General features: G+C 42.3%; 7 protein-coding genes across 7 annotated transcripts in view; 4 read left to right on the top strand and 3 right to left on the bottom strand.

The window, feature by feature from the left end:
* tspan4a (tetraspanin 4a) overlaps positions 1–32,408 on the bottom strand; it is a gene marked incomplete at its 5' end in the record, with an annotated part of 243,364 nt that extends 210,956 nt beyond the window's left edge. Inside the window, one exon of the mRNA XM_080502307.1 lies at positions 32,334–32,408. The remainder of the gene's footprint in view (positions 1–32,333) is intronic.
* Positions 32,409–37,935: 5,527 nt separating this feature from the next.
* Positions 37,936–50,145, top strand: taldo1 (transaldolase 1). Its single transcript, XM_080496277.1, has 8 exons — positions 37,936–38,072; positions 42,279–42,402; positions 42,883–42,990; positions 43,449–43,580; positions 44,437–44,612; positions 45,386–45,583; positions 47,423–47,568; positions 49,737–50,145. The coding sequence occupies exons 1-8, from the start codon at positions 37,973–37,975 to the stop codon at positions 49,767–49,769; spliced, it is 1,017 nt and encodes a 338-aa protein (XP_080352403.1). The 5' UTR covers positions 37,936–37,972; the 3' UTR covers positions 49,770–50,145.
* Positions 50,146–50,977: 832 nt separating this feature from the next.
* Positions 50,978–65,459, top strand: LOC308131025 (uncharacterized protein). The gene is made up of 15 exons (XM_080497579.1): positions 50,978–51,012; positions 52,391–52,555; positions 54,545–54,735; positions 55,035–55,139; positions 55,375–55,513; positions 56,661–56,811; positions 56,900–57,032; positions 58,254–58,409; positions 59,061–59,098; positions 59,192–59,221; positions 59,321–59,487; positions 62,198–62,673; positions 62,793–62,892; positions 64,013–64,241; positions 64,964–65,459. The coding sequence occupies exons 2-15, from the start codon at positions 52,424–52,426 to the stop codon at positions 65,038–65,040; spliced, it is 2,124 nt and encodes a 707-aa protein (XP_080353705.1). The 5' UTR covers positions 50,978–51,012; positions 52,391–52,423; the 3' UTR covers positions 65,041–65,459.
* Positions 65,460–66,355: 896 nt separating this feature from the next.
* On the top strand, positions 66,356–84,674 carry LOC308149227 (paired amphipathic helix protein Sin3a-like). The gene is made up of 22 exons (XM_080520904.1): positions 66,356–66,489; positions 69,763–69,979; positions 70,065–70,244; positions 71,054–71,160; positions 71,282–71,624; positions 71,712–71,963; positions 72,173–72,325; positions 73,072–73,104; positions 73,683–73,835; positions 74,191–74,277; positions 74,405–74,523; positions 75,714–75,939; positions 77,140–77,256; positions 77,453–77,691; positions 77,795–77,978; positions 78,692–79,283; positions 79,382–79,551; positions 79,934–80,107; positions 80,196–80,288; positions 81,177–81,271; positions 83,576–83,804; positions 84,440–84,674. The coding sequence occupies exons 2-22, from the start codon at positions 69,785–69,787 to the stop codon at positions 84,656–84,658; spliced, it is 3,960 nt and encodes a 1,319-aa protein (XP_080377030.1). The 5' UTR covers positions 66,356–66,489; positions 69,763–69,784; the 3' UTR covers positions 84,659–84,674.
* A 2,649-nt stretch (positions 84,675–87,323) lies between these two features.
* On the bottom strand, positions 87,324–98,858 carry LOC308133208 (cellular retinoic acid-binding protein 1). Its single transcript, XM_080500509.1, has 4 exons — positions 98,666–98,858; positions 95,947–96,125; positions 94,633–94,746; positions 87,324–88,321 (listed from the first exon to the last, which is right to left on the bottom strand). Exons 1-4 carry the CDS (start codon positions 98,733–98,735, stop codon positions 88,271–88,273), a joined length of 414 nt encoding a protein of 137 aa, XP_080356635.1. The 5' UTR covers positions 98,736–98,858; the 3' UTR covers positions 87,324–88,270.
* An 8,978-nt stretch (positions 98,859–107,836) lies between these two features.
* Positions 107,837–111,894, bottom strand: slc25a44b (solute carrier family 25 member 44b). The gene is made up of 4 exons (XM_080497457.1): positions 111,755–111,894; positions 110,273–110,941; positions 109,111–109,238; positions 107,837–108,522 (listed from the first exon to the last, which is right to left on the bottom strand). Exons 2-4 carry the CDS (start codon positions 110,898–110,900, stop codon positions 108,331–108,333), a joined length of 948 nt encoding a protein of 315 aa, XP_080353583.1. The 5' UTR covers positions 110,901–110,941; positions 111,755–111,894; the 3' UTR covers positions 107,837–108,330.
* Positions 111,895–112,400: 506 nt separating this feature from the next.
* On the top strand, positions 112,401–116,517 carry LOC308131986 (proteasome subunit alpha type-4). The gene is made up of 9 exons (XM_080498917.1): positions 112,401–112,506; positions 112,885–112,910; positions 112,999–113,041; positions 113,760–113,922; positions 114,011–114,088; positions 114,778–114,866; positions 114,970–115,100; positions 115,190–115,313; positions 116,273–116,517. The coding sequence occupies exons 2-9, from the start codon at positions 112,908–112,910 to the stop codon at positions 116,425–116,427; spliced, it is 786 nt and encodes a 261-aa protein (XP_080355043.1). The 5' UTR covers positions 112,401–112,506; positions 112,885–112,907; the 3' UTR covers positions 116,428–116,517.
* Positions 116,518–143,196: the final 26,679 nt, after the last annotated feature.

The following is a 143,196-nucleotide window of genomic DNA, read 5'->3' as shown; positions in this document are numbered from 1 at the left end:
ATCTAAGAAAGCTTTATAAAAATTGGAAGAAAAAAAAGAAAAAAGCTTGATAAGGCTGCAGTGAGTTTCCTCACGTTGAGGCAAAACACAGTAATTGACTCAAAACAGTCATTTTTGTCACTTTCCACCAAATAAAAATCATGTGGAGCCGCAAAAACATGTTTACCTTTCCCCTGGAGATAACACAGTGCAGAGTTTCGGCAGTTTCACTCTTTTTAAATAAAAATAACTTTTAAGGATTTTGTTATATCTGTTTCAATTTTTTGTGTGTGTGTGGTTTAACCTGTTTTTCAAATTTAAACTGTTGAATTTTTTAGCTGTTTTTCCTTTTCAGCCCTTTCTAGTAATTGTAGCCAATTTTGACATTTATTTTCTTTACACATCTTTTCACGATTTTTAGTTGAGGATTGGTTTTTTTTCTTTGTAATTTTTCAGCAACTTTTTTCATGCCCTCGTCGTGACTCATTGTGAACATGACTCTTACAATATTATCCACACCTTCAGGGAGCCACGACAGGTGGGCTGTAGAGCCACATGTGGCTCCAGAGGCTGGAGAGTCACATGTAGTAACAATCCCAACGTGGCCGTCTGTCTAATATGAAGTCCGTGTACTCCCGTTGTTTTTGTTTAAAGCGTCGTTTCCTCTGTTTGCGCGCGTGTGTGTGGCTTCATTAAACAACCAACAGCTCCTACTAGTGGCCTGGCAGGTGAACTACACTGTTTAGGATTTTTTTTTTCTTTTTCTTTTCTTTTCAAAAACGATGCGTTATCGTACAAACGGGGCCCGGTTATGCAAGAATGAACAAACGTAACAGTCTCAGTTCATTCACAATTTTCTTTTTCCCCTCCTAAGACTCACATCCAGATAGAGACGTCTGCCCTCCCTCGTTCGCAGCATTAAGAGTGTATCACTTCAAAACACTCACACACTCACACGTCGCTGAAATCCCAACGTGAGTAATCTCATCAGAGACAGGTGGCTGTGTGTCGGCGGCCCCGCGTGATCCAGAAGACGGCGAGCGTCGCAGAGATAACGTCTCAGGAGCAGACATGAAACCACTCGGGTGGCGCGGCGCTCATTGATGCGCCAGCGAGTGCTTTGTGTGTGAGGCCGGATGTGTGTGTGTGTGTGTGTGGGGGGGGGGGGGGGGGGGGGGGTGGGTTTGTGTGTGTGTGGCCGTCAATAGTGTTTAAAAGCTCCACACAATGCGACTCGCTGCAATCGAAGTAACAAGGGCATCCAGACGTGGCCTCATTTAACCCGACTAGTCTGCGAGGAGCCGAGCCGGTAATGTCTGCTAATGCTAAAATCATTTATCATCATGCATTTTTTTTTTTTTTTTTTTTTTTTTGTGGTGCATTTGTTTGAAAGCACGGGAAGCAAATCGCTCCAGAAGGACAATCAAGCAGCATGCCTGGTTCTGCTCTGCTCTGTTACCTTCTGCACTTCGCTGTTATAAAACTGACAAGGCTGAAATGCATTTAGTACCACCAGGAGAGGTGCAATTCAGTGGCTCCAAAGTGATGACACAAAGCCTTTTCTTCTTCTTCTTTTTTTTTTTAATGAATCCTCTTAGAGGTAATGTTTTGCAAGGGTGCTGGAAGGAAGGCTTGAAAACTGCCAACTTCATTTTAACACAATAACTGGGAGCTGAGGTTTTTTATATATCTCTTCATACATATAATCCTTTGTAATTTTGTGTGTGTGTGTGTGTGTGTGTGTGTGTGTGTGTGTGTGTGTGTGTGTGTGTGTGTGTGTGTGTGTGTGTGTGTGTGTGTGTGTGTGTGTGTGTGTGTGTGTGTGTTCTATGGTGACCTCACACAAGCAGCCCCACAATGGCATTGAATCCTTGCAGTGAATGGAACAAAAAAACAAACAAATACAAACTGTCGGTGTCCCTGCAGCCGACCTCCACCGTCGCTTTGGGTGAAATGTAAATCTGACCTTCACGATATACGGCAATGGGCAGAATGTAGAAAAATAAGCGTTTCTATTCATAACAAGGACTTGTTTCAATGTGTGATAGTGATAGTAAATACTTCAGTTAGGATGCATGTTTTTCACTGCTTCTGGAGATCTCTTATGTGTGTGTGTGTGTCATCATATGACATACACACACACACACACACCAATGGCAATGAAATTGCTGCTACGGTTCAATGTATTGTCCAAGGACACTTAGCCGGCTGGACTAGCAGAGCGCAGAATCGAACATTGTGATTAAAAGGAAAATCTGCTCGAACACCTGAGGCACAGCTTCCATCCATTAACCCCTCGGTCACAAGGAGCCGATCCCAGCTGACTGAACCGGAGAAAACCTGGACGCGTCTTCAGTCCATCACTCGGCTAATACAAAGAGAAAAGCAATCCCACTCACGTTCACAACTACCGGCAATACAGAGTCACTGACGGATCTGAGAGATGCGTTCAGGCAATACAGAGTCAGTGACGGACCTGAGAGATGCGTTCAGGCAATACAGAGTCACTGACTGACCTGAGAGGTGTGTTCAGGCAATACAGAGTCACTGACTGACCTGAGAGGTGTGTTCAGGCAATACAGAGTCACTGACTGACCTGAGAGATGCGTTCAGGCAATACAGAGTCACTGACTGACCTGAGAGATGCGTTCAGGCAATACAGAGTCACTGACTGACCTGAGAGGTGTGTTCAGGCAATACAGAGTCACTGACTGACCTGAGAGGTGTGTTCAGGCAATACAGAGTCACTGACTGACCTGAGAGATGCGTTCAGGCAATACAGAGTCACTGACTGACCTGAGAGATGCGTTCAGGCAATACAGAGTCACTGACTGACCTGAGAGGTGTGTTCAGGCAATACAGAGTCACTGACTGACCTGAGAGATGCGTTCAGGCAATACAGAGTCACTGACTGACCTGAGAGGTGTGTTCAGGCAATACAGAGTCACTGACTGACCTGAGAGGTGTGTTCAGGCAATACAGAGTCACTGACTGACCTGAGAGGTGTGTTCAGGCAATACAGAGTCACTGACTGACCTGAGAGGTGTGTTCAGGCAATACAGAGTCACTGACTGACCTGAGAGGTGTGTTCAGGCTCACACAAGCAGCAACATTTTCGGCCGTCTGAGACGAAAAATCAGCTCGTGGCAGAATCGTGCGCAAAATCGTCAGGCCTTGTTCGCGGTTCTCAGACGACTGAGGTATCGGTCACAAGCCCGCTGCTCCTATCGGACTGTGTCCGATATTTGTGGGGTCACAGCGGCAGCTCTGATCACGGCAGCTGAAACAAACCAATAGACGTGCGAATGCTGACATGCTTGCATCGAATGCTGGCCTCTCCAGCTCACCTCTCCTTCCGCGCCACGGCCGCATCCATGTTCTCCTCTTCGTTTTTTTGGTAGATATTTCTCCAAACCTAAGAATAACGCAAGAGCGAGAGTTCTGTCCATGTGCCTTCATACTTCCTGAATGGAAGACACACCCTTATGACCATTGATTCTTGCATAATCACGTCGAGTTGGCGCAGATTCGGCTCGTACAGTCTGCAGAAACGATTATTTAAATTCGTCCCGTGAACGGAGTTTCTAAGAGAGTGTGAGGAATCAGGAAACACGTGCAAACTCTGCACAGAAAGGAGACGAGCCCAAATTCAGGTAGGGACACTTTCACTGTGCTCACATTTTAAATTGCATGCGAACATAGTGTGATGAAAGTCGACATGCTTTATCAAAAAAAAATGTCTGAAACCAGAGTTACAAATTTCTTAAGAGCAGCGGACACAACACTCTTAGCTTTCATTACTAACAAACTAGCGTTAGCATCAAAGCTATGCTGTCAGGGTGAGTTTGTGAAAACATCCATAATGCAACAGCTATGGGAGAGGTTTTTTTACTCGCTGTATATTTCCTCAGTAGGTTTCATTAAAATTGGCTTTATGTTGAGATTGTACCTGTTTGGTTTTGCGGAAGTTCAAGACATTTTCACCTCGTCCACTCCGCGCCTCTCCGGCAATATTTGACCGGTCAAGATGGAATTGGGCTGTTTGAGGAGCCTGAACTAAAATTTGTTCAACAGTCCTGCCATCAAGCGATTGGCTGGAGCTCTGAGCTCCAAGCAGCACCGATTAAACTGTGCGACGCCACGGAGTTTGAGATGTTTGTGGCGGAAGAGATCAACAGCAAATAAATGTGAACTTGGCAAACAAAAAGATCGTATGGGAGCTTTTCTGATACAAAGTCAACACTGTGGGTAAAACGAACCTCAAAAGAGAATCAGAAGAGACAGAAAATATCTTATCAGAACACGTCTAATACTTCAATACTTCTAACCTTTGGCTTACGATTCTCCTTCCTTCCATATTTAAAACAGAAACCACCGAAAGCAATGCACTCTCAGTTTAAAAAGACCTGGTGCATTGTACATTAATTAGAAGTGTATGCGTTTCTTCACCAAACATAAGAAGAAGTCCTCTGAATTTCACACAAGATAAAACATTTTGACATCGATCCTCAAAGAAGCACCTTCGGTATAGGAAGCATGGATATTTTAATATCGAGCTGCACATTATAACTGTAGAGGTCACCAGTCCATCACAGGACAAACAAAGCTGCTCGTCCTCCAATCCCAAGGTTGACGGTTTGATCCCCGTCTCCTCCCGGCGGAGTGCCGCGGTGTCCTTGGGCGAGAGTCTGAACCTGGTGGTTTATTTCCCCGTGGAGACGGCGCAACTCTGTCACTGCCGTAAATGTGACTGACTGTGTAAAGTGTTTTGGGACAAAAAAAAAAAGCCCAAAATGAGCCAAATCATTGTAAAAGAATGTGAAATTTTTAAAATGCATAAATCTCACTTTGATTTTTTTTACAAGTGTTCAGGGTGATTACATTAATTAGGATATTAAATTTGTGGACCAGAGCGATGGCGATGCTCCACTAATCTCAATTAAAACTACCCTTGGATGATATTGCTTCGATTCAGCTTCTTTCAGTTCAAATAATGAGGATTTGACCATCCAGACATGTCACAGGATGACTTTCTGATATTGCACTGCCCCGTTTAAAAGAGCCTGTTGTTCTGTGTCCTGTTTGCTGACACGAAACCTGCAGCGTCACAAATAACTTGTCTGTGTTTGCACTCGATTTCCCTTCAAGCCTTACATTACATCCTGTCACCGCTTTATGCGTATCTCTTTAAATCCAGAGCTCTTAAACCATCAATGATTTGAAGACGATTCAAAAAGTACCAGAAAACTGAGAATTTGGACTTTCCATTGAAATATCTCTCATTAAGTACTTTAATTATGTTGCCACATATTTTCAGAGAATGAAACTACAATTTCCATTGAAAATGCAAAACTGGCTTAGTTTAGCTGACATTGGTAGTTAAAGCTCAACTTTTTTTTTTTTTTTTTTTTTTTTTTTAAGTAGTCCATCTTCACGCAGACAGTGAAAATGCTGCTACTGTGCACACGCACTCCGTCCCTAGTAAATAGTTCTTCTGCACATGCACAAGTAGATGGACAACAACAACAACGTTTGCAGCATGTGGTTCTCTGTGTGCATGTGTGTGAGTGGTTTCATTACAAAAACAATCAACAGCACCCACCAGTGGTCCAACATGGAAACATTGTCAGTAGATCGTACCTCAAGTTCAGCTGAATTCCTTCCTCTGTCTCTGACAGTTTGACGTACAGCCTGCGGCGTCAAACCCTTGTTGATGCATGCGAGGCTTTTGTTGTCTGTCACCTTTACAAGAAAGTTAAAATACGAGGTCCTGAGGTTGATTTTGGCCCAATTTATTCTCGTCATCGCCTTCCACACACATTTGCAGTCTCCCTGCCCTGCTGCGACTCTCACGCAAACAAAAACTGCCTCCATGTGTTTTACACACAACGGCTCTGTGCGTCCAGTTAATAGACTTCGGCGTTCCGTATTCTACGCCTGTTTGCCGGATGATGCATGTTGTTTCTGTATCCGGCGCGATAACAGGCGGCTTGATGAGCCCTGTGTTGCGCTAACCGGTGTCATCCATCAACAATGTTGTACGCATCCGCCGACAAGTGAGTCCCGGCAAAAAGAGGAACGCGACAAAAGAAACACAATGAATGCAGCGATATTGTTTGGGAAACAAACACGCGGATCTAACTCACTCAAGGGCACGGCGACCAACAATGGAATATGATGTTGTTGTTCAGTGGAGTAGAATCGGCCCACAGTTGGTTGGAGAGGGTTGAAGAGAGACTGGAAGGCAGATGAGTCACTGCAGCTGTAATGAAGAAGTCCAGTATTGTGCAGGTCAGGATGTCAAACTCATTTGACTTCAGAGGCCACAGAGAGCATAATGTGATATTAACCTTGTCGTGATCTCGGCCCCCTGAACTGACTCGCCACGTAACGCCGTAAAAATCATAATCCCGATTATTTGGGGGCAATATTGAAATCACGATTATTTACACGATTATGTCTTTGAATTTGGAACAGTATTTATTGAACATGTTTAATAAAATAGACTCTCCTGTTAAATATATAAAAATATCTTGTAATGTAGTAGTACAAAATACACTGTTGTACTTCACTCAATCTTTTGAAAACAAGAAATAAAGAAAATACAATAAGAGATAGATATACTTCAATAAATAAGTCCAGCATAAATACTTTAATAAATTGGTCCAAAGTAAAATGTTGGAGGTGGAGAGCCGATGAACGGGAGGTTCAGCAAGGAACAAACTTTATCCTCCATTCCGTCACACTTCTCAGAAACGCTTTTCTTTTCCCTCGTCTCTCCATCGGAGCTTCACACACGGTGGAACAGCAAAACAACTTCCTCTCTTCAAAATAAAGTTCCCCACCGCCCCACAGTAACTGGGTGAATTATGACCTTAACTGATCACCACAGTGGTGGAACTTTATTTTGTAGAGAGGCGGGGTTTCCGGAGAGAGAGAGAGAAAAGAAGAGTTACTGAGAAGTGGTGGGTTAATGGAGGATAAAGTTTGGAGTTCCTTGCTGAACCTCCGACTCCTGGTCATCGGTTCTAAAACATCATCCTTTTTCCTCCATTAGATGAATTTTGAGATCATCTGGAGCCAAAATCGTCATCACGGTAAAAATTCCAGTAATCGAGCCGCCCTTCTGTACGGACTAATGTATGCCTCTGGTGGTCACATAGAGAAATTGCAGTTAATGGAAAGTTTTGTCTTGCAGGCTGGATTGGACAGTCTCATCTTGGCCATACCTTCCACTTCTCTCCACGCAATGCATTGTGGGTTGGTTAATCCACCATTTTACCAAGAACTGCTTTAGATCTGTGTGCAAACTGGAGTATTTAAACGTGGGGTTTGAGTGTGTTAGTACTTGTGTTCAATAAGGAGAGATTCCAGCTGAGTGGCTGTCGGCTCTTGATGAAGTTGGACATGCTGATGATGGGAGAAATAAATAAGTCGCAGAGTCGCAGCAAAAAGCCGTATCAATTTGGCTTTAAAAAAAAAAAAATGCAATTCGCAAGATGATCTTGTGGCAAAGTCAGGGAAAAACAGCAAGAATAACAAAAGATATTTAGAAACGATGGAAAGAACAAAAGAATTCATCGGCCAGCATGAGGAAGTGCACGAACGGTGATTTCTGCAAAAGGGTGAGATGATTTGTGCCTTCATCTCAAACATGTTAAATAATGATGCAATCATAATTAACACCGCTGCCTGCAGGCTTCGTAAATCACTTTGCGTGTGGTAAAATGATATATTAGCATAAACTCCTCCCAGTATCGAACAACTTCTGCTCAGAGAGCCTGATTTTGCATAATTCAGGCAGGCCTGCTAAATGGATTGTACGTATTACCTTACCCATCTATCAAACACAGTCTGCATTGCATTCACTGATTCTATCTGATTGTCGTGCAGAAAGTAAGTGGCTTTATAGATATGCTGATCTGGAGATGAAACGCTGCAGTCTGCGGTTCTAATTTGACCTGTAACAGCCTGCTTATATGGCCAACAAGCAGCAGGTTCAGGTTAGCATCAATGGGGAAACTCCACCACATGGTCATGGTAGAAGAAATGTTTAGTATGGAGTGTGTGTGTGAAAACAAAAACTATATTGCACTAAAGCAATTATAAGGTTATAATCAGTGTTAAAAGCTTTAGCTGTCAGTGGTTATATTGTTATGGCTGATTAACTTTTACTGTTAGTGGTGCTGGAGAGTTACACGATGTTCCTCTTTGTTCTCCCCGGGATGATTAGAAGCTGCAATACACAAAATTATTAGAAATTCTGTGTTTATTTGTGGGGATTTATATGTAATTGAGTGAAAAATGTGTGTCACAAGACGGAGACGATGTGTATTCACACACTTCACAGACGCCTTTTTTTTATATTATTCAGTCCTCTGAAAGAACAAAGCCATATACCAATCATTAGATGTGTGAAAATGTTTCCCAATACAATTATATCTATCACACAATGGGAACATTTTCCTTTTAAAGGGTATTTGTTTAGTGTGTGTGTGTGTGTGTGTGTGTGTGTGTGTGTGTGTGTGTGTGTGTGTGTGTGTGTGTGTGTGTGTGTGTGTGTGTGTGTGTGTGTGTGTGTGTGTGTGTGTGTGTGTGTGTGTGTGTGTGTGTGTATCCACGGGAATAAGATGAATAAAAACATCAAACTAGCTTATATGTGTTTTTCCTTGTGTAAAACATTCACCTGAGCCGTGTTGCTCTGATAACCAGTAATCAGACGGTATTGTCATCGTCGTGGCAATCTGACACACCTTAGGAAAAAAAAAACGGACGCGGCAGATATTCTGAGGCCTTTCTTTCAAGTGGCTCGAGACGCCTCCGTCGCCAATTATCACCACAGCCGTGAGCCGAGTATTGGTTTTGTGTGCGACGGCGTCGTTTTCCCGCGAACGGAGGTGGGAGTCGTACTTTAAATGATGAGAAAACATTCACCTCACAGGTTTGTTAGTGTCTCTGCTGCCTGTTGATCGTGCGGCTGACTAACACCAACAAACCGAAGAAGAAGCGACACGTGAGGGAAACCGAATCGGTATGGAAAGACGTGACTGAGTCGTGAGGGGGAGGCCGACGGTGGCGCCGTCTATTGAGAGCGCCTCCGGGGAAGACGTGCGGAATCTGGGCGGAGCTTCAGTCACCTCGAGTTTGATGAATCCCAACAAGCCTCAGGTTGGAGCAGAGCTACACAAGTATTGCAATAATTAATACCACTGTAGCCACGTGGAGAATAATTGTTGTATTTATGTCGTATTTGGCCCCGTTTGCACGACAACTTTTCAAGTAAAAACATTGATTTTGCCTTTTTGGTTTCAGAAAAGTTTCCCGTTAACAAGGCAGTATTAAAAAAAAAAAATTCTTTGTTTCCACGGAAACGGCAGAAATTCTGAGAATGATCGGGCTTTCCTGTTCGGCCGTAAGCAGGTGTATGTTTGGGTTTTTTTGTATTGATATCACATGTGCAGACAACAATACGCTGTAAACATTAGCAAGTACATGGGCGTTCGTATGGACCGCATACGAAGTTGGATTGTTACTCCGGGAGACTCTCAACTGTAAAATTACCAAGTCCCAGGAGAAAGTGGAGTCATGTTGCTTTATAGCCCCATTTACATGAAGATGGAGTCGTAGCATAACTATAAAATTTCGTTTGAGCGTATCCGTAATATCGATCCAACAAGTCTTCTGTCCATATGATCATCCGTGTATTCGCCACTGTTGATGGATTTAGCACATTGTTGTATGCTCCTGTGTGGATTCAAAATATATATATTTTTTAAAACAAACAGCACCCTCTAGTGGCCTAACATGAAAACTACACGATTCTGCCATTTCCGTGAAAACGTTGTGGTATGAAATATATATTTCAGATGTAAAAATAACACTGACGGACACTATTACCATGTATCATCCTCCAATGTGACGACACACGATCCCAGACGCTTGATGTCAACGGACGTCAACCTCTCGTAGCGCCGCTGTGAGAAATGGATGCGACTCATGCTACGAAGTTCGTTCGTTACAAAATGAGGTGTTTCATATGCACCCGGTGCAGCCGCAGTGATGACGGCCAGCATACTGAATGGATTCTTCATGCACAGACATTATTTCAACTCTCGTCCTGTTGCTCAGCAGATCAAACTCCTGTGTGTGTGTGTGTATGCAGCCTCCTGTTCCAAAATCCAGCCCCACCTCCGGTGTGGAGACTTAACGCCGCTTTGTGAAAACAGCTCAAGCCGCTGCTGTTGCTGGATGGTGCAGTAAAGGCGAGAGTATCAAAGTCTCTTTGGAACACGAGTAACAAGGTCATCGCTTGCTTGGTAACTATATCACGAGAACTGAATGCAAAGCAGTAACCAGGGGACTTCAGAAGAGGGAAGGAAATACAGTGTAAGAATAACATGATTATAGAGCGGTTAACAAAAGAATGTAGCAATGGAAAGCAAACATAACGAATAAAAGAAAGTAATTATATCGTCAGCTGAGATATTGGTGATGCTGCCATGAAAGCTAGCGACTCAGTTGCTATGAATTTAACCTCAAAGCCAAGCTGTCAGCGTGAGTTTTCACAATGCAACAGCTACATACATGTTTCATGGGCCATATCCAGGAAACAAAGGTACATGTAAGCAAGATGCTACTGCCTTTAATGCAGTAGCAGTGTTTGTGTAGCGCTCTGTTGTCATGCTGTGACATTAAGTGGTCATAGATGGTATGTATTGCATTTACATTTTCGATTCAGTCTTACGTGTATGGTGCCAAATAGAGCGCAGTCATTTCAAGGAACTTTCCTGAGAGGTGGAGACTTTCTGGGATTCCAGTCCTCGGTTGGGGTTATAAATTGCACGGCCAGCCAAACGACAGAAAAAGTGTGACTTGTCGTCCGGCGTATGTATTTAATGTGTTTGGTCCGGTCTGCTGGTGAAGTAGCGTTCATCGCTAGGAGACGGAAATACAATTTGCTGTGGTAAAAACAATGCGGAATGCATAGATGAGAGGGACGTCCGTCCCCTCCGTCCCTCCAACAGTAACTCAGTTTGTTCAGACGTGCACTAAATGTCATCTGATTACAGTAATGCACTACTTTGTAATGCATTAAACTGAGTAATTGCAGATATCTCCTCCATGCTGCACCAACAAGGTGTCAGTGCATCTCTGAATACTTTACTACCTCCGTTCTGCAGCGCTTAGCCCTGAGTCTATTTGTTATGAAGACATAAATCTTTAAAGCAGGTCACAAATATGTATTAAAAAAGAGGCACTGTAATTTCCTTTGCCAGTAGGATGCCGCATTTTTTCTCTCTCTCTTTTTTCCCCCCTGTAAATGTTGCTTAAAAGGAGCTGAATGGTATCTTTGTTGGGGGTTCTTATCAGTGGCCGTTATATACTGAATGTGTGGCGCCAGCAGCTGGATGATGCATGTGAGGCGAAGTGAAAACGACTAAACTCGTCGGGTTCATGATGATAAAGGGAAGTGTAACCCGCTGCAACACAGTGGAGATGTGTGCCTTTGTTTCCAAACAATAGAAGACGCCTTTTCGACATTTCACTGTATTTTGCATTAGAAGGTTGCATTAAAATTGGATTTATGTCGAGAATTGTTCAGTTTTGTGAAACCATGGACATTTTCATCACCTGTGCTCTGCGCTACAACAAATAAAAAGCTTAAAAGTTTAGACTTAAAGGTTATTGTGGCACTATTTCATCAATCCAGCCCACTCCTAGATAGAATTAGTCTGCATGTTGCCCCTGAACTAAAAGGAGTTTGACACCCCTGCAGTGGAAGGTCTCACCGAACACTTACAGTTAAATAATCCCCTGGATTAAACCTGGACTGGATTTTTCAATGGGAAGAGAATATGCATGAGTTTCCTGTCACATTTCATTGAGTGTGACTGTCTTTTGATGGGTGACCTGTCCAGAGCAAACCCAGGGGAACAACCCATGATGTAATAATAGCAAATAGTGGAAGATATTTAATTAATTGTCATGACATTATAACGGTAATGTAATCAATTATTTGAATCAGAATCATGGTATTGTTATTATGCATATGCTTCCAATCACACAACATAATTGCACTTGGAAGTCGAGACGTTCAGCAAAATCCAAAAGGCAGAAAATATAATAAAACATAATAAAGTCAGATAAAATACATACATTGAAAATAACCATAATTAATATTGTAATAATATATAAATAGGGCTGCTTTCTTGTGATAGGGATAGTCATCCAATTCATTCAGTTAGAAAAAAAAAATCTTTCTCTATTTAATTACATTATTGTCCATTATCATGTTAATGGTTGTTGCATAGCCTGTCACCTGGAATCAGCTTGATGAAGCAGCTCCGAAGAGAAACGATGGCTAAATGGATCTTTTGCTGTTACTCTGAAACTAACATGAGAAAGAAGGTTTTTAAAATTGAACATAGCCGACATGCTTTTCATCTCTTAACCTCCCCATGTTTTTTTTAGCGCTGGTCCGACACCCAAGGTCGGTCCACACTAATCTGTGGAAATATGCAACAACCGGCTTAGTAGCAATAATTGCATTTGGAATCATTCGTTCTTGGCTCTAGTTTTTATGTAAAAATGTTTATTTATCAAGAGTAAAAAAGAAATACAGCTTCATCCTGTTAGGACAGAATTTCTAACAGATGGTTTAATTTCTCCAATCAACACGGCCCGACATTTTTGCAAAAATGAGAATCGCATGAGCATTTTTTTGGACGTTTTTATTCAGACTATCAATCTGGATTCTCCAGAGCATGAAGACGAGTAATTTTCACCACAGCCTCAGTAAATGTCTCATTTAGCCCCAAGTGGACGGATTTAAAAATGCTCAGTGGGGAAGAAAATGGCTCTGTGGCGTCTCCTCTGAACAACGCCGTTACTCTAACAACACGACACAACAGGAGCCGGCCTGCGACGACTCTGCTTAGTCATGAGCTGCAACAATATTAGATCTTCACAACCTGCAGATTACAGTCATACCAGTCGGGTATATACATGCTATAAACATTAACACACGGACATTCTCGTGGACAGACGAGAAGTTGGACTGTTATTACAGTACCTGAACTATGAAACTATGGCGTCCCAGGAGAATCTGGACTGGGAGTCATTGTCGTTATCGTCCATGAAGTATTTACTACGGAAGCCGATTAGCATGCGCAGTCGCAGCGTTTCATAAAAGAAAAACGGGGTCGGAGCGGTTGTGAAAAGTTCCACACAGGGAGCTTTCCTACTCGCGTTCGACAGTGGAAATGTTACGTCAACGGACGACGACGACACAAGGAGAGTTTTTAAAAACGTTGTCATGGAAACGGGGCTTTACAGAGCTAATGGATCCCACCAGGAGGAGCGCTGTCAAAGTCAAAGTCAGCTTTAGTGTCATGTGTGCTAATATGCATGACATACAGCACAGATGAAATCTCAGTCCTCTCGGACCCACAGTGCAAAAAGGCATGTAGTAATATATTAAAAATAACTGGATTAAAAATAGCTGTCACTTCTCCTTGCTGATGATCACGGTTCATGTCACTTCACTTCCTTTCCTCTCATATGCCAGCGTTCATCAAAGGGACACACGACCAGTGGGCTCTCTGTCCCCGAGAGTTGTCTCTCCTAAATATCACAACTCCGCTTGTACTGATTCACCATGTGCATGAACCAGCAACGGGTGCTGGGGGAGGCGGGATTAAAGTCACGCGAGTGGAAAAACCCTCTAAATATGTCTTGAACTAATGAGTACGGAGAGTCGTGGCTCTGCGGGCGCGATGTGGATGTTTTGTGGGGTGACTCTTCTGCTCGGAGGGACTCCCCCGGGAGGCCTGGACCACCTGGTGGTGCTTTAGAACCGGAGCGAGATCCACAGCTGCTGCTGCTCCATAAAGAGTCCAAACAATGACAAGAGCTTCCATGCCAGACTCTTCAAAGTTCTCCAACAACTCAAAAAAATTTTTAAAAGTTTTTGCGAGGACTAAACAAAGCGTATCAGCAAATTCAATACTTGGCTTGATTTAGACCCCCGTTTCCGTGACGACAATTCAAGTTAAACCGCATCTATTTTGCAATTTTGTTGTCAGAAAAGCTTTGCGTTTACACGGCAACGTTTTGAAAACGATGTCGTTTTCATGTGGAGCATGAATAAACATGATTAATCACTTTTGATGAGAACTTGTCAGGTGGAGAGGATTTTTTATTTTGTCTTTTTGTGAATGTTCAGGGTGATATCTGAAAATAGAAAGGCAGCATTCCCCAAACTCTTATTTTGCTAGTTTCCCCTATGTGTCAGAATACTCCATGCAAAATGTCATGTTTATATGATAATCTATGCAGTTATACTACCTTAGTATTTACATTTACATCATTTCAGCAGAAACATTTCTCATTAAAAGGGTTTTCTGGCTCCTGAGACCAAACGGCCCCGAGTTGGGAGGTCAGAGGTCAGTGTCAAATTAAGACGACCCAACGTGCAGTTTAACTGGAAATAATAGTGGGGAAAAAAACATCCTGAGGGGAATACCGTCTTTTTTAAATCCACCATTAAATAACTGTTGCAGCACTATGGTGCAGACAAAGTTGATGCTGTAAACACATTCCAGAGTGAAGAACACAGATCAACAGCAGCAGAACCTTGAAGTGAAGTACCATACAGTCTAATAGCCATGTATACAAACCTCAACAGCAAACGTGTGCAGTGAATTAAAACAAAATGAAACCGATGTCACTTTGATTTTGCGCTGCGGCTGAGGTATTCAGATTAATATCATCTTTTTTTTTTTTTTGCACGCAATGTCCCTATTTTTAAAATGGTGCTAGATTGAGTTCTCAAGTTGAGACCTTAGAAACTGCAGTAGCTTCTTAAAGCGCTCGGCCTTTTGCATGGAGTATTTGTGTGTAATGTGGGTTTTCGGCTCCGTCCAAAAACATGCGGTTGATCGGGGAGTTTAGAACTGAGCTGAATATAATGAACTTGAAGTTGCTCATTTGGAAACACCAGTTGTGTCCATCTTTTACTGGTGATAAGTAAGTGATTTCAGGTTTCCACTCAGTCGTTGTGATGCTTTACGTTTCTTTTGTTGACTAGTATATGCAGATATTGTTATATATGCACCCTGAACTGTTTCTCCTCTGCCGTCATCCATATTCTAACACATCTTTGTGACTTTCGCAAAAAGGAAAAAAAAAAAGTAATGATGTTTCCCTGACTTATAATTCTGAGGAAATGTGAAACTGAAGTGTCTTTAAAGAAGCACCATTATAATAAATTATTCAGCGGAATCTGGGATACCTCGACTGGAAGGAGGGATATCACATCCCAGTTCGGGTTGCTACAGATAAAATAAGCTCCACTCGGTGAATAAGTCATGAGGGTTTTATCGGATTATTTCTGCAGAGTCAGTCGATTTCTTTGTTGCTTTTAAGCATTTGGCTTTTTGGTGAGTCAATCAACAATAGTCAAATCTCTACAGTAACTGGGAAACAAAAGGGAAAAAAGAAAAGTTGACGGGAGCTGGACGGGCAGAGAGAGAGAGAGAGAGAGAGAGAGAGAGCGAGAGAGAGAGAGAGAGAGAGAGAGAATGAAGTTTGTGTTTCACAGTCCTGTCAGGGAATCAGCCATTCCCCGAGAGCAGCCGAGCCACTGTCAACAGCACTCTTCAAACTTTCCTGTAACCTGTTCCCCACCAGGAGGAAGCAAACAACGTATTCCTCCTGAATCCGACGGCTTTGTCTCCATGGCAACTAATCCGCAGGCTGTGGCGGTGGAGGAGTACCTCGATGAACTTCTCAATGAGAACAAGCCGCCGTGGGCCGAGGAGCAGCAGACTCTGAATCCTGACGGCGTCACAGGCCCCGGCTGCAGCGCGATGAGGAGACGCTCGATTCGGGGTTTTTGTCCCGACGACAGTTTGAAACACGTGAAGACGGCGTGAAATCCCCCCCGGAGAAGGAAGACATTGTCACGGCGTGTTCGGGGGTTTGTTTTGGTGGTGATCTTGTGTCACCTTCTAATGGGTTTGCAACACTTTGCAGCTTCGTCATGTTTGTGGTTCGACGTACAGCCTTAGGGAGACGCGACGTAAAGGCATGTGGTCGTATTGTTAAGTTCTGCTGGTGGTGGTGGATGACGTGTCTCTATATATTTCTGGAAATCCAGGCTTGCTAGAAATATGTTTGGTCTTTTTAGAGCATTTTTGTGTATTTTTCTAGCTTGATTTGTTGTGTTGTGGCCACATTATTATTATTATTTGTATCTTTTTGTGGTTGTTTCCTGGCAGTTTATTGTCATTCTGGCCTCGGGTGTCTGTTTACGCCACGACGGGACTTGGAACCACTGAAAACTCAAGTTTTTGAAAACTTTATGGTGGAACTTTACGAAAATATTCAGAAATATTGCCACTGTGCATGCTTAGATTAGATTAGATTAGAAGCTTTATTGTCATTGTACATGGTACAACGAAATTGCGGTGTAGCTACAATAGACACACAGTAGACATACAATGGAACACAGGCAGCCATTCTCACATTCAGCATTGCATTCATCTCAGCAGACACACCATATATACAGAATAACCTAAACATTCACACGCACCCAGATGAGTGAGTAAGTGAGGACATTAGTGCAGTAGGTAAAAAAGAAACAACCGATAATAAGTTACATAAAATACAAAACTAGCTACTTGAGGTACCTTGGCTGAATGAGTATGTGCGGTTTGAGCACAAGGTACATGTTATTGCACAGAATATAGAATATTGCACACAGTCTGAGGTAGGTAGTTCTTCAGTGTTCAGTGCAGTGATGGCTTGAGGAAAGAAGTTGTCCCTTAGTCTATTGGTCCTGGTCCTGATGGACCGGTACCGCCAGCCTGAGGGCAGCAGTTCAAACAGGTGGTGCTCACCATAGTCTTAGTAAATAATTCTACTGCACATGCTCAGTGGATGGACAATAAAAACTGTTGGCCTCCAGAGCGTCATGACTCCGTATTCTCCTGGGACTTGGTGGTTTTACTGTTGAAAGTCAGTGTAATAGTTATTCATACGAATGTGCATGTTGGTGTCAATGTTCAAGGGGTCAGATTATGTCAAATTAGCACTCCCAATTTCACTTTCCAACGGCGCTAATCATCCCCATGCCTGGAACGACGCCTCAGAAGTGAGAAAGTCTGTCCCCTGTAGCGTATTTTGACCAACTCGGGACCAAACACAGTGTTTGTGCCATTTTCATGTCAACTGATCATTTTCAAAACGCTGCCGTATCTACAAAGCTTTCTGAAAGGAAAACACAAAACTGATGCATTTTCATTTGAAACATTGTCGTCTCTGGCTTTTTCACTCGTTATGTTGCTTTTTTTTTTTATGTCTGCTGTCTTGGACATGATTTGAATGAACACAATGAAATATTAAGAGTCTCTGGGAGCAGATGCTTTAACTCAGAAGCCTGAAGGATTCGCAGGACCGGTCTTCTCTAGGACCATTTGTGACTTTTAATGTGTATAATATATGGTGTGTGTGTGTGTATGTGTGTGTGTGTGTGTGTGTGTGTGTGTATGTGTGTGTGTGTGAGTGTGTATTTGTTTTGGAGCAGACCTCACAAAGGGCATAGTAATCAAAGCAACAAAGGCATCCACATGGAGGTTAATTACGGCGCGGGGAAAATTACTGCTGAAAGGAGCTAATGACGTGTGACATTAGCCACTGTGGGCTAAGTGAAGATATAATTAGATGAATCAGCCAAAAGCGGCGTGAAAACAAGATGCTCTGTTTGCTAGTTTTCTCGATATGACACTTTCTGAACAAAATTCAAAAGGAGGAAGCCAGGGGGGGTAAAAAAAAAAAAAAAAAAGTCGCACTGTGCACAGCAGTTGTACAAATTTAAACGAAAAGACTAAGCCTGTTTTAATTCAGCCCAATTTTCCATAAAAGAGCTCTACAATTTATAAATATCTACAATGTTTCTCTGTTTTAAAGCAGAAATGTCTCCAAAAGGTGACATTCAATGAATTATGTTCATTAAAGATTACATTTTTTTTACAAACAAAATAAATGCAATTTCAACATTTGAACACATTTCTGTTGTAAAATCAATATCCAACACTTGTCTTTGAGTTCCGTCCAAAGATGTAACAAATAGTTTGTTGTTTTCTGTTTATTTTTTAGCAGATTTGAAATCTTATCTCTGCATTGGAACCTCTGACTTTTCACTTCTGGTCCTCAGGCCACATGTTTCACACCTCTGGGCTTCATAAGATGTTTAGTGGTAATAGAGCTCTGTGCTTTGTCTTATAGGGAAAACATGGGCGCCTAAGCAAAAAAGTTAATGGGAGGATGATGTTGGTGATTTGAACCAGGTACCTATTGAAACTACTCCAAATCATTGTATTAGTCATTTTTATTCAATTCAAGCTGCCACATTTTTCATAAATCCTTCAGGTAGATATGCTCAGTCAACGCTCACACTGTTCACTGCACTTCTATGTCGTCACGTCAACAAAAGTTCATTTTAGTTCAGGGTCCCCATTCAGCCCCAATTTCATCAGGTGCATTACCGGACTGGTAAGACAGTGAATTTAAACCAAACAGTACAGAAAAAAGTTGAATTTATCGAAACCCTCTTGTGCAAAATACGGTGAAATCCCGCCCAAAAAAACCTAATGTTGCATTATTCATGTTTTTACAACCTCACCCTGACGGTATGGCTTTGAGGCGAGTTTGATAACAAGGAGCAGCATCACCAATATCGTTCATAGAGAAGCTTCAACTCAACTTCTCCTGCCACAGCTCCACTCAGCTCAATTCTTTGTTTACATCCCGCAAACTGTTCGGACTAATTCTGTCTTTGTCGCTGCAAAGGAAGGGTTCAGCGTCGGCGTGGAGCTGATTAGTGCGTCAGCTCATACTGTATTTCTATTAGTTAGTTAGTTGACGTAGGTCGTCAGAGTGTCTCTTGGCCTCACGGTTTGACGGAGGATCACAGCTTTGGCGCCAAGATCAAAGGTATCGCCACAATTCTCTCATGGCTGTTAGAATTTGTTTGGGACGGCCCAAAATTGCACCGTGTGCCTTTAAACCAAGTTCAACATCAATACAATGTAAAAAAAAAAAAAAAAAACATTAAAAACATAAATCCAAAACATTCAACAGCCATGTTCAGCTGAAACTTTATTTATTTTTTCCCACTCACAGCTTGTTAGAAATAGATTTAACTACTTTTTTTTGTTCTTTGCTTTCAAAACAATGTTTCCTCAAATGTCTCTCAGCCACTTTGCAACTCGTCGAACTGCGTGCACAGCAAACTGATTTGGCCCGACGTGAACGGGCGACACAACATTCGGAGTCTCGGAGATGACAGTGGAACTCAAGCCGAAGTTTAAAAGTGCACAGCGGGCGGCTTCATTAAAGAAAAACATCGCCACGGCGACGGTTTTCTTCTTGGCGCCGGTCGTCCAAACAAGCCGAGCAGGGGACGGATCAGGAGCAGAGCAGAGCCACGGGGTCACTTTGATGTACAGGGGGAAGAAAACTGCTAATTTCTAGAAGTTTTTTTTTTTTCTCTCTCTCTCTTTTCTTGCTGGAAAAAGAGACGGCGTGACCGCAAACTATAAGATACCAGAGAAATCCAAGAGCTTGAAGCAGAAATATCCTAATTAACGCGATAAACAAGCTGAACTTGTCAGCTGTAAACACCTACACAATGCCACAGCGTCACATGGGAAGCTGTTACAAAACATATGAACTATAAAATCAAAGTGTGAACTATCAAACCTTAACTAAACATAGCTTTGAAGGGCTGGCTCTGGAAGAGAGGGAGTCGTTCCTCCAAAAGACGTCATTCACGTGTCTTAAGGAGCAGGTCATTAACAAGATTACAGAATAGCACGCATTAAGTCTAAGGCGTCGGTCACACGATAATGTTTTGTTTTTGTTTCATATTTATTTGATCTCAAGCATAAAAAGAATAAAAACAGAATAATGAGTACAATATCTACACAGAAAACGAAAGCTTATGTAGAAAGAAGCAAAAGCTCATTAAATCCCTCACCAGGAAGAATGTTTGCATTCAGTGTATTTTTTTTTTTTTTAAACAATCACATAGTCAAACTTTTATGAACCTAAATAACCACAAAACAAAACAACCAGCAAGTAAATCACTATATTAAAAAAAAAAATTTGTTTTAAAAAAACACCTTGTGCATAATGTATCCTTGTCCTGTTGCCGTGGAAACACAAATCTCTTCTGATATATATAATCTCTTCTGAAACGCAAACACACTGCGTTTTCACCTCAAATGTTGTCACGTAAATGAGGCGACAGTTGCAGAAATAAACAACACCCAGTGTAAAATCTTCATCTTGTTCTTGATCTGCTTCATCAAAGTTGCAGAACTCTTTCTCCTGCAGATCCGTACGGTTTTCCTCATAAGTCGCTGAAAAGTACGGACAAATCACCAGGAGGATCAGGAAGGTAACAGGTGACTGGATCCGCCAGATCGTCTGCAGAGCAGCGTGAACACAGAAGTGTCTGCGTCGTGGAGGCGATACTCTGGATACTCTGCTCGCTGATGAGGAAGAAGACGAAGGCCTCCGCAACAAGTGCTGTGCAGTTCTTGAGGAAACAGAAGCCATCAAACAAAAGAACTTGAATCTCCAGCTGGGAGGAGCTGAACAACATGCTCACCGGCAGCCAAGACCTCCAGCGCGAGTATGAAGAGCTGAAAGCTGAGAGAAAGAAGCACAGCGGCTTGAATAAACGGTTGTCGACCCACGAGCTGGAGCGTCGGAGGAGAAAGGCAGGGCCTGCAGACGACCAACACGGGGCTCGATTCCTCCGGGACAACCAAGCTCTCCACGGAAATCTCGAGGTGATGAGCGCCAGGCGGAGGGACTGCAAATCACCGGAAGAACGCCGCGGTGCAATAAATGCAAACACTAAAGTCGCGATCCGAGACGACGACGATCTGCGGGAGGAGGCGAGACACCTCCGGCTGGAACGCCACCAGCAGAACGTCTTGGAAGTGAAATACAAGCGTGAGCAGGGAAGGAGCCGAGAGTCAACGCTAATCAGAACCAAACTCCAGCAACAGAATCGGGAGTTGAAAGAAAAACTGGAAAAAAAAATCCCACTCGGACGAAAAGTGACATTTCATCAATGAAGGTGCAAAATGACTTGCAGTTGCAGCGAATCAAGAATCTCAGGCTCCAAATGATGGAGCTGAGAAAGCGATTTGAACGTGCATGGCCTGATCGCAAGAAAGACACGACGCCCAGAACAAAACAGAGACGACTGTTGAGTTACCAGGAAGCTGAAGTTGAACAAGAAGATTACTAACGAGCTCAGACAACTGTTGGCTTTGAGAGGCGACCAACTCTCCCTCTCTGCCACCAAACAGAAGAAAAGAGCTCCAGTCTGCGTGTTCAGGACATTTAAATGGTCGCACAGAGCAGGCAGTGCAAATGAATAAAGAAATAGTGCAACAACAGACTACAACTAGATCTCTGGGTAGATAAACACCAGTAATAGTAAAAATCTGATTTAAAAAAAAACCAAGCGTGAGTCAGATATAAATACAACAAAGAATGAAGGTCAATGGTTGAATAGGCATAAACATGATGCAGGAGGCAGGGATCAGCAGAGTTGTTTCATTTTCATGTTGAGACGGGGGGGGGGGGGTGTTGGCAGCTGCTGAAAGTAACTAAAAAGTAACTTGTAATCTAACGTTTCAGAATAATCCGTAAAGTGACTAAGTTACTTTTTAAACAAGTGTGTGTGTGTCCATGTGTGTGTGTCATTAAAATAATGACCAACCACAGCAAACGAAAATCAATCCTGTGTATCGATTCTGTCGTTAAATGAAAATGAGACGATGAACGTTTCTCTTCCATTGGGAAGCTGATTGTTGTTTTACAGTTTGAAAAGTGCTCCGCAACCTGGCATGAAACTAAATACATCAGCCTCAGTGCTCCAGAGGCTGATCCCCCCCCCCCCACACACACACACACACACAAAGAAAACCATAACACACACACACACACACACTCTCTTGCTTGAAGTGAGCAGTTGACTCCGGCGCCCCGTTGAGCAGGAGGGAAACTACAGATTTTGAACTTGGAGATGTGGCGAGTAAACAAAGACACATCTGAGGGGGACTGAAGCTCCGAGTCGAGCTGAAGACGTCTTTAAGCGGAGGAAGTTTTCCTGGACTTGCAAGAACAGACAATTAAAGCCGTGTTCAATTTTGTCATGGCAGGAAACTGTCATCTGCCCGGCGCCGATTCCACCATTTACTTTGACTTCACCGTGGCACATCATGAAAACCTTCTCGAGCCATTGTGTTCCCACTTGCAGGAGACTGATGTTCCCCATTTTAAAGTCATGAAAATTGATTTTTTTTTTTTTTTTTTTTTTTTTTTTAATCTGTGAGGCCACAGCATGATCTGTGTCTGGGGAGCCAGCCTCCACAAACTTACACTAAATCCATTAAGACCAGGCTGCCAGTCGCTGCCAGAAACTCATGTAAATGAGAGTCAAGCTCTCACCGACGTCTTGCTTTCGTTCCTGCAGGATGTCGAACATAAAGTCGCCTGTGGGCGACAATCGCCTTTTCCACCGGAAACAACCAGGTTCTAGTTCGGAGCCAGGACGACACTTTTACACGACGATTACACAAAACTTTCTTCACTTTTGGGGGGGTTCGTTTAAAAGGCACCAGTGTGCAGATGCACGATATCCGCAAAGTTTTTAATCCGGCTCCCAAGGTGGAAAGATTCTTTCACGGCCTCTAACCCCTTCCCCTTCCGTCCCTTGAAAACAAACATGGCGACCCGCGGTGGTACGACTCGCGGTCAGTATTCTAGTTTTATCCTCCATATCAGTAGTTTAATAGTCGAGACTCACCCCTGATAGCATCGGATGCTTCTTCAGTCCATACGGATGTCGAGTTCTCTCCATTTTCTTCAAGCAACAGCGCCCTCCTGTGGCCCGGCATACTAACTACATCACTCCTTTTTTTTTTTTACGGATTAGGTGTTGTCACGTGAAACGTTGTTGTGTAAACGCGGCTCTGGACATGCTGCAGAGCTCCTGCTCTGTCAGCTGCGTGAGATATATAATTTAGAAGCAGTTTTTTTTTTAAGGCTTTTCATCGTAACATCATTGTAACTAGCTTCCCTTTAGGATCCGTTTTTGAAAAGTAGTGTATTCAGGAGCACTATTGTCGAATAAACGGACTTCCAAAACGCCCCGAAGGTTTTCCATTATCACTTGAAATCGTTGGCATGTGATGGTTTTAGGCTGTTTAACGCCTCGCAGGCCTTGTATGTGGCCACTGAATTTCAATAAAAGTAGAAGGTCTTAACTTATTCATATATATTATATATAATATATTGAAAGAAAAATAATCAGGATTAAAAAGGTTGGGTGAGAAAATGCCGAGGATGTACAGAAACTGCTCCCTGCAATGCGAAATTACATGTTATGTAAAGATTAGTGTGGACTTTCACCACCAAGGAAGCTAAAAAAGAAATGCATAAACTGCAGCCAGACACAAAATGTAAATGCCTTCTGCTATTTCTATCTTGTTCAAAGAAGAGCCTAAACAGAAGGAAGAGAGTATAGGTCTGGGCATGTCTGAGTGGAGGAAATTATGGTGGACGGGGTGAGATAAAGGGGAGGCGACGTCAAGAAATGTAGTCAGAGAGAGGAGGGAGGAGAAAAAAAAAGAAAAAAAAGGGCCCTGGCTTGTATTTCTTCTGTGTTAAACTGGGCGTGAGACCGGGAGTCGGCAGCGCTGAGAGAGTGTGGTTATGGCTTGTGGTTTTTCACTAACGTCGCAGCAGAATTCTCAACAAGCAGGAACAGACAAAATAGACCCTTCAAAATGTTGAGAGGCCACGCTGGTGCTTCACAGAGCAGAGACACCCCCCCCCCCCAAAAAAAATAAATAATAGTACGACCAGTGCTGAGTGTGACATGGAGTGCATGCTGTTAAGTGCAAATTATTGTCACTGTGACTCCGCTTGTCAAGCATGCTCAACTTCAATTTCCTCTCCTCGTTGTTCAGCACAACCTAAACAAGCCATATGTTGGAGAAACCGCCGCACTCGTCCCCTCGGGAAGAACATTAACCGTATTATTATCACACTCCTGGTTTTCTGCAGACTAAAACAATCCATTGTGTTTCATAGGAGTGCTTTAGAAGTGATGATATTGTTACCTTCGGAGCGGGGGAAATAAGTATACCTCTTGATGCACCCTCTTCTGACTTTTATCCCCACCTCAGGGAAGGGTGTAATTTCCCCTCCCTTGCATAGCGATAAAGCTCTTCCAAAAAACATGCTAGACAAAGAACAACCTAGTAAAATTCCTTAAAATCTAAATAAACTCTGCACCGCTTGGCTGAGAAGTAACGGTAAATTCAGTTTGAATGACATATTTATGATGTGAGAGGCGGCGAGCCGGCAGACGTCAGGGATAGAAGTGTAAAATTACACATTAAGCACATTTAGCTTCATGAATATGGAACATCAAAACACTCTGAGGAGTTTATCCTTACTGATTAATACACAATGTGATATAATGAGTCTGAAAATGTCTGTGTTGTTTATGACTGCAACCAAAGATTTGCTGGAAACCTGCTCAGCCTTTCCTCCGCCGACTCCACATCACTCTTATTGCTCAACTTTGTTATTAGATTTAAGTGAGGTTTACATGATGTTTTAAGTGAAAACCCATTGTTTTGTTGGGGGTTTTTTCAGGAACGTTGTCAAAATGTTATGTAAAGCACAAAACTGTGTTGGAAAACGAAGTGTTGTTACATAAACAAGGCCAAACTGTCTGGGCTGAAGCCTTCTTGTAATACTTTATGTTTCATTTTGAGCTCATCACAGCAACATATTAATCTATTTCATTGGTATTTTTACCAAAATATGAAGCTGTGTTTTCATAATATTCTCATCATTATTGCTTCTTTCTCGAAAGTCCTTGCGTTCTAAATGAGAATTTTGAGGGATTATTTGATGTCCTTCTGCACGGTTCGTTTTACGACATTGCCAAACTGTAACGTGAAAACTAAACTCCCTCCCCCACACCAGAAACGCACGTTTTACATGCTTTGAGAGTCATGCTTTCTAGAAATCTCTGCTTTGAATGAAAAATGTGTCTTAAGTGGGAGAAAAAATTAAGTTACCTTGTAAAACGCATGAGTCGTGTGGTCCCCTGTGTCTTTTACTTATTGTTTTATTTATTGTTCTCATTTATTTTATTGCTTTTTAAGCGTCTTTATTTTTCTATTTATTCTTTTGAATTGTTTTATTCTTATTTGTAGTTTCTTAATGGGTTTGTAGTTTTTCATCTGTTTTGATTTTTATTCTATGGTTTTATACTTATTTAGTGTTGGACTGTTTAGTTTTATGTGCAGTATGTGAAGCACTTTGTAAACGCTTCGTTTTTAAAAATGTGCTATATAAATAAAGTGGATTGGATTGGATTGGATAAAAATCCTTAAAATGACATTTACTCCATCTCCCTCATTAGAAGCCACACAGTCGGTCGATATGCAAATTACATTTCCCCCACGAGGTTGAACTTAGTTTAACGTCTTCTATTCCTCGTCCATACGTTTCAATATAAAGAATTTTATATACATGAACGATACAGCAACACAAACTAATGAGACTGAAACTGAAACCGAAGTCACTGCATGAACATAAAGTGAAACAGGAATTTTAAATTAGTTGAAGCGTGAAGTATGAAACCGATTTGGAATTACACCCCAGACTGGTTTGGCCAACGGTTTCCTGACGGTGTTCCCGGAGTCGGGAGGAAACGAGAAGAAGCAGTTTTTAGTTCCGACACTTCCTCCACCTCAGCTGACGAACCAACTTCCTGGTTGAAATCTTTGGATTTGGACCGATTTATGTGAGTCACAGCTGCGTGTGGAGGAACAGAGTTTCTGGTGTGGACGCTGCTCCACTTACCACTGTGGAGGACAGGGGCGTCAAACTCATTTTAGTTGAGGGGCCACATCAACCTGACCTGACCTCTGGAGGGCCGAACAAGTCAAACAGAACATTAAACTGCAGATATGGACAAATGCAAAGTCTTTCCTTCTTTTGATCCTTTTGTAACTGCAAGAATTTGCCAGTCTATTCTGACATATACATATTAAAGGAAATCAAATATTATATTTGCAAAAAAAAAACCCTCAGTCACCTGTATCTGGATATATTTTTATTCCGGATTAAAACAATTTGTCATCATCTGGAAATTGTTTTGAGTTTTTGTGTCTAAAGTATCATTTCACATAAATTGGACTCATTGTTTTATTGTGAAAGGCGTTGCGTCATGTGACCTCCACAGATGCATTAATGTCGGGGGTCAAATTCTGACCAAGGGAGGTTTTAAATGTCATTTTTGCCAATCGAGTGTTTTTAGATCAGCCTCTGACATGGCGGGCCGGATTAGATCGTCTGGTGGGCCGGTTCTGGCCCCCGGGCCGCATGTTGGACACCCCTGGTGTCGGAAACCAGTTTCAAAACGTGTGGGCGGGACACCGCTTACTCTCGTCTTCCGCGCCACAAAACAAGGCGGTCGAGATGCAGAGGAGGTCGTTTTGTACAATAGGTTGGACTCATTTTATTACCTTTATCCTAATGAAGCTTGTACTCTATTTATTCTCATTTTCATGCAATTTTTAATCCCTTTGTTTTTAATGTAATTCATAATCTTAATTATTGAGGTTATGAATGAAGATTAAGGTTCTTAATCGCATTGTTTGAACGCGTTTCCACAGTAAATTGCCTTGTGCTGCTATAGAAATCCTTGCCTTGCCTTTCTGCAACACCTATATGTTATGTAAATATTAATAGAAATGTAAAATTAATGAACATCTGTTACAGAAAAAAAAAAAGTAATACAACAGCCTCTGGTACTTTTCAATACATTCTGCTGCTTGTTTAACCCATCACAACCATTAAACATTCATCTCCCTATGCGGTGCCTGTTTGGCCTAATAACTATTTCATACTGGCCTCAACATATTTTGTGTCAGCGCTGCCTCCTGTTAAGGTTTATTGTTTCAGAGAGTAACCTGAGGATGTCTTCTCTCCTTTGTTTTTTTAAAGTGGTGTTTTTCATCTCTCCTCTCACATCTTCTACCTCCAGCTTAATTTAACTCGGTCCCTGATATATATTTCATTCCTGTTATCGAGACACATTTTTATTCCTTTGCAGGGGTATAAGATCTGAAAAATGAACTATTTAAAAAACAAAAAACAAAAAAAAAAACAGTATATGTTGGGAGATACTTGCACATTTTCAATCCGACGGCTCGCAGCCTTTCTGAGGAGACGGGGGCTGCAGGAAGACGAGGTTTAAAACTGCAGGTTTAAAATACGCAGGGGGAAGAAAAGGGAAGGGGATCAACTGGAAAATAGAGACGAAGAAAAACGTTTGGGAGTGAATCCGAAGCTGCGCTGTGCACACACACACACACACACACATAGACACACACACACACACCTGCAGGCGGCAGCACAATGCCGCCTTGTTCGATCCGCTCAGTGGGGCCAGTGTTTCAGAGGGCAATTTTTCCTGGGAGTTGCCCACCACCTTCCAGCACGGCGACTTAACCGCAGAGCTTTTTTCACCGCTTCCATCAGAGACGGACAGAAACATCAGATATCAGCAGACGCCGGTTGGGTGTAGAGGCTGTTTTAATGCTTGACGCACGGGCGTGACTGTGAGAGAACGTGTGTGCCATTTATTAATAGGACACGCGACTCCCGCTCCCAAACTGCAGGGGGCAGTGCGTCGCAAACACACTTCCACCGCAGTGTTAAATCAGGGGCAGGAGTTCTCTGTGACACCAGCAGGTGATCCCGCAAGTAGAGAGCGTTCAAGTCGTGTTTCTGTTGCGACCTGGATATATTTTAGAAAGGATTATCGGGTACTTTGTATTAAGATACGTTGGTTTGAGTTGTAAATGTTCCATTCATCTTTAAGAAACAGAGCTGGAAGTGTTGCGACACCAGTTTGCTTTACGGCAGTCGAGGCATGATGAACGGATGTAGCCTGTGTTGGCTGCGGTGGAGAGAGAGAATCTAAAAAAACATCCGGAATCGGGAGGAATAAGGTTGCCTAAAAGAAGACAGAGGAGTCGTGTTTTTCGGGGGTGCAACATTTCAAATGATATCTTCCCCCTGTTGACGTCTGACACTGAAGCAAATCGACACCTACGAGTCAAATCTTGTGTTTCCAGGCAGATTTATGCTTTTTGTGCCTTTAAAACCAAGTCCGCCGGAGGGGCGTGGCGGCTGAAGCGACGTAATTCGGCGTGCAGCAGTGGCGTCCAGTATGAAACGCGAGGCGGCGGCGTCGGCTCATCAGCGCCGCCCTGCTGGAGGTGACGAGATGTGGGAGGACACAGAAAAGGAAGGAAGGAAGCGTCCTCCTCCTCTTGGCCGACTGTCGCGGCGAGCTCGGAGGCCGCAGGAGATTTCACGCGCAGGTTAAATATAGTGCACGCGTTTCACTCTAAAGGGATTATGTGTCATTAAATGCCGTCAGTGTCTGATGCGTCGGTCTGCGACGCTCAGACGCCGCGGTTCAAGGGTAGTCTACGTCTTTCACGCACTCATCCTGGAGTTACCCCGCTGTTTACCGTCGCCGCTACGCTGCAGCCGACAGCCACTTCCACGACTGATTCATCCGCTGATTGATACCGATTATCTCGGAGTGTGAGGACCATCAAAAATAATTAGGGAAGCCTGTTAAGAGCAGATATGCTGCAGTGCAGTTCTCTGAATCAGAATGAGCCACGATGATTATCATATGCGCGCCGGCTGCCAGCCAGAGGCAACCACCCAAATTATACACCGTATTTTAATAAATGTCAAAATAGAATATCCACTGATTTGGCTTTAAGTTTCAGTCGGTCAGTAAGTGCTGTATAATCTCCTACTTATCTCAGTCGATTACATCAGGGAGCTGTTTTAACTTGAAAATAAATAAATACAAAGGTATCAGATCTCCGAGTGGAAATAATGAGGACGGAGTTATCGTGTTTGAAGCCAAATCAAAGCCTACAGCACCTCGAACTGCACGTTTACAGTCTGTCCGTTCACACATCTAAACGTTCGTCCATCCATCTATTTATCTATCATCTCATCCATCCATCCAATGTCATCCGTATATCCCTTCGTGCATTGATCCATGCATCGGTCCAGTCTTCCATTCATTTATGCATCATCCATCAATCTGTCATCTATCATCCATCAATCTATCCATCCATCCAGCCATCAATGTATCCATCCATCCATGCATCCATCAATCCATCCATCATTCATCAAGCTATACATCCATCATCCATCAATCTATACATCCATCCATCCATCCATGCATCCATTAATCCATCCATCAATCTGTTATCTATCATTGATCAATCTATCCATCCATCAATCCATCCATCATTCATCAATCTATCCATCCATCATCCATCAATCTGTCATCTATCATCCATCAATCTATCCATCCATCAATCTATCCATCCATCAATCCATCCATCCATCAATCTATCCATCCATCCATCAATCCATCCGTCCATCAATCTATCCATCCATCATCCATCAATCTGTCATCTACCATCCATCAATCTATCCATCCATCAATCCATCCATTCATCCATCCATCAATCTATCCATCCATCATCCATCCATCCATCCGTCCGTCCGTCTTCTCGTCCATTACAGGGAGTTACTTTGAACAATAAGTAAAACCGTCGCCTGACGGAGCCCCGAGACGTTCTCTGGAAAGATGTAGTCTCTCCATCTTGGATCGAACTCAATTCCAAGTATTGTTCACCGTCAACACAATGAAACCGCCGTCGTGACCGAGAGAGAGGATTCCATCACGGTCACTGCACTGACTTCATGATCGGAGTCATGTTTCAAAACCTTGTTACTTGTTGGTAAAGCATTTAATGCTGTCTGGAATATATTCAGTGAAGAAAAAAGGCCCGTTGGATCATCTTAAACAGGCTTATTTGATGTTTGTACAGTCAAAATCAGGTCAGTTGAAGCAGCTTTCAGCTCCTGATTTTGGCCGCGGCTCACATGACAACTGTGCTCTGAGCCACATTGCCATGGAAACCGGGGAAATTTCAACTTTTTGAAAACGCTGCGACTGCGCGTGTGCATGGCGGTCATAGTAAATAGTTGGTGGACATATTTCTAGTTGACAGTCGCCGTGATAACAATCCAACGTCGTCGTCCGTCCAATCAAATGTCTGTGGACTCGATGTGGTGATGTTTGTCGCAAAATGTTCTCCGCAAACAACAGCACCCACTAGTGGCAATACAAGAAAACGACATCATTTTCATTATTTACTTTTTTTTTCTCTTTCAATCCAGTTGCATGCTTTTTAATTTCAGTATTGCTTTAACAATCCATTTGCTTTCTATCAGTTTATTTTTACATTTATCTCACACAACTCTAATATTCCTTTAATATTTTTCGAGGTTCTTGTAAATCACCTTAAAGTGCATTGCATCTTAATATTGCTCTGTAAATACGCTTGTTTAGTCAGACGCCTGAGCCGTCGCACAAACTAATTGCAAATTATCCAAAGTAATGTTTTCAATCTGTGATCCTATGTTTGACTAAATCCTTGTCAAAGATCTTGTTTGTTTTAATAACAGGAAAAACAATTCGGAAAAGCTTTTTGAAATGAATGCCTGCAACAAATACTTTATGCTCTGCTTATTGAATCAGGCAAAACATTCAGTCATTACATCTATTAATGAATAATTGAAATTTTAACAACCTACTCTAGAATTTTGATTAGGTCATATATTGGATGCGTTTCTGCTTATTTTCCCTAATTGATGTCATTTAACGACACACTATATTTGCCTGTTTAGTATACACTTTGGTGCAGTCATCCATTAAACTGTATTTTCAAGACGCAGAGTTAAACTTTCAGCTGGTGACTGCGTGGAGAAGCATTGTCTTGTGATTACTGTTTTTCCTGTTCATTCATATTTGCTGGAGAAACAACATAAACGTCGGCCAATTTAACAGCGCCACACACACAGCGGCTTTCCACCAACGCTTCTTCTAAGCAGTTTCAGTATTATAACCTTCATAAAAGTTGCAGGACTCTTATCTTTGCGTACTTACTGTAATAAACCTGCCACTGGGTGTTTATTATAACGACTGGCTAACGAAAAAGGGGGGGAGATGTGGGCAGCAGTTAAAAGGTCTGAATCAGGGCTGACATTAACCAGCAACTCCTGGAAGTAGAGTGCGAGCTTTTAAGTATTGATATGTGTTTAGCATAGTGGCTCCTTGCACTGTAGGAGTGATTTTTTTTTTTTTTCAAGCTGGGGGAAAAAAAATGTCAAAATAGTGTTACTTATTCAGGTGTGTTGGAGCTGCAGTGCATTCTGGTCCATTGCGGTTCCTGTCAGTGCATATGAAATACCCTTTCTCAACCTGCAATGGTGCATTTCTCCGTGTTTGACAGCTGGGAACCAGTATGAAATGAAACCAGGCATGTTCAGGGTTGCTTTGGTAACAAGAGCACACTATGAAATGATAAATCTGACCCAATATTTCAGGTTTTCAGGATTTGCAAACACATTTCTCATTAATTCAGCATTCACTGTTGACATGTGTTAAAAGAGAGCCGCTTCATCTGGAATATTTTAAGACTTCTGCTAACCTAACATAAGGGCACATTGTGTGGCAGTGAATTCCTCAGCACTTTGCCAGCCGTGCTTTGAGAAATCAGTGAGGCCTTAAGTTCCTGTAACCCCTGGAGAGAAGAAGGGGGAAAAAAAAGAAAAAAGAGCGAGAAACTGATGGGAGGGAATAAGTTGAGGAATGGTTGGTATTCTGAAATGTTGTTCTTCTCCACCGGTTTATTTCTGTCAGCCTCCGTCGAGCTCCAGGGAACCGTCCCTCGGCCAATCAGAGCGCTCCCTTTCTTACACATCACCACATTGCCACAATCACAACAAGTGAGTGTTTGGACTCAGGAAAACGCACTGCCCGGTATTGGAGAGGGAGAAGAGCTCAGGCATGATTAAAGTAATTCCGCTCTTAAGTAAACCCACTGTAGCATTCATGAACCAATTTGCACAAGATAAATGGTGTTAGGATGTTGTTTATCCTTTCTAATTAAACAAAGTCAGCCCTCGAAAGCTCCTTATTTAGCAAACCTGAATCTCTGGAACAAGGTCACTCAGATCAGTTTTGGGGCTACAATTCGAAAGAGGAAGGAGAAATCCCAAGACGAGAGGCTGGAACTTAAAACACAAGCTGAATAGCGGGGAAATGTTGAAAAAGAAGGACTTACCACTGACTTGGGATTACACTCCGCACTCTCCCCGGCTGCCCCTTCTTCTTCACTTAGCGTATGACAAAACTTCACAAGTTGGTCCTATTCCTCAGACTCCCTCCCTTTTTCCTCCCTCTCCCACTTTCTCTCACTTTACAAGGATGCACATGTGACCCTCAGCAACCTGCCCAGCAGCAAAATGGCGACATCTAGTGGTCTTCAGAGGCATTGCCCCCGTGACTCTATCTGCAAGTAATTTATAGGCTAATTTGCTTTGATTCAGAAGGTGATTTAAAAAGCGCAATCTCTGAATACAAATAGCTTCATGTAATAAATGCAAATAGTTCAGACCTTCCATGAATACTTTGGGTGTTTACCGGAGTGAGCATTTGCTGGTAAAGTTATACTTTCATTATAAACCAACTGGAGCTTATTTTCGCTGTGGTAAAGGATTAGAACTGAGACTCTGTCAATAAAAATCTAATCAAAGTGCAAATCGGAGAAAATCTAATGAGACTGTGGAGAAATGCTTTTTTTTTTTTTTTTTCCCCCCCATCACAGTTTTTCCATAAGTGGGCTAAAAAATTGGTGTGGTGAAGTGGTTCCTCCTCCTTCCTCTCGGTGAGAAAATCCTCAGTTTGAGTCTGGGCTTGGAACGTCTGTGGTGTGAATCAGGGGCGTCAAACATAAGGCCCGACACCGGCTGGAGAGACGCTCTAATAATCCAACCCCACAAACCACCGAACAAACCGCAAAATCCTATTCTATTTTTCTACTTTCTGCAGAACCAGGCTCAGAGGTGGAGACTTTGTGGTGTTGATGAAGTGGTTGACAGGATGGATGGGTGGATTAGTGAATGGATGTATGATTTAACATTTTCTTATGAAAGCCTCCATCTTTCCCGGGTCCAGATTAACACCATGTGAAGATCTCACTCTCACAAATTGACGTCTGATAACAGTCTGCCACTGATTTTCACATCTCCTTTAAAATTCTTCTGTAAAAGTGATCGTCATTGGTGTTAAACCTCTTAAAAGATGCTGAAGTGAAGACTCTATAATCAAAAGCCTGATCTCTACATCCCCACTGGGTGATTTTGCTCTTTATTATTCAATTTGGCTTTAATTTAATGAATTTGAAAGTTGATTATATTTATTGATTGCGGTTGCAGCTTGTCATTAGCCAGACCAGCAGAGAAACAAAACAGAGGAGCATTATTGTACATCAGTGTAGATTAGTGTCAGTCACTGGCCGCCGGGGATGAGAACGGTGACGCAGCTGCTTTGGGTGAGATGGTTTGGTAACTTCATGGTTGCTGAGGATGTGAGCGTTCACCACAGACACACAGTTAACACAGTGCGTGGCTCATGTAGATACATGCTGTCTGCTTCTCCAAAACCTTCCTTCAAAAGTGACATTTGTGCTCTTGGTGAGCTCGTCTCGTGCTCCGTCCAGCTGGCTGCCGTCAATGATGCGTTCAGGTGCATCACGTGAACTAGTGCGCTGGACTCCGGGGCTGAGGAATCTTCCTTCTCAGAATCACAATCAGCAAATAACCGATAAAATACTTTATCAACAGAGATGAAACGCTTGCTGATTACGTATCTGTCTCTCTGTCTGTCTGCAGGCAGTGGGTGTTGCGTTCAGGTGCATCGTAAAGCCGACTTGTTGCATCCAGCCAACCTGTGGACTAATGAAAAATCACCCAGACACCCAACCAGCCACAAACTTCACACACTTGTTGAAATAAAGAGCGTCAACAAGCACCAAGTGGTTGATGAAACCAGAGCCGATGGGAAGGAGACAAGAAGGAAGATACTCACCTTGGTAATCTGTTGTCATCTCTTTTGTAATAAAAACACCTGAGAAACAACATTCCTGCCGCGCTGTGTGCTTCCTCCACCGGTCGGCCTTCCGTCACATAAACCACCTGACCTGAGGGCTTGACTGTGGAGGACGGCAGGTTCCGCCCGGTACAGAACGCTTGTCCATCTCAGAGCAAACACACAGAGAAACACATGCACACCTTTAAACAGGAAGCCCAGAAGTTGGATGAAGGAGTGATGATGAGGACGTATGCGATGTGTCCTTTCTGCTTTTTCACTGCAGAAAGGTTTCGTGTTTCCACTTGCCTCGGGAGAAACACGGAAAACGCTACAGTTTTCATTTAGAGCCACTAGTGGGTGCAGTTGTTTGCTTTTGCGGTGAGACCGCATACAGAGAGAACAATGTGATAGAAGCAATTTACAATGTCGAGATTCATATTGATTTGTTGTTACGGTGCCTGTCAGCTATAAACCCACCGAGTCCCAGGAGAATATGACCTGGGAATCATGACAATCTGGAGGAAAACACACAAACTAATCATTGTTATTGTTTGTCTACTGAGCATGTGCAGAAGAACCATTGGTGCACGTGCACTGGTGCAGCATTTCCGTCCACACGGAGCTCAAGCATTTTGAATAGCTTTGTTTCCATGATGACGGAGTCGTGGCATTTTCGAAAAGTTCCACCGTGGGAACCGTTTTCAGAAAGGTGCATTTTCAGATAGATAGATAGAACTGCGCCGGATTGCATATAACCTTCATAATAAGTCTCCGTGTATTTATTTGTTGGTTTTTATGTCGCAATGGGATTTATTTATTTCGTTTGGCGATCACGTGATTTTATTTCATCATTTGAAAGAACGCAAGATAAGAATATATTGCAAAATGAAGGTGTTCTATTGTAGCAATTGCTCTTGAATCGATCACCACCAAAGGTTAATGGGTTCCTCCGCTGATCAAAATGCACCTGTTTACCCAATTTTCAAGAAATCCGCTGATTAGCTTTTGAGATATCTTGTTAACAGAAGGCAAACAGGCAAATAAACGCGGATGATTTTATTAAAGAAAACAAGAAAACAGGCAGATTGACATTAACGCTCAGGGCCAGTACAGGAAACACTTCTAATATGAAAATGTATTGAAATACTAAACCTATTAAAAGTTGATGTTTACAGTATTTACACATTTCAAGGCAGGAGGTGTCTTTAAAAAAAAAAAAACACACAAAGTCCACAGACATTCCACAGTCAGGAGGATAATTGTGACTCTCAATTGTGTGAATGTGAGTTTGTGTGATTGCGCAGAAACAGACTGATGGATGGACGTGAGTAAAGCAGACCCACAAAGCTGTAAATGTGCATAACTACCATTATGCTGCCAAAGCCGGGAAGTTGACGTACGGCGTTTGAATACAGGTGCTTTTGCTGAAAGGCAAGAAAAGACAATCACGGCTCATAGAATGGTTCCTTAAATTAAATTGTTCTCCACTTTATTGCAAATGAATCCGATGCTGAAGTAGCTTTTACTGCCGGGCTGAATGATTTGACAGGAGCAGGTGCCTCGGTTCAGTAATGGACTTAATCATGCCGTGAAAATCAAATAGGGCAGTGGCACATTGTTAAAATGCAGAGCACACTCTGTACTCTTTGCATAATTAAATATTCAACATATTACCCTTTTCATGTAATATTCTGTTGGTAATTTTGCTGTTATTGCAGGTAAAAAGAAAAAAAAAAGTTCAGGTCCACAGGTTAAATCTTTCTTTAATGTAACAATACTTTTCCAAGGGGAGGCCTTGATCGTCACAACTACTGAAACTGAATATATATATATATATATATATATATAGGTGCAGTCTCGACTTAATTTGTTAACGGTACAGTGTGCAACGTAAGAGGCTGGTTGGCGACCAAACGGACCTTCTACCATTTTAAATGCTCATTAATGTACAGTGTTTCCTAAACTAAAACCACGGGGGAACTCAAATGACACCATAACCATTTACTGAATGTTTAAATACTGCTTGAAATGCCAAATGGGGGCAATTAAAGTAAAGTGTTGCCAAGTAGCGTAAATGTGACCAGGCGGCAGTCTCACCTCTCCTTCTGTGGACATAATAAACATCCAGGTTTAACAAAGATAACAAGCTTTGCTGTGGACATACGGGATGTTTTTCAGCTGTCATCTTCCGTCGTACTGTGGGAGATCGTGTGAGTGTGTGTCTGTGACAAACGGTGTATAACCTTTTTAGAAGCAGATGAAGCAGTAAAAATGCATCTTATAGTTGAGACTCATTTACCAGATCGAAGAGGTCTGCAGTCTTTATGACCAAAAGAGCTCCTTTGACCATTTTCCACTGCTGATTAAAAAAACAAAAACAACTTAGTGACAAACTTGAAAAATAAAAAAAAGGCAAGCTCAATAATAAAAATGAGGATGGACATGCATAAGCAGGTGTCTGTATCACTGAACTCAATTACTAAGAACCCTTCTCGTCCTCTTCATGCACTGAGAGCAATTCATCACAGCATTATGAGCAAAAGACTCCAAGGTCCAAGTCCTTCCTGGCTGCTGACTGAATTTTGCCAATATTTGATCAGCGTCTTTAAAAAAAAAATTCTACTTTTATTTTCACAAAAAAAAAAAGAAAAAAGAATATAATACAGAATTACAAGAAATGAAACCTGACTGTGCAGGAGAAGAAAGACGCCCGAGGGGCTTATATTGATGAACATTACCATAATGAAAATAAGAATAACATCAAGGAACAACAAGCAGAAACAACCAACAAAGGAGTCATTGAGAAGCATCACTGCAACCACTCAGCTGATCAGCTCAGAATCTACTATTTGGACTGGAGATAATTATATAATTTAGACTAAAAAGGGGCCAAAGATTTCAGGATATTGGATTTTTGTTGTTGGGTTTTTTGGTTGGGTTTTTTTGCATGCTGATTTTTTATATATTTTAACACGTTTTTGGTATTTATCATATGTTAGATATGTACACTGTTTTTCTTCCTGTGTGTCACTTGCTTGTTTTTGTGTGCTGCTGCTGTAACCACATTATTTCCCCATGAGGGATCAATAATGTAATTTTCTATCTTTCTCTACCACATCTGTGGTGTTTTCATTTTAAAATTATATGGATGTTACATCTTTGTGAGGCATGAATGAGCAGAACTGATCAAATATAATAACCTTTTTTTTCTACTAAACAAAATATTTAATACATAAAATGAATATGATCTCAACACGAAGCCCCTTCTGGTTTAAAATACAGTACAATGTCCAATTGCAATCTCCTATCATTACATATAAACAATATTCAATTGTTTTTTTAACTGATAAACAGTCAATGTTTTCTGTTTTTAAGCTTTCATGTCATGTTCCAGATTGCAGGGGCTTGGAGGCCTTATGTTTACCAGCCCTGATTATTCCTGTGTGTCACTTGCCTGTTTGTTCTACCATGTTCCTGCTGTAACCCCATTATATCCCACGAGGGATCAATAATTTAATCATCTATCTTCCTCCACTGTGTTTTAAATCCACCACGTCTGCGGCTATTTGCCAATATTTTAAAATCCCACGGATGTTATGTCTGCGTGAAGCACTTTACTAACTCATCCGGCCGTGAAAAGCAGCGCATACATTAGGAGTAGTAAAATGTATTCTACTTTATTCCACCGGCGCTGTCCCTTCCTTGACCTGCCCTCTGCGCGCTCCCGATGACGCTCCCTCTCCCGTGCCCGCTGCGCGCGCCCGCCCCCGGCTCATTCCGTCCGTCCTCACGTGCTTTCTGTGTATAAAAGGGTCCCACTCTCCGCTCATCATGTCTGCAGAGTCACCGGACAAGCGACGAAAGATGGAGTCAGCGCTGGCCCAGCTGAAGAAGCACACCGTGGTGGTGGCCGACACCGGGGACTTTAACGGTGAGCACTTTGTTTTGGGTTTTTTTTTCCCCCGCTTCTTATCCCATGCTAATGTTAGCATGCTAACGAAAGACCAGGAAGGATCCAGTTTAATGTGAATGACCGCGAGAGCGATATCGTATGTTAGCATATAGGCTACGCTATATAGGTAAAACATAAGTTTAACTTCCAAAATTTCCAACCTGGAGGTTATACGGTAGTTTTAAGGTGAAACTTGACACCCTGATAATCCCATTAGTAGTCATTAACGCCACTTCTGCTACTTTGCGTTAGCTACAGTGAGCTAACTGTGCTAACATCCACAACGTTTTCCACGTCTCTGTCCTAAAAACTGTAACATTTGTTGACGTTAGCGTCACGAACGCAACACAAACATCATTTATAATCCGCTTGTGAGTCATACAAAGCACATATCGGCCATTAAAACGCAGACGTTCACGTTGTGGTATAACAAAGTTACGCCCCGTGTGTATTCAACTTTTAACAGGTGGAAGAAATACTTTCTCTTTTCCTCTTCCTCCTTCAGCCGTCAGACCAAGAGGAAACGTTCACGGTGTGTCAATAGGACAGAATGAGGAAGAAATGTGCAGTAGTGTTTTTCCAGTATGATGCAAAGCGTGTAGTTCCTGCAGCTCAGGCTGCAGACTCAGGATGACATGACAGAACTGGTCCTGCCTCCTGCTGGGAGAGCTTAAGTTACTGTCAACAGAATGACTTTACACTTCTATTTCCATGTCCTTTATCGGTGTTTTGTATCAAGATAAAGCCAAACTTGTCAGAGACTATCAGCTAATTGCTTCTCGGCTGCTACAAATTGGGCTTTATTGGTATATCTACTCTGTTTACATGGAAATGTCAGGAAAAACCTGTTGGCTCGGGCCATTAGTGGGTGTCGTTTGTGTTTTTTTTTGTAATGAAGCCACGCACGCAGAGAACAATACACTATGAAGAATAAGTATGGGAGAACAAGGACATTGGTATGGACAGATGACCAGATTGGATTGTTATCCCGGTGACTTTCGATTATAAGTCCACCATATATATATATATATATATATGTATATTCTGGACCGGGAGTCATGGCACTGTGGACCATTGTTGTTTTTGCCCATCGACATGTACGTGTGCAATAGAACTACTTACTAAAGATATTGTGGCATTTTCCCTCAACATTTTTTTTTTCTTTTGAAGTCCAATTTTTCTGTGGCTCCGAGCACAGTTGTCGTGTAAACCGACGCCAAAAACACAATGACAGTTTTGTGTTGCCACTTCAACATTGTCCTGGGGACCCGTCGGCAGACGCCCTGTCCTTCTTATTTTCCAGTAACGTTGGCTTTCATTGCCGTTTCATAAAGAGGATGTAAACACTAATAGAAAATGGTGCAATTACAACGCTTCAGGACAGAATGACTTTCTACATTCTTCTTCTTCTTGTTTTTTAAATCAGCATTTTGTTGGTTAGTTGTTTTTCCAGCTGCTACAACTTTGTTGTCTGACATTCTAACATCTAAATAAAAATTACAAATTAGTCTCGATGGCTTTTGCAATATCTTTCAGTTGATGTAACTTATTTCTGATTTGTCCACTATGGCTAATGTTACTGGGATGAGATTACCAGACATAACGCAGCAAATGAAGCTTGAGCAATGAGCCAATTGCAGCAGTGAGAACCTGGGTACATTGTCCTCATTGCACCCAAGAAGCTGCAGATACCTCTCCGCCTGATGAGCAACAGACTATTGCAAACCTATAGAGAATTACTGTCGGTGATTTATTTCAGATTCCAGTTTAAATAAAAGGCATATCATGCCAGTAACAATCTTGAGTGATCTTGCAATGGTACACGAACCACTACTTGAGAATACCATTAATCCAGATCAGATTTGACATTTGTTATCTTGGACTTATGAAGCAAACGTGCAAGATTCCTAGAAACATTGCAAATGTTAAGGGAACTGCGTTTATTATTTCACATCAGCATGATTATACAGGTTTTTTTTATGAATACCTCCACCCTCACTTCCACAAACAAACCTTCATTTTATTGTTTAATGGTGATAAGAGAAGTGGTTGATCAAGGTTGACTCGGCCGTTGGTCACTCCTCATTTAGAAATGCAGATGCTCAACTGGTTTATGAAATGCATGAGTTGCATCAGCGGTGTAGGATTTCTTGGGTTTCTCACTTTTTTTCTTTTTTTTTCTTGCCAGTTTGGGCTTGTTGAAGTCTCGGTGGTTTGCGTTTCACAGGAGGACCTGATGAAAGACGTGGCAACGCCACATTCTTGCTTCAAATAAGCAAAGTGATGAAAGAGGAGTTCTCAGAAATGGCCTGAAAGTAATTGGAGGGGCCGAGTGGGCACTTGCGAAAATGTTTCTTCTTGGGAGCTAATTACCCTGCAGAGGACAGAACGGCTTCTTAACTGAGGGCTGAATGTGTTGATTTGTCACAGGTATTCACTGCAGATTTATGGCTCAAACCAGGCGTGTCAAACTGATTTTCATTTCAGAGGCCAAGTGCAGCCAAGTTTCGTCTCCAGTGGGCCGGACCGGTGAAATACTGCCATAATAATCTTTTAGATTTAAAGAGTTGTAGAGCAGAATGTGCACAATCACTGCTGAGAATGACTATAATCTCAATATAAAGCCATTTTAACGGAACCTTTATGGTGCAAAATAAGCATGTTTTGGTCTGTTTTTTTTTTTTAAAATGCCGGCGTGAAGCGAACCGGACCAGAGAGCCACACCACAGCTATGAACATCTGCTTCGAGCTTGCAAAACTTTAGTTTGGTTTTCTAGTGCAGGTGGACAGTAGAAGCTGCTGGGAATATTATCGTGCTTGGCACATTGTGTCTTCTAGATCACAAGTGTGGCGTCCAAACCCGCTGACCCGTAGCAGGATCTGCTTTTTCTCTCTTGGAGGAGCAAGAGAGACGGCAGGCGAGAAAACAGACTGCCGCTTTGTTCCTTTTGGTGGAGAATTGGCAGCGGCGCTCTGCCGCTACAATGGAGGGCCGACCCACAAACCCCTGTGGCTCCCCGGGAAGGCTGTGCTGCTCATGCATATCGAATTAAATCCGCAGCTCTGCCCTGTGAACCTGCAGCGCCGCGTTTTCCTCCACGTACTGTCGACGCCAACAGGTTTTGCAGACCTTGTGACTTTTTGTGAAGTTTCTTGTTTATTTAATTACAAGTCACCTCTTCTTCAGGAGGGAGATTTGCACTCGTCGGTGGCTAATCTGATTGTGTCGTCTTTCCTCATTAAACCTAAAGATGCTTAAGCTGCGGCTTTAACAGCTCAGGATCAGCAGTTTAACAGTTTTCAATAGCAAAGCCGACCTGTAGTGATGAAGCGCGGGCTAAATCGTTTATTGGCCAACTTCAGTGTTTATCTTTCTCCAGGCATTGTCTGTACATCAAGAGAGGGTAAATCATTCAACAACAGCTTTTTTTTTTTGTGGGAATTTGTATGTTGAGACAGTAGATGGCAGCATTTTCTGCCTGTCTGCAATCTTTCTTTGTTTCTGTGCAGAGTCAAGTTCGAGGTAATCCTCCTGTAGGATTATTTTAGAATCTTCTTTAACTGATAATGGAATCTAACTTGAAAGATGTATTAAAAAAAAAAAAAAAAAAAAATCCCTTGGGACAATTACATTTTCCTTGTACAAAAAATAATCAAGATTTTATAAATCATTTAGCAGGTTTCTCAAAGATATCTAGAAATCTGAGCACCATCTGGCAACAGGATCTGGGGTGTGAATTGGGCGAGGAAGAATGGAGGGAAATTGTATGAAACACAAAAGGAAAATGTATTCAGTACATAAGGTATAGTTTACGCCTCCTAAGCTTCTCAGAATGGTGACCAATGCTGGGAATATCAAGAACGGGAACATTCACGCATGCTTTATTAAACCTTTCTGGGGAAAATGTAGGTAAACGGGCAGATGCCTGTGTAGAAAATCTATTTTTCACCAAGACAATGTCCACGAAGGAATTGAACAAACTTGCCTTGTATATCAAAAACAAAGCAAGTGTATTTGTATAACACTGTTCAAACACAAGGTAATTGAAAGTGCTTCACAAAGGTAATTAAATACGGTTACATTAAACTCATCCAAATAAAGCAAGACCTTGAGAAAATAAGAGCGCAAAAAGAAATGGAGTATGTATCTGTAACTAAACTGCCTCCTCTCTTCTCGTCCTGCAGCCATCGACGAATACAAGCCTCAAGATGCGACCACTAACCCGTCGCTCATCCTGGCCGCTGCCAAGATGCCGGCTTACCAGCATCTGGTGGATCAGGCCATTAAATACGGGGTCGCTCAAGGCGGGTAAGAGGTCGTGCACAAATGGACCCAGCACCTTGTGATTAAATCCATCTGTAGCTTTGTGTGTGCTGGAGGACACACTGAAATATTAGTAATAAAATAAACCCACATTAATTTCACTAAGCCCTGTGCAAGTTTTTGGTTTGGCAGCAGGTAGAATTAGACATGATTTCTTTATACTTGATCAAACATTAGATGGATTATTGATTTAGTATGAGTGGATGGGTGAGCTGCAGCAGTTAGCAACACTGCTAATGACTGAGAGGCAGTTTTGAAAAGTTTATCTATCAAAGCCATGCCAGGATGGAGAGTTTGTGAAAACATGCGACGGCCTGAGAAAAGATTTCGGCAGGGAGGATTTCATTTTGCACTTTCTGTTTTTGTTTTTGAATTTAATCGGTGTGAATTTGTAGGTTTTCTGATCCTTCCATTTTAATGCTACTAAATGCATTTCACTTCAGTTTATTTCCTGTGTCCTTCCAGGACTGAAGAGGAGCAGGTGGCCAACACCATGGACAAGCTATTTGTGAGTTTCGGGCTGGAGATCCTGAAGAAGGTCCCAGGCAGAGTCTCCACTGAGGTGGATGCCAGGTAGGTGTAAATATCAGGACTACTGCTCACATTATCTTTTTCAAGTGACTCAGTCGACGGAGCAGAACTTCAGCTGGTCCCACCCCCCTTACTTAAACCATGTTGGCCCCCGACGCATTTCATCAAAAATCCATTATAAAATTAAATTAATTGTAAATTTAAAGGGCAACTTGTTGCAGTCACTATGATTGGTCTCATTGTGTAATGTATAATAAATGAATTAACATTTTTTTTAACCTCCACCCGTGTTTTTTTCCTCATTATTTCATGAGAAAAGCCTGTTGCACTTTATTTCATAGTTGTTGGAATTAAGTTTTCATGCAGTGACCATCACTTGATGAAGACTAAATGTTGGTCCACGAGGAGGGAGGGTCTCTGCTCGCGCCTCTAAAACTCAAAACAGTGGTGAGGTTGGTGTCTGATGGTCTAACTGCTGCGTGTTCCTCTCCTCACTCCAGACTGTCGTTTCACAAAGAGGAAATGGTTTCTAAAGCACTGAAGCTCATCGGTCTGTACGAGGAGGCCGGCATCGGCAAGGAGCGCGTTCTCATCAAGCTGTCGTCCACCTGGGAGGGAATCCAGGCCGGGAAGTGAGTTTGTCTGACTTTCAGTCGCGTCACACTTCCCCCGTTGGTTCGGTGCCACTGAGGTGCAGCAATATTTGGATGTTGTGGTTTTTCTATTTTTTTTGTTGGGGGTTTTTACACGATATTTGCATTAGAACACTTGATCAAACGAGCCTTCGCTACATATTAACTGTACTGATTCAACCAGGATGATGTCATAACTGGAGATTATATTAGTATTTATTGGATTTACCCTGGTTTCCATGTAGGAACTTTTGTTTTTGAATGCTTGTGAGTATCGTCGGCAGCGTTGGACACTCAACGCGAGTTTCATCGGCCCCGCCGGCTCAGGTTATTTGCGGAGTTGTAACATATTTGGCATCACTTCACCTTTTTGTCTCGTTTTTTGCTGAGGGAACAGACGGTTTTTGTTCATTCCAAGCCAAAAGTTGGCTTTTCTTTTGTCGCCATTGTCTCTCTTCCACAATGCCGCTGACGTGGAGGCTGCTCTGCTCAGAGGCTGGCGTCAAGATGCACGGGAAGCGAGTGTCGGGGAAACTATTGATGGAACCGTTTCAGAATGAAAGAACCGTTGTGGTAAAGCCGGATGTCAGACAATATTTAGCTTATTGTCAGTGTTGCATTTGATCACACTTTCTATTCTATTGGTTCTGTTTTGAACTGTGACGATACAGGAAAGAGGGGAAAAAAATCTGAAATGGTTTCTATTCCTAAGTGATACTGTAATAACTTTATTTATACAGTGTCCCTGCTTGGATGGTAAATATGTGAGCGAAGACATTTTAAAGAGGAGATGTATAAACCCTCGGTGTTTCCCTCCTCCTTTACACCAAAGTAAATGTTTCTCGCTCGTCTCCAGGGAGCTGGAGGAGAAACACGGCGTCCACTGCAACATGACCCTGCTCTTCTCCTTCGCCCAGGCCGTGGCCTGCGCCGAAGCTAAAGTCACGCTCATATCGCCCTTCGTGGGACGCATCCTCGACTGGCACAAAGAGAATACGGACCGTAAAAGCTACGAGCCGCACGAAGACCCAGGTAACCGCTTGACACTGACACGCTAAAGACCTATAATCCCACTGCAAAGTGAGATTAAAGTTCAACAAACTAGACACAAAGTGAGCAAATGTCCGTTTGGAAGATTTTCTCTGCGTGTATTTTTAACCTTTTTTTAAATGTCGCCATATTTGTCATGAACGTGCATTTGTGTTGCACAAATCGAGGATTTTCCAGATTTTAATTGCTGTTGACTCTTGTCTGGATTCGATGAAGAAATCTGGCATTTTATCAATTTACAGATTTATTCTCTGGGGCCTGAAGCGTTTTGTGCCGTTTTTCACTACAATTGATTTTTCCTTTATATCGCAGATATAAAATCCTTAAACCTTGCCTTTTTTGGTGTCATTTTGTTCAGGACAACCTCGTAAATGCATTTTGGCATACTGTATTAAAACAGTGGCTCTAAAAACACCATAAAATTACAAATTCGGGTGGTAAAAACATAGATTTATTGACTATCAAAGTCACAGACATGGTTAATGAATCATTTTGTTTACTTGTAAAGTAAATCTAAACTATAATTAACTAAAATTTATCAGAAAAGGACTGAAAAAACAGTTGTATACAGACATTTACAGTGAAATAGAAGCACTGCCTCAGGCGTTTTTGTTAAACTATTTACAAAAGGTGACGCATATTTTTCCTCATATCTCCTTTTATTTGGGCGATCAACATCATTTGAAAACGAGCTTGTAGTTTTATATCTGCACTTTCGACACTGATTGAAACACTGGACCATCGTCCTCCTGCAGGCGTGGTGAGCGTGACCAAGATCTACAACTACTACAAGAAGTTCGGCCACGCCACGGTGGTGATGGGCGCCTCCTTCAGGAACACGGGGGAAGTGAAGGCTCTGGCCGGCTGCGACCTGCTCACCATCTCCCCCGGCCTGCTGGCCGAGCTCAGCGGGGATCACAGCTCCGTCCCCAAGATGCTCAGTGTGGAGAAAGGTACTGCAGTGTGGATGCAGCCGCAGCGTAAACCCAAGCTAAACCAAGAAAAATTAAATGTGAAAAGGGTCACAGCAGGTTCAGTTAGGAAAGGAGTTGATTGTCACTCTTTTTTTGTCTGGATTTTGAATATGACTCTAATGAACCGGTGGCTTCCAAACGACGGCACACGACAAAGTGGATTTTATTTTAAAATGTGAATAATTTTAATCTTCTGCTGAGGAAACGGATTGAAATGATGACTTGTGTGTTTACTGTGAACTTTACTGCAGCTGCTCGCTCACAAAAGGCTCTTAAAAAAAATAAGTGCAACTCTTCTACAGGAAAGTTATAATGTAAATATTTTAACCCTAAAACTTAATAGTATGTTTCCACACAGTGTCACAGGTCGGTCGTGTTGCTTAAAACTTTAAAATCCACAGGCATTTTACCATTTCTTGCTTTAGCCACCTTTCAATTTGTTTAACATTATATTCTCCTACAATACAATCTGAATCAAACTTTTATTGGCAGGAACAATAAAGATTTTGCAGGACTAGAACCTTTTTTGAGGGTTTGAATAAAAAAAAAAAGTTTAGCGGTAAAAAGTGTTTTATAAACTAGGATTGTTCCACATCTCTGGCGTCGGCTTTCAAACATCAAATGCAGCTGGAAGACGGCAACTTTGAAAGGAAAATATCTGCACACGTCTACACACACACACACACACACACACACACACAGATATTCTCAGTGTATTGAAATTAAACTGGGAGAAAATTCCCATTTGGGGTTAATGACTTGAATTTCTCTCGTAATGCAAGGGAACCCACTAATTAAAAAAAAAAAAAAAAATTTCAAATTGTTTAGCTTTGATCTCCGTGAGAATGGAAATAATTTGATACTTTTAATATTGATGCACATGATCGCCGCCTTCTGCGTTCGTTTTATTCAGCTGAAGACTGTAAATTCATTATTTAAAACTAATAAAGCAGCCCGACGCTATTATTAAAGTAAACGTTTAAATCTTTAGTCAAACCTTTAGTTTGTTCAGGCTGCAGCCAGATATTTAATAGCGATGGCCGAATGAAGCTTCATGAAGCACTTTCTATATCAGGGGTGTCAAACATGAGCCCCGGGGGCCAGAAGCGGCCCGCCACAGGATCTAATCCGGCCGCCATGTGATTTTTTAAATGTATTTTATTGAAAGTATAAATATGAAAACTGACAGAGGCTGATCTAAAAACACTAGCTTGGCAAAAATGACATTCAAAACCGCCCCTGGTCAGAATTAATTCATGCAATCTGTGGAGGTCACATGATGCAACACCTTTCACAATAAAGGTGTCCAATTTATGTGAAGTGATACTTTAGACACCTAAACTCAAAAAATATTTCCAGATGATGACAAATTGTTTTTATCCTGAATAAAAATAAGATATACAGATATTGTGTTTTTTTTTTTTTGCAAATATGATATCTGATTAACTTTAATATGTAAATTCTTGCAGTTACAAAAGGATCAAAAGAAGGAAAGACTTTGACATTTGTCCATATCTGCAGTTTAACATGTTATATTTGACTTGTTGGGCCTCCAGAGGTCAGATCAGGTTGATGTGGCCCCTCAACTGAAATGACTTTGACGCCCCTGTTCTATATTGTGACTCCACCAGGTGGCGCTCTTGGTTTGTAAGATATAAGTTTTCAAGACTGCCAGTGAAGTTTGCTTTCAAACGTTTGCTGAGCGGACATCGCCATCTAGTGGCGTGAGAGAATAAAGACTGGTTCATGAAGCTAAAAATAGATCAATACGTAATAAAGCATTGTGATTAATTGTCTTTGTGTGTTTGAAACGTCCAGCAAAGTCCAGCGACCTGGAGAAAGTCCACCTGAACGAGAAGTCTTTCCGCTGGGAGCACAACGAGGACCGCATGGCCGTGGAGAAACTGTCGGACGGCATCCGCAAGTTCGCCGCCGACGCCGTCAAGCTGGAGACCATGATCAAAGTAAAGACTCCGCCTTACGAGTCGCTCTTTTCTTTTTTTTAATCCACATTTTGCACAAGAGAGTTAACTCCTGGTGACCCGTCACTCCAGAAGAGTATCGACGCCACGTTAACTTGCTTTGATTTGTTTAGATCTTTTTTTTAGGCTCCGTTTGCACGTCGGTGCGAAAACGCTTCACATAATTCTGCGTTTATGTTTTGAGAGAGATTTACTGGGCGTGTTTAAATGCTGAAAATAAAAGTTGGGAATGAGGAGGTTTGCACGGAGCCCCTGAGTGGCCGTAGAGGAATAAGTAAGTGGATAAATAAGGCGTGGGAATGAGCTCGTTTAATTTGCGGCCACGAGACGGTACCTCGTTCCCTCCAGTAATTAACTTGAGGTAATGACTTGACGTGGAGTTTTTCTTTCCACCGCCGTCGCCTCCTTCCCCGGCTTGTTTGACATCCAGTGACGCCGACCACGTCACATGTCGGCGGTTTCTCACTAAAACGCATCAATTCTACACGTGTAAAACTTGGCCCCAAAAAAAGAAGGGATGCAAATCTCAGCCGCTCCAAAATCCTCCCTGCAGATTCTCTTTATCGCTTCTTTCAATGAACGAATGAGCTCTGGTTCGTTTCCCAACGTTCTAAAACGTTCCACGGATATCCGAGCTTTCAATCACGGTACTTTGTACTGCGAGTGTCGTAGATCCTGATGAACCAAAGGAAAGAAGTGCTGTGGGGTTAGAACGGTGAGGCGTCTCGTAGCAGAGCACAGTCTCCTTCCTTCCTACTCTTCTTCCTTCTTCCTTCCTACTCTTCTTCCTTCTTCCTTCCTACTCTTCTTCCTTCTTCCTTCCTACTCTTCTTCCTTCTTCCTTCCTACTCTTCTTCCTTCTTCCTTCCTACTCTTCTTCCTTCTTCCTTCCTACTCTTCTTCCTTCTTCCTTCCTACTCTTCTTCCTTCTTCCTTCCTACTCTTCTTCCTGCTTCCTTCCTACTCTTCTTCCTGCTTCCTTCCTCCCCTTCTTCCTTCCTCCCCTTCTTTCTTCCTTCCTACTCTTCTTCCTTCCTCCCCTTCTTCCTTCCTCCCCTTCTTCCTTCTTCCTTCCTACTCTTCTTCCTTCTTCCTTCCTACTCTTCTTCCTTCTTCCTTCCTCCCCTTCTTCCTTCTTCCTTCCTCCCCTTCTTCCTTCCTCCCCTTCTTCCTTCCTCCCCTTCTTCCTTCCTCCCCTTCTTTCTTCCTTCCTCCCCTTCTTTCTTCCTTCCTCCCCTTCTTCCTTCCTCCCCTTCTTCCTTCCTCCCCTTCTTCCTTCTTCCTTCCTACTCTTCTTCCTTCCTACTCTTCTTCCTTCCTACTCTTCTTCCTTCCTCCCCTTCTTCCTTCCTACTCTTCTTCCTTCCTACTCTTCTTCCTTCGTTCTTTCTGCCTTCTTTCTTCCTCCCCTTCTTTCTTCTTCCTTCTTTCTTCCTCCCCTTCTTTCTTCTTCCTTCTTTCTTCCTCCCCTTCTTTCTTCCTCCCCTTCTTTCTTCCTCCCCTTCTTCCTTCTTCCTTCCTCCCCTTCTTCCTACTCTTCTTTCTTCCTATTCTTCGTCTTCTTCTTATTCGTTGGTTATGAAGCACTTCCAGAATCCGAAGCAACCAATCAGAGTTCAACGCTCGCCCCGAATTCCTGTGATTGGTGGACAACCGAGTCTGTCACATTTGGGCTTTGCAGAACTTGAGGACGTGGAGAGATTTAAGAGAATCTGAGCGCAGAAAAGGGTTTTTGAGCACGCAGTCACAAGTTTTTCATTGCGCAATTTAAATTTGTCCTCAAAATGCTATTAGTGTGCTTGCACAATACATTTTTTTGCGCTCAAATTTTCCCATCGCTCGCTCCGAATTTTGGCACAAATGTAACCCCACAGGAGTGACATTAACCACTAAAACAATAAAATGACACTAATTTAAACTACAATGTCATTAAATTCACCCCGAACTCTCATGGTGCAACACAACAGTACAATAAATACAATATAACGTGAGGGAACATCATTTAATTGACGGCCACAAGTTAAATCGAGTTTTTAACTTGACGTAACTAAAAAAAATTTCTCTCTCTCTAAAAGTCACTTTTCTCTATTCGTCTTCATGGTGAGAAATTAATCCAAGTTGTCGCTGTTTTGTTTTTTTCCTCGTTGCAGGAAAAGTTGCTGAATCAGAAAAACGGCCAGTAGCGGCGTCTGAAGCGTGAAGTGTTCAGACGCTGCGCCTGATTCTTCCACTTGGGCTCCAAGAGGAGCGACGGTCAAACTGCCGGAGGCCGTTTCCTCCTCACCTGACCAAACCAGGAGCTTCACCTCCGCCTCAGGACCGACGCTTCATCTGACCAAACTCATGATTTGTGCTTCAGCGGGTGTGGGTTGTTTATAAGAGTAATATTTACAAGAAATCTGATCAGGGTGGGGGAAGAAAAAAACCTTGTAAAGCAGTAAAATTAGTTTGATACTATAAAGGACCAAGAACAAGACCACAGATTTTATTCTTTTGATCTCAGTCGTTTCTCTGAAAATTTCCTCTGGTTCCCTCAATAAATGAGTTCATCAGTCTTAAGTTTGTTTGTTTTGGTTTTTCTAACTGCAGCATAAAATTGATCTACGATTATGGCGTGTGAACGCTCCGCAGCTACAACAGTACTTTAATATTACAAAAGTAGTTTGTGTTTACATCAGAAGTCATGACCTTATAGAGCTGGGGTGAAACAACCTGCAAGTCGAGAGTGAGGGACCGAAAAACCCTCCATCACTGAAAACAGACAGGATGAGCAGTACCGGTATTCTGGTGCCATAATAACCTTTGGGGTTTTTTTTTTTTTTTGTCTTTGTGGCGCAAAGTGATTGGAAGTGTTTATATTTCCACAAAACCAAATGATTATTACTGGAAATGACCTGAACATGAAGCCAATTTTATTCAAACGTGGTGCAAAAATCCAGTGGCCTTCATGGACAAAAACCCCAGATCTATTGGGGAATTTCTTCCTATAATTATTTGGCTTGTTTTTATCAGATTGCAGGTGATTAATCACGTTCAGGAGAGATTGAAAGGTTAGAAATGTCAATATTATACTGCCTGAATGTTTCAAGAGAATTTCACAAGCTGCGGAACTCAAAACTATTGCTCCATACTTTATTTACTGATTTATTTATTTACATCTATATTGGTGTATTTATTCATTTACATATTTATTCTGTGAAGACCTTCAGTTTCTTAGTGTGAGGCAAATGGAAGTTACTGAATTTGACGTACGGGATCATCTGAGGTATTAATAGAACTATAAATGACTGTGTGGCGCATCTCAGATTAAAATCCGCCCTGGTACAGAAGAATCTCTCCAACCCTTCCGGGTGGTAATTCATCTTGTCCAGCCAGTTTTACTTCATTCTCTTGAGCTGCGAGGAAACGAGTGAACTTGGAGCTCAGGTAAAGACTTCAACTTACATTTCTGTTTATATGGTAAATAATTGTAGGGTGAAGCTAATGATTTGAACACTCACATGCTGGATTTTTAAAAGCAAAGTGTTGGATTTCGGTCAGTTCGACAGGCTCGGACGTCTTGTCACGCTCTTGAAGTTAAACCAGTGTTGAATACTTTTGTTTTTGTTAATATTTGCAAGGAAGTGTTCTTATTGTTTCTGTTTTAAATAGTTCCACTTTGAACATCCTGCTCTTTCTGAGAATAACATGACGTCAAACAGACATTAATCTTTATAAAGTAAATACACATTCCCTGGTAATATAAAACCGCATGCTGTTCTACAAACTCGGGTCAAAGTGTGAAATAAAGAGTAATGAAATGTATGTATGTGTGTCGAGGAGATGGAGGCTATCGGGATCATTTTTCAATAATCTTTATTTGTGTAAAGAGTTTCTTCATATTTATATTTATTTACAAACGTGTATTTATTTTATCATTTATCTTCACACATTTCTTTGTTTGATTATTTATCAACATATATTTCATTTTCTTATTAATTTATCTGCATATTTGAACTTTCTTAAATTCTTTTTTTTAAATGTTTATTTGATTACATGTTTGTTGATATATTACACCAACAAAATGTGGGAATTCCTGATAAGTACATAAGTAAATGTTGCATATAAACAGTGCAATATTTGTACATGTATTTGTCATAAAAATTATATTGCATATATGTATTAAGTGCGAATTTTGTATAATATATGTGTTATACACATATAACTTAATGTATGTGCATATTACTACACTATATATAAATATATATATATACAGTATATTTACATCACAAAAAATAATTATCAACATCTGATGAATTAATTAATCAACAAGGATCTAACAAACAGTTTTTATTATATTTTCTTTCCTTTGCAGATGATTTTACTTAAAATGTCATTCAAAATGAGACACTGCAGTGTCATTCATGTTGCTATTGTACCTTCACAAGCTGATATTACATGTAATTATGTTTTTTATTGATGAGTAACAACCATTGCAATGGTCACATGATTACACTGATAATGTGACAATGGAAAGGAAAGTGAAACATTTTCTATTCCCTGGTTTTCTGAACCAATTGGGCATAAAGTGTAATCTGATCCACATGTAAGTCCCAAATATTAATAAAGACAAAAAGCTTAATCTAGTCCCATATAAATTATTATAATAGTTCATGTTTATATTGAACATTTCCATTAAACACTTCCATTAAATGAGTGTATATCTTCCTATTTAACACTTTGAAATCTTTTAAAACTGCTGCATAATACAGTTTGACTGCCACGAATGTAAAGCGGTGTCTGAATATGAAGTGTATTTGTGCAGACGTCCGGCCGTGACTCTTCCTCGGGAGCTGCGATGCTGAAGCGATCCGGTCTGGTGGTCCTGATCCAGGGACTCTCTCTGGCCCTGTGGCTCCCCGGGTGTGAAGCCTCCTCTCTGGGGATGACGGTTCACGTGGTGCCTCTGGAAAGTACCGGAGGGAAAACGGTGGGCGCAGAGTTCTCCCTTTACGTTCTTTTTCCTCCAAACTCTGCACTTCCTCAACAACAATTATCTGAGACCATATCCCTCGTTTCTGTTGAAAGAAGTTGAACCTCTGGCCTCAATATTCCTGGAATACAGAAATAAGGCAGATTGAACATCAACCAAAAACCAACAGATGCAGAAAAATAACTATGAATTAAATGTTTGTTTAAAAAGCAACAAAAACCTAAAAAGAAAAGAGAGTAATATGCTTGCAACACATGATTTAAAGACGCTGTGCAGCGTAAAATGACTTCATACTTCATTGCAATGCAAAAGAAAAAAACACACATTTACAAGCTATAATAATTAATTACCGAAAACGAATCAATCCTGATGTGAAATTAGAAGTTTATTGTTGTTGGTGTTAAAGTTCACCATGTCAAACATGAATTAACTTATTAGATGTATGCCGTGAAAAATACAGGATGTCGGGTGTTTCCTCTTAATTCATCAATGGAAACACGTTGAAATGTGAACGAAACCCTCAGATTGAATAACTGAACGTCTGTTTCTACTGAGTTCCTGCAGGAAGCTGCCAGGTCTGACCTCCTCCTCCTCTTCCTCCTCCTCTTCCTCCTCTCCCTCTCTCCTCCTCTCTCCTCCTCTTCCTCTCTCCTCCTCTTCCTCCTCCTCTTCCTCTCTCCTCCTCTTCCTCTCTCCTCCTCTCTCCTCCTCTTCCTCTCTCCTCCTCTCTCCTCCTCTTCCTCCTCCTCCTCCTCCTCTCCCTCTCTCCTCCTCTTCCTCTCTCCTCCTCTCTCCTCCTCTTCCTCTCTCCTCCTCTTCCTCTCTCCTCTCTCCTCCTCCTCTTCCTCTCTCCTCCTCCTCCTCTCCCTCTCTCCTCCTCTTCCTCTCTCCTCTCTCCTCCTCCTCCTCCTCTTCCTCCTCCTCCTCCTCCTCTCCCTCTCTCCTCCTCATCCTCTCTCCTCTCTCCTCCTGCTCCTCCTCTTCCTCCTCCTCCTCCTCCTCTTCCTCCCGCCTCATTTCTCCTCTTCCTCCTCTTTCCTCCTCCTCCTCCTCCTCTCCCTCTCTCTTCCTCCTCCTCCTCCTCCTCCTCCTCTCCCTCTCTCCTCCTCCTCCTCTCTCCTCTCTCCTCCTGCTCCTCCTCCTCTCCCTCTCTCCTCCTCCTCTTCCTCCTCCTCCTCCTCTCCCTCTCTCCTCCACCTCCTCTCTCCTCTCTCCTCCTGCTCCTCCTCCTCCTCTTCCTCCCTCCTCATTTCTCCTCTTCCTCCTCTTTCCTCCTCCTCTTCCTCCTCTTTCCTCCTCCTCCTCCTCTCTCCTCCTCTCTCCTCCTCTTCCTCTTCCTCTCTCCCCCTCCTCCTCCTCCTCCTCCTCCCCCTCTTCCTACTCCTCCTCCTCTCGCCTCTCTTCTCCTCTCTCCTCCTCCTCCTCTCTCCTCTCTCCTCTTCCTCTTCCTCCCCCTCCTCTCTCCTCTCTCTTCCTCCTCCTCCTCTTCCTCCTCCTCTTCCTCCCCCTCCTCTCTCCTCCTCCTCCTCCTCCTCCTCCTCTTCCTCCTCCTCTCTCCTCCCCCTCCTCTCTCCCCCTCCTCCTCCTCCTCTCTCCTCCTCCTCCTCCTCCTCTCTCTTCCTCCTCCTCCTCCTCCTCCTCCTCTTCCTCTTCCTCTTCCTCCTCCTCTCTCCTCCCCCTCCTCTCTCCCCCTCCTCCTCCTCCTCCTCCTCCTCTTCCTCCTCCTCTCTCCTCCCCCTCCTCTCTCCCCCTCCTCCTCCTCCTCCTCCTCTCTCCTCCTCCTCCTCCTCCTCCTCCTCCTCTCTCCTCTCTCCTCTTCCTCCTCCTCCTCCTCCTCCTCCTCCTCCTCCTCCTCCTCCTCTCTCCTCCTCCTCCTCCTCTCTCCTCCCCCTCCTCTCTCCTCCTCCTCCTCCTCTCTCCTCCCCCTCCTCTCTCCTCCTCCTCCTCCTCTCTCTCCTCCTCCTCCTCCTCCTCCTCCTCCTGCAGGTTCGAGCTCACTTCACCGCCCTCCTCCCCAGGCCGTGCCCGGATGTTTCCGGAGTGTGTCCATCAGGAGAGGACTGCCTGGTCCAGAGCCCCCCGGTGGCGTCCGGCGGCTCGCTGCCCCCCCCGGGCTGGTGCGTCCGCCAGTGGCAGGAGACTTTACCCAGCCGTTACAACCAGCCGCTGCTTTTAGGGTGGGAGGCCTTCGACAATAACTATCCTTCAGTGCAATAGTGTTTTACCTGAGCTGTGTAGATTTCAGTGGAGCTCGTCAGTGTCGGGCTAAACTAACCTCCTTCTCTTTGCTCACGCCACAAGTACGCTGCTGTAACTTCAAGTGTTTTCTGAACTTGTGCTGATTCTCAATTAGGGGTTTTTTGGGTTTTTTTGGGTTGTTTCTTCCTGTCGCTTTTCAAACAAGTCAAACTTGTACTATAGACTGTTGTACTATCCGCGAGATCTAGTCAGGTGAGCCGTTTTTTCCCTCTTTCAGGCTCAACACAGAACTTTACGTGTCGATGAATGCAGAACCCAACATTCGAGGATACAACGGCAAACTCAACCGGCCGGCTTTCGTCGCTCTTCCTCCTCCCTTAAGGTGTTTATACACACACACACACACACACACACACACACACACACACACACACACACACACATGCTTCACAACAGACGTCAGCTTAATCTGAAAAGTCAGACTTTTTTTCAGAGATCTGGCTTTTCATCGAACTTGGCTTTGCAGTTCCACCGTGTTGACTGAATTTCTCATTGGATACCAGTTTCCTGCTTTGTTTTCTCTGTGCTTCGACTCTCGCTGTGTTTTTTGGGACCAGGGCCCGGGTGAACTGTCCTCGCCTCTTTGAGCTGACGGTGAAGGACCCGGACGGGGACACGGTCCGCTGTCGCTTCGCCCGTCCCGACTGGGGGGAGTGTCGCGACTGCTGGCAGCACTCCTTTATAGAAGTAGACGAGGTGAGGCCAACAGCAGGGCTGCATTTCCACAGAAACTGTGTCGGAGCGTTTTTCTTTCCGAGACGTTTCACCTTGGGAGACATTTTCAAAAAGTTGCATTTTTAGTGGCTTCGAGCACCGTTGTCATGGAAACGAATCCATAAAACGCAATAAAAGTTTTATGTTTTCACTTAAAAATTCTGTTGTGTAAACGATGCGTGTTTAGAGCCCGATATGAAACAATGACCCGAGTTGTTGTAAAGTGTGATGTAATAAAACCTGAAATTTAATAACTGGATGATAATGCAACAAAATTGCTAAGTTCGAAATGTTATTGAAATAATTTTAATAAAACCTCAAATGTAATAACTGGTCAATGATTCAATGATGTAACAAGACTTAATACTTAAAACATTTTTAATATTATATGGTGACAGGCAGAATATGTTTCCCTTAATAATAATAATTATTTTATTTTATTTTATTTTATTTTATTTTGTTTTATTTTATTTTATTTTATTTTATTTTATTTTATTTTATTTTATTTTATTTTATTTTATTTTATTTTATTTTATTTTATTTTATTTTACTTTACTTTACTTTACTTTATTACATTATAAAGTGAGTCAATGATTTATGGTTTGAACTTGAACTGCTTCAACTTGAATAACACTGAACGAATAGTTCTAAATAGTTCTTTTATATATCTAGAAACAGTTTATGATATTTTTGTATATTTGCTGTTGCCCAAGTCATTTATAGTCTCTATAATCTATTTCTCCATTCATGAGTACTAAAATAATGTATAAACATTAAACACATTAAGATTTAAATGTAAGTATTTGTTAAATATTTTTACATTATTGACCAGTTATGACATTTTGGGATTTTATTACATTATATTTTAAAACAATTCAGGTCGTTGTTACACTTTGGGTTCTTGTTACATATCAGGGCTTAAAGGTTGTAAAACAAGTCAAAACTATTGTTTATGGGAAAGCCTGAGAAATTAATAGTTTCAAAACCTGATTTAGAAGAAGTCATGAAGTTTGTTCCACGGGTGTTTCCCTGCTGTGACAATAACTTTTAACTTTAACATTCATTCATTCATTACTGAAGCACAGCTGAAAGCTCAAATACACAATGTTTAATTTTCCTCTTCCTTCAGGAAAACTGCGTGCTCAGGTTCACTGGAGAGGCGCCTGCAAGGCAGTATTTCCTCCACCTGATGGTGGAGGACTTCATTCCGTATCCCAAGGCGAGGTATTTGGTGGACAACCCCCCCCTGAGCTCCGTCCCGCTGCACCTCTCGCTCACCGGTGAGTCTTACCTTGTCAGGGGAGACGAATTAAAACGCATAATAAATTCAGTTTAAAATGATTGAAACGTCTCTGTTGTCCCTTCCAGTGGAAGAATCAGACACCAGCTGCAGCGAAGAGCCGCTGGCATCAGAGGAGACCCTGGAAGACAAGTCTGTGGTGTTCGTCCTGCCGTACCAGGAGGTCAAGTTCACCGTCATCTACACGTCTCAGCTGGAGAAGTGTGTCAGCTCTTAACCTCCTCGTTCCAAGTGTTGCTGCAACCAAACAGATGTGGTCATTTTGGTATTTTAACTTAAAACTGGCATCGTTGCGGCTTCCTAATTTTTTTTTCCCCCTCGCACACACAGATGGAACATAAACCCTTAAAGTCCTAGTGAAATGTAAAACACTACTTTGCAAAAAACGATAGCTAAACGATAGTTCTACTTCTAAGGTTTCTCCGACTCTGCCCCACCACTGTTGTCGCATAACAAAGTTATTTGAATTTTGAATCTCCAGCCGAGGAAGTCGGGGGAATCCTTCTTCGTGGGCGTGACGTCAAGAGTTGTGCAGATCTCCATCTGTTGTGTTTATATTGGCTTGTTTCCCCTTAAATATCCAAGTTTTAACAGTGTTTTGAAGTTATAGTTGGCGTTTTATGAGCCTTGATGAAAGATTGAGCCTGGAAGAGACCGAGAGAGGAGAAAAGGAGCACAGGCGGCGGGAGCGGCTAGCGGGAGCCGCTAGCTCGGGCGGCTAGTAGACGATCAAGTAATACCTGGACTCATCTTCGGTGATTCCACAGTCAGAAAAGTTCTTGGACGTGTTGGATCCAGGAAGCCGGTCGTTCTGCCAAAAGTCAGGAGCCTCAAAGCCTCAAAGGTGAAAAGTGGCGGCTGCTGAGGCGAGGAGACGAGGACGAATGGAGGACGAAGCGTCTTCTGCTTCCTCAAACATGTTCCAGACGGGGTCACCGATGGCAGAACCACCTTCTGTGTCTTCTTCATCAATCACTGGGTTTGAAATGATGATGATGATGAAATATGGTTAAATTCAGCCTCTTCGTGGTCAAAACTCTGATCCTGCATAATGTGAACACAACTTGGGCGTGTGCACAACTCGTGATGTCACTCTATTATTGTCAGAAGCTCCGCCCAGCAGAGGAAATACCAACGTTTATCGGCTATTTTCTCGCAGATTGCCGTGTTTCAACATTTTACCCTTGGACCAGTTAGCATAAAAAGGATCCTCGAATCGACAGCCAGAATGTTTTGGAGGTCGAATTTTCATTTCACTAGGACTTTAAATGAACCAGATTAAGCTCATATTGAAGAAAAATCTAACTGTGTTAATCTCAATTCTCATAATCGGGTGTCCTTCACGTAAGAATTGTTCACGCGAACGTAAAACGATCCGGGGAAGATCTGTATGGAACCTGTAGTGAACTGAAGTCTTCTCAGTGTTTCCGAGGTGGCGCTGGTCGGCCCTCCGGAGCTCTACAGGTTCGGCATGGCGTCGTTCGGCCCCTTCACCAAGCTGACCGTCGCCTGGGTGCGCTCCGAGAACACCTCGCTGACCCAGCTGCTGCCCGTCTGCTTCGTGGCGAACACCCCGAGGTCAGTCCGGCCCCCGTCACGCCTCACAGTACGGTTCTGGAGGACAAAGCCAGTAGCCTGGTGTGATAATATCTATTTACGTTCTTTAATTCACCCCGTTTTAAACCTGAGATCTCAATGACACACATTTTCCACGCTGGATTTTATTCCCTTAATTTCTGAGAAGAAGAAAAAAAAAATACAGATAAAGTTGGCAACAACAGAAGCAGATTATGAGATTTGTAAATGCAGATATTTTCAAATTAACATGTAACTGGAATGAGAAAAGTTTTACCAGTTTTCACGAGTACAATTTCTCCGTGCAGTATCGACTCGATACCCGATGCTGGTATCGGTGCATCCTTACTCGATGGTGCCCTTCAGTCCTGACAGCAGTTCTACATTCCTATAATCTGACAGAGATTGGGATTATTTCCAACTAGAAAAAAACCCCAAAAGAAACTACAACTCACTTTCCCTGGACTTTTATGAGTTTCCGTGCTATATAGAGTAAAAGATTGAATTTCTGTAAACTGATCAGCGTGAAAATATTTACTTAGTTGCAGTGTAAGTAGCTGATTTAAATATTGATTTTATGATTTGCCTATAATGAGCCGAGTGCCCTTTAAAACACACACAAAGCCGACTGAGCCGCATTTCTTGTGTTTCCAGTTTGCAGTCAGCGCCCCGATGTGTGTGGTTCTATCAAAGTGAGTCATTCTGCTTCCTGAAAACAACACAACAATACCTATAAAGCATCAAATTAAAGAGTGCCCTTCCTCAAAGTTCTCTTTCTTTTCCAGGGGAATTGAGCGGACTACCTGCGGGAACAGGTATGGGCAGTCACTCTTTATAATATCGAAATGTTCTTGTGACGGATTTCTCCGTGACCCGATGGTCTGTGAGCGCGAATCGCCCGCCGCTGTCTGCAGAGCTGAAGTGCAACAACACGGAAATGCGTCTGCTGCTGCCGCTGGCCTCGCTCAGCAACGTTAACCTGACGGAGCTGCAGCTCAACAGCCCCTCCTGCCCCGTCGTCTACAACAGCACACACCTGATGGCGGCCATCTCTCTGTACGGCTGCGGCACACAGACCGTGGTAAAGTACAGTCATTATTACTGCATTTTTTATTATTACTTCAGATTTCAATCAATCAATCAATCAAATTGTATTTGTATAGCCCTTTACAATAACCCAGTGGTACCCAAAGTGTTTCACAACAAAGCTATAAAAGCAATACATTAAGAAATAAATACAAGAATAATACATAAAAATAATAAATAAAACACAGGTGCTGACTGTGGGAGGAGCGACGGTGCTGCAGGTTGGTGGAAACCTTCCAGAGATTCATAAAAACAGAGCATACAGACTACATACACTGCCCTAGACAGAGTTAAAAGCCAACCTAAAAAAATGGGGGAAGTTTGTTCCACCGTCTGGGAGCAGCAATAGCAAAAGAGCGTCACCCCACTGTTTATATCTCCACCTTGGAATGTCTAGAAGAAGCTGAGCTGAAGAACGCAGGGCCCTGCCAGGGTCACGTACCGTTAAAATATCAGACAGGTAAGAGGGACCCAGGCCATTGATAGCATTAAAAACAAACAACAGAAGTTTAAAATCAATTCTGAAACGATTTGTACATTTGTACAAGTAGGAACAAGACCCAGACGACATTTTGTAATATACCGACTGTTCAGCATAAAGTTGAAGATCTTTGGGTTCGTATTGTAAATAGAAGTCACTCGTATGACACTTTTCAGCTGATTTATCCGCCCCTAAAGTGCTTTACGTTCAGTTAGATGCCATGCAAGGCGCTCGGTCTATGGTAGCAATTTGTGGTTTCGTTGTCTTGCTCAATAATGTCATGATTTGGTCCAGTAAAGTCCACAACATGATAACTTTTCAATAGTGTAATAAGATATATACAATATAAACATTAACAGTGGGAGAACACGGACATTCCAGTGGACATACGACCAAGTTAGACTGTTATCACGGTGACTGTCAAAATAAAAGTACTGAGCCCCAGGAGTATCTGGACTGTGAGTCGTGACCCTCTGGAGGAAGTTACCATTATTGTCAATGTACTGAGCATGTGCAGAACTATTTACTATAGTGCATGAGCAGTGGCAGCATTTCCACACGGGTTTTCAGAAAGTTATTTCCCCCGCGTTGCCATGGAAACAATCGGAGCCGTTTCGAAAAGTTCCACCCTGGGGAGCCATTTTTAAAAAGTTGCGTCCTCAGAGGCTCTGAGCTCGGTTGTTGTGAAAACGGACGGCCGCAAATGCAACGAAAGGTTCCTGCTTCTTATCGGTGCAAACCACTGCTCCACTCTGCAGCTCAACTTCAGTTCATAAACACTTTAAAATCCTGAGCAAAAAATCCTCTGAGGCCAGAGGACTTTATTTATTTTTAATCCAACCGCCACAAGCGTCATAATTTAACAGCTAATTGTCACATTTTAGGAGCTGTGAGTGAGAATCTTCTCCGAGGGCCAGCGCTCCCCTTCTGTTTACCATCCGTCACCTCCAATATTGCAATAATATTAACCTCCGCTAACGTCGCTGTCAGACGACTGTTACTGCTCCACTAATTCCCGTTGCCGAGGATCCGCTGCTGCACTCATGAGACAGAGAAGGATTACGCTTGCAAACACAGTTTAATGTCTCGTCTCTACGGACCTCAGGTGGTCGAGCTTCGTCTTGCAGAGATAGTTTCAAGGAGGCCGAGTGCAGAAAAAAATAAATACAAATTCTGATTGAAATTAATGTGAAACCTCAGTATCAGAAGCCTTATTGTCATTGTAACAGCTACAATGAAATTGCATAGAAGGTTGGACACAAGGAAGTGAATCCACATGGAGTTGTACATGATCCTGCTGACGAGGCCTTAATGTGACGTATCGCTGATTAACAATCATGTTCCTCCAGCCACTGGGGGATATTTGTCTCCCTCTTTCAGCCGAATTATTACCTCAGGGTGGGATCACATTCATCTCAATAAAGCAGCTGTACCCGCAGACTATAAAAAAAACGCAAAAGAAACAAAAAAAACGACATCAAATCACAATAATCACACATTTAATTAAGCTGAGCCGTCACCTGCCACACGCTGAGAGTGAAACTCCCACATGGAAAGAACCTATACGAGGATATATGCGCATATATGAAACCTATTAGCAGTATATATGCACATATCTGCATATATATGCCACATATAGGCAAAATTGAGGTGCATATATGTGAATATACAGGCCGTATAGGTCTCCTGTACTGCTTCTTTATTTCCACATATATATAGCCCATATCTCACTTTGGCAACTGTCATACATTATCAAGGCCATAACTAAGAACTAACTAAAAAACAATTATGTAAGAAGACCATATAGGTGCATATATGTACCTATATAGGTGCCTGTATGCACGTATATATGTACATATATGTGCATTTATGTACATCTAATATAGGAAAACGGCCAATTTTATATATGTCACATATATTAAAAACCTATATCAAAACCTATATTAAAACATATATGTTTATATAGGTTCTTTCCATGTGGGCTCATCCAGTGCACCGTGAATTCTCCCTAATATGAAGTTGTAAATGTTGTGTTTCCAAAATATCTCTTCATTAATGCTGTATTTGTTGCTCTTCTATCTGGTTTCATTACACATAAAGTTCAGATAAATTATTGCCTGCAACATTTAAACCTACGACATGCAGATTTACAAAAGAATAGAACGGCTGTCGATTCCAAGAGTTCGTACATCAGCCTGTCTCTACGTGTCTCTCTGGCCCCCAGCATGCTGGTACAGACCTGGTGTACACCAACACGTTACGCAGCGTGCGTCCCTACACTGTGGTGGACCGCGTGCCCTCCCTGGTCTTCCCCCTGGCCTGCCGGGTGCCTGCGGTCCAGGTCCAGGGACCCCACTACGCCGTCGGCGTGCCCACGGAGCGGGAGACCTTCGGTGATTTCCGGTTATGGGTGGAATTTCACCCCCCGGGGGAGGGGCCCATGGCGCAGTTCACCGGGACGCCCACCTTCCGCGCAAACCCCGCCTTTGAAAGTCGAGTCCGACGAGAGGCTGTGGCGGTCCACGCGCCCAACAACTCCGACTCCGACAGCCCGGTCCGGGTCTACGGGGTCCGCTTCGACGTCCTGGACCTCCTCGTGATGTCGGACAGCGAGGCGGAGAGAGTCGAACTGATGGTGAGCAGCTGCCTGGAGTCTGAGACGGACGACTTTCAGGAGAGCCAGCGGTTTCTTGACAAAGGGTGAGTTGCAATTCTCCCTTTGAAGGCGTGAATGTGATCATTTTTGTTGACTGACGTTACGTAATGAGATTTTCTTGCGCCGTGGTGAATCCAGTTATTTTCCCCTCCTTCCCGCTCAGGTGTCTGATGTCCGAAGACTTCCAGGAAATTGACGTTTCACAAGGCAACGTCAAAATCTACCGCTTTGATCTGAACAAGTCGTCGATCAACGGAACGACGGTTCGTTTCACACGTGTATATTTAAAAGCCACCGCAACGCACGTTTCTCGCTTCTCTATTCCGAGGCTCCGTTTACACGACAACGATCTCAGGTGAAAATGAAAAACTTTCATTTTTGGCACTTTTTTTTAAAAGTTCCACCTTGAAGACGGTTTCCAAAAGCTGCGTTTTCAGTGATTCCAAGCACGCAAAATGCAATGAAAGTTTTGCTCCTTTATGAATAAACAATATCTGGTCATTTATAAAGCAGACTTGAAAATGATACATATTGGGTCTATATCTAATAAATATTCATTTTGATTTTAATGTTAAAAAATGACTCCAGTTAACATGAAACAACATTATTGTGTGAAAAATGCTGATAACAACAGACTGTGTGCACAGAATCACTGTTTGAACTTTTTTTTTTTAAGACTTTTATTTAGAAGAGTGGGGTATGACATAGATTTAGACAAATACAGCGATTACAAACATTATACACAGAAATTACAGTGACAGAGAAAAAGGATGCTGTATAATGTTATATACACATGCATACAAATATACATTAAACATTTTGAAATGGACAGTGTTCAAGATATACAATTAACCTTAGAAACAAATTGTAATTCAAAACAAAAATTAATGGTACTATATGACCACTGAGCACAACATAAATGAGCCCTGTCACAAGTTTTGCATTTTCACTTGAAAATGTTGTCATATTTGTCTTTCTTACTTATTTACTCAATATTTTCACTTCTTTTTGTTACTAATCTCATCTGGTCATGCTTGTTTTCTTTTTGTTTGTTGTTGCTGTTTTTGTTCTCTTATCTTTAAAAAAAAAAAGAAAGAAAGAAATTACCAGAGACCATCACAACTGTACAATTTCACATGTGAAATTTCAATAAAGAAAAAAAGAAGAAAAAAAGAAAATGTTGTTGCGTAGACAGGGCCTGAATGTAGACAACGCACCACCTGGTGGTACAAAGTGGTATTACAAAACAACTCAGGACGTAGCTAGCTTGTTAACGTTGCAAAATTTCTTTGATATTCACTTTTGCCCGTATTGTTTTATTGATTAAAGTTTTGAAATGGTTTTAAAACGCTCTGACCCGCCAATGTAACCTCGTGTCCACAGATGTACGTGCAGTGCGTCGTCAACCTGTGCGTCCCCACCTCGCCCTCGGACCAGTGCCCCGATCTGTGCCAAGGCGCCGCGGCTCAGACCGCCATCGTTGACAGCGTGTTCACAGCCAGTTACACCGTCAGGTCAGGGCCCGTGAGCCTCGTGCGCACCAGTACAGCTCCACCTACTACAACCACCACCACCACCACCACAGCCAGACCCGAGGCCCCAGGTTCACACGGTAAGACCTTGCATTGGAAAACCTTTCCGCAGACATGCTGTTATCAACAGTGCAGTTGTTGATAACGAAAGATTAAAAGACGGGTGAATGGAATTTTTCTTCACTGCATTTGCAATTCATTCGAATCTATTTCAGAAAACAAAGATGGCTTCAAAAGTCCACAGAAAATTACAAGAAATAAGGCATGCTTGGGGAAAAAAAACAAAAAAAACCCACCCCACTAAAAGAACATGCAGCCCATCATCGCTTTGTTTTAGTTTCACGCATTACGTTTGTCTTTTTAAAACTGGTACATCATGGAGAAGACAATAGGCAGGATACATGTGATGAATGTTTGAGTGCCAGCACACAAAACAGCAGCTGTTTGGATAATTAAACCGTTAACTACCAGGCAAATTAAACTTTTTGGAGCCTTTTAGATTTTCCTGTTTTTTTTTGAGGAAACCGCTGAGCTCATAATAATCTGCTTGATATTAATCACCAACTGCATTAAAGTCTACTGGCACTGAAACGCTGAACTGCTTTGGGCCCTGCAGCTGCACCGAGCCTCTAAAATGAGCCAATTTACTGTGAATTTTATTGTCTCTTTTATTATTCCCATGAAGATTCTTTTAAAATACTGCTCTGTGGCTATGCAGATTACCCTTTCTTGATATTTTCCTTGATTGAACTATAAATGTGTTTTTTTTCTTTCAAACCTGTAATCATCTCTTCTCCTGCAGCTACTAAACAGACGTCATCCATGACAACAGGGTTCACTGTGATGATCATCGGCATATTTCTCCATCGAATTTATTGAACTTTCAACTGGAAAATGACGACCCAGAATATGAAGGACAGCATTTATATGTTTGTGAAAGGCAGTATTGGAAGTGACACTATTCCACTCTTTTTTTTTTTTAAGATATTAAGATATGAAAATGAAGATCTGATGCAGCTCCATAACTGAAAAAGAGAAAATGTTGAGATATTGGCTGCTTTATAGGCAATACCTTGAACTACAGCATCCATGTTCACTCGCAGAGGTAGTATTTAAAAAAGAAAAACATTGGCTCTGAGAAGCAGCTTTGAAATGAAATATTCTCCCTAAGATAAAGCATCAATTTTTATTTGCTCCCATTAAATCTAACAGCCTGAAAACTGTGGCATGTTATTTTTATCTTCTCCTTCATTTCCTCACAGTGCGCTGTTGTTTTACACAAATGTTAATTTTGCGGAAATGTACTTGTGCCTTAACATCTAGAAATAGATGTATTTATCTCTACTAATAAACACTTTCACATAACAGGATGTCTGTGTTCATTGTGAATGGGAAAATTTGGAAAACTGAATGATGAAGCCACCAAATTGATCAAGATGAAAAGTTTGTAACTACACAGTAACTACACTTTTTGTCCATGAGTTTTACATATTCCAGTAACTGTGTGGATACAATCTGTTTTAGCACTGCTTTAAAGGGAAACTGTAAATCTCAATTATAATTCCACAGTTGTACATGATGTTGCAGTGTTGAGTCACTCTAAGACAGAGGTCTGCAACCTGCGGCCCTGGAGCCACATGAGGCGCTTCAGCTCTAATGCACTGGCTCCCTGCAGCTATCATGGTATGGAAGGTTGGGGAATCGAACCTGAAACCTTCTGATTGAAAGACAACCACTCTCCCATAACAAAAAAAAAAGTTTCACGGTCCAAAAGAGTGAAATACAATTAAAATTGGATGATTATGCAACATGCTACTGTGTTGACTGCATTTCCCATGTAAGACCGTTTTATCTGAAGCATCGTGTAAATTACACGTAAGTATCCTTCATAAAGGATATATATGACTGGATATAGTGTCCTGTGTTGTGACGTGTTACAGTAACCGTGCAGAACCAGCAGATCACTTGTCATGAACACACACAACACCAAACACTCCTTTCGCCACACTCGCACTCGCTTCCTGCACTGTATTTGTTTTCATTCTGCGCGAGCGACCAATCCGGTGCGAGCTGGGAGGAGACGGCCCCGCCCCCCTCCGGCGAAGCCACGCCTCTGTGTTCAAGGAACACCGCTTCATACATACACTGTTGTTAGCGACGTAGCCTCTACGGTCAGCTTCTTTTTCTTTTTACATTGACGCCCGCGACCACTTTCCCCCCCCTCAACTTCACTTTCTGTCGCCGCCGGTTGAATGAGCGAGTAGCAAGCCCGCGGTCAGGACCCGTTGCGCCGGTGCGTCCCGTTGTTGCTGGTGGCGGTCGCCGGAGGTAAGTTAAAACTAGTGCTAGCCAGCTAGCCGCTGTAGGAGATTGCTTGTTGTGCTAGCCTTAGCATTTTATCCGCCGCTCAACCCCTCCTGACAGAAAGCCCGGCGAGCGAGCACCGTCTGCTGATTTCGGGCTGAATGCAGCGTGTCGGCGGGTTTTCGCCCTCCCAACAGAATAACGCGACAAGGCAACGGCGGCTATGCTAGCTCGGCAAGTGAGGTCGTCGGCGAGGCTAGCAACCTCAGAGGGGCGAACCACGCTGAAGTTAGCCTCCGCTTCGTAGCTTCCGCTCCAGACTGTGGACGTAAAGTACTTTACAGTATCAACCAAGACACTATTTCTCCAAGTAACTTTTGTAAACTTACGTTGAGGCACTTAAATAAGCGCTTTAAACTTCCCAAGGCACACTTTCACGTCTGTTAGACCCATTTCTGCTGACGGAATAGGTACTCGTTGCTTATGTTTCACACGTAGCTTAATTGTTAAGTACGATGTTTTCGTGATTTCACACGAGAAATAGTGTTTTGCTGAAATTTCACGCGTTATCCTGCCTCGAATCGACTCATGAGGCTGATAACGTTTACGCCTCCTCGTGAGCTATACATCTTGGAGGTTGCATGTCTATAAATGGAGCGATTGTTGGAAATGTGCAAATAGCTTTAAGAAAATTATGTTGTTCACCAACGCTGAGCTGCTTCTGAAGCGTTTAAAAACATAAAATCTGTCGTTGGTCGCAGTAATGCAAAATGTTCCCTTAACTCGAATCGGAAGCCAACTTCAGCTTCGGAAGTGGCGACCACGAATTAGCTTTGAGGCTAACGTTGTGTATTTTTCTGCTGACAGGTTTGCTTTTAATGCATCAGAATTCACCGCACGACTCGGGTGTGATTGTGAGACCTGCGTTACTGGCAGATAAGCGATTTGTGTGACGGAGTGTGAATTCTTTATTGTCGAACTTCTCGCTGAACTTGACGTCGTTGCAGCTAGCCGTGTGACCTGCTAGCGCGCGAGCGGCTAACTGCATCGCATGTTCTAAATTTCATCGGCGGCCAAACAAACTGACTGCAGCGATACAATCGCGCCGGGTATCCTACTCGGAGCTCCGATACCCGACTGTGTTGTCAGCTGCGATTAAGCATGGCCGCTCTCTCTCCTTCGAGGGTAACGTCAGGCACGTTGGGCTCAGCTGATGTTTCAGCCAAGAGAGTCCCGCTCGCTCTCGGCGAGACCCCGTCGCCCCCCTCTCCGGAGTCCGCCTCACTGCTGACATTCTGCCGCCGTGGAGCTGATTTCAACCCCACCGGGAGTGGAGCGACTCAGCCGTCAGACGAGTGAAAGCGGTCAGCGCCACCGACGACGGGTCGCGGTAAGCTCGGTGTTTGGCAGAAGAGAGAGAGAGGGGGGAGGGGATGAGGCAGAGGCAGGGCTACAGCGCGCGACACTGAGAGAGAGCGAGAGGCAGCGCCTACGTGCCTGTAAAAACGCCGCCTGGCTGCCAAATGTCAGCCTGTTTCTGCGCCACTCGACAAATATCGGCGCCTTTTTACTGTCGGCCCCGGTTTTTTGACGCTGGATGTGCGGACAGACACGATTCGGGCGACCGAAGACCGAGCGCCCGGCCGCCGTGTGTTCGCAGCTTGGTGGTGCAGGGCAGTGAGGAACAATGTCCGCCGTCCGCTGACCGAAGGCAATGACGTCCGCGTGCGTCCAGGGAGCGTGTGCAAATTACTGCTCTCCACACGCACGGGCACTGTGCAGAGGACCGCGGGGTTTTTCAAATGACGGGCCTCGTTTACGCATAGCGGCGTATTTACAAAAACTGATGATTACCCCTCTATGTTTAAAAAAAGAAAATAAATAACCTGAGCGTTTTCTCCAAAAATCATTTATATAAACCGCATCAGATTCGGATTCTGATTCTGAGCAGCTAAACCTATAGGTGGCAGTGTGCATGAAGTCATCAGAATCCACTAAAACTCCTCTGCTTCTCAGCACAGTGGAGAGCATTTGTGATTGTAAATACAAACATGCGAAAAGCATTTGCCCAAACATTAATGGAAGCCCTGCTTTAACACAGGTCACATGTATATGACGCTGATATTGCTTCTGATGGCTCCATTCAGACCGCTTGAGATCGAATTGTGTTACCAACGATCATTTCTACTAAATTGCATGGCACAGGAGTCATCAGCGTACGCTGGACGGATCCTCTGCTCTGGCTGCTATAGGGACATGTGTCTCTCCGTGTCCTTTTCCCATAGTTTCTTTGGAAATTTGGACAGATTGCATAACTCTGGTGGCTGTTCTCACTTGTCTTTAGGGCTCGCCACTTGTGACCAGATCACCCAAAACGCCTGTTAACACCACTTTCCTGAATTGCTGAGTGCTCGAAGTCGACAATAGTTTATGTTGTGTAACCTAGTTTTAGAATACTATGAAAAGACTTGCAGCTTTTGAGCTTTTAATTATAGATTACTGTAAATTTTTAAGATTGCTTTTACTAAAATGTATGTGGTTCCATACTGTTGTAGGTTATCAAATGTTTAGAATCTCTAGTTATTTGAGCAGGTAGTGGTGTGATACTTTTTTTTTCCTGCTTTAAGTGGTGCTGGAAAGTAACAGTTGCTGTATTTCTACTATTTGCAGACGGTCCCTAACCAGCTGCCACAGCCACTCTGCTGGGTGAAAATCTATATAAGGACTTCATGAAAAATCATTTAATGACTTTGCTTCAAATCTTCTTTTATCCAGCATGTTGCATTTTTCCTTGTATTCTAAGATTTCTCTTTTGATGTTGGTTAAATTCAGTAAAACGTTAAATTGCAGCCCCAAAACAGGAAGAGCTTCCCCATCCAGGTCATCAGATTTTATGTATGCTTTATAATCCATTTAAAATACATATTCCTATCGTGTCTCCAGACTGGTTCCTATTGAGGGTTTCAGTTTTTTGCTCAGTGGTGTGTGTTGAGGTATTATTATTATTATATTTAACATTTTAATGTAGTGACAATAAAGATGGACGTAATCTGTTATGCAAACCATAAAAAAGAATCACCACTTTATGTTGATGTTTTTGTGTTATTTCAAGTATGTAAATTAGGTGACATACTATCTTATGAAGGTTAAAATTGGTTCATTTTTAATAAAGATTATTAGAATGGCAAGGTTGTTTGGAAGAAAAAAACCATATATACATTCTTCTTTGGTTTTCCTCTCAAAAATCCTTTTTTGCTGATTGAGTGTTAATTGTCCGTTTGTGTGTTTCCACTCTAGCTTCTTTGATTATGTGTATACAATGAAGAGGCGTGTGGAGGACCAGGAACCGATACCCACGCCTCAGCAGCAGCAGCCACGTCGTCCCCCAGTTCAAGGTATTGCAGAAGGCTTCCAGCACCGGGCCCTCGCCCCGGCTCCCACTGTGGTGGAGACAGCTGCAGACAACATGCAGCCCTCAACCGGCATCCAGTATTCTCTACCCCAGGGTTACCAGGTACCATGTTTACCCGGTCGGGACATGTTCATCTCCAGCCTTCTTTCTGAAGTCTTGAATTTATTATTATAATTCTGCCCTTCAGGTGTCGACCATGCCTCAGAGCACAAGCGGGCACGGACACAACAGTACTGCCCCTCACGTTGGTCCTCACCCACACAACCTGGCAGTTCAGGCCCAGAGCCCCGCCGTGGTCCAGGGACACGTCCATCCACCGGCGCCCATGACTTCCACCCAGGGTCAGCAGCAGTTTCAGCGACTGAAGGTATCCGTGCAGTTACAGGTTTATTGGTGAAGGTTTCCTCCGAGATTGAATCGTAGACGAAGGATATCCTTCACAATACAGCGAGATCTTAAACACTTTATCAACAAAGATTTATTTCACCAAGGTCTTTTTTTGCATGGATGCATGCATGTATATTAGAAATTCACCGATTTCTATAGCAGTATAGGGTCACGGGTCCAGTAGTGCACAGCGTACTCGTTTACGATCCCTGATACAAACTGGAGAGTATTATGTGACGGCGTCCGTCAGCAGCAGGCAGACAAAAGAGGACAAGCGATGTCGGCGGCAGTGTGTAAATTCTGTTCCATCAATCAGCTCCATGCTGCACATGATTTAAGGATGGGGCGTGTGGGAGCACACACTGAGCTTGGTTCCTCGGTCTACAGTCCATATTACACAAAGAGCAGTGTGTAGATAGACGCGACGCACTGCTCTTAGCGTACCGTAGACCCAGCATACTGGAGCCTTGAATGCTTTAGCAGGTACACTGAGAGGACAATGCTTAGCCTTTGCACATCGGTTGCATTTGGAGTATGAGTTAGGCTTCATGGCATTTACTAAAAATACTCCTATCGAAATGCAATATCTGCATAAAGCTCCAGCTTAGTATTTGCACTCGCCTTTTTAAGAAGTGGTATCGGTGCATCCCTGCTTACGGCATATACACCAGGTAGTTCGGTGTTACTTCACCACGGCAAATTAATGGCTGCTTTCTCCCGTTCAGTCATGGATGGCACATCCCCACTGTGTTAGATCTCTTCTGTTAATACTCTTTCTTGCTCTTCTAGGTTGAAGATGCCTTGTCCTATCTGGATCAGGTGAAACTGCAGTTTGGGAATCAGCCACAAGTTTATAATGATTTCCTTGATATTATGAAGGAGTTCAAATCCCAGAGGTAAGTTGTAATTTAGACATAGAATCTTATAACCTATAGAAAGTATCTGTGGATCCGGTGGATAAAAAAAAAAAAAAAAAAACCAGACACTCAAGTGTCGTCGCTCGTTCTGTCGTTACAGCATCGACACTCCCGGAGTCATCAACCGCGTGTCTCAGCTGTTCAAAGGCCACCCAGACCTCATCATGGGTTTTAACACTTTCCTGCCACCCGGATACAAGATCGAGGTTCAGACCAACGACCTGGTCAACGTGACCACGCCGGGTCAGATCCACTACATCACCCCGCACGGTATTTCAGTTCAGAATATTCCTGCCAGCGGTCCGCCCAGCCAGCCCGCCAGCCATCACCAGCACCCGAGTCAGCCGCCGCCGGCCTCGCACAGCTCCACCAACAGCACCGCCACGACGGCCACGACCACCCCGACCCTCCCCACCCCGCCCGCTCCCAGTAAAACCAGCAAGGTAACGTACCGCCTCTGCGTTTTCTGCTGATGCCAAACGATTGTGGCGGTTCGTAGTAACATGTCTGTTCCCTCGTTGCCAAAACAGCCAGTTCAGTCTCCGGCCCACACGCCCACCAGCCAGCCCAATCCATCCATCCCGTCGTACGCCTCGCCGCGCTCCCCGTCGGTCCAGTCCCACACTCCCGTCAGCAGCACGCCATCCAGCGGGCCCCCCCTCCAGAACAATCAGCCAGTGGAGTTCAATCACGCCATCAACTATGTCAACAAGATCAAGAACCGCTTCCAGGGCCAGCCGGACATATACAAAGCCTTTCTGGAAATCCTTCACACATACCAGGTGAGAAAAGGGCCACCAGTAACGGTTCTCCTGTTCCCACGGCAACCGTCGGGAGTGTTTTTCAGAAAGTTCCATCTTGGAAGCTGCTTTCATTGTCCAAGCTCATTTTTATGCACATTGATCCTCAAATTGCTACAAAACTTGTTCTGTATTATCCCACTGTTGATTTTTGTGTGTATTATTTTTTTCTTTTATTGTTAATTTTTCAGAAGGAACAAAGGAATGCTAAAGAGGCGGGGGGTAACTACACCCCCGCCCTGACGGAGCAGGAGGTCTACACTCAAGTGGCGCGGCTTTTCAAGAACCAGGAGGATCTGCTGTCGGAGTTCGGACAGTTCCTTCCTGACGCAAACAGCTCAGTGGTGAGTCTCTGTCATTACGCTCATCAAGCTAACGCTGTTATTGTTCTTCACTGTAGAATCACCATCATTGTTTAGGTCGTTTTGTAATCAAATCTGTGTCTATCTATTTACTTGTCTTTCGTGTGCCTTAATTTTCTGAAATATTATCAATGTCGTATAGTGTGCTGTTTTCATCATGGTCTGTTTGTATTTTTATTTTATTCTTCCATCCCATAAAAAAACTGTTGTTTCAGTGCAGAACATGTACATAAATGTATTTTTACAATGCAGATTGCAAAATTATAAAAATAAGAGCGTTGTGCGCTGTCATTGCATATAATGGCTATATATATATATATATATATAATTGTTTTGGTTTTTTTTGTGTCATTACTTTTCTCCTATTTATTTTGGCCCATTCTAACTGTTTTCGAATTGAAAATTAGTTAATGAATTCATAAACTGTCTATTCAAACAGCTATTTAAAATACAACATGATTTTATGACCTCGGAAGCCATTGTATCTTGATTTTGTTTACATTTTAACTGTGTCTCAACTTGTACTACTACTACAACGAAAAAGTGTTAAAAGAAATTAAATCCTGGGAGTTACATTTACGTCAATGCACCAGTGGCGGGTGGTCAATCCATTGGCTTAAAGTCAGTTCTGGTTTGTTCTCGTGTGTTTCTATGAAATGTTGAGATGAAGACAACAAGCGGTGAGTCTCTGATTATTAACTCTTGTCACGTCTCTTCTAATTTACCAGTTTGAAAGAAGAAATTTGGCCGAAAAGCTGCAGGTCAGGTTCAACTTTCTCCAGTATAGTTATTTTTTTTTGAGGTTTCTCTCAAAGCATTCTAAAATGTTTTGAATGATGAATTGATGTGTTGTTTGAAAATATACCTGATATTCCTCTTGTTTTCCCTTAACTCCGACTAACTGTCATTTCAAGTAAACAAGCCCCAAAACACATTAATTTTCTAAACGAGTCTTAATAAATGCTCTGTATTCACTTGTCATTTCAAAGAACTATAATGTTTCATCGTGGGGAGGTGATGATAATAATAATAATAATAATAATGAAGAGCCCCACTTAAGAAATTTATCACCAGCCGCCACTGCGACACACATTTGAGGTGACACCAAACTGCTTGTCTCCTATATCAAGTAACTTCACTCTGTTTTTCTAGAACAGGCTACATTTCTTACACTGAGCTTTAAGTGGCTTTGATATTATTTTAAATTTAGCTTCCTCTCTTCGACATGGAGCACACACTATGTACGGTGCCTCCGCTTGACTGTGCTGTGAATTAGCTATTATGCAAATACGTCTGAGTGGAATTGAGAGCGTTGTGCGTGCTGCCTTCTTTCGTTCAGCTGCTGTGCAAGACGACGCCAGACCGGGCCGACTCGGTGCGTAACGATCACGGCAGCACAGTGAAGAGGCCCTTATTGAACAACAAGCAGAGGCTGAGCCAGAACGGCCTTCCTATCAGGAGACCCGGAGTCGGAGCAACGCCACCTGTCAAGGTACTCGCATCTGTGCCCATCAGAGCTTTTCAAAGTGAGGCAGAGAGTAGAGCCACATCCGGCCACTCGGCTCTCATCTCACCCCTTGTTTTACCTTAAGCAAGGTAGAAATTATAGAGTACAGGTGATGAAAATGTATAAAGTCGTTTAGCAGCATGTAAGCTACACTACCTGCAGTTTAACTGTGGAAGACAAGTGTATCTATAAGAAAAATAGACTGTATATTCATAGGATGAGTCTATCAGAATGTCTCAGAGCCTTAATGTAACATTGTTTTTCATTCTCACAATTCTGGCTTCAGCAGAATGGGCGATTTTCTCAGTGTTCTATTGTGTTTGTCTTGTTAATCGTCCAGAAGAAGCCCAAGATAATGGGGAAGGACCACGGCATGGCCGAGGTCGGCAAACACAGCACCAGCACCGAGACCATGTTCTTTGAGAAGGTCGGTGCTTCACGGAGTTCTGCAATCACAACGTGAACATCACAGACATCTTGACGCAAACATTTCAATTCCAATTTGGTTTTTTTTTTGTTTTTCTTCGTCTTTGTCTTTGAAAACTGTCTGACAGGTGAAGAAGGCCCTCCGAAGCTCCGAGGCCTACGACAACTTCTTGAGGTGTTTGCACATCTTCAACCAGGAGGTTATTTCCCGCACTGAGCTGGTCCAGTTAGTTATACCGTTTCTTGGGTGAGTTCCACCAGAGGACTGACGCACAACTTGGTTTTAATACACATTTAGCGCCTGAAAGTTCTTCTCAACATTGTGGTCATCGGGTGTATTATTATTGTTGTTATTTAATTTAATTTTTGGATAAAAAGACAAAAACAAAAAGGAGTTAAAAGTTGTCAGCATCTTTGACAGCCTGGGCCCTCTGCTGTGAGATGTCCCGGGTTTTTCTCGAAAGATGCAATAATAAATGTCCCTGCGCTTTCTGCCCGCCACTCTACTGGCGTTTCAGATTGAAGAGGGGAGGATAGATTCATTTAGTTTTTAAAAAGTTGTGACTTATTCTATCTAAACCTACATCTTGTACGTTCCAACTTGTTGAAATTTTAGAATAGAACAATGACAACAGTGTCATGACTCCCAGTCCAGATTCTCCTGGGACTTTGTAGTTTTATTTTGACAGTCACCTGATTTTTCCTAATCATAAATACAAAAACATTTTAATTTGAAATATTGTCGTGTGAAAGGGGTCTAAATTTAATGCTTCTGACAGGACCTTAGTCGTGCCTTCATCGCCGTCGCTCACAATTTATGAACCTCTTGTCAAGATCAATAATGTCCAAGCATCATTATATAGTAACAACAAAAAAACCTGCACGCCTCCGCGATGCTGTTTTTACTCGACTCGTCAAACACGGCAGTGATGAGAGCTGCAGAGCAGCGTGCTCTCAAACTACTGCATGAGGCGTCTGCCTGCGTAATGTGTTGGTTAATTAATTCACTCTTCCAGGAAGCACAAGTGTTGTAATCGATCATGTTTATTGACGCAATGAGAGGGTAATCACATCCTTGAAAGTAGTTTACTGTGAACAGGCAGACTTTTTGAGACTCTGCTCACTGACATCTCAACGATCACAGACCTGCGTGTTTCTCTCCGGCATCTCCGGCAACATGTATTCAAGGAAATGCATCATTATGGGAATTATTGCCAATGAATATTCATAACATATCATTTAAACACATGAACACAATTTCAAAAATGGCCGTTTTTCTTGTAGCCCATATTTCCTTTCGATTATAAAGGAAACTGTTTTGATGTAAAAATGTAATTTGACATTCATGAGTTGACGATCAGACACAAATTATTGTTCATGCTGAACCCATCGCCTCTCTGACAATACATTTCTGGTATTCTGTGGCTGACTTGACAGGAAATTCCCGGAGCTTTTTACCTGGTTCAAAAACTTCCTGGGCTACCGAGAGTCGAGTCACGGCGAGTCGAGCCACGCAGAGAGTTTGCCCAAAGAGCGCGCGACCGAGGGCATCGCCATGGAGATCGACTACGCTTCCTGCAAGAGGCTGGGCTCCAGCTACCGAGCGCTGCCGAAGAGCTACCAGCAGCCCAAGTGCACTGGAAGGACGCCGCTGTGCAGAGAGGTGAGTCACTGACGGATGTCTGCTTATTAAAGGTATTTATATCATGAGTTTAATCCCTCTCACCGGGACAGAAGGTAGAGCGCCTCAATGTACAGCGGCACCGCTCAATGTTGCCTGTATGGCGTTCAAACAAAAGTCTGGATGCACCAATTTAACTCTATATTATAGTGGATTGAAAAAGATCAGTTGATTAATATTTCTGCAATTCCTCCAGTTCGGGGGTCACAAATATATTTTAGTTCCGGGGCCACGTACAACCTCGCTTCATCTTGAGTGAGCTGGATTGGTAAAACGGTGTCGTAATAATCTTTGAATTTGTAGTTTCAGGTTTTTCTTTGTTGCGGTTCAGAGTATACGCGACGAAAATGTCTATATTTTCACAAAACGAGACAAATACTTTGGAAAAGGACTACAATCTCTAGCATGAGGCCAAATTCAATGAAACCTTCTGGTGCAAAATACAATGGAAAGTTAAACCTTCTCTTATAGCTGTTGCATTACGGTTGTTTTTAAGTTTGATGGACTGGATTGAAGCCTCTTGCAGGCTGGTTTCGGCCCACATGTTTGACACTGCTGCTCTAATCATTTGTCATTCAATTGTTGAGCTATTCGTATGGTAATAGGAAAATATTGAGGAGTCTTCATTTATAATTAGACTGCATTTCTCCTATTTCACAGTCACCAAGTTCATACTTGGATAAGAGCCGTGGGATTTTTATTGCTATCCTATAAAGATTTGGTTTTGTAACATAAAATGCTTAATGCTATGAAAGACGTTTGCAAAAGTAGCTTCTGCTTACTTACTAGTTATTGTTTGCTTTATCCAACTTGAGCAGCTGGAGCCAGTCGTCACTGACTGTGGCTGACGGCGGTTTGCTCCTTTGGCTGCTCTCGAATTCATCACAGAGCAAATACACACATTTTCGTCTCACTTTAGACGAATCCTTTGAAATCCATAGACTGTTGGTTAACAGCAACCATAATTTGTAACATCAATGTGAAAACATTTCAGTTCAAATGTTTGAACACAGAAACGATGCAGCATTCTAACTAGATCACGGTGCATTTAAATCACAGGGATTAATTGTTCTTAACTGGTTATTAGTCGAGCTTTTCTTATTTCCGCACGATATGGAAATCTAATGGAGCGTCTATAATCAAATGTTTCAATGTGACTTTAAGTTTCACGTCTCCTTGCAGGTTTTAAACGACACCTGGGTGTCGTTTCCGTCGTGGTCCGAAGATTCCACATTTGTCAGCTCCAAAAAGACTCAATATGAGGAGCACATCTACCGCTGTGAGGATGAACGCTTTGAGGTAAGAAATGTTTAACACATTTAAAAAACAAACTGAGTTGAGTTACTTGAAGGTGCTGTATGTAAGAGAACCCGCAATCATCTAAATAGTGGAGAAAGTAGATCCACTTAAGGCGTTTTCAAGTTTGACATGCTGTATTATTCAGGTCGTTTTAGCTATTCGTCATTGACTGCAGTCGTTTTTCTTCTTCCCCCAGCTGGATGTTGTGTTAGAAACCAACCTGGCCACGATACGAGCCCTGGAGACGGTGCAGCGGAGGATCTCTCGCATGTCGGCCGAGGAGCAGCTCCGCTTCAAGCTGGACAACACCATGGGAGGCTCCTCGGAAGTCATCCACCGCAAAGCCATCCAGAGGATATACGGCGACAAGGCCGCAGACATCATCGACGGGCTGAAGAGGAACCCCGCGGTGTCCGTCCCCATCGTGCTGAAGAGGTAGACCCCCTGAATTCAGCCTCTTTGTTGGACCCGGGGAAGTTTTTTTTGCTGTTTTGGAGCTCGTTTCAGTCGGACGCCTTTGTGTTTGACACCATTTCAGATTAAAAATGAAAGAGGAGGAGTGGAGAGAGGCGCAGAGAGGCTTCAACAAGATCTGGAGGGAGCAGAATGAAAAGTATTACCTGAAGTCACTCGACCATCAAGGCATCAACTTCAAGCAGAACGACGCCAAAGTGCTGCGTTCCAAGACCCTGCTCAATGAAATCGAGATGTTGTACGACGACGTAAGGAAACTTATTATTATAAGTATACTGTTGGTATTATTATTACGTTATTATTATTACTGATATATATGTTATTGTTATATTATTGCTACCATTATTAGTAGTACTATACACGAGTATTATACACTATTTCACACTGTTATCTGTATTATTGTTATTATTATTATATAATGCCTACTTCTAATGGCTCTGCCACTGCACCTCACTATCTATTTATGTTGCTTTTATCTCGTGCTTATTTCTAAGTGCCCATGTTCCGTTCTGTGCTTTACTTTTTTATGTCTTATACCCTGATATTTTTATAGTTTTATTTCTTACTTTTATTACTATTCTATTGTATTTTATAATATTCGTATGCACCAGATTGCTGCAACAAGACAATTTCCGTTGGGGATGAATAATCTATCTCTATCTATCTATCTATCTATCTATCTATCTATCTATCTAAACACGTTTTTGATTTGATGGCTGTATGATTCCGTCGTTCTGTTGACTCGTAGTGATTAAATGGAGATATTTAAACACTGCGAGCGTTTGGCGGTTTGGTTGCCAGTTGAGAGCCACAGGCTTCACGTTTATTAACATCCACCTGATTCCCACTTGCAGACGAAGCCTTCAGAATCGGCCCACACGCTCGCCTTACTGTTTATATTTGCTCTCGTGGTCCTGGTTGTCCGGTAACGGCAGTACCTCTTCTGTCCCCTCCCCGTTAGCGCCAGGAGCGGGCGTCGGAAGAAACCGCCGCGCCGCCGCCGAGCGGCCCCCACATGACGCTGACCTACGAAGACAGCCAGATCCTGGAAGACGCCGCCGCCCTCATCATCCACCACGTGAAGAGGCAGGTGGGCATCCAGAAGGAGGACAAGAGCAAGATCAAGCAGATCATCCACCACTTCATCCCGGACCTGCTGTTCTCGCGGCGGGGCGAGCTCTCGGACCTGGAGGACGAGGAGGAGGACGAGGAGGAGGAGGAGGAAGACCCGGAGGCGGAGCAAGACGGCCCCAAGAAGCACAACGGCCTGCCGGGCGGCAGCCCGACCAAGTCCAAGCTGATGTTCAGCAACACGGCGGCCCAGAAGCTGCGGGGCACCGACGAGGCGTACAACACCTTCTTCGTCAACAACTACTGGTACATCTTCCTCCGTCTGCACCACATCCTCTGCTCGCGCCTGCTGCGCATCTACGGGCAGGCCGAGAGGCAGATCGAGGAGGACGCCCGCGAGCGAGAGTGGGAGAGGGAAGTGTTGGGCCTCAAAAGGGAGAAAAGCGAAAATCCGGCAATTCAGCTGAAGATGAAAGAACCAAGTAAGCTAAAACTAGATTTTTTTTAAAGTTTTTTTTTTATTGTAATCTTTCTGCCCTTTCTTAATAACCTGACAATGGTGGCTGTTGTCTCTCCTCAGTGGACGTCGACGTCGACGACTACTACTCGGTCTTTCTGGAAATGGTGCGTAATCTCTTGGATGGGAACATGGAGCCGGCTCAGTACGAGGACTCCCTCAGGGAGATGTTTACGATCCACGCCTACGTTGCCTTCACGATGGACAAACTCATCCAAAGTATTGTCCGGCAGGTGAGTCCGTTAACGAGCCAAACATCGTGCGGATTATTCTGCAGTAATGTCATTTATGAAAAAGGTCCGGGGTTTCTAATTCATCGCAGCCTGTAAATGATGCCATGTGAAATGTCTTTATCTCGTGCTCTGGTTCTCAGAGGCCATTTCCACTTCACTGAGGTTTCTCTCATTTCATTTATGTGTCATGCTTACAAAACAGAAATATTAAATCTAAACTGCACTCCACCTGTCAGATACTCCTATCTGGAAAAATCACATACGTTGCAATTCTCCAGCTCACCACCAGGGGAGCTCGTGTCCCATTGAGTCTGTAAGCCTCCAGTTGGCTGTGCTCGTGCTGATTTCCTGCCGTTTCACACCGAGCCTGATGCGTCCACAGCTCCAGCACCTCGTCACCGACGACGTATGCGTGCGTGTGACGGACGTGTACCTCAGCGAAAGTGCCAATAAAGCCACGGGAGGCGCCCTGTCCACGCAGACGTCCCGGGCCGCGGCGGAGGCAGCCTATCAGCGCAAAGCAGAGCAGCTCATGTCGGATGAGAACTGCTTCAAGGTACCAACCAACCGAGGAATCCGTCACGCCTCGCCGCGGTGCAAACTGTGTTGGTTGACGCTTTCGTGTCGTAACTTGTGTTTCGCAGTTGATGTTTGTGAAGAGTCGGGGAACCGTCAGCCTGGCCATGGAGCTGCTGGACACAGAAGAGGAGAACTCCGACGAGCCGGCGGACGCAGAAGTAAGGCCGAGTCAATATTTCCATTTATTAGGCAGATCTGCGATTAGCTAATCTGTTGTAATATGTTGAGTGTGATTTGCCCGACCAGAATTAACATTGGAGCAGCAGCAGTTATCAGTGTTGTTGTTTTTTTTAAACAACAGTATTTGTTCTGCATTAAGGTGAGATGAAAGAGAAGCCGCTGCACATTTTTCAGATTTTATATCCCAGCCTGTCAAATAACTGATTTGAATTTAAATTAAACGTATGGAAAACAAAGACATATCTATATCATGCTGCAATACTTTGAAATATGATAAATGTGAAAAACTCGCTGATGAGCAAAAAACACTAACTATTGTCTAACCCCTTGAGTAATTCTAAAGTTAAACTATGTCAATATTTTTGAAGCAGCAGGAGACTCTTTACAGTATTCTTTTTTTTACATTTCCTGAAGAAATCTTTTTTTTTTTTTTAATAAGTGAAGAGTGTAATGATTAATTATTTGACAAACAGAATGTGAATTACAAAAGATCTCATGTAAACAGTTAAAGATAATACGTGAACACTTGCAAGTTGTTTAGAAATGAACTCTTCTCCTTGCTTTGTATTATATAAGGGTCCCAACAACTGTTTACAATAATATCTCATAATGTGAGAAAAAAGTAAAAAGTCCAGAAAGGTTTGCCTTTTTTTCTTTCTTTCCTAGAATATGAAATTTTCTACATTATTGGAATCAAACTAAAGTTTCATATCTGGAATTGGTGGTGATTACCAACAACATCCATGTCCTTTTGAGCAGATGAATAAAACTGAACAGCAACTGGTTAATGAGTCGTTTTCTCTCTGGATTAAACAGAAACTGCCTCGACATAAAAGTCTTATTTTTTTTTTACCCTCTTTCTACAGAGATGGTCAGACTACGTGGGCAGGTACCTGAACTCAGACTCTGCATCCCCCGAGCTGCGTGAGCACCTGGCTCAGAAGCCCGTGTTCCTCCCCAGGTGAGGCTCCAGCCACATCCCTCCTCCTCCTCCTCCTCCTCCTCCTGTCCTCACAGTGTAGGGACACTTCTATCCCGACGATCTTCTAGTCACAGGCCGAGCCAAACCAGCTGCCAAATACAACTCATTTCCCAAGGTAGACGCAGTGCACAACAACAACCCCCCCCGACTTTAGGAAGCTTTCTCTTAATCACACCCGTGTGGGCACACGAGCTGTGCCTTTGTGTAGAAAAGCTTCGACAGTTTAGAGGTTCCAGATTTAATCTGATTGGCCACCAACGCGACTCCCTCAGTTTTTGACTTCTGCCTCACATGGAAGATTGCACTTTATATAGTCATCTTTTTAAAAGTGGAGTTTATTTATTCATCAATTTAGTTCTTTCCTTTTTTTTTCTTTCTCTTTTTTTTTTAAATGAGAGTTTTATTTATTACTAGGAAGGTTTTTGGCTTGATTTTGCCTATTCAGCGTAGCAGGAGACTAAAAAGAATCAGCAGTTTCAATATTTATATTGTATCGACTTAAAACAAAGGGTTTTCATTGTGTAATGTAAAAAAAAAAAAAAAAGAAGAAGAAGAAAAGAAAAGAAAAAGTCAAAACAAATGGGTTCTAGCTTTTCTGTCGGTTTGTTTTTATTTTTCTATGTCTTGGGTATTAGTTGAAGAGACTGAAGCTCCTCCGGGAGAGACTTTGTTAGGAGACGACAGAAGTCGTGATTTCCTTTTTACCTTATCATGCCCTTTGTTTGTGATTGTATTGAAATTTAAAAAAAAAGAAAAAGAAAAAAAAAAAGGGTCCTGTATGTGGTTTGATCACTGTCTGCAAATGTAAATGTGTCAATGTTCATTTGTTGAAGTGTGTTCTACTTAGTGTTATGTTTGTAATGATTTTTCAGTGGGAAACGGTGCACTTCCCATTGCAGCTTTTTTTTTGTTTTGTTTTGTTTCTGGTGAGATTTTTTTTTTTTCCCCACTGGTTTAACAGATTAGTGCTAATAGTTATTTTTTTTTTTGTTTTGTTTTAAATTACACTGGTCAAGCACATTGTCCGCAACTCTTGTACAGACGAGTAGGGTTTGTAAATAAAAGGATTGTCTAACTTGTACGTCCACATGTTGGTGTATTTCTTTCGGCTTGTCGAGATTCCTGAGTCTTAAAGACGCTGAATGAGTGTTGTTGTTGTTGTTGTTGTTATTTACGGTGCTTCTTCTTTTTTTTCTGTTAAAGTTTTCGTTCCTTTTGAGATGGCTGTCCATTACCATAAACATTTCAACCAAAAAAAAAAAAGACCTTTGAAAACACACCAAAAGAACTTTCTTATTTTTCCCTCTTATTTAACCCATTGCATAAATCTGGTGCGTGTCTCTGATTTATCAGTGGGATCACCCACATCGTGTCCTTCTTTTGCTTTTCATCCAATCTATGAGAAATCAGCAGCAACAAAGAGGCCAAAAACAATTGGCCTGCCCTCAATGGCAGGGGAATTTCTGCAGTTTCCACTTTGTGTTGGGTCTTCATCTCATGGTCATGAGTTTATTTTTTCTTTCGTACACCGTTGGTTGAAGTATGTGCACATGGGACTCGTTAGCATCTGGCCAGGGCGCACCTTTCTAGTGTCTGTGTCTAACAGTTTTCACTTGAAATTGGCCTCACTGTCGTGTGGAGCCCTGAATACAAAAAAAAAAAAAAAAAAATGCTTCATGGTTTCAGTCCTCGCTCACCTGTACCCACAGTGGTAAGTACACATTTAAAACCTTTTCTTCAGGTGGGGTGAATCATTGCATTTTTTTTTTTTTCCGATTACCTGCACAAAATTGGGATCGATCGCCAATTCTAGGCCGAGCATCATAAGATTTCATTCGATGTGGCCGTGCAACGGAAATGCACTGTACAGAAATATTACGACTGCTGCCTCTGCTGCTCTTATAGATCCACATTTCCCTCGAATGATTTGACTCCTCCCTAATTAACCCTGTTTCTCGGTGAGTTGCAATGCATGGGTTTAAAAAACAACAAACCAAAACAGCTTTTTAAAGGGACAGTCCTCTCAAATTTCACTATAATGTGCTCAGATTTGCTTGCTGTCATGTGTATTGTGACTGACCGCATCCTCTAAGCTTGGAAAGTTTCAGTGTGTACTCTTGTCAAAACGCATAATTGTGGCATACAGATCTGCTTAAGTGAAATTAAAAAAAAAAAATTCCCATAAATGTGTGGAAAAATAAAGTTTTTGTGGTTTTTCTTTTTTTTTTCTCCCCTCCTGTCAGTCACTGTTATTCACGGCTGTCAATTTCTTCTGGCTTCCAGGAACCTGAGACAGATCAGGAAGTGCCAGCGGGGCTGGGAGCGGCTGCAGCAGGAGAGGCTGGCCAAGGGCCCCTCGGACACGTCGCAGGACGGCGGCGGCGGCGGCGGTGGCGGTGGCGCCGAGCTGAAGATGGAGTGCAGGTTCAAGCTGAACTCCTACAAGATGGTCTATGTCTGCAAGTCCGAGGACTACATGTACAGACACACGGCCCTCACACGGGCTCACCAGGTGGGTGCTGGAGCCGCTAATATGTGTCGGCGGGTCGGAACCAACGCCGTCAAAGTTGATCGGAACCACCGTTTTGAATCCTGGTTGCATCAAAACAGTGTAGCTTCCAATTTGGGCCACTAGTGGGCGCTGTTAGTTGTTTTTATAAGGAAACCACACCTGTGCGTAGAGAACAATAAGCTGCACAAACGTTCGTAAGGACAGGAGACCCAAGTTGGGTTGCTATTACTGGAGATTCCTCCATAAATGTATAAGTCCCAGGAGAATATAGTTCAATAGTCTTCATACACTCGACTATTGTCTACTGAGCATGTGCAGAAAAACCAGGCCCTGGTTCAAGTCCAGCCGCAGCCTCTCTGTGTGGATTGTGCATTGGTTTCCTCCCACAACTTTACATTTCAACGGCAAAGTTCTGTGCTGCCATCTAGTGGTGAAGAGTATTTATACATGATTACTCTGCAACACACTGCGGCTGTGAGAGCAAATGATTTTTTAGAAAAAAATGTGAAATTGGATAATTTCCCACGGCTCACCTGACTAGATCTCGCGGGAAAACACCAGTGTGGTTGAAAAACACTGCGTTGATCCACCTTGGGCGTGACGAAGGCCCTGACCGCTTCTCTGTCGTCTCTCAGTCTCACCAGCAGGTGAACAGGCGCCTGCACAGGCGCTTCCACGCCTGGCTGGACACGTGGGCCAAGGAGCACGTGACCGGCGACATGGCCGCCGCCAGCCAGAGGTGGCTGATGGGAGACGAGCAGGAAGGCCTGTTGGCCTGCACCACCAGCCGCTGCCCCGAGGTCCTCCACTACCTCGACGTCAACAAGTACCGGGTGAAGTACCGAACACTGTAGTGCACAGCGCTGGGGAATCAAACCGCCAACCTGCCATCGCCGGACTCGGTTACCAATATTTCCGAGGAGGAGGAGGAGGAGGAGGAGGAGGAGGGGGGGGGGGTTATTGTGTAAAAAGGATTTCCACACAATTCAGGAATTTTATCTCTCAAGCTGCAAACAGCTTAACCGTCGCTGTATTCGGAACAAAAAAACGTGATCTCGTGATGTAAACGCAGATTTTTTTTTAAATTCGACGAGGCGTTTTGTGACATCCATTCTATTGGGTGAATTCTATGGTGCTGACATATTAGGAAAATTACTGCATTTGATTAGTCGTCTGACAAATCTGTCGATGCTCACGCAAATAAAGACGGAGTGTAATTAGATGGTGTGTTTAGTTTTCAACACACAGACTTTCCAACCGCCACTTTCTGCAAACCTGTCCACTCTTTGTAAAAGTGGATTTTTTTTTTCCTCTCTGGGTTTTCTTCGCCCTCAGTCTGGTCTGGCAAGTTCATATTTGTGAAGCCAGATCCTGTAAATGTGATGTTTGTAAAGACTGAGCTCCACTCCAGTTCACCTCAGAGGAAGAAGAAGAAGAGCCTGGTGAGTCTGCCAAACGTATACGGAGGGCAAAAAACACCCAGTGCTGCCGGCAAATAGCAAATATCTGTTGAGGCAGAAGAGAAAAATCCACTTGTTCAAAGAGATGAGACATGATGGGAAGGTTGAGACAGATTTACACGTCATTGTCTGCACACAACGGCCAAATTACACATTTTAAAGTTGTGTTAAACATGCATCTGTTTGCACACTCGGCAAATTTGATTGCAAATATAAACTTCTTAACACACACACACACAGGCAGAAGACATCGTGTTACTCGATGAATCCAATATAATTCACATTGGAAACATTCCAAACTGAAATTCCACAACTTCCCAGAGAAGTGCTTGGTTCTTTCCGTGGCGATGATTCACTTGACGTGAAATGGAAAAAAAACCCGAAGCGACCTGGACTCTCCTCGCTCTGTCCAGACGATCGGCCTCGGCTTCCAGCTGTAGACTTGTACACCTTGTGAATGTTTCTGGCAGTGGAGGGTGCCATAGTGCACAGTATATATATATATATATATATATATATATATATATATATATATATATATATATATATATATATATATATTCAACATCTCCCGAGGCTGCCGGGTGCGATGAGTTTGTATCCAGTGACAATAATTTATGGTTGCCCAAACACTTGATGTAAATATTGTGTTGATAACTAGATTTGTTTTGTGTGTTTTTTGTTTTTTGTAATTCAGATGTCGTCGATGTGTAGCGTTCGTTAAAACAACGTAGGTTCAGTCTTTGGTTTAGAGGTTGCAGAGAATTTTTATTCCGTACATGAAAACTTTTAACAGTTTTTTTTTTTTTACCAAAGGATGTTATTCGGAGACTCTTGGTTTGGTTTGTGGTCTGTTGATCGTGTCGTCACTGAACGTTTGTGTCTTTTGTTTTGTTTTTTCACCGATTGGGTCCCTTTCTGCACATTTCTACCTTCGGTCTCGAGACGTCGGCGTCGCTCGTGGTTTCAAGATGATTGTATGTAGCTGAGCAGGAATTTCTCCTTTTTATTTTTTATTTTTTGAAAGTACAGAGCGCCGTATGTCTGTTTTTACTCCAGACTGAAGTCTTGCGCACTCTCAACGGGCGAGAGATCGCCACACGAGTGTCGTTAGTTTCCACGACGACGAACCCTGACGGACCACGTGAATGTCGGCCATGAAATTCAAACGTAAACAAAACGAGCAATAATTCTCTCAGTCTTACCGTTTATATAACATTTCCTGCTAAAATACAAATGTGAATGTTGTGTCCCCCTCAAACGAGGGATTCAAACTTAAGGATTTTTCTTTCTTTTTTTTAATTGCCTTTTCCTTTTTGCAGTTTAATTAAATTAGAATCGGCCGTTGTAGATATTGTAGGAAATTTTAAGTGAAAAATATGAATGCTGGAAAGTGTTTCTAATGAGATATCGACACACGGAGCAGCACAAGACATTCAGTGTGTGAATTATTGAGGATTTTCAGGTATAGGTGAGCGGGACAGAAGCTCTCTCACACACACACACACACACACACACACACACACACACACACACACACACACAGATTGACGAGACCTCTCAGACAGAAACATGGCCGCCTGACTGAAACGCCATCCCTCAGCATTCGAAGCACTGGTCAGTAACATAACCGGCTGCAGACAATCCTGGAACCGTTAATGTGGGTTTTTATTTTTATATTTACTGTGTTTAATATGGGAGACAGCAGGACGTCCGGACGGATTGTACATAAAGACTCTGTTTGTACCTCGTTCATTGTTTCTCTGCAATTGACTTTTATGATGTTGTACATGCGTGTTAGTATGACGTTTGGCATTAAATCATTCGAGTAGACAGAAACTCACCTGTCGGCGCTTCATTTGTCTCATTTTTTAAAGTTCTCACTAGTTTATACAAAAAAAGAAAATGTATTAAGTAATTGTTTGAACAAATGGTTCCTGCTTTGTGAGAAGCTGTGGGCGCAGCGGGTCGTCCTGAGATCTGAAGGTTCAGCGGTTCAATCCCTCGTCTCACCCTGTTGAAGTGTCCTTGAGCAAGACCTTTTGGTGAGTGCCATTCATGTTCACTTGATTTATTTCTATTAAAAAAAAAAGGGTGTAAAAGCTTTTTACACCAAGGGTGTCAAACAGTACAACCGACCACAAGAAGCTCCAATCCAGCCAAACCAGGTTTTACAATATAGAGATTTTTAACACGTATACTCTTCACAGCAACAAAGAAAAACTTTTAAAGTTTAAATTTGAAGGTTATTGAAGCAGTATTTTTGCCCCTGAACTCAAATGTGTTTCACACTCCTGCTTTACGCTGATCCGTTACGCACACACTGATTTATTCCTTTGAACTTTTCCCCAATAAATCCCACAAATTCATCATCTCAAAAAAATTTAATAATCTGAATAAGAAAGTATTTTAAGTATTGAATCACTGAAGCAGTGTAGCTTGATTTGATATCCGGCTTCAGCTTTCCTGTGTTGTTTTGGTCTGTTGGGTCGGATCTTCCTCTTCACAAAACCCACGAGTTTCTATATCACGAGATTACATCCAGTCGGTCCTTAATCCAGGTATTTCGAACTTTTGGCGGAGCAGTTAGAGGCCACTTCTCCTGGAAAATATCAAACCCACATCTCTATAAGATGAGAAGGTAAAGAATGCACGTGCAGAAAAACTGTTTGCTCTGGCCGAGGTGGTCGTGCAGAAATAAAAACAATGCCAATGTTCTTGTAATGTGAGTGAATGACAAGTCTTGTAAAGCACAATTGGACAACTTGTAGTGAAAATGCTGTAAAGATCAAAGTAAATTAATCATTTAAGACTAACTTTGCAGAGAAAAAACATTTTTACAAAAAGTGGAGAAGCATTCAAATGCAGCAGAAGTTGTGAATTCTACTTGAAGATGCAGGAACTTAATCAGATTATTGAAGATGTTACGTGTTTTTTTTTTGTTTTTTTTTTAAACTGACAATATTTATTAAATGATGCTTGATAGTAGATAGTCGCGGATGTTTGCTATCCCCGTACGTAGATCCGTGTGCAGACCACCTCGTCGGCTCCAAAGATCTGAAATGAGATTAAAAATAGATTATTGATTGGTTTCAATTCAGAAGTATCAAACGTAAAGTCCTCAATCCAAAATTGTGCCACAACTGCTGTTCCTTGTTTGTCCACCAGGGGTTGCACTGTAATAGAAGATGACAACCAGAAATGAACACTAGATGGCAGCATTGCACACAGCAGGAAACTCTTTCTACCTTATTGTAATAAAATTAGCATCAAAGCTGCACCGTGAGGGTTTAAGTTCTACAAGCGTGGATGCCAGAGGTTTGTTTATACACTCAATTATAACTCTCAGATTAAAGACAAGCAACAGTGGCAATATCTTCAGTTGGGTTTTAATAGTTTCTGGTCTTAAGTCGCACACTGCAGGAATTATTTTCAGGTGATTTTTAGAAATGTCAAGTTCACACAATGGGTGATGAGACCGGGACAATTTAACTAACAACATTACAGCTATAGAAAAAAATTGTTTCCTAAAGATTCTTCATCAAGTTATAGAAAAATGCACCTTGAACGTCTCCGTTCTTGGTTAACTTTATTTTACCGTCGGGATCAGCAGAGATTATGTCATTGAGAATGTAGGTGTCAACTGGGATTCAGTAGAGCGACTGCTAGCAGCTAATGAACCAAGGCTCAGGGCCGACGTGACCGCCTTTTCAAGTGAAACTGAGTTTCTGGAGTCTGTTCACGCGATAACGTCGCTTCGAAGCACGGAAAACAAAACTGAAACCCTGCCACCTGTGCCACGGACGTCGGAAATAATTCCTCCTGCACACGTGCGAGTAGATGGATAGTAAAAACAACGTTTGCCTCTGAAGTGTCACGACTCCTCGTACATGTTCTAATTTCTAATGGCAACCCAACTCGGTCGCCATTGTTGGTTTTTATTGTGTATTTTCCTCTGTGTGTGAGATTACACTACAAAACCAAAAGTTAGCATGTAACACGCGAAAGTTTTCTGAAGCAAAAACGCAAAAATTAATGCGTTTTCACTTGAAGCGTCGTCGTGTTAAACTGGGGTGATCAAATACCACTGGACATTTTCTCAGAGTTAAACTAATATCCTCCTCTGCTCAATGCACTAAACCTCTAAAAGACACAAGAATGACCACAACTGATATGATTGTAGTGGTGGTGGTGGTGGTGGGGGGGGGTCACTGGATGCCCCGGGTTAGAAGTGGGCGTGGCCACGCTCCAAGATTTATGGGAGTCCCAGGGGCGCCGCATGACGGCCCACCGCAGCGGCGCTACACATCATCATTATCTCAGGCGACGCACTGTGGCGAAGCCGTGAGAAATTGAAGCCGAGGCGACTCCATCTGGCACGTGGGGGCGACGCCGGGGGAGACATTAACTGGAGGTAACATCGGGGTCCGCTGGCGTTTCTCAACGGCGTGATCAATGAGGCCAATTAGGCGCCGAGTCGGACCCGCGACGTCCCCCCTCCCTTCCGGGCCGACTCCCGTCCCGTCACAACGCTGCTCGTTCAGAGCGTCAGTCGATATCCATCGGCTCGAAATGTGAGGGAACAGGCGTTGAGTCGTTTATTGCTCCAGGATTCACTCTGCAGGCTCCGTGACTCCACATGTTGTCTTCATTAGGATCCACTTCCATCCGTCTCTCCCCGAGAGGCTAATTTCCTCATCTGCCGGCCGGCGCTCTCCCTCAAGTTTATGTGCATTTTGCTCTGTTTACAGTGGAAGACGGATGGCGCCGTGCGCGGAGCGGAGCGCGTTGGAGGACCATGATTTGCTTCTAGTGCGCCGCACTTCACCAAGTGAGTGAAGAGACGCCAAGCAGCTGTCACTTCTTCTAGCGCTCGCCCTGATTAGAACGGCTCTCTTCACACTGACACGTTTAAAACCGGGGTTTTTTGTTGAAGTGCCCGTTATTAAGGGCTAATTTATGGTATAATTATCTTCCCGTTTTGAAAGAATCCCTACGAGCAAAAATCCCCCGTCGTCGGGAGTCGGTGCGGGGTTTTCAATGTGTGGAGGGATTCACCTCGTCTGACTTCCTCTTGTGTTTCATATCGTAAGATTTTAATGGTAACGACTGTTGAGATCTGCGGGCAATAAAAAAAAGCACGGCTCTCCAGTAATTTGAAATATCTGGCAAGTCTTTCTGGAGAGTCTGCAACAAAAGCTTTTTCATCAGCTTCCAATTACAGTTGCAATAAATTCTCTTTTTTTATAAATGCTGCAAATTTTGTCCCCCAACTTATTTCAAGCTTTAGTAAGTTTGAAAAATCGTGAGAGGAAAACAAAAATCTCCTGTGCATACATAGCTTTAGAATGACTCGTAGGCCACACAACAGTATCGTGGATAGAAGCATGGCCTCACTGCAAGAGTCTCACCTGAGGTTCATAAGTGACTCCCAATATACTGGCACTCCCCTAAAAGCCATGCTGTCGAAGTGAGTTTGCTAAAAACCCCCAATGCAGCAGAATTAGTACACATTTCTGGGACATTTCACTGCAGTTTGCACCAGAGGGCTTCATTATAGTTGGTTTTATGTTGAGATTGTCGTCATTTTTGATGGTAATCTTTTAGTTTTGTTAAAATATCAACATTTTCTTCACGTATACTGTGTCACAATGAAGGAAAAGTTTCGATTTAAGTAAATACTCAAACGTAAATCAGCCATGCTGGAGAGAATGTAGAATAGTTGGAGAACGGCATACCGTACATTCAGGGGATTGATATCTGGTAAAAAATAATACTAATAGCTGGGGGGAAAACTGACTATAACAAGGAATTGGGGTAAAGTGGATCCACCAACATGGGAACCAGACATGATGCAGGAAATCTACACAATGGAAAAAAAACTGACGCATCGACTCAGACGACAAGAAGGTAAGTGGAAGAAATTTTTCCAGGAACCCGCATAGCGACAGACATACAAGGGTTATTATTTACATTCACTCAAGGTGAACTTGTGCTGCATGTGGCCCCCGAACTAAAAACGAGTTTGACAGTCTTGATCTAAGTTAAAGTAAGTTAAAATGTCGCTGTACCCTGCTTCCTCCTCTGGCCAGGTCAGGTCGGTTCCAGCTCCTTGAGCTTCGTCTCTGGACGAGTCGTCAAATATTATCTTACAGTCTGATCAAACAATCTGTCTTCCAGCCCCGCGGCAATTCTTAAAAGTCCAAACAATCCCGTCCAGTGTGAGGTGCAATATGTGGGAGTTGTGTTGAAATGACGGGCCAGCGGGGAATCGGCCTGACCTCGCCCTGCTCACTGGTGTCACAATAAAAACCCGGGATGGTTTCTTTGAAAAGTCACGTATTTGTCCAGTGATTCATTCCCACATGCCTCTCAGATTACACTTTATCGCTCCAGCATGGACGGACGTGCAACACCCCGGTGCTGAACAGAAACAGATCTCTCCCCGTTCAAAGCCTGGAAAACCCGGCCCTTTTCCACTTTTCCACTTTTCCCCTTGATTGCGTCTCTGCAGAGGCGAGTCGCAGTCGGCGGAGACGAGATGGACTGGACGTTCCTTTGTCGTCCATCTGGCCGACGTACGCAGAGCCAGATGTTTACGGGAGAACGGTCTTGGCTTCAGGGATTCTGAAGTGGTCAGACAGTACAAGCTCAAGTGTTTCTGATGACTGGAAGAACTTGAGGGCAGTGAAATGGTAATTTATTCTTTTGTAATATAGGATCAGTTTCCCTTTGGAGCTCCCAAATGGGGCTTTTTTTTTTTTTTATCCCTTTGAACTGCAACAAATAATTCACTTTGCTTTTTCTCCTTTTGTGTCTTTGTTCCCTTTTAGATTTATGCGCATCATGCAGCCAGGAGGGAAATCATCAAATAATCAAGAGAAGTTAAATTCTCTGCAAATCTCTTTTGTTGAGACTTGTTTCCCGGTGGGTGTTTTTTTTTTTTTTTTTTTTTTTAAGGGGGGGGGGGGGTTTGCAAAATAACCTTGGATCAGAACGCAAAGTATTGCAAAAGCAGACACGTCGGCTCACACCCTCCGTTGGCAATGGAGGGACTAAACTGAATGTTGCTTTCAAGTAGTGACGGGAGTTCATAATAAAGATAATGACCAGATATTCCAGCAAATTAACGTCTGATGTCATCACCCACCCCCGTCATGAACTCTCTTGGTAATAGTGGTGAAATGGATTTGCTGGGAGTTTAAGGTTGATGCTATTGTTGCGCCTGGGTTCATATGAAGGTTGCTTGGATAATTCACCCATCCAGGTTGGAGCCAATCACAGCAGTCGATGGGCAAAAGGCAGCCATGACCCTGGACTGGAGCAAAAGGAACCACACACACTCAGACTACCCCTTTAATTTAAAGTACCTGGATTAGAAATGTGTTAGAGACCAGCTTCTGTACATCTTCTCTCTGATGGAGAGCAAAGAAACACAGACCTTCTTCTTCCCCCACAACTTCCTCTAGTTCTTCTTGGGTGACCCTCGGCCACTTTCCCACCAAACAAAAGATATAATCTCTCAGAGCCTGGTCCTACCTCAGTCTCCGAGTTGGACGTGTTTCATAGAGCTCAGATGGGAGGCGACCAGAGTGCCAGAGTACCTCTTTACTCTTCACGAGTTATCGTGAAGAGTAAAGCCTCCTCCTCCTCCCTCACCTGAAGAGGATGTACCTTCATTTTTCTACGAGAGACCAATGGACTCAGGCTTGGAGGTGATGATTCCAAAAGGACATAATCATCTGCAAAAAGCAGAAACGCCACCGTCTGGCCTTCCTCTACGATGCCTTTCTCAACCCACGGCGACGTCTTGCCCTACAGCCTCTGAAAACCGCAAACAGACAAGAACACTGCCTCGGTGGGATCCGGCGCCCACCTTGAACAACTTCAAGTGTCTGGACACAAAGACCAGACGGTTCACATCGGAGGCTCCTGGAACAACGTCCCACAAGAATCTGTAACCCTCCACACACGAGGGCAGGCCAAGCCAAAGAATCGGACCGAGGACCGATCTGCTGTGAGTACAGGAGCACAAACCACTACACCACGGTGCGGCTCATGAAAAGACACAACATCATGATCCATTGGTATTTTCTTACCGAAGCTCAATGTTTAGTTTCATATTCATCAACAGAAGCGAGAAAAAAAATTACATTTCTTGATATTTTGTCCAAGAAACTCTGAACTGCATTTCCCACGATATCAAAGCCGCACAGCATCAACAGTATTTATGTCTCTTTTGCCAGTCCATTGTTTTCTCACTGACAGAATAGCAATAATAATTTAAAAAGGGAAAAAAAAGAAAGATTTCCACAGTTTAAGACGACGAACTCCAAATGTGACACCTCATCCCACTCTTCAGCACATCCAAACATCTGCAGAGAGAGATTGGAGTCATTGTGAGCGCAGTCCCAGGCCGATGGGATGAGACCATTTGGGAGCTCCGACGCTTGTTTAAAGAAAACATGGAGAACTTTTAGCAAAACAGACAATCCCGAAGAGACGTTGCTCACAAATCTGGCTTCATACGCTTTGTCTAACTCCGACTCGTGTTACTTTAAATCAACACATTATAGATATTCCATTGCTGAACTTAAGCTGATTTTTGTTTTTTCATCTATCTACTTGCGCAAATAACCAGCAGCCACATGAAGAAACTTCCAATGTGATTTCACAGCCTCACAGTTTTTGAGGTACTTTGGCAATAAAAGTCCGTTCAGGTTCCGACGCTTGTTCAAGAACAAAAGTCTGAATAATTTTCTAATGCATCTTTTTCCAACACTTTCATGCACATTGTTTGACTCCAGCTTGATAATTGTGAAAAGTGTTGAGTTTGGATTTTATATAAAACGATATGAATACAAGTTAAAGTGTTTATTTTGGAGTGTTTAATTTTGAAATTAAAACAGGAAGCCTCAACCTTCCCAATAAGAGAAGAAAATACAGAGCTTTGTTTTTCAGATGTAGGAAGGAAAAGTAAAAAACTGCTCCGAAAAATAAACAATCAAGAGAAAAGAGTTCTTCAATACATTGTCAAAGTCTGTTTTCGAATCTTTAACTCATTTATTTTTACTTCAAGCAAAATATAATACAGCTCTAACATTAATTCAGGTAAATGTTTGAAAACAGAGTAAAAGTGTTGGATATGAAGTCCAGACAAGTTTTTATCAGTTTATCTATATTTAGAGACAAAAAAAAACTATAATATAAGTTTTATTATAGGATCATTTCAGTCGAGTACATTAGAAAACCTGTACTTTCAAACTCAAGCAAACAAGTTCTTCACTAAATAAATAAAAATCCATGTGCTTGTGTTAACTCTTCTTCTCAGCTCATCGAGGTTTTCGGATGATAATTAATTGTCTCACCAGTACGAGTTCGTCCCCTCTGAGTTCCCGGCTCCAGAAGGTCTTGGGACCGTTCCCGCTCAGGAGAGTCTGTTTGCAGTAAATCTTGTTTTCCGTCTCCCAAGTGGCCAAACTCTGAGGAAGAGGCAGAACTTCGATGAGGCTTCACACCTTCGACCTCTCGGTTTCAGTAAAGCAGTAAAGCACGGTGACGCAGAGCTGCTTGTTTATCTCTCGGACACTTTTTAAATTATTGGTGAAAACAAACTGAAGAGTTGGGTTTGTTTGGTGAGTTTACACCAGGGGCGTCAAACTGATTTCAGTTGAGGGGCCAAATCCAACGTAATCTGACCTCTGGAAGCCAAACAAGTCAAACGGATATGGACAAATGTCAAAGTCTTTCCTTCTTTTGATCCTTTTGCAAGAATTCGCCAGTCTATTCTGAAATATACATATTAAAGGAAATCAGATATTGTTGTATTTGCAAAAAAAAAACCTCAGTCACCTGTATCTGGTATTGTATTTTTATTCAGGATTAAAACAATTTGTCATCATCTGGAAATTGTTTTGAGTTTACGTGTCTAAAGTATCACTTCACATAAGTTGGACTCATTGTTTTATTGTGAAAGGTGTTGCGTTATGTGACCTCCACAGATGCATTAATGTCGGGGGTCAAATTCTGACCAAGAGCGGTTTTGAATGTCATTTTTGCCAATCTAGTGTTTTTAGATCAGCCTCTGTCAGTTTTCATATTTATACTTTAAAAAAAAAAAGAATCCCATGGCGGCCGGATTAGATCCTCTGGTGGGCCGATTCTGGCCCCCGGGCCGCATGTTGGACACCCCTCGGGGGCACCTGGGGAGTACCCAACAGACATTTTCAGGTGGATCCGCTAGCTTGCGGACTAGCATGCCCATTAGCATGCTAGCAAACATTGTCTGATTGAGCTGAAATTTAGTAGGTGGCCTAATGGGGGCACTGCGGTCACGAACCACTAGCTAATTAGCTGGTTTTGACGCCGTTTTTTCAAAATAAAAGTCATTAAATTATTATTTTTTTTTTTTTACTTAAAAAATGATAATTAACCGGTCTAGAGGATCGTGCCCACCCCGACGGGCAGTCTTTTGCGAGGCCCCTGTCCAATGCTGCTTGCAGCTTAAATTTTTTATTGATGTATTTCTGATATTATTGAGTTGGAGCTGAAAACGATTGAGCAAGTTGCCAGTAAATGTGTCTTCTGGCCTGTGAAACTATTAATATGTAATTTGTGATCACGTCTAAACCTGTTCTCGGAAATCGATTCACCCAAAGCGTTTGTCGCAATAATTCCGTTACCTTACACTTTCTGCCGTCCACCGTCTCCTCGTTGAACTCCTCGCCCACGCAGAAGTTGACCTCGGTGGTGCGGACGGTGGTCGACGTCTTGATGTAGAAGTGCTCGCCGTTCTGGCGGATTTCCACGTGGGGCTTGGACGCCGCCGCCACGGCCACCTTCCTCAGCATGGCGTTCACACCTGCCGGCAGAACAGAAGCACCGTCCAGGTGAGAGCCGCGTTCTCTTCATCGTGATGCTCGTCACTCCAGCGTTTTCTCTTTTTTAACAGACGAATTAGAAAAAAACATCTTTCCCTTCTGTTTTGTCGCTTAAAAAACAAAACGTTGTCCTCCCGTCCTGTGAGCACAGTTTAGATTTACTGTGAGAACTCTGAGCGCTCGTTGGGTTCCGGCTGTCCGGAGGCACTGAAAACACAACTTTTTGAAAACTTTTTCAAAGATTTTCCACGGAGACTAAGCGTTTTTGAAAAGTTCCACTTTGGTCCCTTTTATAATGATGATGATGATAATAAGAATTTGTTTTTGTTTTATTGATTTAAATGTTTCTTTTGTTTCTATTTGTATCCTTAAAATGCAGATTCGTCCGTCTTTAGTTTGACTTTAGTTATTTATTTATTTATTTATTTATTTGTTCATGTTATTTCATGCCATTTCACAATATATATATATATATATATATATAATAATTTGTCATCCATATATGAACAAAAGGGAACAGAGAGAAGATTAATCTTGTGTTATCTGTTCCTATTAGCACTTTTCAACAAAATCAAATCAATTGGATTCCCCATCGTCCCCCCCCCGACTCCTCACCAGGTCACAAAACAACAAAAACAGCCTCCTTTTTCTTACAGTTCAACAGTTACAGTAAAAAAAAAATGTCTTTCAATTCTTTTCATCGCCTCTCAAAATTTTCTGTTTGTACATTTTCTTAAATTTGTAAACATTTAAACAACATTTAAAGAGTTCCACAGTTTGACTCCATAAACAGATGGACATTTCTGTTTCAACGATGTTCTGAAAATTATATTTTCTCCTCTGGCAAACGGTTTGTGCAACAAAATTACTTTGAACATCGCTTGGCAATTTTTTTTTTTTGTTTTGCTTTCCACATAATCAAAATGTTTAAGTCGACAAGGTCCTTAACTTTAAGAAGTTTATTTTCAATAAATAAAGGATTGGTGTGTTCTCGATAACCTTTCTTACTGATGATTCTAATTGCTCTTTTTTGCTACAGGACTAAGGGCTTAGTGTTAAAAAGCACCTTTAAGAACAGTGTTTACAAAACGACAGTCGCAACACAAACACACAAAAAGAAAAGTGAGGCCCGACATGAGGAGACGAACCGTCAATAACTTAGTGGACTAAAACTAACTGGACGTGACGACACAGCAAAAGACCACGGCGATTAAAAAGAGCAACGGCAACTAGAAGCAAGTCTATAGACGCGTGTTTCTAGAAGTCACTGCTTCTGCCTCGTCTCCTGAAATCTCCCACTTTCCCAGTGGGGATTTCCCAGTTTTTTTCTTCCCACCTCCCAGTTTCCCGAGGAGCCCTCCTCTGACCTCGACTCGTGTCTCCTGACATTTTTCTCCTCTCGGCTTTTGGCACCACAAGAAGGTGCAAAGGAAAATTAAAGGCTTTGCTTGGATTAGTATCTCAGGAGTGGAACCCCCCCCCCCCCCCCCCCCCCCTCATTGTAGGGAGACGAAGTTACTGCGTAAAGAAACGAAGCAGCTGCAGCTGAGATGGTTATCAGCAGATGTTGGGAATATGGAGTTATTGGTGACAGGGTGATGAGAGGGAGGAATGTGAAACTGTGGATGCTGGTGGCTTTGTTGAGAAAATCCTGATGGACTTAGTCGTCCAGATCAGTGGAAAAAAACACGAGATAATAATAATAATAACAATAATAATAATACCAATCGTCTTTGTTTGGATTAGTTTAGAAAGAGCAGCTCAAAGCGCTTAATTATGTAATTATAATTAATTGGATATCGAACTAAAACACAGAATAGAAGAGTGGAAACGTTTAAAGCGGGGAGCAATAAAAAAAAAATCCACGTCAAGCTGTTTCCTAACGTCTTTAAAGAAGATTGTTTATCTTTTAAGAGCTAAAAGAAGTTCAGAATAACAACTAGTGCTGCTTCACCGCACGTTGAATCCAACACCACATTTTACTTCCTCATATTTCAATCAGAAGCACATCGAATAAACGTCATAAGTCTGCAGCCGCAACTCTAAAAAGTTAATACAAACACTAAGAGGGTTCAAATTAAACAGAATTTCATTCATTTAATGACATTGTCTTCTACTCTGCAGATACATTCTATTGCATTTTTTTTTTGTCTTTTGCATAAAACCACTCAACTCATCACACATAAATAAACCTCAATTCAGTATAACATATGTGCATAAGATAGACAATTTACATGTGTCTGAATTCATATGTTGTTTACTCGCTGAACCGGTTTAGAAAATATGACCGAGGAAAATTGTATTAAGGTCCAAACCTCACATTTACATGTTTTTACCGACATTTTCTTCATCAAATCTAAATTTGGAAAACTAAAAACCAAACCCGCAAAAGACACAAAATGCACGATGGAAAAACCATTTAAACTGTGTACGAAATAAATAAACGTGTATTTATCAGACGACATGCATGGCGCTCACAGACCGGCCGTCCCGCTGCAGTGAAAGAGAAGAAGATTCTCACCCAGAGCTTTGAGCAGCTCGTCAAAATTCTCGCTGCTTTTCATTTTCCAGGTGCCGGCAAAGTTGGGCATTTTGCTTGTTGTTGTTGTTGTTGTTGTTGGTGTGTTGATGGGTTTTGATTGTGTGTTCAGCCTCCTGTCGTCTTTCTCCTCCACCGCCTTCCTGCAGGGTCTTTCTCTCTCTCTCTCTCTCTCTCTCCGTCCGTCTGTCCTCCTCCGCTCCTCCCTCTCTCCTCCCTGTGTGTAATGATCCCACGAAGCAGAGCGAACCCCCTCGACCTCTGCCTCCTCTCCTCTCCCCTCCCAGCACACACACACACACACACACACACACACACACACACACACACACACACACACACACACACACACACACACACACACACACACACACACACACACACACACACACACGGTCTTTGATGAGCTCTTCTGATTACTGTATTCTGAATTCTTTTAATGACGGCTCAGTGCGAAAGTCCTTCCGTCTCGTCTCATCCGTCATGGAAATAAACCCAACGTGACGTTTTCCACTAGATTTCTCACAGCCCAAAGAGACGACGCTGCCGGTAAGAACCGGGCGCGGATCGTGGAACGTATTGAACCCCCGATGCTTTGCAAGTGTTTGATTTGGGTGACCCTAAAGTTTGGGGGGAGAAAAAAACAAACGACTTTACTTTGCTGTTGTTTTTCTTCTCTTGAGCCGGGGTTGCCGGTCGTCCTGCACGCCGTCTTGGTCGTCCTGCACGCCGTCTTGGTCGTCCTGCACGCCGTCTTGGTCGTCCTGCACGCAGTCACACGTCAGAGAAACTTCGTCTGCGAATGTTTCCAGACACCGAGGCTGAATGAAGACGGGGATCGTCTCTAATCCACATTAAAAAGCAACGGTCAATGGCATTAATGGGGAAATGAAGTTGCCAGACTGAGTCATTACTGAACAATGGCAATAAATAAATAAAATCATTCGGAGGGAGAAGAGGAATTAAACTTAAATAAAACCAAGTTAAACACATTTCACTTCAATAGCCGTAAAAACACAATGTCAACATTTTCACAAAAACCAAACGAGTACGACCCCAAATAAACTACAATCTCAATATAAAACTAATTTCAATGAAACCTTCTGGTGCAAAATACAGTGAAACCCCCCCCCCCCCTCCCCCAAACAAAAAGCTATTGCATTGTGGGTGTTTTAGCATAACGAATGTGAGTTTGTTAGCGTTCATGCAGCATCACTGATCTCTCAGCTCAGGTCTCAATGTTGTTGTTTCCTTGTTGTTGTCGTTGTTAAAAATGCAGTGTCCGGAGGTCCAAGACCTTTTCGGCGACATGATCAGTCGTTTACACGAAGAAACAGAAACACTGAGACGAAAACAAGCAAAGAGAATAGAAAGTGCTGATCCAACTGGCTAAAAGACCAAAGAAAACCTGATGTTTTTCACATTTTAACATATTAATCCTAAAGGTAAATTGTATTTGGCCTTCTATATAGCCGCCACTGTCACATGTCACATTTATCATTTTTGCGCTAAGGCTTATTTTATTGTTTAATTAAAACTAGCAGAGAACATCTAAATACAGCTTTGTACTTAGATAAAGTCATGATGATCCCTTACGGACGAGTGCGTCACAACTGTGAAATCACAAAGATTCATAAAATCAAGAGGAATCCAGAAACAGTTTGATACATGAACTAATACATAAAATGTAATTGTTTAATCATTTAGGTTGTTTGTTTTTTCTCTGTGAGGAGAAATGTGGAGGATAAGTACCCGGCCCAGGAGGATTACTGCAGGTACTTTCAGTAACTGTTGCAGTACATGTGCACATTTTTGTTTCGACACTTCTCCAGCCATAAAACGTAAATAAATCCAGTCAAACCAGCTTTTGTAAATTTCCAGTCTTGTCACCAAGCACATAAATAAAGAAGATTTCCCGACGCCTCGTGTTGATCCCCTCCGTCCTTTGACACACTCTGTTGGTTGGCCTCCCCTGAGAATGGGGGGGTGGAGGGGGGGGGCTCCCTAGAACCCCGGCCAAGTCCGATTTGTTCCCTCCGCTGACGGGTCGTCATCAATCCCTCTGACAAAGTGCCTTCCAGCCACGGCCTGATAATGAATGTATGGAGGCGGAACAGGGAGACACTCTGTCATCCCACCAGGAAGTGGAGGCTGAAAGAAGACGTCCTCCTCCTCCTCCGCTCGTCACGGGGCCTCCCTGTTTGTCTCCGCTGCTCCGCCGCCGCTTTTTAGTATCTGAAAGGCCGAGCGGAGCGTTGCTGTTCAGCGTGGCGACGTGTGACGGGGGGGTGTAGAGGGAGTAGGGGTGGAGGAACCCCACTGACATCTCAGTTTGAAATTTACGTCACTTTCCCCAGTGGGGTTTGTTGTTCTTGGAGCGGATCTGGCTTCTTCCATTGGGAAAAGCAAATAGATGAAGTCAAAGTTGAGAACATGGCTTCATTAGTTTAGATCAGTGTTTTTCAACCACTGGTGTTTCCGCGAGATCTCGTCAGGTGGGCCGTGGAAATTATGCAATTTCACATTTTTTTCTAAAACTCATTTGCACTCACAGCCGCTGTGTGTTGCAGAGTAATCATGTATAAATACTATTCACCACTAGAGGGCAGCACAGAACTTTGCCAGTGAAATGTAAAGTGACAGACGTCAGTGTGGTTAATCTCCACCTCCTGCTACCATCTTGTATCAAAGTACTGTGTCAGTGACAGTGATGGAGAAGTTTTTGGATCTCAGCTCTGTGTTCATCCATCAGGTCCAGGTTTCACACTGAGTGAGTACAAATTTTAAAAAAATTAATAAATTGGGAAATACTTTTTTTCTGTATTTATTTGATTCCTGTTGATAAAACTTTGATGAGAATGACTTTATATTGTTAATATAGGCTACAGAGTTTCACATTTTAACATTTCCGGGTGGTGGTGTGACTCCAGATTTTTCCAAACAAAAAAGTGTTCCTTGGCTCAAAAAAGGTTGAAAAACACTGGAATAGAGTGTAAAATGAGAAGTAATGAGGGTTTTTCTCTCTGCTCACGTTACTTTACATCTCGGGTACTTGTGTGTTTTCCGCAGCGTGTGAAGCGGCGCGACGGGATTCGTTTCCATTTCGAATGAATGAGTGATAAAAGTTTATTACAGTTACGGTGCAAAAGTTGAATTTTGTGCATCGTTCAGTTTAGAATGTTGAAACATTTTAAAACTTTTTTTTTGTTTGTCACTTTTTTTAATATTTAATGCTCAGTGCAGTTCTAAAGTACAATACGAGACTTATTTTTTAAATGAAAAGGTAGAACTTTCGAAAAGTTTCCTGTGGAAACGGGGGAAACTTTCTGAAACACTGCTACCTGGCATGTGCAGAAAATAGTTCTTCTGCACATTACGGAAACAGTTTCTGGAAAAAATAAAGTTACAGGAAAGATGCATAAATCAGGACTCCGTCAGTTTCAAAGTAAAATTTCACCCGTAATAATCCAACTTGTCCATACGAATGTCTATGTTCTCACAATTGTTAATATTTTATTCTTTTTTTTGTTTATTTTATGATTTATGACATCACTTGTGTGCAAAACATCAATAGTGAGTTGTTCTCCTGCAGGCATGTATGTGCCTTTCATCACAAAAACAGCCAACAGCGCCATCCCATGGCCCGGCATACTAACTGCAGTACATTGTGTTATTGCGTTTCTGCTGTTTCCATGGAAACAGACGTAGTTTTTAAAATTTAAAAAATTTTTAAATACAAAAAACCATACATTTTCTCTTAAAACGTTGCGTAAAGGCCGGAATCATTTTGGTTTTGCAGCTGAAAAATTGGCACTGAAGTCTCTTTACGCACCGAAGGAGCTCATTATTATTTCATTATTTTTATTTAATTACCGCAACAATAACTGCTATTCTGTGATTCCCTCAAAAACATTGAGAGTTCTGTAAACAAAACCGACATACTTGAGATTGTAAAACGCTCCATATAAAATACATGACGGGGTTCTGTGGTTGGCAAACGATCAATAAAACGAAGGAGAGTGAATTCAAACCCTCTAATTCAGCCGAGGCTTTCATCTCATTATGTAACTAGCATAATGAGATATGACCTTTGGTGTCACGGCGTCACCTTCCGTGAGATGTATGGACGCCCCGCGGTTATGAGAACATCAAGGAAACACATTAACGTCTCCGGCGGCAGAACCACGTTTTACCCTCCAGGGCCTTTTTAAAAGCGCATCGCGCTCCCAGAGGACCATTCATGTTAAAAAAAAAATTTCAAAACCACACACATTGCTGAAATGTTTGCGGTGACACTAAAAGAATCACTGTGACTTTACTTCAACTGCAAATATTCCTGTTTCGAAAAGCATTTTTTTATTTTTTGTGAATGCAATTTAATTCCATTTCTATTGTCGTACCAAATATTCACTTTCAGAGTAAATTTCCCAGACAAACAGTTGAAGCGTATATAAATCACTGAACTGTGACTAGTTTTGTAAAAAAAAAAAACGCATTCAGTGTTACATTGCCTAAAGGTCAAATATGTGAAATATTTTTGAAATATTTGAAAAAATTCAAACACAATTCCAACATTTTATTACATTTTCAGCACATTTTGTTCCGAATTCGAGCAGTTTGATTCTTCTATTCCAGCATTTTTCAGACAATGTTGACATTTTAGAATCGAATAATATCGAAATACTTTACTAATCACAAAGGGAAATTCCTTTCAGCTTTGCTCCACATGGAATAAATAGAAAGAAAGTTGAAAATCAAATAAGGCGGAATAAAGAAATATATAGGTAATTGTAAATATGAACGTGTACAAGGCTTAACAGTGACTAATATGAGCACAGAAAGGATGAAATTAACCAAAATACGTCAAACAGGAAGGAGTTATAGAGTATTATGGCCGAAGGAATGAAGGAAAGACATTTTAGCCATTTTAATTTTTAATTTGTTTCGCAAATTTTTCCATTTAAGCATTTTTTCCTTACTTTCCTAAGATTTTTTTTTCTATTTTTTTTTTTTTTGCTATTGTGCCTTTCATTCTTGAACCTTTATTCTATGCCTATATTCAAGTCATAAAAAACTGACTGGTGTATAAATGAAATGAAAACAAGCTAAAATGTTTATTTAGATATAATCTTCAAGCTTCAGGGAGTCGCGACAAAAGAACCAAAGATAAACGTGGTTCCAGAGCTCTGATCGAAGGCTTCTTATTAAAAGTTGCACTATTTCTTCATCACGTTTCACAGCCAATATTATAATTGCAAAGTGGTTGATGATTCTGTTCTGCAACTTACAGCTGTGCGTCAGTCACACAATTAAAAGCAGCTCTGTTGTACTATGCTGCCCTCTATCGGTTGGCCGTGTAATTACACCACAAAACCAGCCTTTAAATGGTACTCAATTACAAGTAAAGTACACATTTAATACAAACTAAGACCAAAAAAAAAGATAATACCAGAGGTGAATCGAGAAATGAAAGCTTGAATTAAATGTAACATTCTGTAAACGAACTTAATTAGGAGTGTAAAAGTATTCCTGATGACAGTAAATCTTTAAGTATTTTTTAATTACTTTATTGCAGATATTTCATTGGTTTGAGCAACGACAATGTTAGTGATTAGTTTGGTAAATAAATATGAAATAAAAAAAAAATTCTTATTTGAATCAACTAATTGGCTACAAACAGGCAGAAAAAAGGGTCTAAATAATAATAATAATAAATGCACACACTGTAATTATTCATGATTTTTTGTATCGCAATGAAATAGATTACATTGGAATTACTATAAATATGTGTGAGAAAAACTACATTCTTAAAAATACACAAGGGAGTATTCAATACGGTTGTATTAATATTTTTATTATAATACAATAAATAATCTTTTGTACTTTACTTTCCTTCTTCAGACGGAGCGAAGAAATATGTTGAAAAAGTAACTAACACTTTGAATTGTTTATTTTTATTTTTGAGAAAAATGTGGTGAATGTTTGTTACTTTCTATTGTGACCGATTAACAATTTTCTGTCATTTTTGTTTTATTCATCTAAATATTTCATTATTTTTTTCTTCCTATTTCTATGTTTGAAATATAAAGATTCATATCATATCATAATTGAGCCTCCTTAAATATTCTGATCCTCAATATTGACAGTTACTTTCTGGTTTTACTCTAAAGAGGTTGCTGATGACTGGAATGAGCCACAACATTAAGACCACCCAGAGTTGAAGCGAATAACGTCTGTTTCAAGCCGAATGTTAAATTTAGGCGCATTATTTGTTGCTGTATAAATTAACATGTTGTCCTAAAAGCCGTTGTTCTTCTTCTGTAGTACCGGCTCACCGACGGACCTCTGGCCGCCGAGACGTCGTCCGCCGTCGCCAACGAGTGCAGGTAAACGACATATTCACCATTTTCAATTCCACTGGGGAAACTAGTTCTGACGTGGGAATCACTATTGAATATTCAGTTTTCAATAAGAACTCCAGATTTTATTCGGCAGTTATTTTCTTTATTGAGCAAAAACCCCGAAGACACACATGATCATTTGAGTTCAGATGTGATTTACAACAGAAGAGAACACAGACGAGATAATCACCTGATCAGAGTCACTAGAAGCAGAAGTCGTTGATCAGAAGTCAAACAAACTACAAATGAAATCATGTTTTGCTCAAATTCAATCCACCAGATCTAATCACATTAAAAAAAAAAAATAGAGAAACACGTCTTCAGCTTCTTTAAGGAGTGTCTGTGTGACATAACTGAAATAACTCTCATCACAAGTGAAATCATGTTCGGACTATTTAAAAACTACTTTTGTCTTCATAACCCCCAAAAAAACCCTTAAAATAAAACCCGTCAAAATGAAAACAAATATATTAGATATCATGAGCTTTTTTTTAAGACGTTATTCACAGAATTTACAGAAAACTGTACAGTCACGTTTTGTGCAGAAAAGAAGGAATCGGTTGCATTGTTGCATTTTTCACTGCTTCATCCGTTTCCTGCGCTTTTACCCGTCCGTCCCGGTGCCTTCGTGCAGCTGGGAACTGGGAAAGTTACCAATTGGGAATGTCCTATATTCCCAGTGGGGAGCTTACCAGTCCGTTTCAATCAAAATCTGCACTCCAGTTTATCTCCACCACATTAAATGCTAAATATAAAGTCGGTATCACCTCGTCCACTGCTGGAGTTTGTAACTCGCTCACAAAGTTCCATTATTTTCATTTCATACTTTATTCATGGCAGAAAGCGCCTCATCTCGTCACCACAGCAACACTCTGAGAACAAGAAACTGCATAAATTTAACACTTTGTACAAACACACCCCCCCCCAGCTCATGTCAACTTAACCTGACACGCCACCAGGGGGCGATAGAGAAACAGTAACCGGGTGCATTCTGATGTAAACGCACAAATCCTTCTTATTTATCACTTTGAATGTAGGACATTTTCACTTCTGAATATATTTTTCGATACACATAGATTTCAATATGTTCTAAAATGTCAGACACTGCATACAAGCAGAAAAAGTTCCCATTTTCCAAGTGGTAAATTCCGAGTTCGAAAGCGTTTCAATTTATTGCTCCCCTACTTTGAAGTCGAAGTTTTCCCACTTCCCAGTCGCTCGTGAACGCACCATGAAGGACTTCCAACTTTCCAAGTAGGAAATTCAGAGATTTGAAAGAATTTCCCGCTTCCCAGTTACTCATAAACTCACCATTAATTACCTGCCTAACATTAAGTAATATGTTCTAAAATACCACGTTTGAAAAACGTGTCGAATACACTCCACTCCTAATCTGAAGTTTTCCCACTTCGCAGTTGCTGGTGACTGTCGTCTGTTCTCAAACTAAACTCAGACTGCAAATGAAACGGAATAAAATCCTCCAATGGAATTTATAAAGTACAGAACAATTCAAAACCAAGACATTCTCCTAACGTCTACTGTTCTCTCCAGCACATTGAGCCATTAAAAGCAGATGGACACGACAAAGGCAGCGAAAAGAAAAGAAAAGAAAGAAGTGCAGAGGGGATGAAAGCTGGTTTGTTGATTCTGGAAAACGTTTGTTTACTTCTGACGCGCCGTCGGGATGTTTACGGCTCCAGCCAAAAAAAACGCTTGCGGAGAAGCTGGTCGCCACGGTAACCACGAGGCGGGACGAGCACGCGAAATGGCCGTTGGCGGTGAAGGAGAAGAGACGAAGCTGTTTGACGAGCCGATCGGCATCTTTCAATGTTGAGCGATGAACGAGGAAGAAACTAGGTTGTTGACGTTTCACTGAAAACTTGAAACGTTTCAGGCTCTACCTGAACTGCTCTGGATAAAATCTACGACTTCTACATACTTTCTCTATTTAAAGTCGCCATGTTTTGTTTTTTTGTTTTGTTTTTGAGGGTAAAAACATGAACCGGGGGATTTTCCGACGTGTTGGAGCCATTTTAAAAAGCTGTTGTAGCCCTTCGAGAGGAATTGTGAGAACCAGCCTGACGTGTTAGAGAACGTAAGAATGGGACGGAGGGACGAGGAGCACCGGGCTGCAGAACCGTCCGCCGTCTGTCTTTGTTGGACGATGTCCCTGCAGCAGTTCCTCCAAAAGCCTGAAGGCCTCGTTTAACCGGCTGTAGTGAAAAGTCCATTTTAATGTTAAATGTTTTCCCCCAGAGTGTCATGACTCACCCCCCCAGTCCAGATTCTGCTGGGACTTGGTACTTTTATTTTGACAGTCACTGTAATAACAATCCAACGTGGCGGTCCGTCCACTAGATCAGTGTTTTTCAACCACTGTGCCGCGACACACTGGTGTTTCCGTGAGATCTAGTCAGGTGAGCCGTGGGAAATTATCCAATTTCACATTTTTTTCTAAAAAACATTTGCTCTCACAGTGTGTTGCAGAGTAATCGTGTATAAATACTCTTCACCACTAGAGGGCAGCACAGAACTTTGCCGGTGAAATGTAAACTGACAGACGTCAGTGAGGTTAATCTCCACCTCCTGCTACCATCTTGTATCAAAGTACTGTGTCAGTGACAGTGATGGAGAAGTTTTTGAAAAGGAAGAATGTGAACCAGGATCTCAGCTCTTCATCCATCAGGTCCAGGTTTCACACTGAGGGAGGCACTATTAAAAAAAAGAAATCGGGAAATACTTTGTTTCTGTATTTACTTGATTGCTGTTGATAAAACTTTGATGAGAATGACTTTATATTGTTAATATAGGCTACAGAGTTTAACATTTTAACATTTTCGGGTGGCGGTGTGCCTCCAGAGTTTTCCAAACAAAAAAGTGTGTCTTGGCTCAAAAAGGTTGAAAAACACTGCACTAGAATGTCCACTGTTAAACGTTTACTGCGTCTCGTTCCCTGCATGTGTGGCTTCATTACAAAAACAACCAACAGCTAGTGGCCCGACACGGAAACCACATTGTTTGCAGCTGTTCTGCGAGAAACTTTACTGGAACGTTTTCACTTGAAACGGCGTCGGGTTTGATTTATGGTCAGAGAGTAATCCCATTACAAACTGATCTCCTGCTGTGATAGAAATCGCCCACTGGAAGCTGCTGTTGAACGTAAAAGACTGTTTGTTCCCCGAACTAAGAATTGAGGGGGGGGGAGGGGGGAGGGGGGGTCAACATGGCACGTGGTCCAGAGAGCCTCTACCAGTGTCTGGAGTCCACCAGCTCCGGCCGCAGGCTGAGCTTTTTCAGACTCTCGTAGCCGACCACCATGACGATGGCGGTGGGCGTGGAGGAAATGATGCGAGCAGACAGTCCTTTGGTCAAACCCCAGAATCCCTCCTCTTTGATGAGCTGCCTGAAGGTCTCCACCACGGAGCTCCTCCCTTCAACCTACACACACACACACACACACACACACACACACACACACACACACACACACACACACACACACACACATGTGTGAAATCACGATAGAAAAGGATCAAGTAAAAGGTAAAACTATCAATTATTTTGTTAAAATAACCTGTATTCTTTCGAAGTGTCATGAAAGTTAAATAAATGAAGCAGTGATGCAAAACAACAGAATTTCTCTTGTCCGACCAATTTTAAATAAATCTCCTCTCACTACAGGGGGAAGATCCGAGTTTTTATTGCCGCGGGAATTTATTTTAAAGTTTCCAAACTTGTTGAAAAATAAAATTGCCATCGGCCATGTGCAATACGTTCATACATAATGTGAAGAAAGTTGTGAAATCAGGACAAATATACTAGTGTTGAGAACATAAACAAAAACTTATGGGATTATTTTCACAAATTCTATGAAAATAACTCATTCTGCCTCTTAATTTAATCAACAGCTTGGTATCTTCAAATGAACTGAATGGTTATTCATTAATTTCTGCGAATTGGCTCAGGGCCAACAAAGCATGTATGGATTCCTCACTGCTGGTTGTACCTGTGGAATATCTGGTTTACCTGCACTCTTGCTCGGACCACGTCCATGGGGTTGGTGACGGTGGAGGCGGTGGCAGCAGCCAGAGGACCAGCCATGGCTTGCAGGAGCAGGTGAGGACAGTCACTGGGAGCCAGTTTGGAGAGCTGCTCTGTGGACGGATGAACAAGTGAGTCTTTCCACAGCGAACTGAATGTTTATTCTCATTCTAGCAGTTTCAGTTTATCTGTGATTATATCTCTGGGCAGGTGACGCTAAACATTCTCCCTTCAAACCGTAAGGTTCTGCTGTGCAACACAGTGAATGTATGTCATCCTAATGATAATTATTTACATGTAAATAAACTGCTTCAGTATTATTTAATGTTGTTGCACAGGAAGCAATCTGTAAATAAGACCTTGTTCTTGCAGTTTGGGACAAAAACGTTTTGTTTCAATAGTCATAAGTCGACTAAAATACGAAGCTTCCAGGCTCCTTCCACTGCATCTGATTAATCATACCAGCTTTGTCAGTCAATGATAATTGAATTGTCTATTTCTAGGCTCCACATTACATTCTAAGACAGTTGCTCATTTTTGTTTGCTTTATCTATTGATATCTTGAATTATATTGAGGCGTATATCTGTGGACTCAAACAGGTCTGTACACTAACGAGGCCAATTCATTTGAAAGTAGAACGTTTTCCTTTGCTGTACAAGTTCAAGCAGTGATTGAGGTTTAACTGTCGTTCTTTAATTTGACCATTTTACCAGAAGCTGTGTCTATGAGGTGATGGGGACGGGCGTGGTTACTCAGCTGTCCCTGCACGTCAGTCGGCCTGGCGGTTAATTTTTAACTTTGTTGAAGGTCTGAAGGAAATGAATGTAATATATATTGAGCCTGGATGAAATTCAGACTGTTTGCTGAGTATTCTCTCTCTCATTAGACGACCATTGTTTATTAAAAATGTTTACGTTTCCAGGTACTTCCCTAATAGGGCAGATGGAACGATACAGTTTATATGCTGCTCTTCTCATTGAAGGGTTAAGCATGTTTGAAGGTCGAAGAAACCTGCAGAAGAGTAATTTATCTTCACAATATATCTCAGCATCGAGAGCAAAAAAACCAACCTTCATGTCCCAGAAGTGATTACATCAAGTGTGTTTTGTGATTCACTCATCCAAGCTGTACGTTTGAGCTTCTTACCTGCATAGAAGTGATAAAAAGGCCACCAGACGGCACTGTTTGGGATGTACGTGAGCAACGAAGCCACATATCCCCTGTAGAAGCCGCGGAAGCCGTCGGCGGCAAAGATCTGAGCCATAATGTTCCTGGTCTGGCCGAACACCTTCTTTGGTTTTCCGGTCTCTGTGCTGGCGTCGAGGCGGAAGCGGGTGAGGTGCTGCCCCTGGCCCTGCATCATCAGCTGCTGAGACACCACGTCGATGGGGACGGTGATGCTCTGAGCCACCAGAGACGCCGAGCCGCCCGCCACCAGGGACTTGACGGTATTGTCCTCGGAATACTGGGAGACGTACTTCCTCACCAGCTCGTAGGTGGTGATGTACGCCTGGCCTGAGATGAGGGTGAAGGTGTTGACCATGAAGCCGCGGTACAGGCCCCGCACGCCCTCCGCCCGCAGGATCTTGAAGAAGGCGTCGAAGGTGCCGCCGTAGAGGGACTTCCCCCTCTGCACCTGCAGCCGCGTGCGGATCAGCGTGGCCGGGTAGACGGTGGCCCGGATGGTCATCGTCATGAACACCCCGAAGGAATAGAACTTCCTCTTGTCGAGGTCCTCCCACTCGATGATTTGGATGTTCCTTTTCTGCTGCATCCTGTCAGCGGTGGGGCCCCCTTCATCAGACTGACTCCTGCCTACCAGCACAAACAACAGTCGGCAAAGTGGCCACAACATTATGACCGCCTGCCTGATGTGACCTGGCGAGGCACAGGCTCCACTGGACCTGTGATATTTAACACAAACATCTTAAGAGAGATCAGTGAAGCCAGGCTTTTCCAATTCTATGCTTCTAATAACACGGGTAGGCACTCCTATATCATTCTAAAGATTTCAATAAGGTAGGGAAATTGTGTGAAGGTTGCAAACAGAGTAAACTAAAGGTAATGAATGTTCTCTCACTCACACAACTTCTGATCATCTTGTAAACAGTGGCACTGATGCTGTGTTTTCTTGAAACATCTGAAGAACTTATGAAGTGGTGTAATTAAGTTTAGAAAAATTTGTTTTTGGCTTTTTCATGTTTGACCTTAATAATGAAATCTAACCGGTGAACTCTCACCCCTCCTTCAGTAATATTATTTCACTCGTCCCCAGTTATTTATAAAGATGACAGTTCACTTGTTATCCCGCAAACTCGATCTGTAAAATAACTACGACGCCTCAGATAAACAAGTAGCTTTGGTGAAGCTGCTGTTAGCATGTTGTTACACATGTTGTAAAACACACATCCGAGTCTGACCCCGGAGTCAAAGGACACTGTGTCCCCAGCTGCAAACCTGCGACACGGGTCGTGTTTGAACCATAAATACCTATTAAACCTGAGGGACGAAGAGAAACGATCACACAACTAAATGTTTCCTAAAGTTATTGAACGTGTCGTTAGCGTGTTAGCTCATCTGGCAAAGAGGTAATAAACGGTTTAGTATCAAATAAATAAAACCACTCACCTTTATACACTGTTTATTACAGTGTCATGTCTTCTGTGCGGAATTCGAGTATTAAAGCGAGCGTCAATAGCTGGTTTAGAATCAAATTAAAGTGTGTTCGTGTCTATAAGGTTAATAAACATGGAGTTAGCATCTCTCCAGCTAGTAGGCTAAATGCTAAAGCTGTTCCGGCTTCCATTCAAACGCCATGCTGCCTCAACAACCAATCAGAGCGCAGAGTTTCTTCTTTGTCTTCATTTATTTCAGCCTCGCAGAAGTTAACTTGACTCGCTTACTGACCTCCGAAGTCATGTACAGCGAAGTCATTAAAATGTCAGAGTACTTGAATTTATATATGTCTATGTATATTATATATTATAAACAGTTTGTTTTTAATTAAGTGGCTTTTTTTAATTAAGTGGCTTTTTCAAATCAGGAAATAAACATGATCAGTCCTTCATTGTTTTTGTTAAACAGTTGATTGTTTATAATATTTATAAAATATTTCATGTTGTATATCTTAAACGTTTGAATTGGAAAAGGAAATTGTCAAACATGCAAATACATAGAAGGAGATTCGTTCATTAATTCAAAATGTATTTTGATTTAAATGTATTTTATCTTTTGAATTTCCATTCGTCCTCCGACCGCCAGGTGGCGGTGGTCCTTGCAGGCCTCACTGTTTCCGGACGCCGGGTCCAGCGAGGAAACCTTAAACCGAAAGTAGTGAAGCTGTGAGCTAAACTGCTCCAACTCCGAATCTCTCTCCTCAGGTAACGATCAAACCACACTCCAGAAGCTAACTCAGTTAGGTTTATTAACACGCTTCGATGGCTCTATGGGTGTTTGTCGCAGGCCAGCTGGAAGAAATGGTTTGATATGAAGCGTGTAAGCTAACAGTTAGCCACCTAGCATGCGGAGATATTGCAGATTCATTGTATAGCATCAGTTAGCCGGCTCGCTGTCACAGGATCATAACTTCAGAGTTAATGTGCTTCAGAAATTACAGGTTACACCTTTGAACTGTTATTTTGGTCAATGGCTATCCCGCAGTTAGACACAGTTGGAAATTAACGTTATTTGTGCACATATAACGAAAGTTGCTTGGGTCCTAGTTTCTGTTGGATAATAAACTTTTGTTTGTTTTTCAGGATATTTTCAGTCACTTGACATCATGGTTTGTACAATCCTCTTGATTCAATATGCACTTTTTTCTGATTTATAAACATGTCTAACTAACACTACGCCTTTCTTTCTTTTTTTAGTCTCGAAGATATGACTCCAGAACAACCATATTTTCACCTGAAGGCAAGTCTTATTCCTCTTTAACAGTTAAATATCAACCAACAGCATTATGTTGACATATATATAGGTGTGCGTGTGTATCTATGTCTGTGTGTGTGTGTATATATAAAGTCAACAATGTTGATGTAATTTGCCATTTTTAGAAGCACCAAATAGAGTAATTCTTATCAAGGACTATAATAGTTCTAAAATAACTACAATTACTCTTTACAATTGTTTGGGTAAAATACATTTCTCTGGTATTAAAATATGAAAATCTTGAATAGATGTCTCGATTCAAAACCACATATCTATGAGAAAAAACTGTATAAACAGATGCGACAGCTTGACAGTGTAGGAGAATTGAATGTTTTTCAAGCTCACCTCAGTCAGATGTTTTCAGTTTGAATATTGTCTCAAGCTTAACCTTCTTCCTTCTGTGTGAACCAAAACTAAAGTCAAACTTCAATATGAAACACTGTGAGGTCAAAGTAAGATAGTGTCATTGTGATGGACACAAAGTCACGTATTTCACTAAATGCAGTTTACTGTTGCTTCTGGACTTTTAAAGTAAAGAAACATGAATTTGAAGTTCTTTAGGGGCCATATAAGATTCACTCCTACATAGAAATTTGATGCTGTGGTCACAGTAATAGATGTAAATGTCACTATAGTCTTTACTTGTATTTGAATTGAACTTTAGGAGCGAACCCTCTGAATAATACTGGTGTTTATCTAACAGGGCGGCTGTACCAGGTGGAGTACGCCATGGAGGCCATCGGTCACGCCGGAACCTGCCTGGGGATTTTAGCCAACAATGGCGTGCTGCTAGCCGCAGAGAGACGCAACATCCACAAACTGCTGGACGAGGTTTTCTTCTCCGAGAAGATCTACAAGCTCAACGAGTGAGGGACTTTAAATCACAACACCTCACTTTTCCATGAAAGACGTGCCGGGAGTTTGTTTAAAGTGTCTGCGGGGATGTTTTCACAGAGACATGGCCTGCAGTGTTGCTGGGATCACATCAGACGCTAACGTACTGACCAATGAGCTGCGGCTAATCGCACAGAGGTGAGTCAAGTGTGTCGAAAGTACTGAAGCCTGTCTATCTTTCTCCTGACTTTCTCTTTGTCTTTCTGTTTGGATTATTGCATAATTTAGACGTATAAACGCAGCTTGGATCAAACATTTATCTGGTGGCGATTTGAACTTCTAGATGTATTACAGAGCAACGGTGTTAAACTCATTTTACTTCCAGTGCTTTACAGTATTTTTCTTACAGCGCAATCTAATTTCAGATGGGGAGAACCCGTCAATAACAACATTATAATGTATAAACATCGAGAAATCTGTTTCTTTGTTTTAGTGCAACAAAGTGTTAATGTATAATGAAGAAGTTCACATGGAATGAACATTATTCTGCCTCACTTCACCATGTGCGTTACAACTTGCACATCAGTGGATTTTTATTGTTGTATTTACATCTGCAAAGGCATAAAATGTGTTGCTGGAACTCAGAAATATTATGTTCAGAATGACTTGTCTTATTCTAGACATGGTCTTTAATGTCTCCGTTGAATTGACTCTAATGATAAAACAGAGTAAAGTGCGCCCCTGGTGGTCAAACAGATAATTGCAGCAGTTAATGTCAGTTTTCTCACAGCTGATACATTTAATTCGTTTGCCATCTCTGGTATGGAGAGTAACTTCTACATTGACACGTTTCACATTCTGACGGATGAGTTGAATTTCCTCTCCAGGTATTTGTTGCAGTACCAGGAGCCGATCCCCTGCGAGCAGCTGGTCACGGCACTGTGCGACATCAAGCAGGCCTACACACAGTTTGGAGGTGAAATTAAAATAATCCCACCAAAGCAGGCGTGTGACACGAGCACGAGGCCTCCGGGGGGGTTTTCAGGCCGGCCTGACCGCCGTGCGCTTTGCCTCCTCAGGAAAGAGGCCGTTTGGAGTTTCTCTGCTCTACATGGGCTGGGACAAGCACTATGGCTTCCAGCTGTACCAGAGCGACCCCAGCGGCAACTACGGAGGCTGGAAGGCGACCTGCATCGGCAACAACAGCGCAGTGAGTTTCCAGAGAGCAGTTACTGACCAGACACGTCGGGCAGAGGGGAAACGTGGAACCTCATGCCTTTCTCTTGGTGTTTTCCTCAGGCCGCCGTCTCCATGCTGAAGCAGGACTACAAAGAGGGAGAGATGAGTTTGTCCTCGGCTCTGGCTCTGGCCGTCAAAGTCCTCAACAAGACGATGGACGTCAGCAAGCTGTCCGCGGAGAAAGGTGAGGCTCGGGGGGGATTTACAGTAGGAGTCGGGTTCCAAGGCCTGGTTTGCACCCAGAGGATTGAAGGGGGAACGTGTCGGGTTTTGTTTCATGTTTTCTGGAAAGTTGCGCGTTTACACAGCAACATTTTGAAAAAGATGTAGTTAGCAGGCCAGGCCACGTGTTGGCGCTGTTGGTTCTTTTTCTAATGAAGCCACAGACACTATAAACAATAACAATGACAATTATGGTGACTGTCAAAATAAAAGTACCAGGTCCCAGGAGATCTGGACTGAGAGTCGTGACATTGACCGTTTATTGTCCATCTACTGAGCATGGGCAGAACAACTAGTCAACATGGCCGTGGTGCACATGCTCAGTAGGGGCCCTTCAAATTCCCCAGAAATGTCCTGATCACACTTATTGACCTCCTGAGACCCGTCAGATCTTTCACCTTTGATTGTTTGGCGATATTGAAACTCTCTCAACCCAATACTTACATTGCTTTTGTTATATCTTGAATACTTATACTAAGTTGTTTAAAGCTAATAGCTCCATTGGAAGAAGCTTTGCTGAGCTACAATTATTAAATTCATTCTTAATAAGTAAGTTTAATTTTAACTTTATTCAGTCGCAACAAAAAAAGATTGAAGTGATCGTCTGGATTTACCGATACCTGATCAATCAAACATCATTAATATAAGCCCCCGATTCAATACCTTCGGATCAAGACATCCCTAGTTTTCCCCTGTTTCCATGGAGACGGGCGACGGGGCGCTCTCTTAAGGGATGTTTTCAAAAAGTTGTATTTCCAGTGACTCCCAAAAGCAAAGTTTCCCGTTTTGGGAATACCATGATAAATTACGATGAGGGCTTGAGTCGGCTGTCGTGTTGATATTTGCTCACAGTACAACAATAACTGATTGTGCAGAAGCTCTCGTACGTTAAACTCACGCGAAGCTGCGTCTCACTTCCAGTGGAGATCGCCACCCTGACGCGAGAAGAAGGCAAAACCAAAATCAAAGTGCTGAAACAGAAGGAGGTGGAGGAGCTGATCAAACGACACGAGGCCGAAGAGGCCAAGGCGGAGAAGGACAAGAAGGACAAGGAGCAGAAAGAGAAAGACAAATGAACAGAGAGATTGGCTTTTCTTTTCTTTTCTTTTCCTCCATTTTTGTCACCAAACCCCGTGTCGTTGTCCTTTTACATTAAAACTTTCTGAAACAGGCAAGTTTGTCGGTGTATTTATCCAAACACAGTGAGGAGAGGACGTTTGATCTGAATCAGGAGGATGAGAGAGGAGATTTTTCTTTTAAATGAAATGTTATTAAAAAACATAGCAAACGCAACACAGATCATGTGTGTGTCTATTATCATGTATTTTCTGTGTCACAACAAAGAAAAGGAAATTGGATCTCTAAAGGTTCATGTGTCAATGTGAGCAATTTGTGACTCAAATTAATCGAATTATTAAATCTTTCGCGGTTGGAAAAGTCCTTTCACTCTTTCTCGTACTGACCAGCATCAGCCACAAATCTAGAAAACAAAGCTGAGTAATACCGAGACGTTCTTCTTGAGTATGGTGGAGTTTCTGATTTAATTTATTCATGTAATTGTCGCTATGGCTTCATAATAATTTACTTGTTAATTTGGCGGGACAGTTCGGAGCCACTCGTGACCCTTTTTTGTGTTTGACGCCCCTGACTTTGACTTTTTGTCCAACAAACAACCATCCCAAGTTCAAACTGTCGCCTAAATATACGATATTTCTTTAATCTTGACCTTGAAGCTATTAAGGCAGTGCTTCTCAAATGGGGGGGCGTGGTGGGGTGTCAGGGGGGGCGTGAGGCAGGCGCAACTTTCAGTATTAGTGTCTTTATTCATGCTTGAACGATAAAAAAAAAAGGGCCTCCAGCTCATTTTATTAATTTATTTTGATAATCAGGCGATTGTATGCAGAATGATGGTGCCTCATAAAAATGTGTTTATACAGATAAATAAATAAATATTATCAGGTTCTCAATGGTAGTACAATTCGGGGGGGGGGGGGGGGGCTGAAAATGTTTTTGTCCTCTAGGGGGGGCATGACAGAAAATAATTGAGAACCACTGTATTAAGGTAATTTTGAATGTCGTTCCACATGCTGACCACTAGATGGCGGCAAAGTTCACTCTTTAAATACATTGAGGTCAAACTTCCTCATGGTTTGTTACTGGAAATGTTTCTTTGTATACAAAAATAAACTATCCATATATAATTTTTTTTTTCACATGTGATGTTTTTTATTCACAGAGTAGTTATAAATCATTAAAATGCACACAGTGATGACCACATTTGGATTTCCATGTAAAAGCAGCAGGTTGAAACCGTCAGGCTGTGCTGATTTAAAGGTCTTTGTGTGGGTCAGAGAGCAGGTGGTGGACGTGACAGACGCTGAGCGTCTCTTTAATCGATGTGTTATCAGTAATGGGCGGCGACGACACGATGTAGGTGGTCAGGACTGGACTGGAAGCAGCTGCCGGAGCACATGGCTGCATGGGAAAAGATGAAACGGGCCTCTTTCGTCCTCAAATCCATTTACACAGTTTGTGCCGTTTCAAGAGAGAGCAAGAGATTTTAAGATTTAAGAAAACATTAGGAGCAGTATTGTAAGATTCATGTTGCGCTTTTCTTTTTATGGATTTGGCTTTTTGCAGCAGCAGCAAAACGTCTTACCGCCCCACTAAAATATGTTTTTTCTTTTCCTTTTTTAAATGTACTTAATAAAGATGTTATATTATTTTGTGCGTAACTGTATGTATTTTTAGTTGACTGTTTCTTATTAATTAATTTTATTCCAAAAAAACCTGCAGCCCGGAAGAAAAATAAGAGCAAATAGAATAATTACAAATCATAATCTTCTGACAAAACTATAGATTTTACGTGTCTGGAACAACTGAAGAACACAGGATACAAAAATATAAAAAAAATAATTTCTGAGATTCATTTTAATTGTTCAACAGCCTGTCAAAAACATTTATTATAACAAACAATAGATCATGATGGAGACTTCATCCCTTATAAGTGGTTTTACTTATAATGAAATTATTTGATTTACTTTTTTTAATGATTATATAGTTTTGGGGCTCCAGACTTTGATATGAAGGATTCAAAGGCCGAGAAATGAGAAAATGTTCCAGTATATCTCAAAGTCTAACGCAGGGAGGTCAAAGTTGTTTAATTTCAGGGACGACATACAGCCAAGTTTCATTTTCAGTGGGCTGGACTGGTAAAATAGGGCCATAATAACCTTTTAATACTAATAATAGTCCACTAAGAGCTCAGGACATTTGTGAAAAAAATAAATCATTACTTTGTATGAAATTTTGGTGATTTGCTTCATGCTTTATGGGCTGGATTGTTTTTGGCTGTAAGTCGATTTGAATTGTTGTTCTTGAGTTTGCGCTGGTGTGAAGAGATCAAGAGATTTGCAGCACGTCAAGGAGATTTGTGAAGACAAGCGAACAGGAAGTTATCTTGATGCTCCTGAGCTGTAGATACTGTCTTCATCAGAAAGGTAGAAAAAAAACAGCTTCAAGATAGATGACTGAAGAAATAAAGAATACAAATTAACAGGAATAAAATACAGTTTTCCATGTAAAAGCAAAATACAGTTTTGCTACATGAACTGATTATTAATGTTATCAGCTGTGCAAAAGGTCACTTGGTAATAGATTTATGAGAGCAAAACAAACAAAAATGAAAGTCCATTGAGTAATATCTTTATTTAAATCCAATATTCAGAAATATTTCTTCTGGGCCCACACAGACCTGGTCAAACACAAACTGATCAAAATATGGAAAAGATGAAAGCTTGAACTCTCTTTGTTATTTCACCCAGAAACAGAATAATAACTTGAATTTGGACTGATATCAATATATTGACGTATTAAATAACATTTTATTTCCGTTCATCGCAGCTGCATTGTTGAGCTGGTATTTATCAACTTCCGGTTCCGGTGGAGTGACGTTTGACTGCGCGCCTGTGTTTAAAAAAACACACAAAAAACCTCGATTTTGGACTATTTTCTGTTTTGATTCTATATTTTGGACGTTGGCTCGGATGTTGACTCCTCGGTTCTGGCCTCCGCCTGGCTTGACACTACTTTCGAGCGACTTTTAAAACTGGTCAGTTCGCGGACTCACTAGCCGGTGGCTAAGCTAACAGCTGGCTGGTGCCGGTGTTTCGGATTAACTGGTTTCCCTGGTAACTGGTGCCGGGCTTCCTCCAGCGTTGCGAGCGAGTGACAGCAGATGTTTAAAAACAGAATTATGTCGCTGCCCGAGCGAACGCTGGAAATCACATTTACAACAAAGTGTCGTACGTCTTGTGAGTCTTTGTTTTAAACCCACTGTTGTTAACGGCAACGACGGAAGATGAGGACGGTCGGTCACCATTGAGCAGGGAAACCAGTTGATCCGAAACACCGGGCTTTCCTGAAGAAATATGGGTGAAATTCAACCAGGCAGCGCTCGACCTCCTGCTGTGAGTCTCCATCAAGCTGAGAGGGACACGTTCTGCTCATCCGAGGAGCTGGAGAGAATCAACTGGAGGTAAAACTACTCTGTGTGTGTGTGTGTGTGTGTGTGTGTGTGTGTGTGTGTGTGTGTGTGTGTGTGTGTGTGTGTGTGTGTGTGTGTGTGTGTGTGTGTGTGTGTGTGTGTGTGTGTGTGTGTGTGTGTGTGTGTGTGTGTGTGTGTGTGTGTGTGTGTGTGACATGGTTTTACGCTCTAGTAAGTCTTTTTCCAACTCAACTGCAAGAAAATAAAGGCGAAATGTAGGTTACATTTTATATAAAACAGTCTCTTAAGTTTTTACAGATGTATTTTGCTATTGATTGATTTTGTAATGAAACCAATGGGTGCAGAGAGCTGTATACTATAAACAATAACAATGGGACTCCAGGGACATTCATATGAACAGGCGATCAAGTTGGATTGTTATTCCAGTGACTGTCAAAATAAAACTACCAAGTCCCAGGAGAATCTGGACTGGGAGTCGTGACACTTTGGAGGAAACTTTTTTTGTTATTTTCCACCTCCTGAGCATGTGCAAAAGAACTATTTACTTCGGCAGTGGTCCACATGTGTTTCAAAAAAAGTTGTGCTTTCCCCCGTTTACTACGCCCGACAACAAAAAAATGTCTTGTAAAAAAACGTCTTGTAAATGTTTTGCTAAACACAACTTGTCTTATGTCAATCCAGCATCTCCTCTGTTCTCTGTCCAGTTAAAAAAAAAAAAGAAAACATTATTAAATTGTAAATCACAAGCAGAGGCCGGACAGCAAAAATTCTGAGAAGAATTTTAAAAATGAGCATGCGCTACACGACTCACTGCTGCCACCTCAGGCACAGACGTGTCATTACTCATTTTGAACACGCTGCACCTTTAAGTGACACTGGCCTCATAAATGTTAAGATATTTAGGACTTGTGTCAGCTTCCTGAAATATAAATGTCTCCTCTTTTTCTCTTCAGGTCTTAACATGAGTTTAATCTAAATCAGCAGCTTTAACCCGTTTAAAGGGCAGCCGGTGGAGAGATGGCGGTGTTTATAAAGAGTTCATGGAGCTGGGGGGTGGGGGGGGGGGGGGGGGGGGGGCTGCAGGCTGAACAATCACACTTTATTTATGGGAAACCTTCCGCACAGGCTGGTTCAGTTCAGACGACTGGCTCGATGAGGACGAGGGGAAACAACCAAGAAAAATGAAGCACTAAATAAACATTTAATAAACAAAAGCTTTTCATGACCAAAACGGAGTGTGAGAAGCAGGTTCTAAAGAATCAATAAATAAAACGTATAAATGACAAAAGAAAATTAAAACAAAGTGTAAAAGAGGAGTAAATCTTCTTTTCATAAGAGTAAATCTTCTTTTCTGCTGCTTTTTCCAAAATGTGAACTGGAAGTTTTGATGCAAAGACTGTTTATTTTTATCTTGTTTCATTTTATTGTATTTTTTTTTGGGGAATGAAAATAAAGAGTTACAAAACTGATCATAAAACAAGATATCGATTAATTGAAACAGAAATGTTAAAGTTAATACATTAAATTAAACTTCAGCAAATTTTAATTGCATTGAAAAAAATTACATTTAATTAAATTATAGCAAATTGAGTTAGTTTGATTAAACTAAAGGTTAGAAAATGTAATTAAATCAATAAGTAATTTCAATGAAATGAATGTTCTTCATTTAAAAAGTTAAACTTTTAATGTTTTAAAAAAATTAAGAGAAAGATTTTACCTTATAATAAATCTATCTATCTATCTATGAGGCTGAGTTCGTCACTCGCAGGCCTTCAACCAAAGGCGTCCGCTGACCTCTGACCTTTGACCTTTTCTATTCAATTCAACGCTTTTGAAGAAAACGTTTCTCTGCAGCTCGTCGTTCCAGCTTGTTTTGGGACGAGTGTGAGGCCCAGCACTGTCCTCTGTGATGAGGCAGATTATTAGTGTGTGTGGGGGGGGGGGCAGTGTAAACACAGCACCAGAAAAGCCCTGGAATGTCTCTGCAGTGGGAGCTGGAGCCCGAGGTCAGCGCGAGGCCAAGGCAGGTGGTGTACATCAGAGTCCAGGCTGACATCTCAGCATTAACTTATCCAAACAAGAAGCAGCCGCTATTTCATCCCGCGAGCGCTACGGAGGAGGAGCCTCCGGGGGGGGGGGCGAAGGGAGATGATGAAGATGAGGAGGGGGAGGCTCAAGTGGAGACGGAAACAAGAGGGGAGTGTCTCCGCCAAGCAATCGTCTTCCCGTCTCCGCCGGGCCCCACGGGGACGACGCAGCGGTTTAGCGCACAAGGCTAAAGATAACGACAGTCTTGTTGCCGTTCAGAGAAAAAAAAAGAAAAAGAAAAACTTGATCTGGATCCCGTCAGCGATCCGGGTGGTTCGCTGCAGACGAAGGTTTCCAGCGCCGCCGTCAGGGGGCTTCAGTCACTACTGACCTCAGCTTGTGGAATCCTGCCGCCAGTCTCCCGTCTTGTTCCACCATTACATCCCAACTTTTCTAAACTTCCTGTTGAACGTCTCTTTACGTAAACACTGATGAATCTCGTCTGAGGTGCGACGGAGTCGTCATGGTGACGGGCCGATACGTTTCTCGGCTGGAGTTTGAACATTCGACCGATATATAAACTAAAATTGATTTAATTGGATTTGTAGCTACAAAAAGAGAATTAGATGTTGTTTCCCTCTACAGTTTGTTGACATTTCCGTTCCACCGTCTCTTCTGGATTTCTTCTGCAGCTGCAGGTGCACTTTTTGCTTAAACCTGGTTAAAGATAGAATTTGTTGAATGACGGAGCCTCGTTGACTTTTTATTTTGGGATTTTTCTTCTTCTTCTTCTCGTACTCGTTGTTCTTCTTCTTCTTCTTCTCCTCCTCCTTGTTCTTGTTCTTGTTCTTCTTCTTTTTCGTCTTCTTGTTCTTGTTCTTCCTCCTCTTCTTCTTCTTGTACTTGTTGTTGTTGTTCTTCTATCTGTACTTCTTGTTGTTTTTGTTGTTGTTGTTCTTCTTCTTCTCCTTGTTCTTCTTCTTCTTGTACTTGTTGTTTTTCTTCTTCTTCTCCTCCTCCTCCTTCTCCTTCTTCTCCTTCTTGTTCTTCTCCTTGTTCTTGTTCTTGTTGTTGTTGTTGTTGTTGTTGTTCTTCTTCTTCTTCTTCCTCTTCCTCTTCCTCCTCTTCTTCTTCTTGTACTTCTTGTTGTTTTTGTTGTTGTTCTTCTCCTTCTTCTTCTTCTTCTTCTTCTTCTTCTTCTTCTTCTTCTTCTTCTTCTTCTTCCTCCTCCTCTGCTTCTTCTTGTACTTGTTGTTTTTCTTCTTCTTCTTCTTCCTCCTCTGCTTGTTCTTGTACTTGTTGTTGTTTTTCTTCTTCTCCTTGTTCTTGTTCTTGTTCTTCTTCTTCGTCTCCTTCTTGTTCTCCTTCTTGTTCTTCCTCTTGTTGTTGTTGTTGTTCTTCTTCTCCTTGTTCTTCTTCTTCTTCTTCTTCCTCCTCTGCTTCTTCTTGTACTTGTTGTTTTTCTTCTTCTCCTTGTTCTTGTTCTTCTTCTTCTTCTTGTTCTCCTTCTTGTTCTTGTTCTTGTTCTTCTTGTTCTTCCTCTTGTTCTTCCTCTTCTCCTTCTCCTTCTTGTTCCTCTTCTTCTTCTTCTTCTTCACTGACTGTCTCTGACCATCAAGCTCCCGTTCAGACCCTTGGCGGCTCAGCGGTGTGTGAAATCCTGACCTTACTGGGACTCGTGAATTAAATAATCCTCTCATCCATGACAGTAATTTCTGTGAGCAGCCGGCAAAATCCTGGAAATTACAGACTCGCGGCTCGGTTTCGCCATAAATGGAGCCGAGGTGCCGTAAACAATAATTCCAGGCCGTGCTGCCAATGTGACCTGTTATGGACACGAACAAGAAGCCATTGTTGCTCTTGTGATTGCAGGTTTTGTGCTTCTGCACAATATGTCGGATCGTCAGATTATATTTTGAGTAAATATCTTCATCGCCCTGAAACGAGGTTCCACAGTTTGGTCGGTTGTTTCCGTTTGTCTCGGGCCGTTCGGGCGTCGCGTTTCAAAATTATTTTTGCAAACTACCTTAAAAACGTCTAGTGTGATGTACGAAGTACTTTTTTTTTTTTTAATTCATGCTTTGAATAACCCTTCTTCATAATTATGCGTACTTCGCCACACCTGAATGCATAATGTCAAAGATCATTGTTATTATTTATTATTTATGAAGCATATTTGAAAACAACTATTCTTGACCAAAGTGCTGTAAAGGTGATTTAAAGATAAAATTATAAACATTGTGTTGATAAACAGATGCTGTACAGCAACATGAAACTGAAAACAGTCGCCATGATAAAACTGAATAAAAGGTAAAAGAAAAAATAAGCTGAAAGTGGATAAACTCTGCTGGAACGTGACCAAGGACTGATGTTGATATATTGACATATTAAATAACATTTTATTCCCGTTCCGTTCTGCTCATTTTCCTATTTTTAGACTGCAGATTTCATCATTTACAGTCATTTAAATTCAACTCGGGCCAAAAGCCAGTTAAAGGTGATTCGTTTTTTATCATAATATTTGAAATGGATTAATGCTCTTATTGTGAAATAAGTGAATCTCTGCTAGTCTCATGCAGGTCAATTCAATCCCCTGAAGAGATTTTATGTTTTCAGTTGACTTCAATACCACTGAGATAAATATATAAATCTTTTACATGGCAATGCTTTCAAGTGAAATCACAAACCTTGTTGTCTTTTGGGTGTTTGTTTACTCCACAGCGGTGCTCAGTCGCTGAAAACCTTTTGAAAACGCTTCATCTCCATGGAGACGGTGCAAAACACAACTTCTAGAGAACGTTCTGACTCCGTGTCCATCAAGTGAACAGAGAACAAAACGTTATAAACATTCTAGTGGACAGACCACGAAGTTGGATTGTTGTTATGGTGACTGTCAAAATAATAATAATAATAATAATCCAATAAAAGAAATTATTATCAAATAGTAAATCAAAACAGAGTCTGGAGAGTTTGGGAATCGATAACTGTAAAACAAATGGCTAAACTTCTGAGAGGAAATAATAGATTATGTACTAAACTGACTCGCTGCTGCCCCCGCAGGCACAGACGTGTCATTACTCATGTTAAACGCACTGCGCCTTTACGTGATCATGAACGTTACGATATTTAAGATGGGTGTCGGCTTCCTGAAATATAAATATCTTCTCTTTTTCTCTTCAGGACTAACGCAAGTTTAATCTCGCGTTTTTCCAAAAAGTCCCAGCTTGGGAGGCGTTTTCAAAAACGTGTTTTTGCCAGGCCTTGAAGCAAATGATGCTCAACTCCTCAGGATGAGTCAAACAGCCGTCGGGGAAACGTGAGATCCACAAAGAGACGTAAATAGACGTTCCACTGTTCAGTCAGAATCACCTGAAGACGTTTCCAGCAGGTGTTCGCTGCCTCACTGAAATATCGCTCTTCCGCCGCCGCCCTCAGTCACCTTGACCTGCGCGGCTGCAGATGTCCACGCCGGCTGCGCCGCTCGCCCTCAATGGGCCCTTTTGTTTCCCCAGCATCAACCGAGTGGGAACAAAGCGCTTATTTATTAAACGTGTCGCACTTTGATCCCCCTCGACGCACACGTGTGCAACAGAACCTCGTCGCGTCTCAGTTTAGAGACTCGTTACAGGGCGGATGATGGCGGAAATGGCTGAGTGAGGTGAAAAGACGCGTTTTAATAATCGTCATACGTTCTAATGTCATTGCGAGCGGGCTGGACTGGTAAAGTGGTGCCTTAATAACCTTTGAATTTAAACTTTATTGTTGTTTTTTTAATGTGACAGGGAACAGTTTTTGAAAAGGTACAATTTTCCCAAATCTGAACAGTTTGCTCCTAAAAAATTTTAAACATAAAGCAAATTTTAATGATGGATAATCCCCTCCACCCCGAATTGGAAACAAAAACCACATTTCTTATTCTCCTAATGGTTCCAAAGCACAGAACCTCCGGCTCCGAGCCGATTCTGTCGCTTGTGTGAAACGTTGTCGTCGTCGCGCTTCGCAAAAAAGTTGCCGGGGGGGGAAAGTTGGAGAAGTTTTGGCCCACGCCTGTGTCCATTGTCTGAACGGGAACATCTTCCGTCGCCCCCCCCTTTCAATAAAAACTCCCCCAGAAAGTCGGCCTGCTACATTTTTGATAAGAGATGAGCCCAGAAAACAGCGGGCGGCCGTTTAAATTATGCAACCGCTCACATCCTCTTAGGAGCAAAAGTAGAGTTGGGCTGAGTTGTCGAAGGGAACGAGCCATGACAGGCCGTTGCGTGGGGGTGGGGGTGGGGCGGGGGGGGGGTGGAGAGGGTGGGGGGGTGGCCATGCATTATGGATGGCACTAAGTACGCCTCAGCTGGAGGAGCTGAGTGGAGGCGATGGAGGGCGACGGGACGGTGCCAGCCTATTGGTCGCCCGTGGGTAATGCACCTTTTTTTTTTTTTAACCCCAAAACATCCGTGACTCAGTTCCCCCATTACCCCCCCCCCCCCCCCCCGCCCCGTCTTTCAGCACAGCACCACCTGCCGCGGCCTTAATAAAGCCACCTGAAACACCGGAGCCCCACTTTTCCCCCCCCGACAAGATTCACGCCGTCGTTTTGTCGCACAGACGGGTAATAGACTGTGAAAAAATCTCCTTTCTGAGTGAGAGTCAGATGCTCTCGAAGGGACTTTCTGGTTTTCGGCGGTTCCCCGTAGCAAACAAGTCGACCCGTTTCTTTTTTAAAAGCATGAAACATTCAGTATTTAAAACGTAGTTTAGGTCGTCGATGCTCGAGCGTTTGACCCGCTGTGGCCCGACGCCGGCTTCAAGCCGCTCACTCCCCGTTTACACCACGACGCACCGCTTTGAGAAGGGCTTCCAGGGGGGAACTTTTCGAAAATGTTCCGACTCCCGTCGCCGCTGGAAGTGGCGCTCGCACGCTACGGCCGTGTTAAATAGTTCACTAAACAAACTGCTGAACGTGCTCAAAAGCAAAAAAAAAAAGTTATTTGTTCACTTCATGAAAGGACAATCAGTCGGAGGAGATTCGATTTTAAGTTGACTAATTTGAAACAAACGTGTTTATCGGCGTACAAATCTGGAATTACAGGATTTAAAAGGTTGTAATAATATTCCTCGATTTAAAAAGATTTGTATATGTAGAAAACTTAAACTTGGATCACTGTGAATTCGTACTGCGTTGGTTTAGATTGTTAGATTGTTGTGTGTTCTTCTGAAAAAAAATTATTATCTCCATTATTCTTAAGTAAGGATCAGCTTAATATAAGACATTTGTTCTTATGTTTCACTTCACTGTTGTAAAAAATATATTTGCTTTCATGAAAGGAACAAAAAATTAATAAATGAAAGGAAACTGCAGTCAAACCTGGACGTTATGCTACTTTATTATCCTCTCAACGCCGTGACGGTTTCTATAGAACCCTTTGCTTACTTTTCTCACCACACACACACACACACACACACACACACACACACACACACACACACGAGACACAAACCCAGTGCTTTGGCAGAAATGCACATTCATATATAATCGCACACGACTGTGAATCTCCTGTGCAGGCATGCATGGGGAACACGCTGTACGGCTCGTATCAATAATATAAATATACACAAAAACAGACCTGCCGGGGCGGGAGGTGTGTTTGAATTAGCAGCGTATTACCAACAGCCGCTGGCCAAGTCGGACTCCGAGGCGCAGACGTCGCCCACAGCGTATCTATATTGATAATGTGCCACAGCGCGTTGGATGAGTCACATTTCAACATGGCCGCCCAAACGGGTCGCCGTCCTGCGGGCGATGTCCCGGGATCCTCCCGCTCTCCTCTGGTGGGTTACACTTTTGGGAAATCTCTCTGGAGTCGTGCCGAGTCTTCAGACCAAGTTTAATATTTGATGAAATTAGTTCTGCTCAGTGCTTCGCTGCTCTTACTTCTTCCTCGCTGCCCCCGAGCCCCAAACTGCAGCCCCGTTCTTCTTCCTTCTGGTTAATCTGGTTGCTTTGTGTCACTTGTAATGGTGAAGGTTTTTTTTATTTATTTTTTTAAGGGAAATTCCGACTTCAGTGAGTCGTGATTTAATTCATTAATGCAGTGTTTTTCAACCTTTTTTGAGCCAAGGAACACTTTTTTTCTTTGGAAAGATCTGGAGGCACACCACCACCTGAAAATGTTAAGATTATAAACTCTGTAGCCTCTATTAACAATATAAAGTCATTCGCATCAAAGTTTTATCAACAGGAATCCAGTAAATCCAGAAAGCAAGGACTTTTTTTAATAGTGCCTCCCTCAGTGTGAAACCTGGACCTGATGGATGAAGAGCTGAGATCCTGGTTCACATTCTTCCTTTTCAAAAACTTCTCCATCACTGTCACTGACACAGTACTTTGATACAAGATGGTAGCAGGAGGTGGAGATGAACCACACTGACGTCTGTCACTTTACATTTCACCGGCAAAGTTCTGTGCTGCCCTCTAGTGGTGGAGAGTATTTATACACGATTACTCTGCAACACACTGTCGGCTCTGAGAGCAAATGTTTTTTTAGAAAACAATGTGAAATTGGATAATTTCACATTGTAAAGAATAGCAATGCATTATATTCACATCGTGTATTTTCAAGTGAACTTTCCTTGTGTTCTGGGTTTCCATTCGCACGACAACGGCGCTGGGAGTCACAGAAGAGGCAACTTTTTTTTTTTGAAAAATGGCTCCCGAGGTGGAACTTTTTGACGTGAAAACGCAACTTTCCAAAAAGGCTGTGGCTCCGTTTCCCTTGTGCACGGGACTGCATGAGCCATAGTCAGTGGTTCCTCTTCTGCACATGCTCAGTAGACGGACAAAAACAACGTTTGCCTCCAGAGTGTCAGGACTCCCGGTCCAGACCCTCGTCGGTCTGTGGAGGTTTATAGATTGAGAATCGGGTGTTTTCACATCCTGAATGCTTCCAAGCGACACACACACACACACACACACACACACACACACACACACACACACACACACGTCTGGAGTAACGTGACGCTTGTACAGGTTAAACACTGAGCAAACGCTCCACGTGCCGCGCAGTTCTGGAGAATTATGGCGAAGCCTGTTTTCTAACTTTCACCAAGTGCTTCGACTCATCAAGCTGGAAAGTCCTGAGAAAGAGCTGAGTAACGTCAAACTGTTCGTTTTAAACGAGTTCCCCTTCGATCCAGATATTATTGACGCGTCGCAGACAAGCGTTGAGATGATGATGAGCAGAAATGTGAAGAAAAGCGAAGCTATTTCAGTCCTGGAACGCGCCAGGCGAGCCTGTATCACATCCAGGTAACATAAAGCCTGCTTTTGTTCGTCACCACGTCGCAATAAATCTGAGACGTTCCTCCGCTAAACTCGGGTTTCAGGATGAGCAAATGTCGTAAAGAAGCCCGGTGTTTATTTGGTACGGATTGATTTAGTGTCTCTGCGTTGGACTGGAACTGGGTCCTGCTGCTCTTAACTGCTCTGTTATTGTCCATTAGACGTTGGATGTGTGGAGCGCGGCGGGAACCGGAGAATGTGAGTTTAACGTGTTTGGATTGGAGTCGGCTGATTGATGCTGCTGAGATTTACCCTCCGTCACTCGTAAAGCAGGACAGGGTCATGTTGAAGCCATCAAATAGTGCGGCGTTTGGGTTTTTTTTATTTCACAGGGTATTTTACTGACGCGTTTAAGAATAAATGTAAATTTCTTAAGTTGAATTTATATGGAAGGTCTTGTTTGTTTTTGTTTTTTTTTATCTCCAGCTCGATGTCGTTGCTGCCTGAGCTCCTAATATTTGTCATGTGACACCACCACGTTTGTATTTAGCTGCTGCTCAATGACGGGATGAAACTTTCCGATCGTCTAATTGATTAATATCTCCTGGACAGACCAGACAAAAGACACCGAAGTATTGTTTCTTCAATTCTCAGACTCCACTTGCATGTCAACGTTTCAACACGTTCATCATTATATTAAATAGTTATTTATATTTAATAGTTATTACATAGACATATATTTAATAGATGCATTTTCAGACGTTTACACCGTGATGTGTTTTCAAAAAGTTGTGTTTTCTGTGGTTTCACATAGAAGTTTTTCCATTTTCACCGGTTCCCTTTTGAAGAGGTTTTCCTCAAATGTATGTTTTTAGACTACGGAAAGAAACCAGAGTATCCAGATCAACTCCACATCAGAAAGGTTCAAGCCAAAAATGAAATGCTGTCCTGTACAATTTATTGTGCAGCTCCAACTTTACCACGTCACTTGAAAAAAACACATAATATTAATTGTTTTCTGACTTACTACAGTAGTAAAGTATTTACATTGTCCTGTGTTTGTTTGTTTTAAATTCCTCGTTAAGCATTTAAGAAAGTAAATAAACTGGTAATATGTGTATTTCGTCATTTCTGATCAATTCCAAGGGAAAAGCAGGCGAAGAGCAAAGGAAATAAACCAAGATCTCCAGTCATGTGGCTTTAAGTCTCCATCATGTCTTTACATTAACACAAACACGCATCTGCCTCAAAGCTAACGACCTCCGATTCTCTGTTTGCGTGGATACACCCAACGCAAACACGCGCCGCTAGTCTAATAAGAGGAAAGGAGCACAGTTCATTAAAAATGTTTCCCTCGTGGGAAATAACATGCAGCAACAATAACAGTTGTTGTTGCCGATTGAAAGCACATGTAAAAGTCCAATCGGGGGAGAGTCCGTCGTCTTCGGTTTCGTTTCTTAACACCAGTTGGGACGACGTCTTGTGTTTGCAGTGGGTGTTGTGCTGTTTACATTCCTGAGACGACCCCCCCCCCCCCCCCCCCCCAGGATCATATCTTGGGAAACCACAGTTAAAATGACGTGAAGAAGACGGTGTGCCCGGTGCGGTGGGTGTTCCAGTCACATCGCCTGATCGTAATCTGAAGGCCTTCCTGTTGTTCAACATCCACTTTCTCCTCCCAACCCGTTTGAATATTCCAGCTTTACATCAGGCTCTCTGATTCAAACAGGCTGCCTGAGGATTCTCGCTTTTTCTACTGTATTACTGATCTGCTGTCTGGTTTTTTTTTTTTGTCCTTGATAAGTGCCTGTGTTTTATTTACAGATCTGGAATCTTGGATTGAGGAAGCGACTAAATGATCCAGCTCCGCACGTCTTTCCTCCGTCTGCAAGGTTTGTCGCCCACGTCCGTGTTTCCGAAGAAATTCACCATTTTCCCCCGTGGGGTTTGTTTTATTTATTTATTTATTTCTGGGGGCGAGGAACGCCTCCCAAAAAGTTCTCTCTATTCCAGTGAAATTAAAAGGCATATTTTGGTTTTTGATGGCTGTAGGAGAGAGAGAGACACATGGAGGAGTGTGACTGGAACTTATTGTGAACTTATTGCAACTTAATTAGAAAATGCTCAAACGGTTCCCTTCATGAAGCTTTATTAGTATTATTCGTCCTGAGATTGGGCCTTAGCTCTCAATAAAACATATATATGGTTGAAAATAAAAAAATGTGGGGAATAGAAAAAATTAGACGTACTTCAAGAAAAAAAATAACAAATTAAAAGATGCATAAGTCGGACTCCTTTACATTTTCCAAAACGACCCAGAATGACAATAAAAATGATCTATCTATCTATAGTTCTATCTCTATCTCTCCATCTCTATCTATCTTGTCTCCATCAGGCTCACTGAATAATCTGTTAAAAGAAAAAGCTGCTCTTATTTAAAGCAGCATTCATGATCAAAGCTTCTAATTTCATCCTTAAACAGCCAACATGTTGAACTCTTTCGGCAAATGGACCCTTATCAAACAGGGATTTGGTGATTCATTGCTTTTATGTCCTTTTCCTGGCAGCAGCCAAACCACACATGTTCAGAAAAGATCACTGCAGCCTATTATGGACAGAAATGTTTTTGTTATTATGATTGCAGAGCAACTACGCTGCCTTTTATCGTGACGGACAAAAAAACGGTTTTAGAGTGAAACACAGGCACCTTTTCTCTCCTTCAAGAGTTGGTTCAAGATATTCATCAGCATGTCACTTGAGAATGCATTGTTTTAGTGTTTTTGTTTTGGAAAAGTTTTCTGTTTACACGACGACGTTTTGAAATGGAAATGAAATGCGGGAAATGACGTAGTTATCATGTTCGGTCACTAGTGGGTGCTGTTTGTCGTTTTTGTTATGAAGCCACACACACGAGGTGACTATCGGCTATAAACGTTAACACTGGCAAATACACAGACATTCCTCTGGACCGAGTAGGATTGTTATTACGGTGACTGTCAAAATAAAAGAACCAAGTCCCAGGAGAATCTGGACTGGGAGTCGTGACACTCTGGAGGAAAATGTTGTTGTTGTTGTTGTTGTTGTTGTTGTTGTTGTTGTTGTTGTTGTTGTTGTTGTTGTTGTTGTTGTCGTCCATCCATGGATGAGCAGAAGATCTATTTACTATGATCATGGTGCACATGCACAGTAAACAGAGTTTCCCTCGTTTCCATAGAAACGGAACTGTAAAACTGGACCTGGATAAAGAAATCATAGCGTTTGGATGGAAGAATATCAAACTCGTGTCCCTTTCATTCTCAGCTGCATTCTCTCCTTTTAATCCCCACCACCCCTCCCCCCCTCTTTTTTTTTTTTTTTTCCTCCATCATCATCCTGTTTTCCCTTGGTTTTTCCTGCTTTCTGGTTTTTCCCAGCCGGCCCTCTGCTCCCGCTTGAGAAGCTGGCAGCGGACTCTCCGATCCCTCCAGCCTCCGCAAGCTGGGAATCTGCTGCCCTTTGGTTTAAATAGCATAACCCTTTGCATCCCATGCTCCGTACACAAACAGGAAGTTGCAGGCCCCACTTCTGAGGGAGGGCGTCGTGAAAGCGTTCGCCTTCCAGCGAGTTCACAGTTTCACTTCATGAACTCTCAATTAGGAGAAATTAAGCCATGAGTGTTGTTCATTTTTGATTTTACGCATAAACTTTCTTTTCCACTCCTCTCTGTCTTCAGGCATTTATTTCAGAATAGTTTTTTTTTCCTCCCCCCATGTTTTTCCCATGTTAGGGAAACTCTCAGAGGACTTTCCTTTTTATCTCCGAGTTTGACTTCATGAGAAAATTACTATTGAAATGGTCCCAGTGGGTCGTTTCTTCATCATTTCCTCTTGTGAGGAATGTTTGGAGTGGGAGTCTCTCACTGCCGTAGGAAATGCTCTCGTATTAGGTTAGTTACACTGCATTATAAGATCAAGAACATCAGCTCTGCACTGACAGCTCCACCAGCGTTATCCTGGGAAGGACAATGAGAGCAGAAAGAAAAATTTGTTTTCAATTCTGGACTAAAAAAACAAGACGTACGAAACAATCACACTTTTTTTTTTTTTTTTTACAACATTCTTTATTAGAAAGTGTCCCAGTCAACATTCATACAACAGTGTTACAAGTGAAAATGTTCAGTGTTTCTGTCGTTGACGTGGAAATGGACATTGTTTTTAAAAGTTTCAGTGTGAAAGGGAAAATCTTCTGTGAAGAAAATGTAAAACCAACTGGTTTCCAGTTGAAATGTCGCGTAAACGGGGCACAACGTTCGCCTATTTCTGTGAATAATACACGTAGTGCTTCAGATTTCTAACACAAGCGAACAAAAGTCACATCAATTATTGACCATTTAGTCGTGAATGTTTTACTCTCAGTTTTCCCTTCATTAAATCTGGTTTCTCTCGTCAACCTGAAGCACATTGTTGAGGAGACAAAACAGAAATAAACTCGCCTTGATCTCGTCTGCTCACATTTCACAAGCAAATCTTCAAAACGTTGGTAAAGTGGCGTCACTGCGATCTATCCTGAGTTTCAGGCTTTTCGTCAGGAAACTCTTGTGTTTCCCCAGTGCTTGTTTTTTTTTTTTTTTGCTGCAGGTTCGCCACCTTTCTCCTGTAATGACTGGCCTCTCCTCTCTGCAGGCCCTCGCTCCTTATCAGGGAGCAGAAAGGTTTGTCACACAGACGGGCCGTTGTGAAATTACCCAACACGAACCAAACAATGTAATCGTGGCTGTCGGTTTCAGCCGTTGCGTAAAAAGTGACACAAAATAAATGTTTCCAAGTTTCCAACACTTTGCAGCCGTTTCGGCTTATCGTTTCGGTCGACGGCACGACCGATGGCTTTAAACACCTTTTGTGTTTTCCACCCCCCCCTCCCCCCCCCCCCCTCTGCTGTACAGACGAAGGCTGCGACGAGCTTCTGGAGGAAATGGAGCATCTGGAAAGCTGGATCTCCTCTGGGAGGGTGTGGAGACCAAAACAAAGCCAGAACAGAGGTGAGTACTTCCATAGGGGCCACAGGTGAAACCACAGAATAACGTATTGTTGCATCTCGTCTTCTGACAGTGTCAGTAGTGTAGTAGCTCTCCCTGCTTATAGATTCCTCATGAATTGTCTTTGTATTTAGCTGTTTTACTCGCATTGTCATTGATGAGAGGAGCCGCCCTGGTTTCTCCTCCTGGACGATATTCTAGACCAGTGTTTTTCAACCACTGTGCCGCGGCACACTGGTGTTTCCGCGAGATCTAGTCAGGTGAGCCGTGGGAAATTATCCAATTTCACATTTTTTTCTAAAAAAACATTTGCTCTCACAGCCGTTGTCAGCCGTGAGAGCAGTGTGTTGCAGAGTAATCATGTATAAATACTCTTCGCCAATAGATGGCAGCACAGAACTTTGCCGGTGAAAGCGAAACTGACAGACGTCAGTGTGGTTAATCTCCACCTCCTGCTACCATCTTGTATCAAAGTACTGTGTCAGTGACAGTGATGGAGAAGTTTTTGAAAAGGAAGAATGTGAACCAGGATCTCAGCTCTTCATCCATCAGGTCCAGGTTTCACACTGAGGGAGTCACTATTAAAAAAAAGAAATTGGGAAATAATTTTTTTCTGTATTTATTTGATTCCTGTTGACAAAACTTTGATGAGAATGACTTTATATTGTTAATAGAGGCTACAGAGTTTAACATTTTAACATTTTCGGGTGGTGGTGTGCCTCCAGATTTTTCCAAAGAAAAAGTGTTCCTTGGCTCAAAAAAGGTGGAAAAACACTGTTTTTCAACAATCCAGAAAACACCTGATGAACACAGCTTTTCCTCCATATAAACGTGCTTCATTCCCCAAGACTTCCTGAGTTCTACCAACCAAGATTCACCAGTTAATCATACCTCAACTTTCAATATCTGACAGCTCTTAAATATTACTGTGAGTTTTTCATGGTACCGTGAAGCTCCTGTTACTCTTTTAGGATTTTATGTAAAGTCAGCTTAAAGGCCAATCCATCATTTCCACACTGGTCCACGCGTTGCTCGAGGGTCGGCTGCGGTCGACCGTACGGACGTACGGAGTCCTATTTGTGTGACCGAGTGCAGCGACTAAAAAGTTTAGGGAAGGAGGAGAACGCCGCTCACCAGATAGAGGATATTTCCGCGATCTTATGCTGTTTCATCACCGTTTCGTCACGTATGTAGGCTGTAGGGCATATATAGACTTTTTTTTCAGTCTATATACCGCAAAAGGTCAATTCAGTGTCGATGGTAAACACCTCAGAAATGACCGTCTAATCAATACATAAAATGTTATTATTGATGATAATTTTGGAGCTGACTCAGCGTTTTTTGACGACTAAAGGGGTAAACACGAGTTTAGTTGTTTACATCTGGTGTGTGTACTTTGTGAGGTTACTTCAGGATATGTTTTTATGTTTCTTTAGTATGACTTATGAGGTTTTCTTGGCCTTTCTAAGTGGGGTTTTTTCTCCCAAGTCAGACAAATAGTAGCAGCATAGAAAACAGGTAGATGAGAGGATAGAGGGATTTAAAGACGTTGGTCCATCGTGACGTCTCAATTCTCCTATATCATGTCCTGCTGCAGTTATTTTTTTATTTTATTTAATTTTTTCTGGTCAGTGACAAGAGTCACACTTTTTATAGAAATCCTCTGGGGACAAGATCAGCTGCTCTTCGCTGTGGCCTCTACAGCCTCTACAGCAGGGGTGTCCAACATGTGGCCCGGGGGCCAGAACCGGCCCGCCAGAGGATCTAATCCAGCCGCCATGTGATTCTTTTTTTTTTTAAGTATAAATATGAAAACTGACAGAGGCTGATCTAAAAACACTAGATTGGCAAAAATGACATTGAAAACCGCCCTTGGTCAGAATTAATTAATGCAATCAGTGGAGGTCACACAACGCAACACCTTTCACAATAAAGGTGTCCAATTTATGTGAAGTGATACTTTAGACACGTAAACTCAAAAAACATTTCCAGATGATGACAAATTGTTTTAATCCTGAATAAAAATACAACATCCAGATACAGATGACTGAGAGTTGTTTTTATTTATTTATATAATAATATCTGATTAACCTCAATATGTATATTTCAGAATAGACTGGAAAATTGTTGCAGTTACAAAAGGATCAAAAGAAGGAAAGACTTTTGTCCGTATCTGCAGTTTAATATGTTACGTTTGACTTGTTGGGCCTCCAGAGGTCAGATCAGGGTGGATGTGGCCCCTCAACTGAAATGAGTTTGACGCCCCTGTACTACGGCCTTCACAGGCTGCACTTTTCCATACGACGGTGCAGCTTCACCTCCCCCCGACACCGCGACACGGTTTATGACGCAAGCGTGTTTCAAGAAAGGTTTTGTCAAATATTCCAAGCGACAGACGAGGGAGCGGGGAAATTTCACAATGACGCGCTCGACAGATCGGCATTTCCGTGAATCAAGTCAGTCGCCCGCTTGTTTACCTCCGCCGTCGCGCGTTCTCGATCTATTAAAAACACGCCTCCTGTGAAAATGTCCTCTTCGCATCGACGTCAACGACTAAAACCCTGATGCAAGATGGCAGCTGCGGCGCCGCCCCGGACCGCCGGGGTGACTTCAGACGGAGGCAAATCATTAAGCTCATCTTTTCTCTCTCGCCCTCCGCGGCGCCGTTAAAATCAATTTCTTCAGCCTCGTCTGTGTGAAGTTGCGACGTGCGCGGCGGCACCTCGGCGCTCGGCTGTCCGACGAAGCTAAAAGTGCCGAAACGTTTGAACTGTGAGGAGGTGGATTGATTTCTGTCCTTTCTGGCCGTCGCGACCGTGGCTCGCCGGTGTGGCCACTCAATGGAATAAATGGCGCTGGCGACGGCCCCCGTTTACACGTTTTCAGGCGAAAATGCTAAAACCTTCGTTTTCCTTTGGGAGTCCGGTTGCATGACATCAAAAATATTGCGAAGGGCTCCCAGAGTAAGAACTTTTCGACAACGGCTTCGTGTGAATGGGGGGAAAACGTAGCGGTGGAATGTTGTTACTGCACATGTGCACCACCGCCGCGGTAAATAGTTCTCCTGCACATGTGCGACAATAACAACAACATTTCCTCCAGAGTGTCACGACTCCCCGTCCAGATTCTCCTGGGACTTGGTGGTTTTATTTTGACAGTCACCGTAACAAGTAGACTAGCATGTCTGTCGCCAAAGAGCTTTACACTGTTAATCACAATCACAGCTTCTTGCTCGACGAACGGACCGATTGAGAGACGACCCACTGCGTATTGTTCTCTGCGTGCATGTGTGTGTGTGTGTGTGTGTGGTCTCATAACAAAAACAAACAACAGCACCCACTAGTGGTCCGACATGAAAACACAAAAACCCGAAGCATTGTTGACCTCGTACTGTATTCCAGGTATTACTTCACCAAAACGGTTGAGTCGAACCTCGGCGACGGGCTTGTTTCAGCCAAAAGTGCGTCTCCGTGCGGCCCAGTTGATTAGCATTAACGTATTCACCAATATGGGCTATTTATTGGACAAAGTGTTCGGGAGACGTCACAAATGCGCCTCTCTCGCACAGCGAGCGGGTGAAAAGCCTCCAAAGTTTCCTCGAGCCTCCAAATGGATGTTTGGCCGTACCACAGAGGACACGGAGAACACAAGCTAAGTGCTTTAGCAGCGGGTGAGGCTAACGCGGGTGGACGGGCTCAGTGGGGCGTGAAGCAGAAGAGTGCTGTGCGAGGTGACTTATGGGACAATGGGGCCGCTTTTCGCAAATAAAACATGAGGCTTATCCAGAGACTCTGAACTATACAGTCTCGTTGCTGTCAGGTGTTTGTGTGGGGGCAGGAAGGGGGGGCAGGAGGGGGGGGGGGTGTCTGATTTAATGGTCCTGAAGTGTCTGGATTATCTGCTAGATACAATGAAGTGTTACTGGAGCAGACCGTCTTTTCTGGTAACCATGATACCTCTTAAACATCACTTTTTTTCCCTTTTTTCTTCCTGTCAAACAGATTTATTTGTGACAAAACTGTCTAATCTTATGAGTGCATTTTAGAATTTGGCCAAGCTTTGTATGAAAACAATGTGCTGTATCTGTATCATGACATTACTAAATATTTTAAGGCTTCGCTTTCATCAAATGACCTATTTTAACTGGATATTATTGTAAGAAGATTCTCCTCATAAACTGTTTGACTCCATTTTTTTCCTTTCAGGATATTTGAAAAGATAGAGAATCGTCCTTCCAAATTAGATGTTATATATCTATGTGGATTGTTAGGGCTTTTTGGAATTTGTGTTACATCCTGTTTGTAAATGCCAATCTTACATCCTTGCACTGGATTCCCCCTGTTTTCAAGTGAAAATGCCAAATTTTCATTGCATTTGACAAATAAAATATGGATTATTCACTGCGATTGTTCTGTTTAAATGTGAAACTTTTCTGGAATGAAAATGCAAAAACATTGTGTTTTCACTTAAAACGTTGTTGAAAATTGGTATTTTTCACATCTCAATCTTTTTATAAAGACGTAAACCTTTTTTTTTTCAACTCATGACGATTTATCTGAGTCTGTGTAAAGAAAAGAAGATTATAAGAAATATGGTCATGTTGTCAACGGTCACCTCTAAAACGTATTATTATTTATTTTATTTCCTATTACTCATAGACAGGAATCTCTGTCACATAAAGTCAATCCAAAAACAAAAATAAATCCTCCTTTTATATAAACGCTCCATGCCAGCACTTAGTAGGAGGAACAAGCCTGGAATTTTAGCCCCGAACAACTTGGAGAGTTTTTTCTTTAAAATTCAAGTGAAGAGACGTATGAATAAGACATATTTTGTGCGGTACATGTGTACGAAGCTATCTTTGGCCATGAGGATGCAGTGACATCATTGAGCATCAAAGGTTCAGCGCCACAGTGACTCGTGTGACTTCTAACTCTTTTCAACCACAGGAGTTTTATTATTGTTTCAAAAAAGAAGCTGCATGACAAAGTTTATGTACTGAAGGCTAATGCTACTTTGCGTAAATTCTATTGCGCTCTTCTCAAAACTACCCAAAGCATCATGGCCCGATTTCACCAGCTGGTTACGTTAGAATTTTGTTGCCTTGTGACAAAAAATTCTTTTCCTAAAGGGGTCATATTCTGCAATATCCACTTTCTAAAGGTTTTCCAGCAGTACTAATCATCTCCACACCTGGAACGACGCCCCAGAAGTTTAGAAAGTGTGTCCTCTCTCTCCCTGGCTTGTTCCAGGTTTTAAAAAGTGTGTTGCTCCAAGCAGCCAATCAGAAATCAAACCCTATATAGTGTCATCGGGGGTTTAGCCAATCACAATCAAGGTAGGCTCCTCCCCTTTGACTCCTCCCATAATCAGGCAGCTCTGCTCTGGCACATGGCACCATGAGAGGAAGTACTTCCTCTCGTGGTGCCATATATATATATATATATATGTATATATACTTAATTATAGTAACGTGAGTATTTGTGATTATGAGATTATAGGATAGTTGTTATCAGTTGTCCTATTGTTGTAAATCGTAAGCAGACTGCACGATTCCCGTTTACGTTGACGAGGAGTACAAAGATGGCCGCCGCCCGTGCATTAAGGAGTACAAACTGTACGTGCTGAATAAATGAATGGCCTCTCGGCAGCACAGTCAATATTTAATAGGCAGTGAGTGTCACTAAAATGACAAGCGCAGCGTAATATGGGGCTTTCTTACACATTTTTCACGGGATACAGCTGCTCAGTACTCTGTTTTATCATAATAAACCTCAGATCTTATCATACTTACTAATTCAACTGGACTCATTGGGAGTTTTCACGTGAAGCGTTATCGTGTAAACGAGGCCTCAAAGCCATTCTGTCGGGTTGGTTTGTTTTTTTTAAACATGCAAATGCAACAGCTATAGGACAAGTTTTTTATTTTTTTATTTAACTATTTTAAACTGAAAGGTGATGAAATTGTCTGTATTTCCATGAAACCAAACTATCACTACAAAAAAATTACCGATTTGTATGATTTGTATATTCTGCGCCACAACAACAACAAAAAAATCTTTAACATTTAAAAGGTAAAGGTTGTCATGACAGTATTTTACTGGTCTCGAGATAAACTTGGGCTTGAGGGTTTAGGGCCAACACTAAACCTTCTGATTCATGTTGTATCGGCTACTATTTGCTTTCTTTTCTTATCCAGCTGTTCTTGCGTCTGTTCTGCTGGTGGTGATTCAGGCGCTCCTGAAGTGATGGATGATGAGGTTCCTCTCTTGGAGCTTAAAGCACATCGTCACGGCCCACGACTCTCACGTCACCACATGCTTTGTCTCGGCTGTAACTCTTGGCTGAATTCGGGATTTCCTGGCTCGCACTGACCTAACGTGTGTAACAATCCATCCGTCTTCAGTACGCCTCTTTATCCAGCTCAGTGTCGCCGGGCGAACAATGGGCGAAGGGCAGAGTACATCCGGGACGGGTCGACCGAAAATACTCATATTCACACCTGCGGCCGTGGCTCTGGTGGGAGAGCGGCTTCTCTTTCCATTTCGACGTCACTGGTTTGGTTCTGACGAGTGAAAGTGATTAACAACAAGAAGGAAAAGTACCGTAGAAGTAGGAGGAAATCTGATTATACAGGAGGAGAACATGCAAACTCATAAAGGAATACAACATTCCCACTACAAGACAGGTTTTAACTCTGCAGCAGTTTAGGCCTGTTGGGACACATAAGCAATAAAGAACACAGCTCCCCTTCTTTGATCTCTTTTTCTTTTATCTCTTGTCTTTGTCTTTTCATTGGAAATAGCTGGTGAGTCTATATCTAGTCTGCAACTCTCACACTTGTGGGTTTACAGTAAGGTATGCATAATAATTCAAAATGTTCTCTTTTATACTCAAAATAAATTCAAATGCGTGTCGGCCTATTTGCTTTCATCATGGTTTCATTTTTTAAAGGAAACAGGTAAATATTGTGACCTTTAGTTAATCAAAAGATCACAAAATTTCACTTGTTCAGATTAATTAATTTTATTTTATCAGATTAGATTAAATTAGATTAAATGAAATTAAAGGTAAACAAGGTATTCAGATTAAATTCAAGTACATATTAATTATTAAAGTTTAGCAAAGTAAATTTAATTTAATTTAAAATTAAGCAAATTTAAATTCCACAAATTAAATTACGTTTACCAAACTAAATCAAATTAGAACCCTAACCCTAACCCTAAATAAATTAGATTAAATAGAATTAATAACTAAATTCAATGAAATTGATATTTTTTCAATTACATCCATCCTTTCGTTCATCCATCCATTCGTCCGTGAACTCACTGTGGAGTTCTAATGTGATTGTGTTTTCCTGTCCTTATATGTACAAATATGCAAACACATACTGTCTCTCCTCCCATGCCTTGATTTGCTCCGTACATCTGTGTACATCCACCGCTTGGGTTCACTGTGTTCACAAACACGTGAAAACACAGTCCAGCTTCACTATTTTTAGACAAAATCATTAAAGAAGTACAGTGAGAATACATCCGTCCACTCGGCCCTCCCTCCTCCTCCCCTTCCTCCTCCTCCCCCTCCTCCTCTTCCTCCTCCTCCTCCTCTTCCTCCTCCTCCTCCTCCTCCTCCTCCTCCTCCTCCTGCATGCCTGATTGTGTTCTTGTACAAAGTCAGGAAACCGTCTGGCCTGTGAGAGCTGCCTTGTTGTGAGGAAACACGCAGCATGGCGGGCTCACGTCCAGGACCGAGCCTCAACACACCACATGAGCCCATTCTCCACCCACACCATTCCTACAACAATCACTGCACACACACACACACACACACACACACACACCTCTTTCATCATAGAATTAAAATACACACAATCTGTTATTTTTCAGGTTTATATTTAATATAAACAAAATGAATGATGGATTTATACCTGCATTTCATCGGGGTAGTTTTATCTCTGTAAGCTGCTTCCTGTTGTTTCATTCATCCGTTTCACTAAATGACCTTTATCAAATCAATAAAATATAATAAAAAAACATCTTTCTGACAAAGTTTACATGACAAGGTATTTGGGATTGTCCCATATATACATTCCATAAAGAAAATAACCTCCAGAAAACAAAAAAGGTTTATTTCTATGTATTGAAACGTGTGCTGACTGGAAAACCCATGAAAAATGTAAATATACAACTTTTGTGGGGTTATTATAAGATACTATTATTAAAAATCCAAACATTCATTCATGTACAAATCCACAACCACAGATAGATACATATGCAAATTACATACATGCATAAATACTTATATATAAATACAAATGTTAATAACAGACTGGAGAAGTTCATACAATGTTCTTTGATCAAATTGAAGTTGTCAATACCACACAAAAAAAAAATCAACTAAGGCAGTCGTTGTTCTTACAATATTAGAAATATGTTTGATTAGAAATATGTTTGATTACTATCAGCACATTGACTTTCTTTATCTGATGCACGTTGTTCAGATAACATGACTAAAAGGGACTCAGTTTACTTCATCTGAACACATGGCAATTTGTGGCATGATTAAATTAAATCAATAATTTTTTTTAGTGCACTATTTATAAAAAATCTAATTTCCCCATTGTGGGACAAGCAATGGGTCATCAATCAATATATTATTATAATCTGTATTTTCATGTTTCAGTCTTATATTTATATATATCTGTTAGAATATATGTGATTAGCGATTTAAATTAAGACCGGTAAAAATAAGTGAATTAAATCATAAAAATTCTAGTTTAACAGTTAATATATTTTAGTTTTGGGGTACAAATAAGTAATAATATGAATTTGACTGGTTGTCTGAGGGCTTATTGGCTGTGCGGGGAAACGGTGATGCGGCTGGAGGGCCCGGAAGGGGGGGCCGAGAGGGGCCACCAGGGTCCGTGTCCATGATAGGGGGGCGGGGGGGGGGGGCACCAGGGTCCGGGAGGATGGTTCAGGGTCCGGGAGGGGCCACCAGAGTCCGGGAGGGGCCACCAGAGG

Source organism: Blennius ocellaris, assembly GCF_963422515.1.
Source record: "Blennius ocellaris genome assembly, chromosome: 1".
NCBI classification, from domain to species: Eukaryota; Metazoa; Chordata; class Actinopteri; order Blenniiformes; family Blenniidae; genus Blennius; species Blennius ocellaris.
This window is presented reverse-complemented; position numbering and strand designations above follow the sequence as displayed.

Excerpts from the sequence above, each read along its gene's own strand:
- taldo1 (XM_080496277.1), top strand. The coding sequence starts at position 37,973 with ATGTCTGCAGAGTCACCGGACAAGCGACGAAAGATGGAGTCAGCGCTG. Across the intron at positions 44,613-45,385 it reads CGAGCCGCACGAAGACCCAG|GCGTGGTGAGCGTGACCAAG; the intron begins GTAACCGCTTGA and ends GTCCTCCTGCAG. Across the intron at positions 45,584-47,422 it reads GATGCTCAGTGTGGAGAAAG|CAAAGTCCAGCGACCTGGAG; the intron begins GTACTGCAGTGT and ends TGAAACGTCCAG.
- LOC308131025 (XM_080497579.1), top strand. The coding sequence starts at position 52,424 with ATGCTGAAGCGATCCGGTCTGGTGGTCCTGATCCAGGGACTCTCTCTG. Across the intron at positions 55,514-56,660 it reads CCTTTATAGAAGTAGACGAG|GAAAACTGCGTGCTCAGGTT; the intron begins GTGAGGCCAACA and ends CTCTTCCTTCAG. Across the intron at positions 57,033-58,253 it reads TACACGTCTCAGCTGGAGAA|TGTTTCCGAGGTGGCGCTGG; the intron begins GTGTGTCAGCTC and ends AAGTCTTCTCAG.
- LOC308149227 (XM_080520904.1), top strand. The coding sequence starts at position 69,785 with ATGAAGAGGCGTGTGGAGGACCAGGAACCGATACCCACGCCTCAGCAG. Across the intron at positions 77,692-77,794 it reads GTCCCCATCGTGCTGAAGAG|ATTAAAAATGAAAGAGGAGG; the intron begins GTAGACCCCCTG and ends ACACCATTTCAG. Across the intron at positions 80,108-80,195 it reads CGGATGAGAACTGCTTCAAG|TTGATGTTTGTGAAGAGTCG; the intron begins GTACCAACCAAC and ends TGTGTTTCGCAG.
- LOC308133208 (XM_080500509.1), bottom strand. The coding sequence starts at position 98,735 with ATGCCCAACTTTGCCGGCACCTGGAAAATGAAAAGCAGCGAGAATTTT. Across the intron at positions 96,126-98,665 it reads CGAGCTGCTCAAAGCTCTGG|GTGTGAACGCCATGCTGAGG; the intron begins GTGAGAATCTTC and ends TTCTGCCGGCAG. Across the intron at positions 94,747-95,946 it reads TGGACGGCAGAAAGTGTAAG|AGTTTGGCCACTTGGGAGAC; the intron begins GTAACGGAATTA and ends CCTCTTCCTCAG.
- slc25a44b (XM_080497457.1), bottom strand. The coding sequence starts at position 110,900 with ATGCAGCAGAAAAGGAACATCCAAATCATCGAGTGGGAGGACCTCGAC. Across the intron at positions 109,239-110,272 it reads TTTTTATCACTTCTATGCAG|AGCAGCTCTCCAAACTGGCT; the intron begins GTAAGAAGCTCA and ends ATCCGTCCACAG. Across the intron at positions 108,523-109,110 it reads TGGTCCGAGCAAGAGTGCAG|GTTGAAGGGAGGAGCTCCGT; the intron begins GTAAACCAGATA and ends GTGTGTGTGTAG.
- LOC308131986 (XM_080498917.1), top strand. Across the intron at positions 113,042-113,759 it reads AACCATATTTTCACCTGAAG|GGCGGCTGTACCAGGTGGAG; the intron begins GCAAGTCTTATT and ends TTTATCTAACAG. Across the intron at positions 114,089-114,777 it reads CTGCGGCTAATCGCACAGAG|GTATTTGTTGCAGTACCAGG; the intron begins GTGAGTCAAGTG and ends TTTCCTCTCCAG.